Source organism: Sarcophilus harrisii, chromosome 4 (genome assembly GCF_902635505.1).
Source record: "Sarcophilus harrisii chromosome 4, mSarHar1.11, whole genome shotgun sequence".
Taxonomy (NCBI): Eukaryota; Metazoa; Chordata; class Mammalia; order Dasyuromorphia; family Dasyuridae; genus Sarcophilus; species Sarcophilus harrisii.
In genome coordinates, this window is record NC_045429.1 from 416,278,886 (window position 1) to 416,423,064 (window position 144,179).

At 37.5% G+C, this 144,179-nt stretch overlaps 4 protein-coding genes across 8 annotated transcripts in view; 1 reads left to right on the forward strand and 3 right to left on the reverse strand.

Moving 5' to 3' along the window:
- Nucleotides 1–6,142: 6,142 nt before the first annotated feature.
- On the reverse strand, nucleotides 6,143–73,019 carry PTPN22 (protein tyrosine phosphatase non-receptor type 22). Of its 2 annotated transcripts, XM_031967323.1 has the most exons (21): nucleotides 72,806–73,019; nucleotides 50,290–50,398; nucleotides 48,323–48,399; nucleotides 48,136–48,231; nucleotides 47,952–47,990; nucleotides 46,006–46,077; nucleotides 45,823–45,882; nucleotides 44,258–44,400; nucleotides 43,361–43,427; nucleotides 40,874–40,951; nucleotides 38,630–38,722; nucleotides 32,572–32,648; nucleotides 31,700–32,481; nucleotides 28,782–28,862; nucleotides 28,243–28,370; nucleotides 26,878–26,905; nucleotides 23,832–23,915; nucleotides 19,573–19,685; nucleotides 18,211–18,241; nucleotides 11,718–11,789; nucleotides 6,143–6,394 (listed from the first exon to the last, which is right to left on the reverse strand). In XM_031967323.1, exons 1-21 carry the CDS (start codon nucleotides 72,890–72,892, stop codon nucleotides 6,330–6,332), a joined length of 2,382 nt encoding a protein of 793 aa, XP_031823183.1. In that variant the 5' UTR covers nucleotides 72,893–73,019; the 3' UTR covers nucleotides 6,143–6,329. The 2 variants fall into 2 exon arrangements, 1 of the variants encoding a protein (XP_031823183.1); XR_004234022.1 differs by lacking the exon at nucleotides 26,878–26,905.
- Nucleotides 73,020–109,124: 36,105 nt separating this feature from the next.
- Nucleotides 109,125–116,170, reverse strand: BCL2L15 (BCL2 like 15). Its single transcript, XM_003769806.4, has 4 exons — nucleotides 115,809–116,170; nucleotides 114,399–114,541; nucleotides 110,973–111,209; nucleotides 109,125–109,710 (listed from the first exon to the last, which is right to left on the reverse strand). The coding sequence occupies exons 1-4, from the start codon at nucleotides 115,924–115,926 to the stop codon at nucleotides 109,684–109,686; spliced, it is 525 nt and encodes a 174-aa protein (XP_003769854.1). The 5' UTR covers nucleotides 115,927–116,170; the 3' UTR covers nucleotides 109,125–109,683.
- A 13,616-nt stretch (nucleotides 116,171–129,786) lies between these two features.
- Nucleotides 129,787–139,199, reverse strand: AP4B1 (adaptor related protein complex 4 subunit beta 1). Of its 4 annotated transcripts, XM_012549615.3 has the most exons (12): nucleotides 139,087–139,178; nucleotides 138,459–138,742; nucleotides 138,104–138,263; nucleotides 137,257–137,481; nucleotides 136,670–136,800; nucleotides 136,111–136,258; nucleotides 134,815–135,311; nucleotides 133,204–133,287; nucleotides 132,017–132,120; nucleotides 131,074–131,281; nucleotides 130,551–130,832; nucleotides 129,787–130,260 (listed from the first exon to the last, which is right to left on the reverse strand). In XM_012549615.3, exons 3-12 carry the CDS (start codon nucleotides 138,214–138,216, stop codon nucleotides 129,836–129,838), a joined length of 2,217 nt encoding a protein of 738 aa, XP_012405069.1. In that variant the 5' UTR covers nucleotides 138,217–138,263; nucleotides 138,459–138,742; nucleotides 139,087–139,178; the 3' UTR covers nucleotides 129,787–129,835. The 4 variants fall into 4 exon arrangements, with proteins under 4 accessions (XP_012405069.1, XP_003769844.1, XP_012405068.1 ...); XM_003769796.2 differs by lacking the exon at nucleotides 138,459–138,742 and having other exon boundaries at nucleotides 139,087–139,199; XM_012549614.3 differs by having other exon boundaries at nucleotides 138,104–138,742.
- The window catches only part of DCLRE1B (DNA cross-link repair 1B), a 17,254-nt gene continuing 12,255 nt past the window's right edge, over nucleotides 139,181–144,179 (forward strand). The window contains exons 1-3 of the mRNA XM_003769808.4: nucleotides 139,181–139,709; nucleotides 140,373–140,538; nucleotides 140,712–140,894. Of these exons, the coding sequence (XP_003769856.1) occupies nucleotides 139,521–139,709; nucleotides 140,373–140,538; nucleotides 140,712–140,894 (538 nt within the window). The 5' untranslated portion in view covers nucleotides 139,181–139,520. The remainder of the gene's footprint in view (nucleotides 139,710–140,372; nucleotides 140,539–140,711; nucleotides 140,895–144,179) is intronic.

Sequence of the window (144,179 nt, forward strand, 5' to 3'; positions counted from 1 at the left end):
GGCTGCACCGTTCCCCTTAGTTGAATTTTACGTTCCTGGGAGGGAGAGAGATTGGGGAGGAAGCCGAAGAGAAATTGGCGCCAAAGCACTTTCCCAGGGGCGCCCCTCCCCCTCCCGCTTTACGTCGAGCGGCGGGCGCCGGCCTGGGACCCGCAGAGAGGCGGCCTCGGCACCGCCGCGCCGGCGGCTCCGCTTCGAACCCAAGTGGCAGCCAGGTAACCCAAGGACTTCCGGAGGGCCGTAGACGTGGTGATGGGCACTCGTCCAGCCATTTAACAGACCCCTGAGCAGCTGAGCGAGATGGCATGCGCGGCGTCTTATTTGGGGCGTTCTGTTACAACGGGCAATCTCTTAATTTCTGAGTTTTCCCCCAGAATAAACCCCTTCTTGCTATTTTATCTTGAAAAGTTGCACCCCACCCCCCAAAAAATCAGGTTGGGATAGTCTCCCAGGAACCATGAGATGTTCTCCTAACCACCCAAGTATCAATAAGTTGGGAATATGTCGTCCGTTAAAAATAAGCTCAGTGGAGGCATTTGTTAAACGCCGGGCACTCTGCCGAGAGCTGGAAATGCCAAGAGACAGTTTCTGCCTTCCACAGGCTTACAATCTGATGGAAGAATGGGCTAGTCAGGGCGCAATTCGCGAGACTGGGAGCACCACCGTCCGGAAGGAGGGGGAAGGGCGAGCCCGGAGAGGCCCTGGGCAGAAGAGGGCGGCCGGTGCCGAGGCCCGAAGGAGCTCGTGTACTCTGTGGGGGGGTTGAATTGGGTCCCGGACATCGGGAGCTGCTGTAGTCAAAGGGAAGGAGCGCTGTTTTATGATGCGGTGCGCCTACGAGGGGAGACCGGAGTGCAGTGATGGGGCTCGGCTCCGAGAGGGGAGGGGGCGGGGGGCGGGGTTTGATGAGAGCGGACGGCGCTGTAAGACGCGGCTGCAGATTTCGCACCGAGAATGCGGGCGCCCCCACGGGGCTCTGGGAGTGTCTGGGACTAGTTTGTCTTGTGAGTTGGAAGTCGGGCCAAGTTAGAGGTGGATAAGGCGGAGGCTGTGGGTGACCGGGAGTGCGTTAAGGAAGGTAGTTCGCTTTCCAGAGGGGTGACGGGGCAGCTGACTCAGGTTCGCCTCCCTTTGCCCAACCAGAAAACGGAGGTAGTATATAATAGCACCTACTCCGAGGGGCGAAGATGACTTGAGAAATGCCCGAGTCGCTCCGGTGCAAGATCTGGAAGGAGATGCAGCCGTCAACACTGAGGGGAGGGGGGAGAAAGTCATGCCATAAAAAGTTAGAGAGGGAATAGGATCCCGTATGAAGGCTGAAACGATCCTTTCAGGAGTCTGTGAAGTTGCAACTTCTCCTACATAATAAGACTTTTAAATTCTAATAGGGCAAGTATTGGGCCCTTTTTTGGAGGGGGTACTCAAGAATTTTTGAGTATGAAGGGATTCTGTGACTAAAAAGTTTGAGACACTTAAAAGACAGCAGAGAAATCAAGAAAGATTTGGAGTGAGGAAATGCCGCAGATTGGGCAGATGGTAACTGGAGAGGACCATTTGGGTTCAGTGATGAGGTCAGAAACAAGATTCCAGAGAGTTGAGAATTAAATGAGAAGAGACATAGAGAGGCAGTAAGTGTAGAGGGCATTTTCAAGAACTTTAGCTGAGGACAGAAAAGATATTCAGGCGACAGAAGATATGATAGGATTGAGTAAGGTTTTTGAACAATAGGAGAGCCGTGAGCATATTTATAAGCCGCGGAGTAGTTTGTAAATAGTGAATATTAAAGAAGAATGGCTTTTATTGTGGGTTCAGTCACCTGGAGAAATGTATAAAGATGAACAGAGCAAGAGCACTTACTGGGTCAGGAAGATCCAAGTTCAGTGTTTGCTTTTGGCATAGCAAGGCATTTTATCTCTCCCTCAGTAAAGTCAGTAAAATTTTATCTAGCGAAAGAAGTTTCTTGTGCCAAGAAACCAGAAATCCTGAATTTCAAATGATCTCTACCTATCTCCTCTTGTACACTACTTCACATCACTGATAAAACTTTTACTCCAAAGAACCTTAAAAAACATTTCTTAAACTTGTGCACAAAATGTGCATCAGACATTTAAATTAAGAAACCATTTATTCATCTTCTGTGAGGGGAATAGTCACATCAATGAGGTTGCAAATTCATTTGAATGTTAAATATACAGAGTATTTGTCAATGTTTTGTTAGACTCCATGAAAAACCAATGACATATGTCCACTTCAGAAAATTGTATTAATTTACTTATATCACTTTTAACTTTTAAAACTTTATAAAACTCTTCTCACAACAATTTTGTGAGAGAGCTATACCAGTGAGGTAGGGGAAGGTTGGAGAGGCTTTCAGTGAGGATCTGAAATTTCAGTAATTTAGAAAGTTTGGGGTGAATGCAAATTCTGCAAGTGAATCTTAGAAAATTGCCTCAGACACAGAGAGGTAAAGTGTCTTGCTTTGTATGTTTCAAAAGATCATAATTGAATCTAGATTTTCCAGACTAGGTGGTGGCCCTTCCTTCTCTTCCCTAGACTGGCTTCTTTTCATGCACATATTATCCTCATTGAGGATAAGGATGCAGCTCATGTCTGGGTCTTAAATCCAGATCTCATGCCTAATAAGTCTACTTGTTCCATACTGCCTCAGCACATAAATCAAATTTTTCTCAATAAAATAATTTTTAATTATTTGAACACACAATAAAAATGTCTAGTAAATCTTTCCATTTTTCACTGACAGCACCCTAATCCACAGACTCCTTTATCTTTTACCTGGATTATGTTATAGCTTTCCTACTGCTAACTTTACCTCCATTCTTCATCCATTGCCAGATTAATCTTGCTTAAGTGTAGTTCTGAATCAACAAATTCAACTTCAGTAAACAATTACTATTTATTGTAATGTACTGTGCTAAACTGAAGAAGATACAAAACAAGATAAGCTCTGCCCTCAAGGAGGTTACATTCTAGTGATAATAACTGTTATACAAAATGTATAAAAACAACGTCATAACAGAGGTGCTTGGAGCCTTTAAACGAAGGAAAATTAATTCCTTACTGGAGGTGGTATTGGAGCATGAAGAATGGGGAGAATAAGAATATAAGAAATTCATTTCTTGTAATACCATGTAATTGGAATGAAGGCCCAGAAGTAGGAAGAGAGATTTGTATAACAAAGGATTAATGCATTTTGCCTGGAGCACCAATTACATGAGATGAAATTTTAAAAGTTATAGAGAATGTCTTGTCTTTGCTGTCAATAAACAAATGGGAGGACTTACTAAATTAAGGTAATAAAGTAGCCCATTCTAAACATTAAGTGTCCACTAAGTTAGTTGTGAGAAACAGAATATACAAAGAAAAGTTTCTAAACAGTCTAATTGAGGCAGAATAAGATCTACACAGAAAAGCATAATTCAAGGTTAGAGAGTTATAGACAAAGCACCACAAAAAATGAAAGGAGAGAGAATGATTAGAGAAAGAATTAGGGAATGAATGAGTAGGGTTATTTCACTGATTTAAAAGAATCAACAGTACCTCACAGGATTAATATAAATGTTAAATTGAAAGATACCTTCTGATTATAGATATGTCAAAAATAATTTTAACTACTAGATAAATATATCGATTTCACAGTCATTTCAGGAGCTCTACATTTACTTCCACATTTTATGTGATTTAGTATTTATAAGGATTATTTACTCGTAGGAGAGGTTTTTGGAAATTCTGGCACTCTTGAACGTCTAAAGATAAAACAAATGGTTGCCACCTGTGAGATGGGCACATTTGGTATCATAGATTCTGGTAATACTTCTTTAGAAACATAGTTATCCCTTATTTGAGACAGGGAAGTGTTTGGGGGAAAAACTTATACATTTGTCTCAGAGATCCATCACAATGCATTTTTCCATCAAAAATAGAGTAACACTGTTTATGATCTGAATATTCATGAAGTGGTTCCTTCCCAGTGTTCATCTATTTATGATTTCCCTTTTAACTGGAAAAATCTGGTTTTTATCCTTTTTACAGGATTTAAAATCTGAAAATGTTAGCTATTTCTGATTGGAATATGGAGTTAAAACTACAGATACCTTAATTTTAAGTTTTTCTAAAATTTGATTATACTTTAACTGCCTTTTAAGGTATTGATTAGTCAGGAGATTAATGATGCCAATAGTCATACATTGCAGGATAATACATGATAACCCATAAACATATGTCAGCATGATATGTTTCAGTAAAACATTCAAAAAGAGGAAGTAGATTATTTGGGTATGCTATTTTCCCTACATTTAGACTCCTCTTTTAAAATTTTATTTTGTTAAAAAGTTCATCTTATTATTTGGTGTTCAGTTTTTTTATTCAGTTCTATGTTAATGTTCAATAATATATGTGTATATAATATTTATTATATATGTTAGAGAAACAACTAGACAGTACAGTGCAAAAAGTATTTGGGCCTGAAGTTGGGAAGACCTGATTTCAGATCATAACATGCGATAACCGTGCGACCAAGTGAACAAGTTATTTAACTTGTTTGCCTCAATTCCCTTACCTGTAAAATGAGAATACTGCATCTACTTCACAGTGAAGTATGGTTATGGTGAGGAACAAATGGGATAAAAATTTAAACACTTAGCATAGGGCCTGGTACTTAGTAGATGCCCTGTAGATAGATGTATTGTTTTATCTTAGTTTGGTTAGGTCCACAGTGGATTTGAGGACATTTTTTAACTTTAAAAAGTTTAAATTTCCTTTTAAAATTTTAAGGGCTATCAAATTATGCATACCCTTTGATCCAGCAATGTCTCTCCTGGGCTATATCCCAAAGAGATCATAAAAATAGGAAAGGACTCTCATGTGCAAAAATGTTTGAAGCTGCCTTTTTTTTTTTTTTTTTTTTTTGTAGTGGCAAGAAATTGGAAACTGAGTGTTTGCCCATTAGTTGGGGAAAGGTTGAATAAACTATGGTATATGAATGTTATGGAATATTATTGTTCTGTAAGAAATGATCAGCAGGATGATTTCAGAGAGGCCTGGAGAGACTTATATGAACTGATGCTAAGTGAAATGAGCAGAACCAGGAAAACAACGCATACAGCAACATCAAGATTATACAATGATCAATTCTGATGGATGTGGCTCTCTTCAACAATGAGGTGATTCAGGCCAATTTCAATACACCTGTGATGGAGAGATAGCCATCTGCACCCAAAGAGAGAACTGTGGGGTCTGAATATGGACCACAATATATTTTCATCTCTTAAGTTGTTTACTTACTTTTTTTCCACTCATTTTTTTTTCCCTTTTTGACCTAATTTTTCTTGTGCAGCATGATAATGGTGGAAATATGTATAGAAGATTTACGCATGTTTAACCTATATTGGATTCCCTGTTGTCTAGGAAAGGGAGGTGATGGGAAGGGAAGGAGAAAAATTTAGAACATAAGGTTTTGCAAAAGTGAATGAAAACTAGCTTTGTATGTATTTTGAAAATAAAATGTTATTAAAAATTAAAAATAAAATACATTTTCTTTAAAATTCAATATTTAAATTTAAATGAGCATAAAAGGGAAAAAATTGCTATGTATACAATAGACCATGAGAGATCCCTACATAAAAAGTATTGTTTTAAAAGCTGCCCAGCTTTTCTTGGCTTCCCTATTGATTTTCCCATTTTGTGGGCCATATTGTTTTATTTGTTAGGTGAATACAAAAAAAGAAATTATTAGCTTAATTCTTAATGTAAACCATAACAATAAGTTTCTAATAATAATACCAGCTTATATTTGAATAGTACTTCATATTTTCAAAGAACTTTTATATGGATTTTTTATTTTCCACAACACCTTGTTTGGTAGATGTGCAAGACTAATAAAATTATTTGTATCTTGTAGACAAAAAAAACATGCCAAGACAAGTTGAGTCACTTCCCTAAAGTCACATAGAAGTAGGTCTATGTAGAAATATCTAGCATCCAACTTTTGCAAACCTTATTACCACATTATATACAAGAATAGCTTCATTTCAGAAGTGAAAAGAAAATTCATTCTCAAACTTATAAATACAACTCTTAAACTAGTTACTTCCAACTAGATGTAAATAAGATAAACATCCCAAAATAATGTATATATTTGTTCATCTCTTGTTTCCAAACTATTTGTGTCATTAACCTATCACTTCATTCGTGATATAGTGATTATAGAGCATATTTTTGTCATCTGGCAGCATTCTGATGTTTTTGTTTAGCTACAATGCTCTCTTAAACTGCACATTCCAATTTGCATTTTTCTGAATACAAGTTGAAAGTTAAATATTCCATGTAGGCGGTGGATTTCTTGGTCCTTTTGGTTTTGAAAAACGGTTTGCAAAACCTAGAAGAAAAAAAATTGAAAAATATTAATATATGGCTGCTTAAAAAAAAGCTCATGTGATCTTAGGCTATATTAATAGAAGTTATAATAGCAAATGATAAACGCACTCCCATTGTCTTGGATAGATTGTCCCTGTAAGACTGTACTCAATTATGAAAATGATCCAGCCATTTTGGAGAGCAATTTGGAACTATGTCCAAAGGGACATAACTGTGTATATCTTTGATCCAGCAATAACACTACTAGGTCTGTATCCCAAGGAAATTGTAAAGGAGGGAAAAGGACCTATATCTGTGAAAATGTTTGTAGCAACTCTTCTTTGTGGTAGCAAAAAATTAGAAAACGAGTAGATGCCCATCAATTGGGAAATGTTTGAATAAGTTATGGGATATGAAAATCATGGAATATTATTATTCTATTAAAAAAAAAAAAAAAAGGTGAACAGGCTGACTTTAGAAAGGCTTGGAAAGATTTACATGAACTGATGTTGAACAAAACAAGAAGAACCAGGAATACATTGTGCACAGTAACAGCAAGATTGTGCTATAAAGCTATAAAAAACTTGATTTTTCTCAGTGGTTCAGTGATCCAAAGCAATCCCAATAGACTTTGGACAGGAAATGTCATTTGCACCCAGAGAGAGAACTATGGTGACTGAATGTAAATCAGCACATGCTTTGTTCCCTTCCTCTCCCCCCCCCCCCCCCCCCCCCCCCCCGAGGTTTTTTTCCCTCTGGTTCTGATTTTTCTCTCCCAACATCATGATTCATAAAGAAGTGTGAGAGTGTGTGTGTGTGTGTGTGTGTTTTTAAATGAATGTATGTGTATAACCAGAAAAAAGTTTAAAAAAAAAAAAAAAGATTGCAAGATTGTACTCAGTTCTGAGCATTGCATTCTATCAAGGACCATGGCAAGCTAAATGGAATTAAGGAAGATAGTTAAAAGGATGTTGGCAACTCTGTCAGCAAGCATTTAAGTACTTTGTGTCAGATTGATACTGGAGATACAAAGAAAAGTCTTACAGATGGAGATCTAGAAGGGACAGTAGAATCATCCAGACCAGAGGTTTGTCATAACCAAAGGGGAACCAGCAGTCCCCTCTAGGGCAGCATAAACCAGGGTAAAATGTTATTTTACAATAAATTAAAATATAATACAATGTAAATAATGTAAATGGATGGTTTCCTATGTCAGTAAGCTCCCTGTAAGATTCCTTAAGTGACCTCTATTGATATTTGCCCACCATGCACTTAACTTCCTTAGTGTTATTTCTTAATCCATAATTTGATTTCACTAGATTGCCCCAACAAAAACCATAGTTGTACAGGGCTAAATTTGAATCGTTATTATTCTACATCATATTGAAGAGGAAACTGAATTATTCTGTGTGACTCTAGAAGACAAAGGCTAAAACCATGTCTAAAAATTATAGGAAGGGGGCTTTTGGCTTCATATTAGTAAAAATCCTGAGAGAAATGATTATTAATAACCAGTGGTTTAGGGAGGTTCAGATTTTACCCTTTTTCTTCATTTCAAGACCTGTCTGAAGATGGAGCTAATCTTTTTTTCTATTTGGGCCTCACTTAGGTGGGCAGTCTTGCTTGTGTTCCACTCAAGTTTGAATAGTAGGGGATAAATCCTTTTTTTAAAAAGTTTGAGACATGATTTTTGGTTAATGTAATCATTTTATTAATAATGCCAGCATTTTAATGAAAGGATGGCCGTTTGGATGTATCTCTCTTAGACCAAAGACTCGCAAACTTTTTTAAATGTTAAAACCTCTTAAAACTTCTTGAAAATGAAATAGGCTTACTAATAAGGTACTAAGTTCTTATTTACTGAAAATGTTTAAGCTTCTCATGCATCTGATGATTCTAATAGGTTCTATGATATATGTAAGTATATATTTTTTAAATAAAACTTTTTTTAATTCATTAGCTGATATTTTGATAAGTACAGCAGAATTGATATTAAGACTAACTTTAAGGGAAATAATTACATCCTAATAATTTCTTACATTAGGAAACCATTTAAAGATTTTAGTAATAATTCTTGTATAGAGATTTTTGGTTATGCATGGACAGGATATTGAAGTACCGCAAAGCCAAGTATATTCCTCAATCCCTGCTATTATTTATTAAATATTAAGAAATTTACATTTCAGATAAAGCTCAAATTGGATATTCCATAGAAATTTATTTTTTAATGCCACATTAAATGCAACTTTTTCACAATTTCAGTTTATATAGATTTTAAGATGTTCTTTGGGATAGGTGGAGTATGTTAGGTACAAGAAGAGAATACTCTGAAAGTTGGGAGATGAATTTGAATTCCCTTCTCAGAATTATTAACTGTGTGATTATAGATAGGCTTTTTTTGTTTGTTTCTGGTCTGTATCTGTGATTTCATCCATGTGGGGAATTTGGTGTAAATGCATTTCAGTGCTTTAGATAGTGACTAATACATAATTAGCAGTCAGGTGAGTTGCCTGGAACAACTGAGAAGTTGAACTGATTTGTTTATACATAGCCAGTATATATCACAAGTGGCACTTGAATTCAGGTATTCCTGACTCCAAGGTCATTAGAGTCTTTTTAGTACCCTCTCCTTGCCCCACATTTTTTCTCCATGTAAAGAACTAATGAAAATGAAAACAGAAGTTTTCTTAACTTGCGCTAGAGTTGAGAGGGGGGAGAGGGGAAGTGTGGCATGTCTGTATCTATATTTGTGCTCAATCAAGCCCTGAGCATACAAAAACATTCTTTGCCCTCAAGGAGTTTACAGTCTATGAGGGAGAGAAGCAAACAAATATGGATAAACAAGTATGTACAGGATAAACAGAAAATAACAGAGGGAAAGCCCTAGAGGGTTAGCCAGGCTTCTGGTAGAAGATGGGGTTTTAGGAAACAAGTGAAGCTTTGGGAAGTTGGTTAGCAGAGATGAAGATCATTCCAGGTCTGGGGGGCGGGGGGGACATTCCGGAGTGGGAAAATGTAATGTCTCATTCATGGAGCAGCCAGATGACTGTGATCACAACAGAATAAGCTGGGAGAACACTGGCAAGGCAGCCCGAAGCTGGGTTATAAAGAGCTCTAAAGACCAAACAGGATTGGGTGTTGGAGGCTGGAGGCCAGCACGAGCCAAGGGAATGAAAGGGATGCGGGCTTGGATCTGCAGGCCAAAAAGGGTATGAAAGAACTATGAATGCCTTCTCTAGGAATGGGGGGAACTGGGGAAGAATGCTGGGGCCAAACAGTTCTCTGTGGGGATCAGCAGGGGGCAACCTTGGTCTTAAGACCCAAGACCCTGGTCCTAGACCAGTCAGCCTAAGAGTTGAAGAAAGGAGGGCAGTTCATAACCTGAGATGCTGGAAAACGGAATATGTAATCCAGCTTGTTATAAATTAGAGATGATTTATAAATGGATCCAGCCATATTGTAAGTTACTTCTCTTGGCACACGGGGGTATTACTGCTTTGAAGCAGATGTTTTCATTAAATTAAATAGTAAAACTTGAGTGTTAGAAGAAACCTAAAAGAAAGTTCATTTCTATACTTCAGCCCCTTCATTTAATAATGGAAAAGTAGGTGAGGATCATATTGCAAAGGCCTTTAAATGAAAGGCTGAGAATTTTGTACTTTATACCAGAGACAATAGGGAGTAACTGAAAATTTTGTGAGTCAGATCTATATTTTAGGAATATTAGTTTGGTTGCTCTTTAGAGGATGGTTTGGGAAAAGGGGGGAACAAATTAGGAAAGTACTACAGAATTCAGATAAAAGATGAGGAACTGAACTAAATTGAATGGAAGATACCTTACACACTAAGTTTTATGATGGCCCCAAAAAAATGTCCTTAATTGCTGATGGCTTTTGAATTCATTCACTAGGCTGGACCTTAGTGACAACCTGTCTCTCTCTAGGTCATTACACAAACCTTTCTGGATTGGATAATTAATGCTCTCCTAGCAGAGTTTAAGAAGCCTGGGTTAGCACCACACACAATGAAGTATCTGAGTAGAACTTTGAAATGATTGCCTAATTATTTTTCCACTTATTTAAAAGGTGAGTTACAGGCAAATTGAAAGACTCAAATAAATATAAGGTACAAAATAAATATTTAGTTCTAAGAAAGTTTCTATCTCAAAAAAAAAAAAATCAAGGTTATCAGAACAAACAGGAGTCAGTCACCCTTTTATAAGCTTGTATGCTAGTTACTTTTATCCAAAAATATCTAAGCACTTTTGGATCATATTAAGCTTTTTGGTTAATAATATCCTTTAGTAATAATATTCTCTTATTAATTATCATAATTATTACAACTAAATGATATTCTACAGTGGTGCTATTAAGTATCATGGATATAACATAATAGCATGTTTAAAATAATGTCAGATGATCACTATACAATTATAGATCTAGAATGTTTGTAATTGTATGAATAATTACATTAGTATGTTTTTGAATGAGATTAGGTGAGATCTTTCAAGAGAGTTGTGAAAATCGAGTAAGGCTTCATCTACTACTTCAGAGTTTGAGCAGGCCTGAAGGACTTTGAAGATTGAGTCAAGGGCATACCTAAGTCCCCTTCCTGCTCTCTTCCCATGACATCATTTTCTTCCTATTTCAGTCAAATATGGGCAACTATGTACTTGTTGGTCAAGTTCAAGTTCTTGGGTAGTTCCCGAGTTTAGAATGTAAGATCCTCAGCCAGTGAGGATGAGGGTCAGTGGTGGGAGGAGGTATCTGTGTTAGGAATTGAAAGTGTTAACCCTGCCCCAGAAGGTGCTTCCTCCCTTCCATTATCTGCTCGACAGGTGGGACATCCTTCTGGTGAGAATGTATAATAAACTTTGCTTTGCTTCTAGAGCTCTCTCCAGCTTTTTTTATTAAATGGTGACCCCTCACCATTTCTGAACCACACATTTTTAAGATACTAAAGCTACTTTATTTTCTATCTTACACAAAGTCAGGTAATTATTTCTATCATACCTGGGAATTCATTATAACTTTGTTTTAACCATGAACTAGACATTCATTATAAAAATCCATTCTCCATGGTATCTACTATATGTTTATAACTAGATGTATACATACATATATATATATTTGTATATTTGATATATATATTTCCATATATAGGACTAAAGTATATGACTAATGGGAAGAAAATTTTGTTGGCCTAATTTTAGTTTCCAAAATGAGTCAATAAAAGTCCCAAATTACGTCACTTTTAAGATAAATTCAAAGTATAAAGCCCTTATACTCAATATACATACAACTTGGCCAAAACTATTAAAAAAATAACTCCAAAATAACACATACCAAGATTCAAAAAGGAGCTAAAGTGATTTGATTGTCTAGATTCTGTTGGCTTGACTGATTGTGATGAGATACCTGGAAATATAAGAGGGAAAATTGTAAAAACAAAACTTGCATAATTCTTCAGATTACAGAATAAGACTATAATCACAACTGTTATAGTACAATTTTCCACTTAGTTAAATAAATACCCATAATCTTTCTTTATAGGACTAGAAATAAAAATGATTATCATTACATGCCCAAGAAGATACATATCATCATATTATACATAACAAAATATTTGTGTATTAAGATTAAAAACACAAAATCTTCTAATTCAGCTCTAAAAATAAAAAGAAGAATTTGGCTTCAGAATTCTATATCATAAACAGTGTTTACTTTGTTCCCAATTATATGCTCATTATTTCTGTTTTCTCTTACATTTGATCTCTATTCACCAAAGTGATTGTCCTAAAGTGTAAGTTAAAACACACTTCCCCTCCCCCATAGTCAGTAAACTGTAATGGTTCCTTGTTACCTTTAGGATAAAATATAAATGCTATAGTTTGGTATTTAAAGCTTTTAAAATGTATTTTTCCTATCTTATATTTATCTGTCTTCCCAACCTCTCCCTTCCAACCTCCATCAGCACTCTGCTATTGCCATACTGGCTTACTTCCTGTTTTCACATACAGAATAACATTCCATCTCCATTACCTATACCATTGCCCTCACTCTCCCCTGGAATACATTTTCTCCAAATCTCTGTCTCTTTAGAATCCCTAGCTTCTTTTAAAATTTATATCAAGCTTTACTTCATGTAAGAGGCCTTTTCTTTCCACCTCCCAGGAAGCCTTCCCTAGGTCTGCCTTCCACTACTCTCCATATACAGTGTTTTAACAACTATATACACACATTCACACACACACACATATACATACATAGGTATGTTACGTATCAAGTTGTCCCTGCCACTTAAATGTCTTAACATTTGAAGGTAGAGACTATTTTTTGCTTTTTCTATTTCCAGTGCCTGGCAAAAAATCTTCCTGATGGATTGATTTTGTTTGCCAGTGTGTCTTTCCCACCATCTGAAGCCCTCTTCTAAGCCTATGATTCCCAGAAAGTCTTTCTGGCTAAATAAGATTCTCCCCCTCCTCCAATTTTAGTTATGATGTGCAGCCTACACTTCTTGCTGCTCCGAATTCACATATGCTCATCCAACACTGTCTAAAAAACATCTTTTCTGATGCTTTACCCTCTTCGTGTAATTTTTATGGCAGTTTGCAAAAATAGCCTAATATAAATATAGTAAGCATTTTGCCTTAATTGCTACTACACCAGGCACTATCTAGAAATTAAAATAACAGGCTTATATAGATTTTCTAAACAATAAAGGGTCTAAACATAAATTTTCAACCTTACACTTTTTGTGCATGTGGAAGATAGCAAAAAGGACTGCCCAATAGCAGCAGGGCCCAAATGTATAATGATGATGAGCCACTTATGTCATCATATGTGTACAAGTATGTATTTTTTTAATCTTGTATAACTGTAGTGATGATTTGGGGACACGTTCCTCCAGGTTTACTTGAAGGATGAGTCATCATAAAGAACCTGAGGAAATGGCCAGAACCCAGAAACTTGTTCCCTGTCCATCAGACAGCTCTGTTATAATCTGGAGCTGGAGGCAGCCTCCTAACCAGAAAGAAGGTCTTATTGAAGCCCAAAGGGTCTCAGAGTTTGCCTTGAAGGATCTTAAAGCTTATTGTAGTTGGTGCTAAAAGGGCTGTAGTATAATGTAGCCCTAGAATTTATAAACATCAGCATAAAACAATTTAATTAGGCATTGAAGTAGGAGTAAATTGCCATGGTATATGAAAATTATGGAATATTACTGTTCTGTAAGAAATGACCAACAGGATGATTTCAGAAAGGCCTGGAGAGACTTACACGAACTGATGCTGAGTGAAATGAGCAGGACCAGGAGATCATTATATACTTCAACAACAATACTAGATGATGACCAGTTTTGATGGACCAGGCCATCCTCAGCAACGAGATCAACCAAATCATTTCTAATGGAGCAGTAATGAACTGAGCTAGCTATGCCCAGAAAAATAACTCTGGGAGATGACTAAAAACCATTACATTAAATTCCCAATCCCTATATTTATGCACACCTGCATTTTTGATTTCCTTCACAAGCTAATTGTACAATAATTCAGAGTCTGATTCTTTTTGTACAGCAAAATAATGTTTTGGTCATGTATACTTATTGTGTATCTAAGTTATATTTTAATATATTTAACATCTACTGGTCATCCTGCCATCTAGGGGAGGGGGTGGGGGGGGGGGGTAAGAGGTGAAAAATTGGAACAAGAGGTTTGGCAATTGTTAATGCTGTAAAGTTAACCCATGTATAAATCCTGTAAATAAAAGGCTATTAAATTAAAAAAAAAAAAAAAAAAGGAGTAAATTGCCATAAAGGAAAGCTTTTAAAATGTATTATTTTATTTTAAATAATACAAAATATAATTAGATCTTATTTCAGCAAGTAAGTGTAGGGAATCTTTGTGATGAAAACACAAGAATGGGAAAGAAAAGAAGCCTGTGGTGTCCCAAAGTAATCATCCTTGGGATCAGCCCGGATGCTTGTTCTCCACACAGTAAAATTAGGAATGATTGTTCCTAGGACTTGTTAATCTTATGTGTTCTGGATACTAGTGGTTACTCAGCTCTGAAATATGCACCTAGAACTCTTTTTGTGGGAATTTATTATAATAAAACCCTAAAATTAGATTCTTTTAAAATGAATCCTTGATAGTTCTGAGGTAAAACTTACTCTTTTATCCTGTGTACTATGTAGTCAAATAGTAGTACCTCCTTAAAAGGGAAGAGTAAATTTAGGATATAATTAATATAAGATTATCTTTAGTCTTGGAAACCCTAACTTGTCTATCATGGATCACACAAGTTTTTGATTAGTGATGGAATACTAAGTTTTATTACTTTGTTATGTTTTCTATATACATCTTAAAAAACAGACTATCTAGCAGAAGTTTAATTTGTCATAAAAACCTTTTTTGTTCTTTATGTTTAAATGTTTTTTAATGATTCGGTTTATAATTTAAAATACATTTGAGCACTGTATTAAGTTTGTGTTTATCTCCAGCCTGAATAGGGCAGTTGTGGGAGAAGAAAAGAAGGTATCTTAATTTTAGATTACCAGTACCAGTTCTTCAACAAAAATATTCATGGATGGTAATCATACAATGAATCTCAAGAGTTGGAAAAGTACATCAAAGGCCAGTTAATCCAATCTGTACCTAAATAAGGATACCTTTAACAGAGTGTCCAATAATGGATCACTCAGTTTTTATTTAAAAACCTCCATTTAGTGAGGGGGAAATCTATTAACTCCTATAGTAGTCTTATAACCTTCTTTGGGTAACTTTTTTAGGTTTAAGAAATGTTTTTGTTTATGTTTTTGTTTTTTATCGTGGCTAAATGTACCCCTATACGACTTCTCATTTCCCCAGTTCTATCTTCTGTGACAAAATAGAAAAACTTTAATCCTACTTTTCCATTTGACAACTTACTTAAATAACTTTAAATACTCAAGTATTAATATAAAATATTAAATACTCAAATTACTTAAATAATCAAATTTTTAAAGATAATTAGGCAATCTTCTTTCTCCCTTTACCCAAATCTCTTTCAAGCTTAACATTCCCCATTCCTTCAACCAAACCTTATCTGAACTGATCTTTAGGCTCTTTACCATCCTGATTGCCCTCTAGAAACTTTCCAACTTTCTAAAAATCCAGTGCTATCTAAAATGTGATACCTAGAATATTTTAGATGAGGCCTGTTATAGCAAGACTCATGTCTTTTGTCTTGGATTCTGCATTTCTTAGCACAGTCTGATATCACATTGCTTTTTAAATTATTTCATGCTGTTGACTTACTGAGCTTTCAGGCCACACCCCCCCCCCAAATCTTTTTCAGGTAATCAGTTGTTGAGTTTCATCTCTCTCATATTTTGCCTATGAAGATTTTTTAAAAATTCAGATGTGATTTGTCCCTATTAAATTTCATTTTAACTAATTCAGCCTCATTTTGGATACTGTCATCGAACATTTTACCTATTCTTTTAAACTTTGTGTCATTTGAGTATTTAAAAAGCTACCACAGCTTGATTAAAATAAGCCTTACAAGCACTTCCCTCCCTTGTTCTAAATCTGTACTTGCCTGGGAACTTCCTGATTTTATAATTTGATCTCCACAATCCAGAAGACTTGAGCAGACCACAAGTTATTGGATCAAACACATCTCGCATTTTAATTTACAATAACCCAAATATTTTAGGGTTTTCAAAACATTTTCTTTCTACCAACCCTGGGGTTTATTTTAGTATTATCCCAGTTTACAGCTGAGGATCTTGAGGTCCTGAGGTAAAGCTACCTCGCCGTAGTCACAATTGAGACCACCAGCCCTGCCCTTCCAGACCCTCCAGGGCCCTTCATACCTACTCCCCGCTCTCCTCAACCAAGAGATTATCAAATGGAGTTTGTGAGAACTCGAAGGGAAGGGGCAGGTCAGCCAGCCTGTCTCTGGGGGAGGCCCAAAATGGAGAAGTGTTTGTCCTCCAACTGTAGCCAAGGAAGTAGGGCTTCAGTGCGGGGAACCCCCTCTAACCATGGGAAACCATGGGCCGTGGAGAGGGGTTCTGGGGCTTGAGTTCAGAGACCATTACAAGAGAAATGAAGAAATAAGGTCTAATGTCAGGGCTTGAAAACAAGGAAGAATCCTTGACATGAAGATGCCATCTTTATCTAAGAGATAAATGGGCCTCTGAGGCTCAGGTTGCGTATGGAGCTGTAGGTCTGAGCTGAGCTGAAGGAAAGATACAGACCAGCCTCAGATTGGGAATGTAGGGGTGTGGAGGCTCCATTGGCTTAATAAGCCTCTAACTGAGGATAGAGGTCAAGGAGCAAAAGAAGGCATCCCATACATATCCTGATCAGTCTGACCAGGTTCAGGCTAATTCTGGACACCTCCTGGCTAGGACTCTAGAGCAGCCATTCTTAATTTCTGAGCCTCACTTTGCTCTTCTGAGAAATGTAGATAACACTTGAAATACCTAACTGGATTGTTGTGAGGAAAGTAACACACAGAGCATATAGAGGTGAGTTGTTACCGGTATTTCAGTAACTTTTATTTCAATGGGGCGACTAAGTGGCACCTTGGATAGAGTAACCAGTCTAGAAGACTCATCTTCCTGACTTAAAATCCTGCCTCAGACACTAGCTGAGTTACCCTGGGCAAACCACTTAAACTTGTGGTCTCAATTTCCTCATTGGTCAAATGAGTCAAGAGAAGGAAATGGCAAACCAAGGAAATCCTGAATGGTCATTTCAATGCTGTTTTCTTTTAGTTTTCCTGGCAAAAATTTCTTTTGAAAATGTGCAGCCTAATTGCAAACTATTTCAAAGTCTGATTCTTTTTGTACAGCAAAATAACTGTTTGGACATGTATACTAATATTGTATTTAATTTATACTTTAACATATATAGCATGTATTGGTCAACCTGCCATCTGGAGGAGAGGATGGGGGGAAGGTGAGGAAAAATTGAAACAAAAGGTTTGGCAATTGTCAATGCTGTAAAATTATCCATGCATATAACTTGTATATAAAAAGCTATAATTTAAAAAAGAAAGAAAGAAAGAAAGAAAGAAAATGTGCAGCCTAGTCTTGTCTGAACTAACAGTAAAAGAACATTTTTCCAAACTTTAATTAAGTGCAGGGACCAGCATAGATCTAGGGGCTAGTTATCAACCACATAAGCTTAAAGGACAGAAAAGAGCTCTCTCTGTCCTTCTTTGAATATTAATCTTGTCTTGAACTAAAGTTCCAAGGCATTGTCATGTTGTATATTTTAACCAAAGAGGAATTAGTATATATAAAGCCAAGGAAATTTAAGGTTCTAAAACATTTTAATTTATTGAAGAACATATCATGTTTTTTCAACTTTGGCCAGGTAATTGTAGTTGTGATTCAGAACTATATACAGGATATATGTTTGTAGAGAGAATTTACCACATGCAGGAGCCTGTAGGTTTTATTTTCATTGCATTTTGACACAATGGTAAACAACAGGCCGTTACTGCTAATAATACTTTATGAAATTTGAAAACTTGTCAGTGCTTTGCTTATTTTATAAAAACAACACATGTGGTTCACAATATGCTTTGCTATAACTTGTCAAAAAGAACACATCTGAGGTTAGGTTGCTGGGAGTTTTAAATAACACTTATGTTAGAGCAACTTAGGATGGGTATGGTGCCAAACATTACAAAAGGAATTACTCCTCTCTATTAAACAGGAGATCCAATATCAGCAGTCCATAGCACACGGCTTAGGATCATGTCCCCAATTTATTGGAACCTTAAGATTTAGCTCATCCTGGGAACAAAAATGCTAAATAGTAATAACTTTTTCAAAACTTACCTTTTTTCACATTTCGTAGAATTTTTAAACTCTAAAAAACAAGGAGAGAAGAATGTTAATTTTTTCACCACAAAACTCAAAAAAATTTCTGAAGTACATAAGGAAATATAGAGTAGGCATTTTTGCAGAACAAGATCAGGAGAAACAACGTGGCACATGTGCTAACAATTTTCTAAAAAGGAGGGAAAGAAAAAAGGAAAGGTAACAACTTCATATGGATTTAGGTTAATTCATTTGCTGAAGCTTTGTCAAATGCTAAAATTTTTATATAAAATTATATTTTGTATTTTATCCTTGGAGACAGTTTTTTAAAAAATAATTAAAAACAACCGGAATGTTATAAGTTTCATTAAATGAGAAATCAGCTATCATCCTAAACAGCTACTTAAAAGTAGCCTGAAAATTGTGTACTGATTCTGCCATAGCACAAATCAATTTTTTTATCTTGACATTTTAAAATCATTGAGAATTTTGCATGTTGCTTCACATTGACTTTTTCCAGACCATCTAAGGTATGTCATACTATTTAGAAATAATACAACTTGAGCTGTAAAGCTATAGATTTCTTCTGTCTCAGATGGGGCAACTGATAAAAATTGAAGGAAGATAACTTGTCCCTTTAATAAAGTCTATTTAAGGATCCAATTACACATTTTCTTGAGTGAGATCCACAAGAAATTATTTATATAAATCATAGAATCATCCTTTTCGAGTTGGAACAGACTTTTATCAGATCTTTCAGCCCAACACACCTTGTTTTTTGGAAACAGAATCAGGACAATTAAGTGCTTAATCCAAAATTACATTAAGTAGTGGAACCAAGATTTAAATGCAAGCTCCTGAACTTTCAAAATATTAGCTGTCTTTAATTCAGCCTGCTTCTCATCCCTAGCATGCTCTTTATTCCTTCATTTGCTCAGGCATTTTATTTCACCCACCATATTATCCTGTTCTGATTTTTTTCCCCACAGCTTACTCCATAACATCTCTAGAAGCCTTCCTAGCCTAACCCAACTCTAATATCATCTACATGCCCTAACAACTCTGTGTTCAACCTCTCTTATTTTCACTTGCTGGTAGTATTTTTTTCAAAATTTATGCTTATGTGATAAATTCTTTCAGGGAAGAAACATAGCTCCTTTTGTTAGTCTAGTAATTCCTCAAGTGCTTCCTACATAATATGTGTTTTTAAAATGCCTAAGGTAATGTTTTTGAATTCATGCTTTGGTTTTCCTCTGCCAATTTTGATGAATGGAGGCCTACTAAAGATGTTTAAATAAGGCAACTTTCCTTTATAATGGAGGAAAAAATACAACTAAAGCAACTGAAAGTTTTTGGAGTTTTTGAATTGTAATTATTTACCCTGCTCCTTGTGAAGCCTTTTCCAGAAGTTGTCAGTGACTGTTGAGAAGTTATATCGTCCAAGTTCTCCAAGCAGTTAGTAGAATGAGTTTCTATAGATTGGACCTGCATAGCTAAGAAAGCAAAAAACTACTAAAATATAAAAATACACATTTCATTCATCTAACTTCTTAAATCTATGTGTTTATGTGTATAAACATATTTATCCTATAGTTCTTGATACAATCTTTTTAGGTTGTAATAGCATAGTGGATAGGATCCTGCAGTGTCAAGTAATACTTTGGAAATTTAAACTAGTAAGAATCTGCACAAAATGGGTGAGATTACCTTTCTTCTGAAAAGATTTGCTGGCATGTAGTAATGATATAGCTAGATGACTAAAGCACTGGATTTCAAGTAGGAAAAATCTGAATTCTCTGCCTCAGTTACTTCATCTAGGAAATGGAGGTAATAATAGCACCTGCTTTATATGGTAATTGTGAGGATCAAATGAAGTAATAGTGCTTTGCAAACCTCAAAATGCCATGTTATGTAAATTCTAGTTATTGTTTGGGAGAGTGTGAATCACTTTAATTGTTTTTCATTTAATCTTTATTAAGAATTCAGACACTCTGGCAATTAATCACAAGTAGCTTCTATCATTCTGGGGGCCTTGAACACCCTCTTTAGTTTTTCATACATGCTGGGACTCAGACTTTCTATTCTCTTCAGTGCTTAGCATTGGCAAACACAAAGCTGAAATTCTTCCGTGGAGATTAGCACCAAGAGCTAGTTTATACCTCTTCCCAACCCACTCTTCTATTCCCTCCACCCTTCAAGCATGAGTCATGTGAAAGTGAGGCGCAGTCCATGAAACAAGAGTGTAATTCTCAGGGATTCAAGCTTCTTAATCCAGAGAGTACCCTGCTGTTGAAAGAATGACAGAGATGTGGCTAAGCAATCAGAGCGTATATTAGTCTATAAGGGAATTTTTTGGAAAGCACTAGAAAGTACCCAAAGTATTGCACTATATTGCCATAAAAGTACTACATGATCATTTTGAACCCTTAAGTAAGCAGATAACCCTATGATAGGATGAAACAAGATTGTTGTAAGTATTGGTGAAAAGTGTGAATTCACTATGTTTAATGGAAGTGCTATCAAATCATAATTGCATCCTTATATAGTACTAGCAAACCTTTGGAGCATGTTAACTTTTTATCTCTGAAAAAAAAAATAGGATTGTGAGCAGCATTCTAGAAGTGCCACATTACTGTACCCAGTATGTACAATTATATCCAAGAACCAGAAAACTTTCACATAAAGTACTAAGAGAGGGGTTAGTTTTGACAGAAATCCAGAAGTTCAATCATCATACCACCCTCAGGGGAGACCTGCCTAAACATTTAATTGAATAGTGAAGAACATGCTAAATATCAGAGGTTTGAGTTCTGAGCTGAGGGAATTAGCACAAGTGGGTTAATTGTGGGAATTGAGTAAATCACACTGATGCCATCTTATGACTCAATTCTGGTGCTAGCTTTCTATTCAGTTATGGGTCTAGTCCAAATTCTGCCTTTATTCAATTGCGGGAATTGTGAGAAAACCTTGTGGAACTGTTTACACTAGCCCTTTGTGTCTGGGAAACTAGACCAACTCCAACTGCTGGTTAACTACTTAACCAGGGACCAAGGTTATGCTGCTCAGAAACACTGATTAAATGAACTGATGCTAAATGAAGTGAGTAGAAGCAAGAGAACATTGTACATAGCAACAACAAAGTTATGTGATGATCAGCTGTGATGGACTTGGCTCTTTTCAACAATGAGATGATTCAGGCCAAATCTAATATTTGTGATGGAGAGAGCCACCTGCATCCAGAAAGAGGACTATGGGGATTGAATGTGGAGCACAATATAGTATTTTTACTTTTTTTGTTGTTGCTTGCTTATTTTTTTCTTTCTCATTTTCTCCCCCTTTTGATTTGATTTTTCTTGAACAGTATGATAACTGTAGAAAAATGTTTAGAAAAATTGCACCTTTGTGTCTGAATTAAATTATTAATGTTGTATTGTTTCCTTTTAATTAATTGGTCTTTTTTTGTTAATTGCTTTTATTGTATGTCTTTGTTTTCCTGTATTCAAGGTCCAGCTGACAAGGTTTGATACTACTTTCTTAGGTAATTGACATGCATTACTTAATAAAATAGATATGCTCAGATTGAACCTAAGAATATATATATATGTGTATATATATACACATATAGCCGATCCAAGAATACCTACCACAAGCTTTATCTTAATACCTCCTCAAGATTGGGTAATAGTTATAGTTGCCCCGTAATTTATACTTTGATGCCTAAGAAGATAGGGGAGATGAACAGACTAACAGCCTGTCTGTGGAAGAAACAGTATCTTAATCCCCTGCCTCATATGAGTTAGGATGGTGTTTTCTTAAGCAATATTGAAACTATCTAAAAGACTTTTGACTGACTAAGGAGCTAAAGGCCCAAACTGACAGTAATCAATCACTTCCTGACCACCTAGGTACAAAATAGCCACAAGAAGCTCCAGGAGCTTTCTGATATTTGGCTGGTGAACTGGAAAGGACGACTTAGACCACAGGCTCTGCTCAGCTGAATCCACGAGTAGTATGTTAAAGACCCTCCTGCTGTACCGAAATAAATATTAATTTCTGTTCAATTACCTAATAGTGTCTCTTCATGTTTCAATGTGATATGAGAAAGAATGAAATAATCCTTGATTTAAAAGAGTTTATATTACATCATATTTAAACCATCAGGATATTGACTTGAGTTAGGCCTCACCCAGAACATGTCAGGTGATTTAAGACTAACTAAAAAAAGGTCTATTGCTCTGAAGGGCTCTAAGAAGTGGAGCTTTTCAGTTCAGGAAGTATTAAACACCTACTAGGAAATACAAAGGCAATAATGAAATAGCTTTTGTCTTCAGGGAGTTTATATTGCACTGAGGGAAGGGGTAATGATTTTCGGTTAAAAAACTTTAGTACAGGAATGGAGTTCTGCTAAGTAAACTTGAGGACATAAAAGATAGCTAACTGAAAGTCATTCTGTCTCTGAAGAGTAGTTGAAAGATAGGGTAGTTTTTTACAAGTCTAAAAAATAACGTAGGCCCTTGCAACAATAATACCTTGCAATCACTTGTTGCCCACTGGGAAAGTGAAGAATTACTATGTTCCAGGTATGATCTGCAATGACTGCAAATTCTTCATGGGAAGAGTGTGGAGAAACTAGCCCTTTTGTTCTGACCAGAATGAAATGCAAAATCAAGAGCTTTGTTGACGGCACATTGCATATTAAAAGTGAATTTGTCTAGGCCTTCTCGTTTTACTCAACCTGTCTTGTTTCTAGTTTCATATGTATGTCATCAAGGAACATGATGGGAAGGAGCCTCATAGCTCTGGCTTCCCACATGAGTTCGTTGTTCATTGGGATTTTGTTGGAGAGCTGTGACATGAATTTGGGTTACAGATTGATAATTAAAGATTTAACCAAGCCTACTGGAAATTTTCTAACCCCAAGTCCTATAGCTGATTAGTGCCTCAAGTGGCACAGTTAATAAAAGTAGTCAAAAAAGTAGCTGTCATTTGAGCCTGGATCTTATTGAATGCCCTGCTCATCACTTTCACCTGTGCACCCATCAAGCTTTATCTCTTCCTTTTCAGGAAGAGGTTTTCTATTCACTATATCCCAACATATGGTTGCAGAAAGCAGCTCAGTGATGACAAAATGCCACTAGCAGGAAGCAGCTTAGTGTCATATCCAGAAGATTAAAACCAGTACTTCAGTTTCCCAGATAACTTTAATATAGGCAATGGAGTTCCCTAAATAGTAAACCGTGTTTAATCAGCTAGAGAGGCATATTTTTCCTTGTAAATAAATTGGTATTCTGGTTTATAAATCAATCTCTAGTGACTTACTTAGTCTAAATCAATTCCTAAGCCTATGAAACCTACTACTAGCACTTCAAACAATTCCATGAGAACTAGTAATTCCATGAGCAATAAGCTCTAGTAGCAACATGAGAACTCAAGTCTGGGCACCCAGCCAGTTCAAGCATTTATCCTGGTTTTTTCGTCATTTTCATATGTTTTCAATTTTGTACCTTTTTTATATCCTACATAATCCTTTCTGTGCTTTCCATTTCTGTTCAGCTTTTTCAAACTCAGAACAGTGCCTTTGGTCTTTTTACGCCATGTATAAAATGCTTTTTTAAGGAGAAAGAATCATTGCCACTTACAGTCTTCATCAGCAAGAACGTAGGACTCAGGTGTTCTTTCTGGAAGAGGAGGAGGAGGGGATGAAGAACGCTCCTGATGTGTATCTGAGATGAAGAAAGAGCAGAAAAGCAAAAAAGTCCTTCAATTAAAGTGTCTTAATTAAAATCTTTTAAATCCTGGATGAATATTTTGTAACATTTTGTATTTATTCAATATTAAGTTGTAACTCTCTAAGTAAAAGGATTCTAATATTTGTTCCCAAAATATTAAAGCCTCAAGTATTCTTTACCCATATTTGTCCAGTCCACGAGCCTAAATATTATCTTCTTTCTGATGTTTTTCATCATTCAACAAGCATTAAGACTTTTACTCTGCACCAAGTACCCTAAGCACTAGGGATGCAGTTAAGTTCCATTCTTAGGCTGTAAACTCCCAAAGAAGAGGCCAAGCTTCTCTTCATGATGCTTCTACCATGATGGCAAGTACAACAAAAGTTTCTTTTGGGTGATTGAAAACAACTAAATGCCAGGGCAGTAGCTTTCAATTTTTCCAAATATGAGGACTCTTTTTAATGTAAAAAAAATTTTGATTCTCACATTACTGCTTTTTTTAACAAAATGCTAAAATAAGAAGCTCTTAAATGAATTTGCCTTTTATTAATCAGCATCTTCTGTAGAAACAGCTTGTAAAAATAGCACACTAGATTTAGAAGCAGGAAAGTCTGGGTCTATCTTGATTTTGACAACTAGCTGTGTGGGTCTTAGTTTTCCTTATCTATAAAATGTAGATAACACCTCCCAGAATTACAAGGAAATCTAAATGAGACAGTGTAAAACATCCTATCAAGATATGTTATTTAAATGCTTGGTTAAATAATTACAAAAGGTATATTCAATATATATTAAACAGACATGCTGCATTTTTTGGAATCCAATAAACAGCAAAATTGTTTTGTTTGGTGGGCATATTGATTTGCTGCCACTTTGCCATTACAATGGTGTCTCAATAATGCTAGACTCACCTATTTGTCAGTTTGATTTTGTAGCAATCTTAGCATTTATCACTGAAATAGGCTATTAAAGCTTTTTTGCCTATACCTTATGTATAATAAGGGAAAGCATAACAGGACTATTTACTTCAAGTGTTGGAAACTAGTGTTTCTGGTTGTTGGGAGAAGATGCTTTTGGAACTTAAATCGTCATCAAATAACTGTAGAGCACTGTCAGGCTAATTTTTCTAAAAAGATTTTCATCATGTCAGCCCCTGATTAAGAACCTACACCAACTCTCTTCCACATGCTAAAATAAATCCAAACATCCTCTACCTGGCTTTTAAAACCTCTCTCTGGCCTTTGTTTCCCAACAATTCAGTCAATCCAGTTTCTTCAATGTTAAACTATACCAGATTTAGTCATGTCGGTCACCATACTTTTGTTAATTATGTTCCCTCATCGGAGATGTCCTCCTTCCCTGTCACTGCCGATCCAGATCTTTTCTATCTTCCATACCTCTCTCAACTATTCTAGTCCATAGTAATTTCTATCTGTCCTGAATTCCTACTTTTGGGCAGTCAGCACAAAGAAAAATTTGGTATTTAGATATATCATGTGTTCAGTCAATTTCATGTATAAAGTTCCTTCAAGAAGTTGGTAGCACCAGCCCTGAAATCACTTAACACTTCCTAGCTGTGTGACCTTGGGCAAGTTAACTCCAATTGCTTCAGCAAAAAAAAAAAAAGAAGTTGGTCATCTAGGGGAGGGAATGGGAGGAAGGAGGGGAAATTTTGGAATACAAGATTTTGTAAGGGTGCAAATGTTGAAAAATTACCCATGATTATGTTTTGAAAATAAAAAGCTTTAATAAAAAATAAATTTAAAAAAGAAGTTGGCTCTCCTTCCATAATCTACTTTTTTTGTTTATTTTTAATACATACTGTTTTATGAATTATGTCAGGAGCATACTCTACTTCTTAGAAAAGTGCTGGGCCTGTGGTAGCTTGTTCACTGCTTATTTGATAAGATCTGAATAATCAAAGAATTAAACTCAACCACTTCCTTGCCTAATCTATCAATGCCTCTGTGGTATGAGATAAAAATATCAGAAGAGTACCAGAAAAATTAGGAATTGGGGGACAAAATAATGAGGCAAGGATTCATCTTTTGACCAAGATTCTCAGAGATCCATAGAGGCCGAAGCCTTCTGTAAAGAACATGAAAATATATTTCATTTTGAATCACTGGAAGGAGGACTCATGAATTAGGTTACAAATCCACCCAAGTATGAAAAGTGTATGTACCCTCCCCCATCCCAAAGAAGCAACTGCGTTTTCTAGCCTCTTCCTGTGTAAATGTGCTAAATATTGAGAAAACATCCATGTAGCTTTCATTCATCATCACAGTTGTTATTAAGGATGGCAGAACTTTTCAGATAGATGCCCCATAGCTAAATACTGACAAATTCTTGCCAACTGCTAGGTTTTTGAGACCCAGTCCAAATGACCCTCCTGCATCTGCTCTTTCCATTCTGCCCTATCCCAGTCTGTGTCAGTAAAATGGTCAAGAGTCTTGCAATATTTCATTTGAAATACAAACAAGGAAATTGGGTAAGGAATAGAGAACCTTACACATTTAAACCTGTCTATAGGGTGTGATTGGGAGATGGCAATGGTGGGAAAGATCTTGTAGGCTAGGAAAGGGTTCTTAACTTAGTGTCTTTGAACTTTTTTTTCTTAAATATTTTGACAGCTATATTTCGATATAATTATGGTTTCCTTTGCAATCCTATGTATGTTATACAACTAAAAATATCTTGAGAAAGGGTCCTTAGGTTTTATATACTGCTAGAAGCGTATATGACACAAAAAGGCTTAAGCGGCTCAGGATTAAAGAAACCAGAAATATTACCTCTTGGTATAAGGTTATATATCTAAAGCTATTAGAGAAACATTGAAGTTTTCAGAGGTGAATTACTTAAAAGTTCAGCGAACCATTTTTTATGGTTTCTGAGAGGTCTACATTATATAATTTTAAAAATTGCTTTAAAAAAGTAAAACCAAAGACAATTTTACCTGATTTGGAATTTCTCAGCTTCACACTCTACAAGTAAACAAAAGAAAAACATTTAACATCTACTGAAGAGGCAGTAAGTGATATAATGGAAATGTTATTTCTCATGTTCCTATGAATATTGCTATAGAATAAGCTCCCACTTTCTCCCTATTCATCAGTTAGATGAGTTTTAAAGCCATTATTCTACATTCTTAAAGTTCTTTTATATTCTACAACATTTATTTCCTTCCCATTAGAAGTTCTCCGAAGTTTCAGAGACATTTTCCTACACTTATTTTAGGTGGTACAGTGTTAGAGCACCAACCCTGAAGTCAGGAGGACTTGAATTCAAATCTGGTCTCAGACACTTAACACTTCCTAGCTGTGTGACCCTGGGCAAGTCACTTAACGCCAATTGCAGCAAAAAAAAAAAAAAAAAAAAAATAGATTGTTAAAAATGGAGACCTAAGTTAATTTCTCACCTGCTTTTAGGATCAAGTCTTTTGGTATAAAAGTGACTATATAAAAAGCACATACTATGATGCTTATCTGGCTTTATGGTGCTTCAAATGCACATAGTGATATTAAATGTCTGCCTACCATGTGTTTAACAAAATAAGAAATAGAAAAATTTAAAACAATTTAATGGCCTGTGTAAATTTTTGTAGACTAGCTTAAAGAATTAGGTAGAAATACAAAATAGTTACGTATAATTTTCTCTGAAGCTTATTGTTGTAAGAAGACGATATGTAGAGAAGCTAGAAAATTGCTTCTTATATATATCACTCCACAATTAATTTATATTGCCTACCAGGAGATTGATGTAAGTAACTGTACACTTGTGAAGCATTCTGCTTTTTTTTTTTTTATGAAAGCTTTTTTTTTTTTTCCAAAATATGCACGGACAATTCTTCAACATTAGCTCTTGCAAAACCTTGTGTTCCAATTTTCCTCGTCCTTCCCCCATGCTCTCCCCTAAATGGCAAGTAGTCCAATACATGTTAAACATGAACCATTCTATTTTTATTCAGCTAATTATTTAACTTCATTTCAGATGCTATCTCCTTCCCTGATCCACCCAAATGAAAAGATCTCTTTCCTTTGAATTTTGACCCTATCTTTCATGGTATTTATCATGTTATGTCTGCCACTGCAGTTATTTTTTGTCTAATCTCCCGTTAGCTTATAAGCTTGGAGGCAAAAATCCTATCCAAATTCATCTTTGTTATCCCTCATAGTACCTAACATCATTCTGAAGATTAGGTACTTAGTAAATATTGATTGGATGAATTAGTAGAATGAGTAATTGCTTAGAAATGCATAAACAAAGAACTATACTCAAGTAAACCCAGATGAGATGAGTCAGGAGAGATATACTTATTTACCTCACTTGGCTTCAGTCGAATTGAGTCATCAGATTTCTCTGACAAAATTCCACTCCATTCCAATGATGTTCCAATTTTTAGCTCTACAGGAGAAGACTGCGGTTTGGAAGTTGTCTCTGAAAAGTTTCCTGGAACCCATTAAATATGATTCAATTCCTGGGAACATTTATTCCCTTGAAAGTTAAATTTGACTCAGAATCAACACACAGAGCATATGGAGTTACAGCTCTCTAGAGCTGGAAGAGAATTTGGGGTGATTTGGTCCCACTATCCACTCATTTTGCCTGAGTTTTATGTGGTGACCAGAGCCATGACTACATTGGGAAGATCTAGAGTTTGTCTTCAGGGTGCACATTTCCCCAAATCCTAATTTCTGCCCCTCTTTCTCAAAGTCTGTTTTGTGCAAACAGGCAAGAGGACCGTCATCAGGTCCTTGAAAAGCCTCAGACCAACACACACCATTCCCACTCCTTTCAGCCAAATTTGTTCTGGACAACTGACCCTGGCCACATTGTGATTTTTAAGCCATCTATACTCACCAGATTCCTCTGCCACAATAAAGGATTCAGGTGTTCGCTCAGGCAAAGGAGGAGGGATTTCATCATCTAACCCTGGAAGTTCTGATGATCAAAAATAGCAAAAACATGGACTCAATAAAATTGAACAATCCAAAGAAAGTTCTAATTCTAATGCAAATTCTTGACTGCATCATTAACCACTTTCAAACAATGAGATACCTACTTGTTCCCCCATCTGGGGATTGGGAGAGAAAAGTAAAAGGGGTTCACTGATCTTGATTTCATTTTACAAGTAGCTCAGATCCCAGAATTTCAGAGTTGTTAAGGACTCAGCAGCTTATCCAACCAACCTATACTAGCTCAGAAAGGCAGTATGATGTGGTGGAAAGAGCATTGGGTTTAGGGGCAGGAAGATTAGGAGCTTATGGACACTAGCTGAGTATCTAACTTCTCTGAGCCTCCATTTCTTTATCTGTAAAATAGGGTAACAATAAACATTGGGCTTGCCTTCTAATATTTTTGTTAGGATCAAATGAGATATATGTATAAACAGAAGTGCCTGCAAGCCCTCAAATGTTGTTCAGATGTTTGCTGCTATTATTCTATTTTTGTTTTAACACCTAATAGTCTTATAAAATTCAGATATATTTCATGACCATCTCAAGTACCAGGTAAATTAGCAAAATAAAACATATTAATCTGAGGGAATTTTAAGTTGTTTTCTATATATCACTTTTCTTTGAATATTTTGTTCCTTATATATTTTATTCCTTGCACCAAAAAATATAAATTTTTTTTGCAATTTACTCATCTGTTTCAATAGTGAATATATGAATATAATGGTCTCCAGCCCATCTCTTTAATGATAATGCAGAAACTTGGACTATAGACATTTCCCTTATTTCTAGGTACCAGAAAAGTAGGGCACTAGCGTGTATTTATCATATTCTCCTGAAATATTTAATCACTTGGGGGCAGGGAGATATTAAAAGTGAATGCCCACTAGGTGGCATAAGTATCAGTATAACTTCTGAAAATGGAGATTTGTTATTTACACATGCCCAGCGATATTGTAATTGTAATTGTGATATTGTAAATATCTAGTGAGGCATTTAAATTCCTAAACAACTCCAGGGAATCTGGGATTTGTATTTATATCCCAGTCTCTAGTAATATGCCAGGCACATAACAGGCACTTAGTAAATATTGATTCATTGATTATTTAGATTTATTGAGTTTAAGAAAAGTTTTTCTATCTATATATAATGTTATGTATATGTATATATATATATTTCCCTTGCCATAAAATATTCTGCAAATACAACTATTTCTATGCTTTGCAAATATAACAATTATAATCTGTTGATCTTTTAATTTAGCTCTGTAAGTACTCTGAATAGCAAGGAGGTTTTTATTCCTGTTTATGTAATAATAACTGTATAAAGAAAATATTTTTAAATGCATGCTAAGGAGAACTCAACTTCCTTTCTGTCTCCTCTCACCCCTCATCATCTCTTCACCTTTCCAAGATCTGTGATTTCATAAGTATAAGTCCTACCTTTATTAAAACATATTCTAAACCCCTATGCCTCTGATAAGTTTAATGCTGTGGTCTACTCAAAATGCCTCACTAGTGCCTGATAATGGGCTTCTCTGAACTCGTCAAATGTCAGTTACAAAGTCTGCAACTTGATCCATACTTTGAGAGTTTGTACTTTGCTGGCATAATTTTTTTGGGGAAAAAAAAGGAACCCTTCTTGCCATAATAAGGCATTGGAGAAGAGCTTTCATTAATGTTTCCCAAAATTCCCAAATATTCCAAAATAGCGCAAAAGAATAATTTATACTTCTAAATATCCCCAATGGAAAAAGTTACCCAAACTTCTAAACCTAACATGAAAAATGACAATATTTGTACTACACCTACAGAGTATGTGTACCTTTTTTGCCAGCGTAATGGCAAAAGGAGTGGAAGCAAAAGTTACTAGCATGTGAGAGAGAAACTCGACATCAGTCCTTTTTCATTCTCATCATATGTAAAAAGCAATGCTATTTCTATCACATAAAATATTTGCAACTAAGTTCTCCTACAATAAAAAATGTGGGGTAGCCACAGAAACAGGTTTGGACATATATGTGTCTATCTATGTATATGTATTTGTGTATCTATGTGTAGGTGATAGAGTGAATGGAGCTCTGGGCCTGGGCCAGTCCTTTAGACTCCATTTTCCTTAGTTCTGTGAGGATCAAGTAAGATAATATTTGTGAAAATTGCTTAGCATGTTATGTGGCGTATGATAAATACCCTAATAAATATTAGCTATTATTTTATTTTCATGCTATTCCTTTGCCATTCCCTAGCCTTAATCCCTGAGGTGCAGCCTCAGTCAAACCGAGAGCTGTGGAAGACCTGAGCTTATAAAGCCCAAGGCCTCCCACTGCATCCAGGCCATCTCCAGGCATCCGATCTCTATCTGACCACTGGGCCAAGGTGGCTCCAGAGGGAACAGGGAGGCAGAGGACCTTGCACAGCCTCCCTCACATCCAATTCCCAATTTGGGGAAATTTGAATGAAAGCTCTTCTCCAATGTCAATCTCATGGCGTTCCCCCCCCTCCCAATGTCAGGGAACTCTTCCAGGGCAAAGGACAAACAGCAACCTCTGTAATTAACAGTAAAACACCTGTGAAGGTCAGAAAGCTTCAGAGCCAGATGGGACCTTGAGAGCCTTGGAGTCCAATGCCCTCATTTTACAAATAAGGATACTCAGGCCCAATGAAATCAGGTGGCTTGCCCCAGGATCACCCAGTTGAGGTAGGATTCAAACCCGGGTCTTCTGTACTCTGAGTCTGAAGATGGCTGCCTTGTATTTTTAAATAGGAAACCACATCTGCTGATAAATTAATCTTAGGATTGCATACAACTTTATTAGTTACTTACCCACTGATGTCCTATTGAGAGATGGGTGAAAATGATTGGATGCTAAAGGATTAAGTGAACTACCATCAGAAATTGGAGTTGTAGTGGCTGTAGATGATAAAAAGAGGGTTTCATCTGGCTTCAAGTGATCAACACACATTGGAGAACCAGCATTACTTGGAGGTGAATGTGAAAAATAAGGGTCTTCTGCTAAGGGAGTATAAGGATGTACCCTGTATGCATTGGAAACAGGGAGCTTTGGATGGGAAGCATTAGGTATTTGGGGCTTTGTGCCACCCAGAAGATGATTCAGTTCCACGGAAGAAATACTTTTTGACTTTTGAGCTTGTAAGTCAACAGAAGAGTAGGAGTGGCCTTGCTGGGCATCCAAACAAGGGAATGCAGCTTTGATTTCACACTCTTTCGATTGTCTCTGTGGTGGCAACTCAAAGGGAATGGATTTGGTTCGTGTTAACGCGTTTGCATTAGGCTGCCTTCCCTTTGTGTTTGCAGATCCTGAACTGGGGTGGACCGAAATGGAGTTCAAGTCCAAACTTCCATGCTTTTGAAGTGGTTCCCCAACCAATGGATATAACTTTGTCTCCCATTTCATAAAACTATCTGCATTTTTCTCACAACTAGAATTTAATTCCAAATCTTCAACAGAAATGCCCTGCTTAACTGAATGCAAACTGAGTCCTTGGCTTCCATGTAGTTCAGGGGCACCACAATCCAGTACTGTTTCTTCTTGGATCACATGCTTATTCTGCTGGCATTTAATTACTGAGTCTTTTTCAGTAGCACTGTAACAAACAGTAACAAGCGAGAACAGTTATGACTGACAGGCACATCTTCTCCTATCCCTCCATACGTGGATTATTTATAAAACTCACCAAAGTGATGGAGTCCGAGAATAAGGATCACATTCTAGAGCTGGATGTGGCTTAAGGGCTGCATGGTTGGCTTGAATCTTTGGAAGAAAAGGAGGAAGACAGGGGGTGAAGAAATGGCTTGGGTATTTAAGAAGATCTATTGAGAAGAGCTACCAAGGAAACTCTTGTGTAATAATAAGTTCATAGATCTATTTTCTCCACTGTTTTTTATAAGGGAGGGAAGAAATCCTTTAGAAAAGCTAAAGATTTTCAAATGATTTATGAATAAATTGAGTCACACAAATTTTGAGGCTTAGGGAATTACTTAGTCCAGACTGAGGAGCAATGTGCATGTGTGTGCACCTTTGCATATACTCCCTTTATCTCTTTAAACCCCTCATTTCCTTTAAGATGTATTTTAAATAGCACCTTCTGCACAAAGCTTTTCCTGATCTTCCTCCTCTACCAAACTACACTGTATATACCTTGTGTGTGTGTGTGTGTGTGTGTACACATATATACTCATACGTACAAACATATTCCATCTATTTTTATGTGTTCTTGCATCTTTTCGATTAGAATGTAAGTTCTTTAAAAATTGGGCTTGAATCATTCATTTTGCTTTTTTGCACAGTGTCTGTCCCATAGTAAATGCTTAATAAATGCCGAATAAATTGATTGATGAAGGTTCTTTGCCGATTACTAGAGATTCAAACATAAAAATAAATAAGGCTATAAAGCAAAGCAAGGACCCACTCAAGGTTTCACTTGAGAACTTTAGAATGAATTCGTGACATGGGAGACCCTGGCCCGGCCCCGCCCAGAGAAGGGCTACGCTCTGTGAGCAAAGCAGAAGGGAGCGAGCCCCGAAGAAACACGAGATGCGCAAAGTCAGAGAAGCCCCGAAATGTCCATAGGGACTATCTGTGTGCGACCTGCGGCAGAGCGTCCGGGGCTCGTCTCGGTGCGATCCGCCCCAGCGGACACACTCACCGGACTCTAAGAGTGATGTAAGCCCCAATTCCGTGCCCTCTCCGGTCTCCCTGGTGACCTCACCTCCGCCGGTCTCTGCAGCGGTCTCCCCTGAGCCTGCCCAGGTCTCCTCACAGACCTTCCGCTGCCTGCCCGACGCCTCTGCCTTCCTTGACCACTCCTTACCGCCAAAAGGAAGCTCCGGCTCCTCTCCTTTAGATTAGCCGCAACAGTCTCGTTCTCAGGACCCGAACTCCTAACCCTAAAGTCACCTTTGGCTTCTCTCAGTTCTCCCCCCTACACATCCAGTCCGCGCCGGTGCTCGCACTTCTGCTTCCCTGGGACCGCTCGCAGGGCTCCCAGCCTGACTCAGAGCGCCCTCTTCTCTTGTCTGCCTAGTGTAACGGCCTCGCCCGAGGCCTCCTGTTTCAGCCTGACCGCTGTCCAGTCTAACCTCCGATTTCTGAGAACCCTCTTGTTCCTCCCCTAACGGGTCTTTGCTCTCAGAAGACTCACTTAGGTGATCCCACACTGACCGCCTACTCCTGCTCCCGGTGTTCAGGAACCTCCTCAGCCTTCGCTCAACTCACCTGCCCTACTTTCCTCAGAGGACTCTTTCTCATGTAGTCTGTATTCCCCAGAAACTAGATTATTCTACAAACCTAATTCTCTTTTTGCCAGCGTTTTTGCGCATGTGTTACCCCATGCTTCAAACGGACTCTTATCTCTACTCTTATCAATTAAACGCATCCCTTCTTTAAAGATTCAGATCAGACCTAGTTACTACCTCCTTCAGGAAGCCTTCTCTAACTTCTTATACCTTCCACCTAACTGAAAATAATTTTTCCCTCAGATTCCTCATATTTCTCATAACACTCTGATTGAACTTCTATACGCATGTATTTTATTCCCCCTTGTATTATTTGTGCATTTACCTTTCCTCCAATTAGATTATGAGATGCTTAAAAGCAGTCTGTGACTTATCTATCTTTATATCTCCAGCATTTGAAGCACACTTATAAGCACTTAATAAAATTATGTTGAATTGTTGAACTAATTGTAAGGTAGGGTATGATTTTATTGTTTGAGATGACTAAGGTCTATTTTGGGTCTCCAAAGCATAATAACTACATCAAATGAAACTCTGATACTATACATTTAGATTATAAAGTAGATGCTAGTATTGTCTGTCAATAATATTTAAATGTTTGATTCTTTGGTGCTCCTAATCCCTCGACCAGTATTTTTTATATGACATCTCTAGGCCAAGAACTGTGGTAAGTCCTGGATATACAAGTATCAGTAATGACACATTCTATTTCAAAGAATCTTACAATATAATAGGAATGCAACAAGTATATAAATATACATACACAGCACCAGTATTGACCAAATATATAAAAATATCTAAAACCTATTATTTTTATTCTATATTATAATATATAAACTATATTATAAAAATTAAATATATTAAAATAGTTAAATAATTGGGAAGAAAGGATACTAGTATGATGATGTATCATTTCCTTTTGTCTCATCATTACCTCACTCACTTTAGAGCTGACTTTATCCTTGTATCTTTGTTTACAATACTTTTCTCTCCCTAACTTCACACCTACTACAGCATATACAGATTTTCTACCTTTTTGTACTTTGATACTTTTTCACATTGTACTGCCCATGCCAGCTTCTGTTATCTGCTACATATATATATATATATATATATATATATATATATATATATATATATATCATGTGTATTAATCTTGTCTTCCCAACTACATTGTAAGCCTCCTGAGAACAGAGACAATATCTTAAGCTTCAGTTGTACTTTTTGAGCGTGAAATTGTTAACTATTATTGTTGCTTTAAATTCTTAATAAAAATTACTCTTAATAAACTCTAAAAGTAATTCTTAATTAAAAAGAAAAGGCTATGTGTTTATAGATATTCTAAGGATAGAATCATTAATCATACCTTTTTAAAAGTTTGGTACAGCACCTCACAGTGAGTGAATAATAATAATAGTAATATGTGTGAGGTAGTACTGATGTAATAAATGAATCCCAGTACTTAGCACAGTGCCTGGTGAATAGTAGGTACTTAATAAATGCTTCTTGACTGATTAGAATCAAGATCTGGGTTTGAATTCTGGCTCTGCTATTTACCCTATGACTTTGGATCAATAACTTGGGTAATCAGTCAATCCATAAATAAACATTTATTAAGCACAAATGATGTGTCAGGCATTGGGCTAAATCCTGGGAATTCAAAGAAAGTTAAGAAAAAAAAAAACACTTGCTTTCAAGGAGCTCATTCTAATGGGGAAGAAAAAAATGTAAATAACTATATAAATACAAACTTAAAGTAGACTTACTCTATTGTTATAGAAGACGTGACTAAGATAAACTAGTGAAAGTTAAAGCAAGATCAATTTGGCAAAGATGATAACAAATGGATTCTATATCAAACTTGTGGAAAAACCAAAACACCATTGGTAGAGCTATGAATTGGTCCAACCATTCTGTAAAACAATTTGGAATTATGTAGCAAAAGGCACTATTTAATTGGGATTCTACCCAATAACAGAAAGGTCATCCTTTATCTGACAAAATATTATAGCAGTATTATTTGTAGTAACCAAAAAAATCCAAACAAACTGGAAACAAAATGGGAGCTCATTCATTGGGAGATGGCAGAATAAATCTTTTGTCTTTCTTCATAGTTCTCATAGTTCTAAGAGTAGCACAATACCTGACTCATAGTAAGTACTTAGTATTTGTTGACTTGGCTCTTCCACATAACAGTCCTTTTGATAATTGAGTAAAGTTAAATACATTCCTAGCTTCTTCAATTGATCTTCATATTAAAGGTGCTTAAGACTCTTCAATCTTCATCAATATTTTTATTAAACTGCTGTGCCCAGAAAGGAACAGAATACTCCAGATATGATATGACTAGGTAGATTTCAGAGGAACCATTACTTCCTTTTTCTTGGAAGTTTACAGCTTTCTCACTGCAGTCCAAATTTTAATTAGCATTTTTTTTCCTGGCTGCCTTACAGCTCTGCTAACTTATACTGAGTTTGTTGTTCACAAAATAAACTTAAATTTTTTTCAAACCTCTCCTCTAGTCTGTATTTGTGAATTTAATTTTTTTTTGCACATATAAAACTTTACATTTTTGTTGCCATTCATATTCATAGACCAACTTTCTCACCAGACTTGTATTCTGACTTTGTCATGGTATGTTAGCTATCCCTCCCAACTTTGTATTATAGTAGTAATAATAATAAACAAGCTTTTCTATAGGATTTTAAAGTTTTCAACATGCTTTATAAAAATTAACTTGAGACAGGGAAACCAACCAGACGGCCTTATTCTGTTTGATCCCTGAGGACAAAATTGTGTACAGTGGGGTGAGAGTTGTAAAGAGGGAAATGTAGGCTTAATTTCAGAGGGAAAAAACCAACTTAACAATTTGAGCTGTCCAAAAGTAGAGTGGACTGCCTTGAAAGGTGATGAGTTCCCTCTCAGTGGAATTCTTTAAAGTCTGGATGACCACTTGTTAGGTATATTATAGTGGAAATTTTTGGTATGTATTGGACTAGATGGTCATTCCAATTTCTTCTAACCCCCAAAACAAAACCTGCATAATTTAGTAGAGGACCTATATTTTTAATAAAAGGAAACCATCCTCTTCAAAACATGTGAGTTTAAATAAAAAAGAATCAATCTGATTTTCTAATGAAAATAATAATGATAATATAAAGAAAATAAATTTCTAATGAAAATAAAATTTAAATTTTGATTGGTTAAAAAAGTGGTATTCCATTGATCATGTAATATTTAGAAAGAAATATGATAAATCACAACTGTGACAAATTTTAATATAGATGTTATTTCTCTTAGCCTTAATTTCCTAATCTATAAAATGAGAGGTTTGGACAAGATTTATGATTCTCTCTCTCTATATATATCAATTTGAGCAAGCTATGGGATGTGATCAATTTGGCATCCAATGGTCTTTAGTTTTCTCACTGTCTGATCTTACTCTTGCTTTGGCCCACCAAGCTGGTTTTTGTGTTTTATATGCCTCAGCTAAAAATTGATTTTAAAACCCCCAACTTTACAAATATCAATCATGCACTTGTAGTAATGACAAGGCAGGGACAGTAACGACAAAACCACATCTGGACTCAGTTTTTTCTATGCTTTGACTAGCTAAGTCTGACTTCTCACTTGCATGTCACATTCAACTATCTGAAGCACAAGATAATAATTCATTTTTTCTGCACTCCCAAGTCATCCTTGTATTTATATTTAGCTTATATTTATTTTTTATATTTTTATTATATTATGTCCCGTCCACCGGGACTCAGTTATTCGTGGGGAACCGAGGGGGACCCAGCCTGAAAGAGAAACGGGCGGGAAGGAGGAGGGCATACAGTTGAAGCAAGTCTCATTTATTGCTGGAAACAGCTCAGGTTATATAGGGTGGAGCTAGGTGTGATACCTGAGGACAAAAGCTGGCAGGGGAGAGTGAAGCTATGTGCCTTGCGTGGGAGAAAAGGTATGGGAGGGGGCTGCAGGAGGGAACAGATGTTCGGGAGGAGAAGGAAGGACATCCTGTGGTTATTGTTCTTATCTGAGTTTCCAGGGTCGTTAGGCCCCGAGACATCTCTGTGGCTGACACAATACCATAGATATATGTTCTGAGGTGCGGGGGTCGTTCCGCTTTCCTGGCCATTTGGCCGCCATCTGTTGCTTGATGCAAGGTCTGCAGTCTGGTAATTTTCCATGACTATGGTCCGGTCACCAACAATATTATAATATATTTATATTTAGCAGAAAATATATGCAACAGTTGATTAATATTGAAAATATTTTTTTCTAAATTGAAAACCTCTTTCTCTGGACTACTTCATCTAATGGCTTTAATACCACTTTTCTACCCCACAGGAAATTTGTACAACTGTCCCATGCACATCCAGTCCCTGCTGGTAATGGCAGTGGCAGGTAACAAATTAAGCACTGTAATATATTTTGGGATCTTTTGGCAGAAGACAATTCTGAGCATCAAAGGAAGAAAATATACTTGAATCCTACCTCTGGACCAGCAGCATCCCGAGTATCTGTGAGAATTTCCATCTGTTTCTTAAACAGTTCTAACACAGCATTGTAGACCAACTCATACTGCTCCTAAAGAACACAAACCAAGCATCAAAAGCCCATCGAACCATAGGGCCGGATGAGAGGGCATGTGGCCTCATGGAATTCATGACCTATATAGTTAGGAAACGTGGAATTCAATCCTGCCTGTGACATTTAATAGTTGTATAATTGGATCACATCATTTAATCTCTCCAAGACTTAGTTTTTCTAATATGTCAGATGAGTAGAGGTAGAAAATGGGAGACGTTTTAATGGGCTAAATCGCATTAGAGAAAATTCTGAGGAGCTGCCTCACGTTTTGTAAAGCATAATAACAATTTGGGAAAACAGGTGTGGTAGAAAACACACTGAATTTTAGAGTCCAGAAGTCAGGGAGGCTGCTTCATGGCTTAGCTATTTCTGTGATCGTAGGTGAATTATTCAACTCTTAAGTTTTCTCATCTGTAAAAGGAAGGGAGTGGATGAAATGGTTTCTGACATCTCTTCCATGTCTAAAGCCTATGATTCTATTCTATATATTAAGTATATAATACTTAAATCATTTTATGTCATTCTCTCACTTGATCCTCACAACAACTTATAAGATCAACAATCAAGAAGCATTTATTAAGTACCTACTATGTGCCAAGCTAAATGCTGAGTTAATAAGAAAGGTTGTAAAATTGTACTTAATTTACAAATAAGGAAGGAGACTCAGAAAGGCTAAATACTTTCTCAGAATTACCATAATCAGAAGCACAGCATACAATATGTCAGATTTTGAGTCTAAGACCAGTGTTCTTTCCACTGTACTACATTACTGAATGTCTCACATGGTTTGTTTGGTTTTTTTTTAATGGCTCACTGACTGTGGTTTCTAGATTTTATATAAAGTTAAAGCTTTTCATTATAAGGTGATTTAATTTCTATTGCCTATCATAATGCTGATGGATTCTTGCTTCTGCTATCCCAATTTTTCTTCAAGGAAAAGTTCTAGGTACAGCAAACTAGTGTTTTAGAGGTAATAATTGCATTCAAATTTAGATCCTCTTCATTTGGGATAATACTGTTCAAGGATTTTTCCTTCCTTTCACTTCATATGGTCTTAATCAGATTAAGTACAAACTTTCCATAAATGAGCTATCAGAATACAGTTTATACTTGTAGTTTTTTCAATACATCAGTAGTATCTCAGGGATTGTTAATTTTCAGCCAAAAATCTATTTAAGAAAAAATATTTTGTTAAGAAGGAAGGAAAAGCAAGCAGGAAGTGTAAACATCAGATTATGCTTTATTAACAGAGTGGAAGCAAATGAAAATGTGAATGTAAATATAATGTAAAATATAATAATATATTCAAAATCGAATCTGTCAAGTTCAAAACAGCTAGAAATTACCTTCCATCATTAATCTTAGATATGAGCAAAATAGCGCTAACAATTTCTTTTGAAGCCTACATACAGTTTCCACTTTTAAGTTCTTACACATCACACTAAAGTGGACTTGTCTGCTAAAATGGTAAATGATAGATATTCTAATTTGCCTACTTTTAGGGACATTTGATCCTAATATCCAAATTGGAAATACTGATCTCTGCAGGAGCACTAAGAAAAATGACTCACCCATGAAAGAGAAATCTAAAACCTTCGATAACAATTCTCTTGATAGTCAATCTATTGCTTTTCAATTCCTAATACATAGTAGATGCCCAAGAAATGCTTGTTGATTATCTGCTTCTTGATGAGTCTATTATCATTACTACCAGTGCTTACATAGTATGTGGTTGTGCATAATAGGACCTCTCATGTTGTAATGACCCCTCTACTGGTTTCTACTAGCTATCACTCACAAAAAGTGACCTAAAGAGGAAAGCTAGATAGTGAAGTAGATAGATCACCAACCCTGAAGTCAGGGGAACATGAACTCACATCCAGGCTCAGATACTTGATACTTGAACAAATCAATTAACCCCAATTACCTCAACTAAAAAAAGTGACTTAAAGCAACTGATGTCAACTTAAGAGAAAACTCTTTAAGGTGGTAGTCTTAATTTGAAGAAGGAAGGGAAGGAAGGAGGGATGGAGGAGTAAGAATGGAGAGAGATAGGGAGGGAAGGAAGGAGGGAAAGAAAGAAGGAAGGGAAAAGGGGAGAAAAATTTGGGCCTATGCCCTAGTCTATTTGCAATAAATCATTCATACCTGAGTTTGCACAAAGGAAGGTCTCTGTGTCCGCATGTCCTGAATTAAACTAAAAATACTAAAGTTCACAGGAATTATCTGCCAAATGAAAGAAATAAAATCTTATCACTTTTGATCCAATCATTGTTAATAAATTGTCCCTCAAAAGATAATGATGAATGTTGGAGGGGATGTGGGAAAACTGGGACACTGATACATTGGTGGTGGAGTTGTGAACGGATCCAACCATTCTGGAGAATTTGGAACTATGCCCACAGGACTATCAAACTGCATTCGTTTGATCCAGCAGTGTTTTTATTGGGCTTATATCCCAAAGAGATCTTAAAGGAGGGAAAGGGACCCACATGTGCACAAATGTTTGTGGCAGCCCTTTTTGTAGTGTCTAGAAACTGGAAATTGAATGGATGTCCATAAGTTGGAGAATGGCTGAATAAATTGTGGGATATGAATGTTATGGAATATTATTGTTCTGTAAGAAATGACCAGCAGGATGAATACAGAGAGGCTTGGAGAAAATTACATGAACTGATACTAAGTGAAATGAGCAGAATCAGGAGATCATTATACATGGCAACAGCAAGACTATATGATAATCAATTCCGATGGATGTGACCCTCTTCAACAATGAGATGATTCAAACTAGTTCCTGTGGTTCAGCAATGAAGAGAAGCAGCTACACCCAGAGAGAGAACTATGGAAAATGACTGTGGACCACAACATAGCACTTCTACTCTTTCTATTATCTTTTGCTTGCATTTTTGTTTTCTTTCTCAGGTTTTTTTTTCCCTTTCTAGTGCAGCAAGATAACTGTATGGATATGAATACATATATTGTGTTTAACATATACTTTAACATATTTAACATGTATTGGTCTACCTGGCATCTAGGGGACGGGGTGGGGAGAAGGAGGGGAAAAGTTGGAACAGGTTTTGCAAGGGTCAATGTTAAAAAATTACCCATGCATATGTTTTGTAAATAAAAAGCTATAATGAAAAAAATAAATAAAAATAAAAAAAGAATTGCAAAAAAAATAAATTGTTCTTGGGTTACTTCTCTTCTTTCCATGTCATCTCTCATCTGTGCTAAATCAAGGTATGAAACAAGTGATTGTTGTCATTGCTGATATATCTCCATACATGAAGGGAAGGGAGGGAGAGAAGGGAAAGAAAACACAGAGGTTGGTACTTTTGAAGGCTTTCCTAGTCCTGGAATGCATCTATATACAAAACTCCTCTAAAGTGCTTTTACATGGTTTTTAATTCCCTGTTTTTTGGAAGAGACTGAATTACTGAAACCACAGACATGATTAGAGAAAATGTGTAGCAGATAAGCATGGTAATTCTATAACTATATATATATATATATATATATATATATATATATATATATATATACTATATATACAGAAGTAAGCATATTTTATCAGGCTAATACTGCTAATACGAATTTTGGGGAGAGGAAGTCATAGCAATCTAAGTGTCTGGTAATATATCATTTCCCAATTCTCTCTCAGGCAGCTAGATGTTGCAGTGGGTAGAATACAGGCTCCAGAGTCTAGAAGACTCATCTTCATGAGTTCAAATCTGGCCTTAGATATTTATTAGCTGTGTGACTCTGGGCAAGTCATTTAACTAACCCTATTTGCCTCAGTTTTTTATCTCTAAAATGTGTTAAAGAAGGAAACAGTAAACCATTCTAGTATATTTACTAAAATGGGGTTACAAAGAGTTGGATATGACTGAAAGTTATCTTGCATGCAAGCTTGGGTGTTATATGATAGGTATTGTATGATAAAATTTAAATCAGAGAGTGAAATCACAGATTTTACTCAGAGTAACCTTAGAGATTCTATAAAATAATTCTTCCTTCTCTTTTTTCCACATAAGGAAATAATAATCCAGATAGGTTAAACTCTATCATATGATAATCAAGTAATAGAACCAGAATTTGAAATCAGCCTCTCAAATTTCAAATACCAATGCTTTTCCTGCAACATCGATCCTCTTCTAAAATCTACCAAAAGTATTAAACAATATAGCATGTATATATTAAAAACATGTATAATAATTTTCATTACAAAAATAAATTTAATTTCTTCAGTATCATTCCAAAATTCCCTCACCTCTTCATGCCAGGAATAGTTGACAACCTAGTACCCAGAGCCTAGCATTTAGAAGTTCCATTAATGTATTTCAAGTCCAGAAATGTTCTGTAACTAACTTCATTTGGGGAACATTGGTATAATAACAAAACATTTTAGAGCCCATGGAAGTTCAGGTCAGGGATCAGTGTCGAACAGATGCAGCTAGGAAAATAGTTTGGCTAAATGTGTGTCAAACTGACATACTGGAATGCAGGAAGAAAAATTAAAAAATGTAAATTCAGGAAAGCCTGAAGTGAGAAACAGGTGTTTGGCAGAATGAAGCAATTTCTGAGTATCTGATCCTGAGCAAGGCAAATGGGAAGTACCTGCTGAGAGATACTCACCCCGTCCTTAAGCAGTTTCCAAGTATAATCAACAGCACAAAGAACACCAGTCCTCCCACAGCCAGCACTGAAATGAAAAATCACAGTACTGAGGAGAGGGGCAGAATCACCGAAAAAGAATCATCTGCAGACATTTTGAAAATTTCATAAGCAGTGTTGACCAGGAAAGTTCATGGAGGCAATGAAGCTTGCCATCCATGTAAATCCTTCCCAGAGCACAGTTGCCAGCTGGCAAGTGCTTTCCTCCTAGACCAGCTGAACTTCCTCACCTATTCTGCATGATCTCTCCTAGTAATCACCTCTCGCACCAAGTGATTTATCAGAAAAAATAAAAACTCTAGATTCTAGTTACTTTTAAAGTCAGTGTATTCTTGTTCTGTGCCACACAGTCAGCTCCTAATCTGATGTTTCATCACAGTGTGAAGGTGACCCTGGATTCTTTGGATCACAGGCTCTGGCAAGTCCCTGCCAACCTGGAAAAGCTTCAGCTGTGAGCCTGGAAACAGACTGCCAAGCCTAGCTAAATGCAGGGAGGCTCCTCACCAGAAGGTCGGCCCCCAGGGGGTGAGGTTTTTTGGCATGTACGTTGGCTACTAAGGCACAGGGACTGGGGGAAAGGGGAGTAGGAGGTCGGAAATGGGGTTATTGCATCAGTGGAGAAAGTAGCTATCTAAGTGAAATCACAGCTATTTTAAAAACACTGATTGGAAAAATACTGACCCTAACTTTTCTTCCTCATTAACTCATATTTCTAAACTCCATTACTCACCAACCAACTGGGAGATGGCCTAGACTGCTTTGAATGCTAGGAAAAACTAGTGCTCCTTCAGTTAGAAGAAGCTATGGTTTATGGTTTTTGTTTAAAGCACTCCCCTTCCCCTCCAAGCACCATCATACCTGCAATGAATACAAATAGGAATACTGTCATCCTCCTGGTAACAACGCATCTCCCAAATGAGCTCAAGGATGGGATCTAGAGATGAGGGCACGTCATGATCTGGCCAGTTCTTGTAATGAAACTGATAGATGGTTCGTGTTTCCTACAGGAGAATGGCCAGAATAAAATGGGAAAGAGAGTTCCATGTTGAAAACTGGGAGATGCCTCTGCCATGAAGAGCCAGCAGCTTCCACATCCATGAACTTTCTTTTGTGTGTACCAACTCAAGTCATCCAGGTAGATTATAACAATGATTTGCCATGAGCTATGTGCCTGATATAAACTGGTTGGCTAGGTCCATTCCCACAGGGGAAGAAAGTGGGAAGTAGTCCAAATGGTTGATAAATCCAATTCCTGATTTGCTCTTGTCAAACTTAGAATGGGTGAATCCAAGGATCCTGTACTTGGTTTATCTCAGATTGGTCTACATGACTAAGGCCTGGCTTGCTTTGTCATACTAAATATTAAATCATTTGCCAGGACCATTTCAGCTCTAAGTTCTGGGAAGGGTTGATTTCCTGTGTTTTTGATCATGGGTGTGGCTTCAGTTCTTAGGACCAGAATGAGACTAAGGCCCAGAAATGGGAGATCCAGTGAACCTGAGACATTCCTGGAGTCCTTTTACATGCTATTATTAATAAACTCCATAGTTAGGATAAAGGAATGTTCAGCTATTTGAATGTTCCTTGAAATTCCCCAACTAGGGGCTATTGAAATGTGTATACCTTTTAATCCAGCAGATTCTACTGGGATCATATCCCAAAGAGATCTTAAAGGAGGAAAAGGGACCCACATGTGCAAAAATGTTTGTGGCAGCCCTTTTTGTTTTTCCAGCCTCACTGGAAACTCAGTGGATGCCCATCATTTGGAGAATGGCTGAATAAGTTATGGTTTATGAATGTTATGGAATATTATTGCTCTATAAGAAACCATCAACAGGATGATTTCAGAAAGGCCTAGAGAAAATTATATGAACTGATGCTCAGTGAAGTGAGCAGAACCAGGAGATCATTGTACATAGCCACAGCAAGATTAAAGAATGATCAATTCTGATGGATGTGGCTTTTTTCAATAATGAGATGATTGAGCCCAGTTCCAATGATCTTGTGATGAAGAGAGCCATCTACACCCAGAGAGAGAACTGTGGGAACTGAGTGTGGATCACACAACATAGCATTTTCATTCTTTTTGTTGTTGTTTGCGTGCATTTTATTTTCTTTATCATTTTTTTTCCTTTTTGAACTGATTTTTTTTGTGTGTTGCAAGATAATTGTATAAATATATGTACATATATTGGACTTAACACATATTTTTGCCACGTTTAATATATATTGGATTACTTGCCATCTAAGGGAGAGAGTGAGAGGAAGGGGGGAAACATCTACAAGGATCACTGTTGAAAAATTTGCATGCATATGTTTTTAAAATAAAAAGCTTTAATGAAAAAAATTAAAAAAAAAGAATTCCCCAACTAGATTGGCACCATCACTTTTATGAAAGAGAAAGGAAGATGCTTCAGACTTACGCTATTCAGCTTGGCTTTTAGTGTCCTGATAACATAATCCGATTTCTTGTTTTCAGATTCCTAAGGAAGATATATTGGGTGGAGGGGAGAAAATCAGTAAGATCTACAGACAAGTTCTTCTGTACGATAATTTAGGACACTGGGATCTTTGTGCATATTGATGGGAAGATTGGACATACTCACACAGGAGATGGAGAAAGGGCCACACTGTAGAGCAGTCTCTCCTGGCTCAGCCCAATAGCGCTCACATTTTTTCTGTGGCATAAAATCAAATGTCATGATTTCCTTTCCTTTCAGTTTCTTCTGGGTAGCCCACATTACTTCCTATCCTTTATCCTAGAACCTCTAATGTGCTTGAGCACTGACCCAGTCTCATCCTGGCTATTAAAGAATATTATATCCAAAATGATTATATTCAGAACCAGGATGATGAATAGCTTCAAGTTCATATAAATAGGTACTACTAGGAATGTTTAGTCTGCAGAAGTTACCAAAAGCAGGAAATCTGCCTTCGGGTCTTTGAGGGGCTGTTGCCTAAAAGTGGGATCAGCTTTGCCTCTGAGGGCAGAACTAGAAGCAATGGATAGAAGATGGAAAGAGGAAAATTTAGATTTAATTTAAGGAAAAACTTCCTGACAGTTAAAATCAGCCCAAAGTAGAAGGGATTTTCTTGGAAAGTGACAGTGTCCATTTGGCAAAAAGTCTTCAAATAAAAGCTACCATCACTTTTCAGGTGTGACATATAAAAGCACTGTGTTCTGTGATCAAAGCAGAATTGCAATAGCTCAAAAGAAATGTGTAATGTGAAAATTTAGAGACATTTCCTCCCCAAATGTTCATGTAGATTATCTGTGCCTGATCTGTGGGAGAGCCTTCCAAACTCATGTTGGTCTGCTTTACCACAGTCACACTTACATTATACCATCATGCTAATATAGTGATATCATTTTGGTCTTCTCCAAGCATGAAAGTCATTAATGAACACATTTCAAGTATGATATACAGAGGATTCCTATTCAGGTATAGGTATAGTGGTGGCTGTGTGAGTAAGGAGAAAGGGATAGATGGCCTGAATATGTAGAATGAGGGTAAATGAGAAATTGAGAATGACTCCAAGGTTGTGAACCCAACAGACTGAAAGGATGGTGGTATCTGCAACAAACACAGGAAAAAAAATTGGTTTGGGGAGATGGGTTGTATCTTGGATACAACATGCTTGAGATTCCTACAGGACATTCTATTGGAGATTCCTAATAGGTTGTTAGTATGCAGCATTGAAATTTAAGAGAGAGACAGAGGCTGGCTATTAAAATCTGCGTCAAGATGGGAGTTAAAGCTGAGGGGAGCTGATGAGATCAGTGAGAGAGATTGTAATGAAGAAGAGAACTCAGAACATGAATGATGATCTGGCAAAGGAGAATGAGATCTATCTCCTTTTAGAAAGAGACAGCCAAAGACTTAGGAAAGAGCATCACCATAAAAACCCAGGAGGGGAGAGACTTTCTAGTAGGAAATTCAGAAGGTCAAGTCCTGAAGAGAGATTTAAAAAGATAAGTATTGAGAAAGGTAATTAGGTCTGGAAATTAAGAGATCACTAACAATCCTGGAAAGATCAACTTCAGATGATTGATGAAATAGAAAACCAGAGAATAAGAAATTGAGAAATAAGCAAGAGATGAGAAAATGAAGGCATCAGAGAGACCAATTTTTTGTTCCTGGGAGTTTGGCTATGAAAGGAAACAGAACTAGAAGATGATAACTAGAGGGAATTTGTTCTATAACAAATAGAAATTGTTCTATTTGGCCCATAAGGGCAGTGGTAGAAGCTACAGTGAGGCGGATTTTGACATAATGAAAGCATTCCTAACAATCAAGTGAAGTGGGCTGCCACAGAAGGTGGGGAGTCCCCCTTCGTTGTAGGTCTTCAGGTAGAAACAAACACTGAGATTCTCTGACTTAATTTGTAGTACATGAGGGGATCACTTATAATCCTCAAAGGATGAACTTGCTTCCAAAGCACAATGCACGGTGTAAGACTTAACCTCTCTAAGATGCCCACTATGGTTTCACCTTTAGTCTTGCTCTTTTCCTTCCAGGCTCCCCCCCGCCCCCCAGGCCGAGGCACTCACCTTTCCCATCTCAAACTCCATGCATGCCATCACAATGATCTGTGAGGATGAAAGATACAGAGACATGAAAGCTTGAACGTTCAGCTCACTAAGCCTGGGGGCCAAGTACTAACTGACAGAACACAGCGCCTACTCCCGACTCCACCGCCAGCCATGAGAAAGGAGGAGGCGCATCAGAACCTACCAGAACACTGTATTCCCAAATCATCCTCCAGAAGTCCAGAAGGGTGGTGGCCAGAGGCCCCTGGGTGGCGATGTAGGCCCGGGGGCCGTACACACCCTAAAGTGAGACCCAGATGGGAGAGCATAAATATTCATTTCCAAGCCCCACGTGCTCAGCCCTCCCTCTAGAGCGAGCTCTTGTACAGTACCTTGATGAAGTTAGCATTGATATAGTGGGAATCCTCATCTGAAGTTATCAGGGACAGCTTTACCCTGCTATGATCAACTGCAAGAAAAGAGGGAACATGAAAGGGGCTTAGAGCAGGAGGCTTTGGCTATGTCTGTCCCTTACATGGGGCTTTCAACGTTTCTCTTTGGTCTGGATCTGTGATTTCAGAAGTTCTGGGAACTCTCTGAGGGGAAGCACCTTCTCTCTATGTAGACTGACAGCTGGTCTGCACTTTGTAGTTTAGAGAGTTGGGCTGAGATGCCCGAGGCTCTTGGTCAGACAGCTAGAATGTCAGAGGTAGCATCTGAATGCATGTCTTCCTGCCTCCAAGACGGGCATAATTATCACCTATATTACAGATTTCTTTGGTGCTTCAAGTATCAGTCTCCAGGGGAATATGACTGTAGCCATAAATTACTGCTGCTTATTTAAGTTTTTGTCATTTGGGCACTTGAGTCTTTTGGATTCAGCATTTCTTTCATGTGGAAAAGAACAGGTATATCTGATTAACCTTGTACATTGAAGACCTTTCTACTTCTTATATTGGGAGACACAATAATAATTGCTGGCCCTTATGTGGGGCTTTAAGCTTTGCAAAATTCTTTAACAATAAGAATAGTCCGCATTTATTAAGTGTCTATTAAGTGTTACTGATAGCCTTATTTTACAGTTGAGAAAATGAAGTTAAATGTCTTGCCGAAGATTAACAACTACGAAGTATCTGAGGCTAAATTTGAATTCAGGTCTTCATAACCCCTGCCCTCTACTCTACCCACTGGTCCACTTAACTTTCTACACATGAACCCAAACTCAGCTTTGAGAGTTCCATGGGACAGGTGAAAAAAGGCAGCTATGGTGAGAATAATCTCTGTGACACCTCTTTTTAGAGGCCCGAAGTATACAGAGTGTCTATAGAGGTAGGCCCAGAACTAGGGGCCACCCAGTGGCCAAGGAAGAATCCCCTTGGTGCCTTTATGCCTGCCGTGCATTTCCTCTTCAGGCTCACTTCTTGGGATTCCTTGTTTCCTTCAAGCACCCCCTTCTCCTGGAGCCTTCTCCATGGGTGACTTTCTTGTATTCCTTTGTGCATGTGGTTCTCTCCGTACAAAAGCTGCTGGGAAGGTGGGCTTATGACTAAGACCCAAGCTGAAAGAAGTGGTGCGTTTGACCAGGGACCCGCGGACCTGGAATTTCCTTTATCCCCAACTGGCTTCGGTCAACTTCATTTAGACAAGGGATACAAAGCTCTCCTGACTGTAATCCCCTTAGCAAACATCATCAGTTCAGGTAGGCAGAGTTAGCAGTTTCCCAGTTGAGCCGTTGTGCTCAATAAAAGGGTCCTCCCCAGAATAGACCACCCACTGATTCAGTGCCCCAAGGTCCTTGTTCCACCCAGCTCCTGAGAATCTCCCAAGCTGTAACAATCAGCCACAAGGGCAGACACCCAGAGATTTGCCACTGAAGTGGTTTGCCATGTTCTTCTCCAATTCATTTTACAGATGAGAAACTGGGGCACACAGGGTTAACTGAACTGTACAGGGTCACACAGCTGGTAAATGTCTGAGGCAGATTTGAACTCAGGAAAATGAGTCTCCCTGATTCACTGCACCATCTTACTGCCCATTGCATGGTAGGTTTTTTTTTTCCAGTTTGGCTGATTTTTTTCTTCTTTATTTTTAATTTTTATTTTGTTCTAAGGGATGGCCTTATCTAGAAACATCAGAATCAAAGAAATCAATTAAAAATCTATATGGAAAAATGCTCATGGATTGACAAATATTTTTTATCCAAAGGAATAGCTTATCTTCAAGCATACGTGATAAAGGCCAAAAGTCATAGTTGTATTTGAAGATTAAAGGAAGTAGCATATAGAAAGTGTAGGAAAGACAGTTGATGAGTAAATTTAGGAGGACAAACAAATTTAGAAAGAGAAATCGAAATACTTACAGGGCAAGATGTCTTTGTATCTGTTTTTCTTGATATTTTCTGGTCTCTCAGCCACAGTTGTAGGATATGTTTTATCCATCTTATACTTGGTAGATTGCCTTTTCAGCTTCTGTAATGAAAATAATAAAGAAAAAATAACTTGAAAGCAAAGAGATATATGACAAAGCCAAGAGAGTCCCTTTTCCACTCTATAGTTGCCTGTGTTCTAGACAGCCCCAAAGCACTTCTGTGTGAAAAGAAATGTCAGGTCTTAAAGAATGGAAACATTACACTTGGTATCCCTGAGCCACAAACACCTGCAAGTCAGAGGGAGGCTGTGGTGAATGTTTTAAAGGGCAGGTATTGTCTGAAAATAAAGTTTCTGCTTGAACCAAAGTATCATTGGTGTGGGGAGGGAAGAGAGAGACAAAGACAGACAGAAATAGAGACAGAGGGGGAGGGAGGAAGAGTGAGAAGAGACAGGGAGAGAAAGAGATAGAAATAATCAGAGATAGAGAGAGATTGAAAGAAAAACAGAGACAGAGAGGAGAGAAAAGAGACAGAAGGAAAGAGAGGGAGAGAAATAGAGCAGAGAGAGAAGGAATACTATTTTTATTGAAGAAATCACCTTTTTTCAGCTAGAAAATAAAATGCAATACTTATTGTGTATCTAAGTTATATTTTAATATATTTAACATCTACTGGTCATCCTGCCATCTAGGGGAGGGGGTGGGGGGGTAAGAGGTGAAAAATTGGAACAAGAGGTTTGGCAATTGTTAATGCTGTAAAGTTACCCATGTATATATCCTGTAAATAAAAGGCTATTAAATTAAAAAAAAATAAAATAAAATACAAGCTAAATACAACTTCCCTGTGTGTCCTGCCAAAAAGTACTATAAAGTAGAATGTGAGCCCCTTAAAACTCAATGGCAATTTTCTATTTTAACCTTGTATACCTACCATTTAGTGCTGTATTAGGGTAGCCCCTACCACATGGGCTAAAATATCTTTTCCTAGGGCCCTAAGCCATGTGGACTAGACTTGATTTTCCTTAAAAGGGAATGAAACTATCCTCTTAACTTAATTGGTCCAGCAGATTAAGGTTCCATCTATTTACCAAACTCCTTAGTCACCTAAGGGTATAAAAGAGACTGGCTCAGGAATAGTCAGGGCTTCTTATATTTGTCAGATGTCCCATTGCCTGAAAGTCATCACACTTTGCTGACCAGACTCTTTTCTGAATGGAAATGAGTGGGGCTGAGTCTCCCTATATCCATGCTGTATCTTTGCTGAGTATTCTGTCCATGCTATGACTAAATAAATGTCCTCTTGTCAATATTAGATGGTCTATGAGAATCTCACTTCATTCCTGTCTTGAACTTTAGGGGTACCACAGAGGCAGGGTCTTCAATAAATACCTTTTACATAGCAGAGGCTTAATAAATGCACATTGAACTAATGAAAGGATTTGCTTTAGGAAAAGTTATTTTTATCATTTTGTATCTAAACTAAGACTGTTAGTGAATTAGAAAAGCTTAGGTGACTCAGTCCTAGAGCCCATCCCTTACAATGTAGAGTCATAATCTATTGGAAATATTCAAACAAGCATTTGTAAAATAGTTGAATAAGCTTTTACAAGAAAGCAAAGCATTCCCTCGGAAGTATTTCCATTTACTAATGCTGGCTTGCCATCCACAATTACAGGTCAGAGGAAATGCTAGCAAATAACTTTGGCAACTTGTAAGAAATGACCTTACTCAGATTTTTACTCATTTCTGCATCGTGTATCATTCAAGAATCCCCATCAAGTCAAGACCTTACTTTTCTGATAGCCTATTCAATTTGAAAAGGGGAAAGATAATTGCAATTCAACAAATAATTATTGAACTAAATTAAAACACAAAGATTTTATTATCTGATAAGGTCTATTGGCGATAGGTTTTATAGTCCCTGTTGCTTTCATTCTCCCTCTGCCTCAAAGTTCATTCTTCTCTTGGCCTTTGTGATATATTATCCTAATTCTTCTCCTATGTCTCTAACAGTTTCTTCTCAGTCTCTTTTTTCTCCTCCTTTCTCCTGATTTGTTTTGTTTGTTTGTTGTGCTGAGGCAATTGGGATTAAGTGGCTTGCCCAGAATCATACAGCTAAGTGTGGTAAGTAAGTGTCTGAGATCACATTTGAACTCAGCCTCTTGTCATTTCAGGGCTGATGCTGTATCCACTGAGCCACCCAGCTGCCCCCTTTCTCCTGATTTTGCATATTTCCCCAAGTTTAATCTTTAACTTTCCACTCTACCAACCACCTACCACAGGTAGGTGATAGAGTAGGCAGAAGAATGAGCCCAAAGTCAAGAAGCCTGGAGTTCAAATCCAGCCTCAGATATTCACTAGCTTTAGTGAATCCTAGACGAGTCACTTATCCTCTGCCTGCCTCAGTTTCCTCAACTGCCAGAGGACACTCCCTCACAAGGGCATTGTAAAGATCAGATGAGATGTTTGTAAAGTGTCTAGCACAGAGCCTGGTCTATAGCAGGTACTTTAAAATTGCTTATTATTTTCCTTCTATAAATTCTTTCTTTTAGAAATTCCATTTACTCTCTAGCTATTATCTTTACACAGATAACTACCAAATGTGTATTTCTAGTCCTGACCTGTCTTCCAAGCTTTTACCCTGTATGTCTAAACAGCAGTTACACATTGTCCCTTTGATAAACGGGCATTCCCTCAAACTCAACACAATGAAAATCAAACAGCATCTTCCTATTTCCTCATGTAGACTCACTCTCAAGTTCCCTATTTTGTCCGTTGAACTAGTCTTTCAGCTCTCATGTTTATTCAGCCGCCAAGGTCTTTGCCATGGCTCTTTCTTTCAGTTCTCATGTCCATTCTCCTAGCCCAGACAGTAGGTCAGAGCATTTTCCCACCATGTATTTCATCCGAAAATCACAGAATTGATCCCTGGAAGGGACTTTAGTGGCTGTCTAGTCCAACCATACCGAAAAGGAATTCTTGCTAAAATTTGCCAACCCCTTCAGTATCTTTACTAAGAAATCCTCCAGTGGGGTCATGAAGAGCTGGACGTGACCGAAACACACCTGGACCGATGAGTCTGACGCCGTAAGGTCAGGTTTAAATTTGTCCGCACAATTTCCAACCATTGTTCCTGGTTCTTTGAGATAGCACATACAGATATGGCCCAGAACTCTGAGTCAGCAAGATCTGGATTCAATTCCTTCTTCCCATGAGCTGGGTGATCATGGACAAATCACTTAATCTCACTCAGCCTCAATTTCCCCATTTGCAAAATGAGATTGATGCAATAACCTACAAAGCTCGTTACAGCTCTAAATCTGTGATTCTCCGGGCACCTCTAAGGCCAAACAGAATAAATATTGTCCTGCTTCCGTTTAAATAAGTCACACAGTCTGTCCCCTTTGTTTTCCAAATGAAATTAAATGTGTTTAGTGACTGGCTCTGTTAACTGCAGTGATCCATGGCAAAGCCACAATTTAAAATCAAGTCCTCTGACTCCAAATCCAGGCATTCTACACAAACATTAGTATAGCCAAAGACACAATCTCTTTAAAAGGACTTTCAGAATCTCAGGTTTGCAGTTTTTTGTTTCTTTCCTGAGGGACATCAAATATAAAGAGCAGAGAAAGGGAAATGTTTCAGGGGCTTGTGTTCCAAAGGACTCAAGGAGGTGATCATTTATTTATTTGTTTGTTTTTAAGGACTTTATTTTATTTTTTTTTTATTTAATAGCCTTTTATTTACAGGTTATATATATATGGGTAACTTTACAGCATTAACAATTGCCAAACCTCTTGTTCCAATTTTTCCCCTCTTACCGCCCCCCACCCGCTCCCCCAGATGGCAGGATGACCAGTAGATGTGAGATGATCATTTATTAAGCACATAGTATATACCAGGCCCTGTGCTAAGCACTTTACAGCTATTATACAATAATCCTGGGAAATAGATGCTATAATTATACCCATTTTACAGCTGAGGAAACTAAAGTTAATGACATGTCCAGTGTGGTATGGCTCATAAGTGTCTGAGGTCAGAGTTAAGCTCAAGTCTTCTTGATTCTCAGCCTAGTGCTCTGTCCACTGTTTTTAAAATGTCTCAAACACTCAGCTTTGAACCTCCTTCTTATGCTCCAGAAGCTCTGGCTTTTAACAGCTTAGAGTATATAGGGAGTTTGGGGGAGAGTATATATGTGTATATATATATATATATATATATATATATATATTGCATGTATATGTGTTTGGATATATATATATGTGTGTGTATATATATATATATATACACATATATATAGTCAGTCAGATTTAGAATTTCTTCACTGTTTTTTTTAATTAAGATTATTATAAAAATCCAACCATTCTGTGAAGGAAGAAATTCATCCCAATATGGGGAAGATAGCCGCGGATATTAATCTGAAAAATGCTAACAAAATAGGTCTTATTTGGTTCCCCTAAACTAGTACAATAACCACCTAACTATTCTTCCTACTCCTAGGCTAGATCCTTTTGATGCCATATTAATCCCTCAAAACTCTATTTCCATTATCTTACATGTATCTTTGATTTGAGGAAAGCAGATTTCAAAGAGTTTAAAGAAAGGAGAGGGAGGATAATAAAATGACTAATATTGGACTTAAAGTAGGAAGCATGCAGCCTCAGAATCTGTATAATTCTGGGTAATGTAAATAACTTAATTTTTCAGACTTACTTTCCTTATATATATATATTTGTATATAAATATGTTATATGTGTGTATGTATATCATTGTTATATATGTTATATATGTGTGTGTATATGTTATATGTGTGTATATATATATATATATATAATTAGTATCTCATGAACTAAAATTCCATAGATAGTATCAGCCCAAGAGGGATGGAAAGCTCAGTAGAAAGGAATTCTGAAGACATTAATAGAAATAATTTCAAGGACAAACAAAAAAGGCATTCCACAAAGAGACTAATATGAATGGAGTTAAAAGCTTCTTAACAAATTCAGATTTTATAAAGACTGCTAGTCTGACCAAGGAGATCAAAGACGGGAAGGAAGGTCCCATGTATATTAAAATATTCATAGCATCACTGTTATGGAAGGAAAGTGCTAACAAAAAATTCTTGTTGATTAGGGAATAGCTAAAATGGATGGTAGTTTAAAAAACAAACAATAGACTTTCATTGCATCCTAAGAAATCAGTAATAGGAATTCAGAAAAACATGGAAAGACAGATGAATGGTCGTAATGAAATAGGCAGAACCAGGAAAACAACACAAAATGACTATAATGAAATAGTCAGGGAAAAAACTGAACACTCAGGAAGGATAATGACCAAAACTGCTCCTGGAGAAGAGGTAAGAAAGTGAATCTTCCTCCTTTCACCAGAGAAGTGGAACACTAGGGGCTTTTGCATCTGCTGCCCAATGTGTTCCATGCATGGCTAAAAACCAACATGACTTCAACAAGAGCAGGTCATTTTTGCCTAACCTCATTTGCCTTCTGATAGGGTAAGTAGCCCGGCAAATCAGGAAAATGTGGTTGACCTAGTATACTTAGATTTCAGCAAAACAATATCTTTTGTGGTCTACTTGCAGATAAGATGGAGAGATACAGGCTAAATGATAGCATAGTTAAGGAGATTCAGTACTGGTTTGCAGACTGGACTTGAATTAGTTGTTAATGGTTTGCTGTTAACTTGAAAAGTCAATCAGTCAGTCAATAAACATTTATTAAGTGTCTACTGTGTGCCAAGCACTGTGCCAAAACTATACTCTATAAGATTGTAAATTACAGAGAACATGGTGACCTTCCTTGGGAGATGGAGTTCTCTATACTAATAAAATATAGAAATATAACTAGGTTCCATTTAGAGTGAATAATGAATCCCATGAAGGCAAATATTTCAATTCACACTATTCAAAGTCATAATTATGTAAACTGTGCTAACTGATTCCAGCCCAGGGGAAATATATGGATATAATGTAATTATTTCATGAGCTTCATCATATGCCCTAATTAGGTACTAGCCCAGTCCCTACTTTTGGTCCCATCCTCTGGCTCCAGATTTACTGCTCTGTCTACATCATGCCAATGTGATAAGTTCATAATAGAGGTATAAAATGAAATGCCATGAGGATAAATCTGAGGGAGAAATTTCTTCAGGTAATACAACGCAGGTAAGCTGTGGTTGGAGAGCATTTTAGACATCTAGTATTTAAAATCTTTTACAACATGGCCCTATCCTACCTTTTTAGCATTAGTGTTATTCTCCTCCACACACTCTGCACATTATTTGAATTTATCTATATATTTTCACTAGAGTGGAAACAGTTATCACAATTTACATAATTATGACTTTGAATAGTATGAACAGAAATACTTGCCACCACTTCATGGAATTGATTCTTCACTCTAAATGGGATCTATAGTTATACTTCCCTATGTTCATGTTGTCTCCATTGAAAGATTATAAACTCCTTGAGGGAAGGAATTGTTTTAATTTTGTTTTTGCATCCCCAGGACCTAATACCTGGCTTATAATAAATTTTTAATAAGTGCTTGCTGATTGGTTGATTAATTGATCAAAGGAAAGAACATGAATAAATGTCAAGAAGTACTAAAATGAGCTACACATTTAGGGAAATAGCAAGTGGTTCAGGTTGAAGGAATGGTGAAGGAGTTAGTAAAAGACAAACCTAGAAAAGTAGACTGAACCAGATCATAGAAGATGATAAATATCAGTCTGAGGAGTTTAGATTTGATTCCGTAAATTGTTAGTAGTCATTGAAACTATTCAAGAAGCTGAGAGATTCTTGTACACTAAAAAGATTACTATGGCAGCCATGTAAAGGAGGAATTGGAAAGATCCTGTGAGTGGAGAAACTAATTAAGTGGCTATTACAGCAGACTGGCTAAGAGGTTATGAGTGCCTGAATTTGAGTGTTAGCTTTGAGAATGGAGAGGAGGGAATAAATGTAAGAGATATTGAAGAGGTACAACCAAAAGGATTTCTCCATCTTCTTAAGGTGACAATTCCATTGACAGAAATAAGAAAGTTTAGAGAAGAAGCAGCATTTGGTGGAGAGGTCAGTTCAGTTTTGAGTATTTTGAGCTTGAGATAGGAATGAAAAATCCTAGTGGAAGTTTTAAGGAGGGTGATGAGGGTAACGCAAATCTCAAGAAGGCAAGGAGGCTGAAGATTTGGATTTGGGTGCATAAAGACAGCAATGAGAACCATAGGGATGGAAGATTACTAAAGATAAGATCTGCAGAGAAAAAAGAAGGTTGAGAATGGGGGCCTTGGGGAATACCAGATTTGGGGAGCAGGAGAAAAAAGAGAAACACAAAGGACACAGAGGAAGCAACACAATTAAGGGAGCACAATGTCTCAGTAGCCAAAGGAAGAGGGAGTGTCGAGAAGGAGGGGGTGGTTAACCATGTTGAAAGCTGAAGGAAAAATTAAAAGTCTGAGGTCTGAAAAAAGGCCATTTGGTAGAGAGGACAGTGTTGAGAACGGAAACCAGACTACAGTGGGGAGAAGAAAGCAGATGGAGAGTACATAAAAGCAATGAGTACAGATCACTTTTTCTAAATTAGGCAGGAAAGGGAAGGAGAGTTAGACCAAAGGGAGGGCCAGCCACGAGGGAGCTCTTCTTTAGGACCGAGGCATTCTAAGTGTTTTTGTAAGCTATGGAAAAGGAGCAGGGAGGGAGGGAGAGATTGAAAATGCAAGAGAAAGAGGCTGATTGCTGAAGCAGGGTCCTGAGAGAGCTGAAGGAGGCTAAGATCCCAGGCACAGGTATCCTGGATGAGGAAACTCATATTCTCTGAGAGAGGAAGGAAAGAAAAAAAAGATGACCAAAGAGATAATGAAAATATGAAGTAATAAGGATGGAAATTGAAGAAATAAGACCCTGGGCAGCTAAGAAATACAATGAATATTGTTTTGGACCTGGGGTCAGGAAGATGAGTTCAAATCCTGCCTAAGATATTATCTGTATGATTTTCATTTGCAAAATTGGGATAATAATATAAGATCTAACTCCCAGCATTCTTATGAGGAACAAATACGATAACATATAAATATTCCGTAAGTCTCAAAGTACTCTATGTGTTACTTATTTTTATTGTTGTTATTAACTACTCAGTTAAGGAAGAAGTGTCATCATTCACTGAGATTGGGAAGATACAAATGGAGTTTGGAGTTTAAAGAGCAAAATGTTTATTACAGTTGCTAAGGGTTTTATCGTAAGTTGATAAAGACTTCAAAAAAAGGTATTACCACACAGCAAGTGAGGGCCCAGATGAGATTAAGTGCCATGAATTTATAGAGCATTTTTAGTAGTGCCCAGAAACAGATACTGAAAGAAGATGATTAGAGTTACCCAGATTGGAAATTGCCCGGTGAAAATAATTATATGCCAAAAGAGACTAGAACTGGTGGCAAATGCCCTATTGAAATAAAAAACCATTGGTGGGGTTCAGACTGGTTAGGGAGGCAAATTGGAACAGAATGGACATAATGGAGTAATGGAATAGGGAAATCAGAGGGCTAGGGGTCAGGATTAGGAAAAATAAGTTCAATAGGAAGGAGAGGGTGGGTGAAGGACAGCCTATTATGGTTAGAGTATAGAAGTTCACTTCAAGGCTATGGAAATGTGGCAGTTCCACATAATAGTGAAATCAAGATATGGCTACTCTTAGAAGTAGTTGAAGTTAAATAACAGTCACTACAGATGAAGAAGGTCACTGAATTTTTTCATTTTCAGAAAAAAAAACCTATATTATGTGATCTAGAATATCATTTTAAAAACCAATAATTTGTAAGTTGTTCTGGTGCTACCTATTTCTTTTCTATAACTGAGTCAAGGTATTAACACTAAAAGATGGCGCAAGTGTGAATTTTGTCAGAGACAGTTTGCTGAACATTTGCATACTGAACTGGAAAGACTTCCAGATAAGTTATAAGTAACAGATAATATAGGGAAAAGTTCAGTGGACTTGAATTCTGGAAACTTGGGTCTGGGTCCTAGTCCTGTAACTATGGAAATAAAGATATTGAACTATCACTTAATAGGATTTAGAATGGCATCAATGATATCCCAACCCCTTCATTTTACATGGAACAGCATTCCCACTTGCTACTCTAAGACTCTTCCTGATACTTTTACAAACAAATAAGAAAATTTAACTTCCAGAAAAGTTAAATTATTTGCTGAAGTTCATGCAGCTAATATTAGGAAAGCTAAGATCCAAATTCAGGTCTTTCAATCCAGAGTTTTTCTGGGTCCAAAGTTGTTACCTTATACCACATTTCTTCACAAATATGATTTTGTATCACATTTTTTAACCAATCCAAGTCTCAAATATCCTAACTATAAAGAGCCATACAAGTGTTAAGGAGGTGTCTTTACCACCAACATGATGTTGAAGACAAAGAAGGAAGTGACTATTTTCCACCCTCCCTGCTAAAGATTGAAATCAAGTCAAAGACCTTGAAAGTAGAGAGGGCAGTGTCGAAAGGTGGACGCAGCCACAAAGAGAAAAAAATACAAAGGCCATCCACCCCCAACTCTTGGATACCCCAGGCAGTCAGGCTTCTGAAAGTTTCCATTACATCTATAGAAAAAAGCAAATATAAGGTGGTGTTACCATTTTAAGAGAACCCTGCTAGAATTAAAGTTCCAGCCAAGGCTCTTCTGGCTTAGCACCTGACCTGTTCAATCTCAGCATTAGCTGCCCAGACCTGTATGTGCACGAATGTTTGTGGCAGCCCTTTTTGTAGTGGCTAGAAACTGGAAACTGAATGGATGTCCATCAGTTGGAGAATGGCTGAATAAATTGTGGTATATGAAAATTATGGAATATTACTGTTCTGTAAGAAATGACCAACAGGATGATTTCAGAAAGGCCTGGAGAGACTTACACGAACTGATGCTAAGTGAAATGAGCAGGACCAGGAGATCATTATATACTTCAACAACAATACTAGATGATGACCAGTCCTGATGGATCAGGCCATCCTCAGCAACGAGATCAACCAAATCATTTCTAATGGAGCAGTAATGAACTGAACTAGCTATACCCAGAAAAAGAACTCTGGGAGATGACTAAAAACCATTACATTGAATTCCCAGTCCCTATATTTATGCACACCTGCATCTTTGATTTCCTTCACAAGCTAATTGTACAATAATTCAGAGTCTGATTCTTTTGTACAGCAAAATAATGTTTTGGTCATGTATACTTATTGTGTATCTAAGCTATATTTTAATATATTTAACATCTACTGGTCATCCTGCCATTTAGGGGAGGGGGGGGGTAAGAGGTGAAAAATTGGAACAAGAGGTTTGGCAATTGTTAATGCTGTAAAGTTACCCATGTATATATCCTGTAAATTAAAGGCTATTAAATAAAAAAAAAAAAAAAACATTAGCTGCCCAGTCCCCAGCAGATGTTCCCTTCTCCCTTCCTCCCTCCTCCGCCATGCCCTTCTGGTTCCCCTTTTTATTTTGTCTTTTCTTATTATAATGTAAGCACCTCAAGAACAGTAAATACTTTGCTTTCTTATTTTTATATTGCCAACATTTAGCACAATACCTGGCCCATAGTATGAGCTTAATAAATATTCTTTCTAGCTATTTTCTTTCTATCTATCTTTTCAGGACTGAATACCAACGCTAAATGTTTCTGGCTTTAAGTTGGACTAAATATTGTTAGGGCTACCTAGAAATCTTCCTCAGGCACAAGAATATGTCAGCGCAACCTGGTTCTAGACCCCTCTACTAAGATAACCATACTACCCAGTCATTCAGTGAGCCCCACAGCCCCTTGAGTTGACATGGATGCTTATAACATTCACTTTCTTGGCTTTTAAACATGATGGGGAACAGAAATATAAATGAATGCCTAACATAACCTAGAAGGTGATTACTCAGAATTCTACAACTTCAGCCCCAGCTTCTCACCTAAACTCCAAGCTTATATTTCCAACAGCCTACAACACATTTCCATTTAAATGTCTTTATCTCAATTTTGACACATCTACAATTAAACTTATCTTCTTGCCAAAACTCCATTCCCAAATTCACTGCTGATTTAAATGGCCATGTTTCCATTTCCCCTCCCTCTATCCTAAGCCCTACTTAAAAATTTGTAATCAGTTTTGGACTTTCCTTCCTCCTAATAGCCCTTTCTCCTGTTCCATCAATTATTAAATCCTTAAAAACTTGTCTTGTCTCCTTTGTCCCCATTTCCTTTGCTACCACTCTAATCCTGGTCCTTTTCACTTATCACTTGTTTTGTGATCCTTTTCACTGATCCTCCTATCTGTAATCACTCCCTTTCTCAAAACATGTCACACTGATCACTACCAGATTAATTTTCCTAAAGCCCCGCTTGCATCAAACCATTCCTCTGATTAAAAAAAGAAACTAAAGTGAAATGAAGGGATATCCCTTGCTTATGATTAGGTAGAGCAAAAATAGTAAAAATACCAATATTTTCCAAAATAATTTACAAGCTTACTGAAATACTAATCAAAATACTAATAAGTTACTTCACAGACAATAGATAATATAATGTCAAAATACATATGAAAAAGTAGAAAAAGAATTGTCATACTAGATATAAAAATGTACAATAAAACAATAATTACTTTTACTTCTAGAGAAACACAGAAAATAGATGAATGAAACTATTGCTAGAATCTCTAAACTGAAACCTATATATGGAAGAGATTGGTATTTGATAAATTCCTATCTAAAAAATACTGAAGAATATCATTGGAAATGAGTAAAAACTGTTGGAAGATTGTTCAATAATGAGTTTAATCCATATCTCACATCATACAATTCATTAAATTCTCACTAGATCAGTTATATAATTTTAAAAAAATAATTTTGAAACTTGAAAAAGGAATGACCAGTTGCCTCAGTTATAGAGATGTCAGTCAACAAACATTTATTAAACACTATGTGCCAGCTTCGGTGCTAAGTGCTAAGGATACAAGTAAAGTAAAAAACACCATTCTTGCACTCAAGGATTTAAAATTCTAGACAGTAAAACGGCTAGATGTATACCAAATATAAACAGACTAGATAGGATGTCATTTTAGAAGCAAAGCCTGGAAAAGAGAAAAGGGACCTTGAAAAGGCTCTACCAAGAAAGAAATTATTCAAGACAAAATCGATTGATTTGATTACTTAAATAGATTTTTCACAAGAAAAAGCACTCTACAAAAAGAGTGAAAAAATCAAGGTTTTTTATTTAACATAGAAAATCCTGTTACCAATTTATAGGGCATTGAGGAATTAAATAATACGCCCAAAGTGACATAGCCAGCAAATATCAGAGACAAGACTTGAATCTAGGTCTTCCTGAATCTGAAACTGCTTCTCTGTCTCTGTCTTTGTCTCTGTCTGTCTGTCTCTCTTTCTGTCTCTATTTCTCTGTCTCTGTCTCTCTTGTCTCCCTCTCACCAAATCTCAAAGAAATAAATTGATATACAATAAACGTATCAAATATTACAGAACCTTTGAAATGAGATCCACAATCATTCAAAAGAGTTCAGTTTAACAAGCCACACAAATATGGTGAATAACATTGAAGAATGTCTATACTAACAATTGGATACCCAGTCATTAGGACTGACTGATTGACTAATATATCTTCAATAGACCCTGGTCTGAGAATTGAATAGAAGAAAAATGGCTTGCTTTGTCTTTGGGAAATTGTGTCCTCCTTTAAGTGACTCCAAATTTTTCCTTGAAACAAAGGTCCACCTTTTGAACATGATTATATTTCTAGTGCTGCTAAGTGGCTGTATGTCTGTGAGTCATGGAATACCATAACCTCCAAAGAATTAGTCATAGTTTACTGAAAGAGTGTGCATGATGAGTGTGGAAAGGCTGCCATAGGCTACCATTGAAGAACAGCCCAGAATCAACCATTTTAAGAATGTCTTTAAATAGATCTATGACCAGAAATGGAAGCATGATGGTCATGAAGCAAAAAGGAAGTTGACTTCTTAGATGGTGTTCATGTTCTCTTTTTACCATGCAAAGTTCATACCATTTTGGGGAGACCCTTGTGATAAACTTATGGCTGTATGTGAATGAATCACACAACATGTATAAGCTTGGGTGGGTCAATATATACATCCTTGGAGAGAATGCTCACATTGATAAAATCAAATATTCATGAAGTATCAAATATATGTGTGGTTAGGTGTAGTTGAAATCATTCCAAATTAATCTTAAAGATTTACTACCATAATAGTCAAAATTTAGACTATAAGTTAATTTGTAGACAATTAGATAACATATCAAAATACACATGCAAAAGTAGAAAAGGATTTGTCTTACTAGATTTCAAAATTTATCATAAAGTCAGGCTATTATCTGGGAACTAGATAAATCCGAGAACTGATCTTTAGTCATCATCTGTACTATATGTTAGCCAATGGAAAAATGGGCAAAGCACAAGAATTGACTGCTTCTGAAAGGAAATCTACTTAACAGCCATTTGAGAAGATCTTTGTCTTCCCCTATAATCAGAAAAATATGAATCATGACAATTTTAACATCTACTAAATGTTTTTAAATGGCAGAAAAAAGTAATGAAAATTAATGTCAGCAGGGCTGCAAGGAAATAATCATTGTGTAGGACTTTCCACTAATGCTAACTTTTTAGAAAATAATATGATAGCAAAACAAAAGTTACAAAATTGTTTGTACCTTTTGCCCCAAGGACCCAGTTATGAGGCTTTTATCTTAAATATATCATGAAAAGAAAAAAAAAAGACTTAGTTACACAAAAATATTTATAGCCTCTTTATTTGTAGCAGCAAGAAGCTGGAAACAATCTAGATGTCTGATGTTTGGAGAATGAATAAACCATAATATAGTAATGGACTGGCATATTATAGTTTAAACATAGAAATGATAATATATGAAGAAGACAGACAAATATGGACTAACATAAAATGATAAAAACAACAACTACCACAACCAAGATCAATGAACTCAGAACAGCATCTGCATTCAATAAAATTATACTTTTAAAAGAAATCTTCTCCAAATGAATATGATAGACATAGCCCAAATATCTCCTGTGCATTTGTTTGTAACATATTTTAAGCTCTCAGATTACATTTTTAAATGCATTCTTTATGATATAAACCAAAGAAATTATTTTGGGTCAGTTTTTTGAAACTGTTTTTTCTTTGTTAAAAAGGAGAGTACAATTTTGTAAAAATGGTTTAAAAAGACATTGATTTCCCTCTATTTTTGTCCGCCTGCATTTTTGATTTCCTTCACAGGCTAATTGTACATTATTTCAAAGTCTATTCTTTTTGTACAACAAAATAACTGTTTGACCATGTATACTTATATTGTATTTAATTTATACTTTAACATATTTAACATGTATTGGTCAACCTGCCAATTCGGAGAGAGAATGGGGGGAAGGAGAGGAAAAATTGAGACAAAAGCTTTGGCAGTTGTAAATGCTGTAAAATTACCCGTGCATATAACTTGTAAATAAAAAGCTATAATAAAAATAAAAATAAAACATTGGTTTAAAATAAAATACATGGTATAGTCTAACATGTTCCAGACTTATGAATGTCTTTATTTAGTGTGATTATTTGATGTTTTTTACTGATGGTTATTAGGTTGTTCTGCTACTTTTATTTTAATTTATTTTTAAAACTTTTCTTCAGACCGATCAGTCAATTTATTAAGTGCTACTACATGCCAAGTACTGTGTGAGAAAAGCATGTGTAAATCCTAAAGTACAGTAGTAGAATGTGAGTTCACTATCATTATCTTGACTATAAAATGGTGGAGGGGGGAGGAAGGGTGGGAATAAGATAGAAAACTGGTCTTGAAAATGGAAGAGCTGAGGTCAAAGTCCATCTCTGATACCCATTTGCTCAGTGAAAGTGGCCAAATCACATAAACTCTGGCACTTTCCAGGTAACTCTCAAATTATAAATTTCAGAGCTATGGGACCTCCATCAATCAACGGAGTTTCCTTACTGGGGTTACCTATACCAATGAAATCACACAGTTCAATTTCTATCCTACCTTTCTCCTCCATGAAATTTTTCTGGAAGACTCCATCCCATGTTGATGTCTTTTCTTTAACACCTATTATGTTTATTGTCTATATTGCACAATTACCACTAAATTATATTCCACTTTATTTCCTAATTAGCCACATCATTAAACCCTACAGGGCAACCTGTATTGTTCTCTGGTTATTTCACCGTATATCTGTGGAGAGGTACAGTAGCATTGTAGAAAGATTGATGGATTGGATCCCAACTCTGTTATTTATACTTGAATGACCTTGTCATTCTTCCTCTCTCAGTCTAAACTTTCTATTTTGTAAAGTGAGGAAGGGTGTTAGACTACATGGTCTCGCTTTGAATGTAAATCATATTGTCCGGTCTTAACAAGATTGCTTGCCGGCAAGTATTAAGCTTTTGCTTTTGTATTCTGCATCCCATTCCTTCCCCCCTTTCCCAGTACTTAGTATAGTTCTGGTCCATATTGATTGAACTATTTCAAAGGTGGAGTGGAAAGGTGAGGAAATGATAGCCAGGGAGAATTAAGCAAATAATGTGCTGCTTGTGGGGTGGGATGATGGGATGTTGCACTGGGTACCTGATTTTCTTGGTTCTCCCTATTTATCATTTATCACCTTTCACAATTGCTATCGAGGCTCAAAGTCCTGTGGCGTTTAAAAAGGTATGAGAGAGAAAAATTTCTGGGTAACTTAATCATTTTATTAATTATGTTGCAATTTTAACAAAAGAATTGTCATTTAGTCCACTCTTTCTTAGACCAAAGATAATCATGGCCACTAGTTCACAGCTTATATGCCCATTGGAAGAAAAGTGTTCCCAATGATGTCAATCAACTCTGATTATTTAATAACTAAAGAAAGAGTGAATTTTACAACAATTTAAATGAACTTTGATTATATTTTTCACTTCTAAATTCTCCCCAACTTTGGCCAATCTAGTCAAAGAATTTATCCCCATCCAAACCTGACTAGAGCATAATGGCTTCCCATCTGGGTGGGGTCCAGATAGAGGTTAGCTCAATCTTCAGAATGTCAAAATGAAGATAAAAGTAAAAGGGGGAAATCTGAATTTTCCTGAATCATTTTTTATTAATAATCATTTCTCTCAGTCCTATTCTGTAGCTCTGTCAATGCTGCACTAATGGGGGAATATGGAGTAATATCCAAGGATACCAATACTAAAGAATGGGTGATATAGAAAAGGGAAGAAAAAATATAAAGAGAGGGGGGAAAGTCAAGTATTAATCTTAAAAAAAGGAATAAAACTAAAATTGTAGGGAAATGACAGAGTAAGTTGGTAAATTTGAAGCTCTCCAGATTTCTCCCCACAAATAGAACAAATTTGTGAGCTCAGGTTGAATATAGATAAGTGAAAAATCAAGAAGATTTGGGGTAGAACAGGGGTCCTCCTGGTACCACCTGAGAAGATCTGGAGAAAGACCATGAACTGGGGATTAACCGGTGTGAAGTGCAAACACCTCTGGGTTATCTCCCATAGAAACACCAAGTGGAGAACCCTGGGGCTTGTCTGGAACCTCAGCAGGAACCACAGAGACTTTCACCTCCTGGACTGTTTGTGGAATTGAGGTCTGAGTCTGGGAAGACTGAAGGAACCTCAGCTCATTGGAAATGCCAGGCCCAGCTGTGCTGCCCATCATAGCCCTGGGAGAGAAGGAACCAGCACCCGATGAATGCAGAAGCAGCTGGGCAGGGACCTGGCTGTGGGCACTTGCTGGAGGTTGGAGCTCTTGGCTTGGGGTTCCTGGTCAGAGAGGAGAACTGAAGGGAAGCTAGAGACCCCATCTCCCTCCACCACAATTAGAGGTACTTACCCAAATACCTTTTATTTTAAAAAATGAATGGGCAAAGAAAAAAAGAACCCCACCACAGAAACTTACTATGGGAACAGAGAAGACAGAGTTCATCTTCAGAGGAGGACACTGAAGTAAAAAGAGCTTCTTCTACCTCAATGAATATCGTGAAATGGCTCCCTGCCCAGATAGAATTTATAGAATTCAAAAAGGAATTTAGAAATCAAATGAAAGATATTGATGAAAAACTAAAAAACAACAAAAAAAATCCAAGAAAAACAAGAAGATTATGAAAAAAATTAACTGGTTAGAAAAGGAGGTAGAGAATCTCAAAAATGAAAATAACTCTTTGGATGTTAGAATTGGGCAAGGGGAAGCTATGAGAGACCAAGAAATAACAAAACAGATTCTAAAGAATGAAAAACTAGAACAGAATGTGAAACATAAGAAAAATGACACTACTGGAGAACAGATCAAGAAGAGATATAAGAATAATTGGACTGCCCGAAACTTGTGACCAAAAAAAAATCTTGTCTTGACACAATAATGTAAGAAATAATCCAAGAAAAATGTCCTGGAGTGATAGAACATGAGGAGAAAGTAGAAATAGAAAAGTTCATCTATCACCACCCTATGGAGATCTTTTGTGGAAAACACATAGGAATATTATGGCCAAATTTCAAAACCCCCAGATCAAAGAGAAAATTGTGCAAGAAACAAGAAAAAAAATCAATTCAAATACGCTGGAGCTACATTTAGAATTGTTCAAGATTTATCAGCAGTCACAATAAAAAGATGGCAAGTCCTAGAATCATATCTACTGACAATCCAAAGAACTAGGTCTGTGGCCAAAAATATTGTGTCCAGCAAAATTACCTACAATATTGAATGAGAAAAAATGGACATTCAACAAACTTGCAGATTTTCAGGACTTTCTATGAACAAAACCTGAACTTTATTAAAATTTAACCAATAGGAGTCAATTAACATGTAAGAGAGCAATTTCAAGGGACTCAACGGTTTTTTGTTTTTTGCATGGGAAATCAATACCATATGTTTAAGATTGACATCAAAAAAATATTGACATCAACAATATGGTAGCTCAAAAGAAAGGCTGAAGCAGAGTTAAGATAAAAATAGTATCTGTTATAAAAATGAGGTGCAGAGAAAGAATAGACACAAAGGCATTAGAGGGGGGAGGATGGGTAATAAATAGTTAAACCTACTCACATTGGGAATGGGTTAAATCGGCAACAATAGGTATAAAAAAAATCTATAAAATATTTCTTTATTTAAGTGGGAGGGATGGGCAGATGAGGAAGCAAAGGATGAGAAGACAAGATCTTCTATCTTGTATTATAATATATATAATATATAATATCTTCCCTTCTGCATGCTTGCCAGCATCAATAATTCCCATAAGGAAATTCCCATGAGGAAATACCTTTTTGGTCTTTTTTATTCGATTTCTTTATTTGCCTTTTTATATTACAGGGAGAGGATCAATAGAGAAATAGAGAAGATCCATGGGTAGGGGGAGATTAAGTAATAGCAAAGCAAGTTAAGAAGCATAATTAAAACAAGAGTCAGCCCACATAGGAAAGATATGTATATGTGGAGGTAGAAGTAGCAGGGTGTATGTGTGTGCATGTGTATGTATATGTCTACATATGTCTACATAAATATATTCTTTCTTAACTATAGTCTATTTGGGGGAGGTAGAGGGAATAAAAAGAAGGGAAAAGAATAAAATAAAAAAATGTATGCAGCAGAGAATAAAAGAACAATTTATAAGTAAAGATGGACCCTCATGAATATAATTTCCACTATTAATATATATACTTTCTTGGACTGGTAATTCATTGTCATAAATTTTGAATCCTCTCCGATGTTCTTCTGCTGGGCACATGACAATATTCTCTTTTGTTTTCTTTTAATTTGTTTTGTATTCCTTTTCTATTTTTCTTTTTTTCTTATTCTGTTTTTTAATAAAATAAATTAAGGAACAAAAAAAAAGAAAGAAAGAAAAGAAAAGAATAAAACTATTCTAAGTCTAAATCACTATTACTCAGAGTAGGGCCCTTGAACTGTATGCAACTATTTATATGCAACCTTTGAAACTTTAATACTAGAATTGTAGACTCTGCTGGAGCTATTAATGTGGATCTTTTGGTTAATGACTAGAGAAAATATGATGACAGTCATAGTACTGTTAAGTGTGGACAAGAAAAACATAGAATGATCAATTGTTTATTCAATGCAGCAAGTATTTTTAAGTGCTTACTATGTGCTATCTATTGTGGCTAGACACACACAAAAATAGCCCTCGTCTTTAAGACAAGGTAGGGTGAGAAAGGGAAGGTATCTATTCTTGCTATTTCTATTGATCCTCTCCCTGTAATATAAAAAGGCAAATCAAGGAATCAAATAAAAAGGACCAAAAAGGTATTTCCTTAGGGGAATTATTGATGCTGGCAAGAACGCAGAAGGGAAGACATTGGCAAATATTATAATACAAGATAGAATGTGATCAGATCAATTCTGATGGACCTGGCCATCTTCAGCAATGAGATGAACCAAATCAGTTCCAATGGAGCAGTAATGAACTGAACCAGCTACACCCAGTGAAAGAACTTTGGGAGATGACTAAGAATCATTACATTGAATTCCCAATCCCTGTATTTTTGCCCACCTGCATTTTTGATTTCCTTCACAAACTAATTGTACAATATTTCAGAGTCCAATTCTTTTTGTACAACAAAATAACGGTTTGGTCATGTATACTTATTTTTTATTTAATTTATACTTTAATGTATTTAACATGTATTGGTCATCCTGCCATTGGGGGAAGGGGATGGGGGGAAGGAGAAGAAAAATTGGAACAAAAGGTTTGGCAATTGTCAATGCTGTAAAATTACCCATGCATATAACTTGTAAATAAAAAGCTATTAAAAATTTTAAAAATAAATAAATGAAAAAAAAATGTGATCAGAACTGTAAGAAGGCCAAAGTATTTCTAGAATTAAGAGGAATACTATATCTCCTCTCCTACCCCATTTTTCTTCCTTTCTTTTTATCTCTTCTCCGTTCTTTCTCCCTTTCTTTTTGTTTCTATCTATATTTCTTGTCCTCTTTGTCCCTTTCTCTAGATCTGTTCTTTTATTTCTTTCTATATATTTCTTTCTTTGACCCATGTAGTATGATTAGAAGAAAAGCTGATTATGTTCACCAAGTTTCTGTTCTATCAATTTAGTGTTTAGCTCTGAAAATGCTGAGAAAATCTCACTGACCAAATGTGCTAGTCGTCCCCAAGTTTCTCAACTAGTAGAAAAAACGGTAAAAGTGGTCCTGTACATCAGGACACAACCCAAGCTTTGTTGATGGAATCGCACTCACTAGAATATAAAAACTCTGGGCCAAATTTCCATGCTAGTGCCAACACTTAGCCTAGAACAGAAAGAAATAACACAGTTGAATCCTGTTATCTTTTTGCTCTAGAATAAGGTGAGAAAACTACCTGCGGGTTCTTAAAGGGAGAAATCTCAAGTCTTAGCATAAGCATAGGACTGGCTGCTTGTCTTAGACTTTCTATTATATGATAACTTCTGAAAGCTAGCATATAGGACATATGCTACGTGACTCTTATTCTTCATTGCTCTTTTCTGCCTCTCTCCAATCATATTCCTACTCTTGTAGGGATATTTGTATTTCTTTTTTGTATTGTATAATATGTGTAATATTTGTATTGTATTTCTCCATCAACCCTCTCTCCCTGCAAAATAAAAAGGCAAGTCAAAGAATCAAGAGTGGAAAGGACCAAAAAGCATTTATTATCTTAGGAGAATTATTGATGGTGGTAGACATGAGCAAGTGAGAAAGGTAGTCCCTAGGACACTTTGTCCTAAAAAATACTACTCAGGTGCAAAAGTTTGAGAGTCATTGATCTATATCTGACTCAATTGATCACTAAGATATCTAATCCTAGATGCTAACTAAGATTTGATGAAGATTGCATGTGAAATGACTTGAGAATCCCACTGGGTACTGCAACAAGGGCTATGCAGAGATGGTCCAAGTCCCCTGCTGCAGTTAGCTGAAGTCACATTCAGAAATGGTTACAGGTGGTATATGTGTGGATGGGTGTGGGTGGATGGGTGTTTGGGGGATAGAGGATATGGTTAATAAAAAACAATCCTACCACCAGCTCAAAAATTTCTAGGGAGAACCCTAACTGCTATTATCATTCAAGTCATCAACAAGCAGTTATCAGGGGCTTACTGTGCTAAGTATTGAAGTTAAAAAGAAAGGCCTGTGGTACAAGCCCTGAACTACACAACCATCCAATCAGTCTCCCTTTAGAGAATAAATACCCAGGAGATCTCTGTGGAAATGACATCACTTCTTAGGAATGACCCACTCTTCCCTTGGCACCTCAATGCTCTTCCCCATCTCCATTCCCACCACCTTCAGGTGGTACAGCTCAGGAGAAGGCCGGCTGCTCTGTTTTTCCACTGGAGGAGATGAGTCAGTGAACAGTGGGGTTCCACTTAATCACCACCCAAAAACAAGGCCTTAAAACCAGGGGGTGGCACTGCTTCTGGGCTCAGTTTTTCCTTCATGTCAGGGGGTTGATTCCTTTTAGGAGACGTGGGGTGAGAAAGCACATGTCTAAGAGACACATGTTCCCGAACTTCCCCATTGCCTCCTTCCTCCAACAGCCCCATTGCAAAGGGACCCATGGAGTTAGGTTGTTTCTCTTTGTACTCCCACGGCCTCTACAAGTCTTACTGGGCTTGTAGGATGGAGTCTGAATCTCACAGACTGGAGAGCTAAGCCAAGAGGGTTTGGGCTTTCTTTCCACCCGAGACGTCCACCTTAGGACCATTCTAAAGCAAAGCACTGATTCTCATCCTCATCCTGGCACATGCGAAGCATGAAGGGAGAAGATATTAAAACAGCATTCACAGCTCTCACGGATGAGTTGCCTCACAACTTCAGATTAACAGAACTGACTTAGTCCTAATATCCCTCCTCAATCTTTTCTCCGCTATCCTAAGTTCCAAGCAAAAGAAATCCAAGATGTTGCTCTTTTAGGATGGCACAAATGAATTTTTAATTATGTTAAAATAAAACTTCGCTACAGGTAATTTTCCGACTTCCACTAGTCTTTGGTAGAATTCCAAGAGTAAGGAGCTGGCCAAGTCATCAGTGTTGATACTTGGAGGAATTAGTTCTGGCCCCTGACCCCTTCTGAGACTAAAATATAAGCCCCAATTTAGCTGCCCAGAGAACTCTGCCTATCCAAGTCACATTATTATTTACAAGACTGTAATGGTTTATTTCCTCTGTTTAATCCAAAGAAAGAGCAACCAAAATTTGAGAAGCAAGGATCTGGGAGAGAATATATAAAGAAGATACAAACAGCCCAAAGGAACTAAACGTTTAACTTGCTCTTTCTCGAGAGCTCACCTTCTTTTCATGTCTGGACCCCACAGTTAGAGAAGATAATCACTCTCTGATTCTCTGATCCCATAATTCTTAGAGCCACTTTGGGACTGACCAGGAGACCCCCCACACACTGAGATGTCTACACCAGACTCACCAGAAACTCACTAGCACACGCCTCCTGGATGAGTTTCTTGCTTTTGGTCTCGTCCAGGTACTTCTGCAGGATTTCTCTTTGATCCATGGTGCAAACCAGGAGCTCCCCAGGCTGTCAGGGGGCTAGGAAAGGGCATGTCAGATGGGTGTCATGGTCGAGACGCCCCAGAGGAACCACTGCCAGAACAGAGCCTGCTAAACACTGTGGTTTACTGACTTCATCACAAGCTCCAGAGGAAATTAGTACGTAACAGCTTCTGTGGTCACACAACAAAGCCATCCCCTCCCAGCCGGGCCCTAGCACCTCCCTTTCCAACAAGGGAACCTGGTTCTATGATTAGAGTTTTTAACAAACAGGAGACTAACCAGAACACAATATGTGGTCTGCCTTACCCCCTTCTCCAGAAGCCTTTACCGCATCACCTTTTAAGCCCAGTACACCAGTTACCTTGGTGCTTCCTATTTCCCAGGGAGAAGCTTGAATTGCACCTCCTAGACATGGGTCCTGAACCTTCCTTTCCTTGCCCCAAATTTAGAAAGCTCTTATTGTTTTCTCATGCCCTGGGATGAACTCTGAAAAAGTTCATTTAGGCCCCAGAATATAGCTAGACCCCATTTGAGTTGACCAAAGACTAGCCAGCAAGGACAGCCCTACCATATGCTTCTTGCTACTAGTAATGGGTATAAAATGTCCCTGTGTCCTGCAGACCTAAGGGGGCCTTTTTTTAAAATCCAAAGTTCTTTCTTTAAATCTTACTTACTTTGATCTGGTATCCTGAACTCTCCTGTTTTAAGAAACTTTTGTCTAGAAACACGTTTTCTACCTCCTACCATATTGAAAAAAAATGATGCCATATTCAAAAGGAAGACTTTCTGAGCTCCAATCCAATGGTTTTTTTTCTGGTTTACTAGAGGGTCCCGGTCACAGAAATAGAGAGGGATGGTCCTGTCCAGCCCCCATGTGCTGAGTGGTTGAAATCACCCCCTGCAACACCCACCAATAAAACAGAAAAAAACACAAACAAGCACTTTTCTTAATTCAGTTCATTTAGCAAGTATTTATTACTTAGAATTACTTACTGCCATTCAGCAAGTATTTATTAAGTGCCTGCTGTATGCTGACCCCCTGATGGAGTTGGGGTATGGAACCAGACAACTCCATTTTCCTTTGAGTCCTTAGGCTGCTGCAGGCCCTTGATAAAAATTTATAAAAGATCATGAACAGCTCTCAGAAAAGAATGTGAATAAGCTTAGAAACTTCATATGGTTATAACTTCTGTTATTTTAGCTGTTGGTAACACTGTCTATTTTGCAACACAAGTTTGAGCTCCTTCAGAAAACCATAGCTGTAGAGTTTCTTAGGCCACTTTCAGTTACTGAACTGTGGAAAGGAAGCCTTGTCCCTTTAGATGCACCTAAAAGAAAAAACATAACTTAAGAAGTACATTCAGGTATCTGGATTATAAGTAATTTAATACTTCCCATTTAATTTAAGACTTCCTTTCTGAATGCACAAGGCCAATCCAACAAGATAAGATAATAGGCACCATCTAAATCTAAAATAATAGCAGTGTTTATGCAGGAAAGATTGGTTGGTACATCTCAAATGAGTCTCATTTAACAGTTCATGCTGCAGCAGACCATGTTTTAAAAAAAAATACCACCTTCCACAATAATGCCCTAGAAATCTCAAGAAAAAAATAAAATATCCTTGCTACATTTCTATATTTAGAGATAGAAACTTTCCAAATGAAATTCCTTCTCTTCAGAACAGTAAAATACAATTTCAAAAGATGATAATTCCTCTGACACTAATGCCACGTCACATTCATGAAACCCTCAGCACAGTTCCATTTCTATTAGAACCAGAGTTTTAATAAATAATCAAAGAAAAGATACCAGGGGCAGGATGAGATGGAAGAAGCTCTAGTCTAGATTTGAACTCTTATTCTTTCTGTGACATTTGATAACTTACTTAACTTCCTCTCAGTTGCCTCATTTATAAAGGGAGAAGGATACAACAAAGTAATCACTAAGTTTCCTTCCGGCCTTTAATTCTATTATCTGCTAGAATTGTTTTATTCAGCCTAAACACCTGTTGAAGCTCAATTTCTCACAATATTTCTTTTAACTCATAATTAACATATGAGTAAATAGATGGGGAGGGAGGGAGGAAAGCAGAATAGATGAGTGCTTTATATTTATTTTTATTTATATTTCCTATTCAGAATCCAAAGATCTAAAAACAAGGTCTTAGGAGAACTGTAATTCTTCCTCCTCTATTAAGTTGCAATTCTAAGGAGATTGTTCTGTTATAAAACTGAAAGGTATTAGAAACCCCATAAAAAAAAAAAAAAAAACTCTAACCACAAACATGTATATGGCCATCTTCTAAGCAGACCATTCAAGTAAACCTGAAGGAAACGGAAAAAACAAACTCTCCTCTTCTTTTTTGAAACTTTTATTTGTAACAAACCAAAGCCAAATTGACATTTAATCTTAACTAGTTTCTCTCAAACTCTCCTGAATGACAGTGCTTTATGATAGGGATGATGTTGACTCATTTGCATCCTGTGCTGTGACCAAGAACAGCTAAGGGAAAATACATGCAAAGAAGGTGGAAACATACCTAAAAGAAGCTTAGAATTGGTGAGCAAACATTGAAGTGAGCCTGGCTATGTGTCCTAATGCACACAACCAATGTGGGGCCTCAAAAATGTTCCTACACCTTTCCATAACTTCCCCTTATGAGTACTGTGAACACATATCCTGTAGCTTACCCACTGTGAGCTGCAGAAAGAAAAAAAATGGAAGGAGCAACTATCAGGAGTCAAAGAGAAAGAATTATCTGTTAATGAATCTGGTGGGCCAGTGGTTCTCAAACCTTTGTTCTCAGTATCTTCATGTTTAAAAACTATCGAGGATCTGTTCAAAGAGTTTTTATTCACATGGGTTATATTTATAGCTATATACTATATTAGAAATAAAAAATAATTTTGAATTTGTAGACCCTCAGAAAGGGTTTCAGAGACCCCAACAATTCTTTGGATTACACTTTGAGGACCACTGTGTGGGCTCTCTCCTGGCGTGTCTAGTCAGAAGAAAGCAGTGGAAAGGATAAGTCACTAAATTACTTGTTTTGACCAGTGCATGTATGTGTGCACACACTCTTGCCTATATTAAATCAAGGCAATAAGTACTTATTATGAATGAGTTATTGTGTTAAGTAATTGGGGGGGGGGTCCCTGTGTGTAAGGATAGGGAGCAGAGCAGAATATTAACAGTTTTTACCAAAAACATTAGCCATAAAGAGAGGCCTGGAGTTGGTCTGTGTGTGTGTTATGAGAGAAACTCTCCTTTCTGAGTTCAGTAGTGGGTAACTGCTGTCAGATATATAATTACCACAGTATGGAAAATAGCAGAGGTTCCAGCCTCAGAGAAAATCTGAACCATCATGAAGATTCTGATAAAGCTTCTTATGGGTAAAATTATGTCAGTGATAAGACAAATAAGTCTTTTGTAGATTGTAATCTTGTAAGTTCTTCTTAGGTTGTAAAAGTTAAGATGACAGATCCATAATCTCATACTTCCTTCAGGGTTATAAAAGTTGAATAAATTTAGTTAAACAGAGTCATAAACTCATACAATCTTTTTAAAAAGAAATTCTATAGGTAAACGAAGTCAGGTTGCAGGTTGCAGATTATGCTACATTTAGAGGGTTCACAAATTAGAGGGCAGATTATGGGTAAGTGATTCAATGGATAGAGTACTAGCCCTGAAGTCAGGAGGACGGAGCTCAAATCTGGTCTCAGACACTTAACACTTCCCGGCTGTGTGACCCTGGGCAAGTCACTTAATCCCAACTGCCTCAGGAAAAAAAAATTAGACTGATTGAAAAGAAGAATTAATCTGTCACCAAAGAGTCAGGTATTATTTAGATCCTCTCTCTGGCTTCTTCTCAAAGGAATGCTTAAATCTCTTAAGAAAAAATTTACATCTCATGGAACATATTTTGTTCAGGTGAGGTAAATAGTAAAACAAACTTTTAGTTAACCAAAAACTGCAGTAGGAATGGCTCTGAAACCCAAAGGAAAAAAAAAAGAAATTAAAAATTCCCCTAATATTGCTATAGTAAAGTCAGATGGAGGTGGTAATGAGGGTCATGAACAGTTTAAGTAAGATGTAGTATCATTGGAGGCTCTTGGGGCAGGATAAATCACCTGGAATATTTATAGTCTCAAAGTACCAGCTAACCAGAGATTTAAATAAATATACTGGTGACACAAGATAGGTGAAATGCCTGTAGACTTCATTTCTAGAGGGGATTATAGTCAAGGCAATAGTCCTCATTTTGTGGCCCCTTGTTTTCTGGACATCAAATCCTAAACCCTCATTTATAAATATATAAATTGCCCAGGGCCACAGGATTTTAGCCCAGGCCCTGGGAGGCAAAAGGGATGATTAAAAGGAGAGGTCCCAGAGTGGAAACCTCCTTCTCACTTTTATGAATGATAAAAATAAATAAAAGATAAAATTTAAAAATGTGGCTATGATTTAGTTGGAGTCCCTTTCTGATCTAATTATTTCTCACATCAATACACTTCCATCTCCGGAAGGGACAATCTAGGCTGCCCATCTCCCTGAATGCCCAGCGTCTGTGCCAGGAGCAGATGGGCCCTTCCTATAGTGAGGTCCTGGATCCTGGCAAGAAGAGCTGTGACCCAAACAGAAGGACTCTTCCTGCCAAGCTACCACTCACAGAGACTGTGCTGCCTTTGTAATTGTGCCACAGGCAGCCAAAAGATAAGCTTGCTTTAAGGGGCAAATCATTCTCTCTGCTGGGGGAAAAGGCCAAAAGGCTGGATGGAGGCTTTTCTGCTCTCCAGAATATTTGTGAAGTCAAAGTGAAATGAACACTAGTGATGGGATCAAAACTGAAGGGAGGACATGGGGATAATGTGGAAAGGGCCTGGATTTGGGTCAGGGCCCAGAGTGTGAATCTCTCAGCCTCTTAGGGCTCCAGATAACTCTAGAATTATGACTGTTTTGGATCTCAGTTTCCCTATCTGTAAAATTGAGGAAATTGGAATAGATAACCCCCAAGACTTCTTCCATCTCTAAATTTCTGCTTCCAGGATGATTTCAGAAAGGCCTAGAGAGACTTACATGAACTGATGCTGAGTGAAAGGAGCAGGGCCAGGAGATCATTATATACTTCAACAACAATACTATATGATGATCAATTCTGATGAACATGGCCCTCTTCAACAATGAGATGAACCATATCAGTTCCAACGGAGCAGTAATGAACTGAACCAGCTGCACCCAGCGAAAGAATTCTGGGAGATGACTATGAACCACTACATAGAATTCCCAATCCCTCTGTTTTTGTCCGCCTGCATTTTTGATTTCCTTCACAGGCTAATTGTACACTATTTCAAAGTCTGATTCTTTCTGTACAGCAAAATAACTGTTAAGACATGTATACTTATATTGTATTTAATTTATACTTTAACATATTTAACATGTATTGGTCAACTTACCATTGGGAGGAGGTAATGGAGGGGAAGGAGGGAAAAAAGTGGAACAAAAGATTTGTCAATTGTCAGTGCTGTAAAATTACCCATGCATATAACTTGTAAATAAAAAGCTATAATAAAAAAAATTTCTGCTTCCAGAAGTATGGAAAAATAGATCCCAAAGGAAAATAAGGAAGAGACTAGTGCTACAAGAAAAGAGAAGCCAGGAGAATAAGGAAGAGGTTGGAAGATGGAAAAAGGTAACAGAAAGAAGAAACTAAGAGAAGACTGAGTGTTTGAAGTTACATAATAGGAGAATTGTGGGTGGTATTCCCAGCCATTGCTTAAGATGCAGAAATAATGGCCTCTTGGTGCAGGAAAGCAGCATAAAGTCCAACATGGATGTATTTTCTTAGAGATTAGCTGATCTGAATACAAGAGTTTAGAATTAAAATGGGAGGAGGAGGGAGAAAAATGCTCGAAGCCTCTTCTAAAGTGAAGAACAATGGGAACCCAATGTGGATCACAACATAGTATTTTCACTCTTTTTGTTGTCGTTTGCATTTTGTTTTCTTTCTCATTTTTTTTCCTTTTTGATCTGATTTTTCTTGTGCAGTATGATAATTGTGTCAATATGTATAGAGGAATTGCACATATTTTTTGTTTAACATATATTAGATCACTTGCTGACTCGGGGAGGGGGTGGGAAGAAGGAAGGGAAAAAATTAGAATTCAGGGTTTTATAGGGGTGAATGTTAAAAATTATCCATGTATATATTTTGAAAATAAAAAGCTATAATTTAAAAAAAATAAAGTAGATGCACTAGAAAATAGAAGGTATGGTAGAAGAAGAACAGACATAGAGGTATTCAATAATCTAGAGGAGAGAGACTGCAGAAGAAAGGTTCTGATGTCCATGTACCAGTAGAACATATACTGTAGATTAGGGGTTCTAAAATCAATGAAAGGGGCAGCTAGATAGCGCAGTGGATAGAGCACCAGCCTTGAAGTCAGGAGGATCTTAGTTCAAATCTGACCTCAGACACTTAACATTTCCTATTGTGTGACCCGAGGCAAGTGACTTAACCCCAATTGCTTCAGCAAACAATAAAATAAAATCAATGAAAGATAATAAAGAGAGAAGGTAATATGACATCATCAACATGCCTGAGGCTTGACAGAATGATTCTTGCGACTGGGCAATCAAAATGGAGGTTTAGGTAAAAGGTGAAAAGATAAACAACTAAGAAGTGAAACATGATATTGAATATCTAATTTAGGACTGAAGGAGGGACAAATGCATTACAGAGTAACTAATGTTACAGACAGGTCAGAGCGTACTACAAGTGGTGATGTACTGGCAAAGCTCTCCAGGAAAAAAAATATAAATATGTTACAGTATATGTTAAATGCAATATATGTATGCATATTTACACAGTTATCTTGCTGCACAAGAAAAATCAGATTTAGAGAGATAAAAATAATCTGGGAAGGAAAACAAAAATGCAAGCAGACAAAAACAGAAGGGGAGTGGAAATGCTGTGTTATGGTCTACACTCATTTCCCATAATTCTTTTGCTGAGTGTAAGTAAGCTGGTTCTCTTCATTACTGAACAATTGGAACTGATTTGGATCACCTCATTGCTGAAGATGGCCAGGTCCATCAGAATTGATCATCAGAGTATTGTTGTTGAAGTGTATAATGATCTCCTGGTTCTGTTCAGTTTACTCAGCATCAGTTCATGTCAGTCTCTCCAGGCCTTTCTTACCAAACAATAATATTCCATAACATTCATATACCACAATTTATTCAGCCATTCTCCAATTGATGGACATCCACTCAGTTTCCAGTTTCTAGCCACTACAAACAAGGCTGCCACAAACATTTTTGCACATGTGGGTCCCTTTCCCTCCTTTAAGGTTTCTTTAGGATATAAGCTCAGTAGTAACATTTTTTTTCCTATCACCTCTTTAAGTCTAGACAATCAACAAAACAGTAAGGTTAAGCTAGGATTTGTAGCCTTTGATAAAGGTATAAATGCTCACACTAAAAACTTAAGTATTGGCTCCTGGGGAGCCACCCCAACTATAGGCCACCAGGTCAGTTGGAGGAATTAGATAAGTTCCTGATACAGATCTCAAATCAAGAAAGATGGCAGCAATTATAAGAGACATTAAGTATTCAAACTTTTGAGTTCTTACTTAAAAGCAAGCAACCGATATATTTTTAATAGGTGAAAGGCGTTGCTCTCTAGATATTGATTCTGATCAATAAAATAAGAGAAGTGGAATGTCAGAAACCTTGGGGAGATCAGTGACATTCCATCTTAGAATCTGAGATAGATAAGAAAGAGAATATTGAGCAGTAACTGATGGGCTCCCTAGACATTAAAGAAAAGATTTCAAAGTGTTTGATACATGATTAAATCCAGCATAGGCAGGATTAGGATATGGCCCAAGACTCAGAGAAAGAAGTCTACATGAGAAGGATGTATCAAGTGCCAGGTTTTGCTACAATATTTTCAATTTATTCCAGTGAATTAAAATAAAAGGGAGGTAGTTAAAGAACCTTGATGAGACTCTTCATTGAACTTGGGGAGCTCCTCTATGAACTCAGGTCTTATACTAGAAAGAAAAGTCAGAGTGATTACCTGATGAATGTCAGGAAAGGCAAACTGTAACATGAGCAGAGAAATGATAAATGTCAAGACAACAAGAAGCAACTTCCCCATGGAGGTGAGAAAAAGAGCAAGGAGATCGTTGAACTCTTACTCAGAAGAAGGAGCAATTTTTGCACTTAAGACTGATTTAAAATGTTCTTCAGAAAAGCAATATTAAATATACCTTCAATGCATATTAGAAAATGAAGTGAATGTTGGAAGACCTTAGGTTACTACACAAGATTGTTATACAAGGACAGCCTCATTCTGGGCTAAGGTGGAAGGGAGACAGGGAGGAACTACATGGCCAGAGAGGAAACCACTAGCTGTTAGTTTCCTATTTTAATTAATTATTTTAATTCATCCTTTACCATGCTAGTGAAGGACTAAAAGTAGTCAGTGCCCCTCTAAAGTTCAGCATCTAGGACAATGACCTAGTCACCTTGTCCTGGATATAGTTCTGCTGCTTTGTATGAATGGAAGTAAAAAAAAAACATGAATGAAAAAATATTAAAAATTATTTAGTACATGCAAAGCACTGTGTCAAATCCTATGGATACAAATAGCAAAGTAAGACATTCTTTATTTTCAAAGATTTCTATTCTAGTCAGGAGAAACAATATCTAGAAAACTTCAGCTGTGACTGAGATGTTAAGGCCCAATAGTTCTTAGTGTACAGCAGCAAGGAAATAGTCATGCATCTCTTTTACTTTCATTTCCACTAATAAGACTGTTATCTGTTTCTGATGTGGAAGCAGTAGACAGTAGCAAGGTCTTTGATGGTGAGATGTGCTTTTCGGGGTCTTCAGTAACTACTAATGGAAAAGTAATGAGAGATGAGATCGTGGAAGCAAAACTACCCAACTCAGCGTTTCTTTGTTTTCTCTATGAAAGAAAATGACTTTCAGATTGGGGAGAGATAAAACAAAAATGATTGACATGGAATAAAAACCCAAGATAAGGGAGAATATGGTAAAAAAAAAAAAAAATACCCAGTGTTCTCAATAAATCTGTGTCACAATGAAACCAACTATCACACATGATAAAACATGCTGTCCAGGTCCAGATAAAGAGGTGATAGAGGGTTGATTGAAATATCCCACACACACACACACACATTTTACACACACACACACACACACACACACGCACGCACACACACATGGCAGGATGTCATGCTAATGTAGGAATTTGTTTTGCTTGACTATACATTTTCATAATGGGTTGTTTTTCTTGTTTTCTCAATTAACGGGGGAGGAGGAGGAGGGAAAAAAACTGGAAGTAAAATAAAACTGAATTAAAAGAAATAAATACATTCAAGTCACTTAGTCTACTTGAATGCAATTCCAGGTACCAAAAAAACCTTGTAGATGTGATTGCCAAAACACTGTGGGTAATTTTTAATAAAATGATAAAGAGGAAATGTACTCCAGACTAGAGATAGGCAGACATCCCTGTTTCCACAAAAGAGGAAGAAACTCAAATATTCCCAACTATAAACTGATGAGGATGAGGATGATTCCTAATAAATTCTAGAATGGATTATTAAAGGAATGGTTTATGAGCACTCAAAATGGGAAGTGGTGATTAAGAACAAGTCATACCAGACTAAAATCATTTCCTTCTTTAACTAAACTTGTGCATCAGGGAAATGGCATAGACATAGTATATATGGATTTCAACAAAATATTTAACAAAGTCTCTTTGAATATCCTTATGGACATAATAGAGGGAGAGACAGGGACTGGATTGTAGTCTGCTTAGGAAGAGTAGGTTCTGGTTGAGTGCTTGGACTTGAAGAGTGTTTATTCATGGATAAATAGTGTAAAGGGAGATCTCTAGTAAAATGCCACAGTTCTCTGCCTTTGGCTGGGGTTGGTTTAGCATATTTTGGTTGAATGCAATGATGGTGTGCTTGTCCAATTTATAGAAGAAAATACAATTGCAGGCAGGATTGTGATAGCAATCTGCAAATGTTTAAAGGATTGTTATTTACAAGATAAGTCAAACTTGTTCTACTTGGTTCTGGAGGGCAAAATGAAGAGCAATGGGTAGAAGTAATAAAGAAACAGATTCTGCTAAATATGAGGAAAATGGTCTTGTTAGTTAGAACTTTTCAAAAATGAAATTGTCTGACTCTGAGGTTGATGAGTTTCCTGTTAATTAAGGTATTAAAACAGAAGCTCCATGATCATTTATCAGGAATTTTGTATAAAGGACAATAATAATAATAGCTAACATTTACATAGCACATACTATATATCAGGCATTGTGCTAAATGATTTACAAATATTATCAAAGTTCTTTCTAATGGTGGCTGCTAAATCATTTGTGATTCTGACTTTGCGATTCAGAACTAGAATTCTTTCCATCTGGCTTCCTGCCACATTTGGCTAAGACTTTCCTGGAAGTTTTCATTTTGGGTTTCTTTTAGAAGGTAATCTGTGTATTCTACTTCAACTTTATTCTTTGTTTCCAAGAGATCTGGGCAGTTTCCTTTTAAGATTTCCTGAAATAAAATTTTCTGATTTCAAATAGTCCAATGATTCTTATACATTTTCTTAATATGTTTCCCAGATCAATTATTTTTGCTATAAGATACCTTCCATTTTCTTCTGTTTTTTTTTTCAGCCTTTTGACTTTGTTTTAATATCTCCTGTTATGTCCTGAAGTCATTAGTTTCTATTTGGTCCATTCTAATTTTTAGAAAATTTGATATTTGGGCAAAATTTTGTACCCTTTGTGCCAGATTGTTAATCCCCTTTCTATTGTTTTCCCATTTAACTTGTCTTATCCTAGATGTTTTCTGCAAAAGCTTTTCAGTTTCATGTAAGTCATCAAAATTATGTTTCTTTTTTTTTATTTGTCTCTATCCCTTGTTTCATTAAATATCTCCTACCCATAGTTATGAAAGATAAATGATCTAGGACCTTAGAGGTGTCTCTGATAGAGCAATAGCAGCCTGGGGAGCTTTCAGACCAAAGACGATAATGGGATCAGACAAGAAATCAGAAAGAGATTACAAAGGGCATTTTGCTGGTACTGGGGGAAGGATCTGATACTGTTTGGCAACTCTATTGCCCATGTGCAATTATTCTCTAATTCTCTACTGCAATTATAGGTCATAGTTCTAGGGAGAAGAGGGATGCTTATGGTTGCTCACAGAAGAGCAGGGGTCCTGATTGTGGTTCCAAGACAGAGAAGAGTACTGGGATTTGCAGCTGCAGGAACAGAGGATCTGGTCACACTTCCTTGGCTAAAAGGAATGGTAGCACTTTTGCAGAAAGGGAGCAGGGCCCCTTCCTAACTAAAGAAAAAAGTGAAAACCAAGAGAGCAATAATTACATATCTCCCCAGACCACACCATCTTGGAAGCACCAAAAACCTATAGACCACTAAAACTAGCTTTGAAAACAGCATGAAAAACCTGAATGTTGCTACAGTGCCTCTCCACCTCTAGCTTTAACATAAAAATCGCTCAACTTTAACATAAAATTCAAAGTCTCCAAATAGCCTGGAAAAATAAGTATAGAACAAAAAAAGAGATTGACCTTCTATGACAGTGGAACAGAAGATCAAGACACAAATGCAGAAAAGTACACCAGCCCAAATATAAAAGGAGGTACAAAAACATCACTGATGAAAATAATTCTTAAAAAATTAGAATTGAAAAATGGAAGTTAATGACTTTATAAGACATCAAGAAAAAATAAAACAAAGATTGAGATTGAGAAAGAAGGGAGAAATGAGAAACAAGAGAGTAATTTAAGGGAGGCAGTAGTCAGAAGCATAATAGACTTTTAAAGAGTAATAGGGAAAAAATAATGAAGAAAAGAAGGAAATAAGATGGAGAAAAATACACAATAATTATAATCATGAATGTGAATAGGATGAACCCACTTATAAAATTAAAAAAATGATAACAGAATGGATTAGGAATTAAAATCCAACATAAAACAGAAGGAGACACAGTTAAAAGTAGGGGTTGGAATGAGGTGATTCAGGCCAGTTCCAATAGACTTGTGATGGAGAGAGTCATCTGCACCCAGAGAGAGGACTATAGGGACTGAATGTAGATCATAACATATTATTCTCATCTTTTTGTAGTTGTTTGTTTGCTTGTTTTTTCTTTCTGATTTTTTTCCTTTTTGATCTGCTTTTTCTTGTGCAGCATGATAAATATGGACATATGTATAGAAAAGCTGCATATTTCACCTGTATTGGATAACTTGCTGTCTAGAAGAGAGAGAAAAATCTGGAACACAAGATTTTGCAAGGATGAATGTTGAAAACTATCTTTGTATGTATTTTGAAAATAAAAAGCTATTTTTTTAAAATTAGGAATTGAAACAAATTTATTATGACTCGGCTGAAGTAAAGAAAGTGGCCATAGCAATCATGATCTCAGAGAAAACAAAAGCAATATTAGACATAATTAAAAGAGATAATCAGTTTTTTTAAGGTACTATAGTCAATGGAATACTATTTAAAATTTTTTTTGCTTTAAAAGGTACTAGTCAATGGAATAATATTTTAAAATTTACAGTAAATTTCTCTGATAAAAACCTCATTTCTCAAATATATACAGAAGTGAGTCATATTTATAAAAAGAAAAACCATCCCCCAATTGATAAAGGAAAAAAAAATATGAAAGGCAGTTTTCAGAAGAAGAAATCGAAGCTATCTATAATCATATGAAAAATGCTCTAAATCACTATTGATTCAAGAAATGCAAATTAAAACAGCTCTGCAGTTATTTCATACTATCAGATTGGCTAACATGATATAAAAGAAAAAGGACAAATGTTAGAAAGATCGTGGAAAAATTGGGACACTAATGCATTGTTGGTGGAATTATGAACTAATGCAACCATTCTGGAGTACAATTTGGAACTGTGGCCAAAAAGCTATCAAATTGTGTATACCTTTTTATTCAACAATACCATTACTAAATATGTTTCTCAAAGGGTCAAATAAAAGGGATAAGTATCTATTTGTATAAAAATATTTATAGCAGCTTATTCATGATAGTTAAAATTTGGAAATTAAAAGGATGTACATCAATTGGGGAATGGTTAAACAAATTGTGATCTATTACTGTGATGGAATATTACTATGCTATGAGAAATAACAAGAAAGATGATTTCAGAAAAACCTGGAAAGATTTACATAAACTGGTACAAAGTGAAGTAAGCAGAACCAGATCATTGTACATAATAACAGTAATACTATAAGCATTAGCAACTGTGAACAGCTTAGCTACTCTGATCAATACAATGATTCAAGACAATTTCAAGGACTAAAGAAAAATATTATCGACCTCCAGAGAGAGAACTGATAAACTGAGTCAAATTGAAATATAATTTACACACTTTCTTTATTTTCATGAGTTTTGGGGTGACATGGCTAATGTGGATATATATTTTGTATGATTTCACATGTATAATTGATATCATATTCCTTGTCTTCTCAGCAGAAGGGAAGGGAACAATTTGGAACTCAAATTTTTAAAAAAGAATATAAAATAAATAAAATACTTGTGTGCATATATGTATGTCTATATATCAAAAGAAAGATATATGATCTACTTCTCTTCTAATTCCTTTATGGTATGATCCTTAATATTGAGATTACATATTCATTTAGAATTTATTGTGGAATAAAACATAAGATAATGGTCTAAGCATGCTTTCCAGTTTTTCCAGTCCTTTTTTTTAAATTAACCAATGAGTTATTTTTTAAGTATTTTATGTTTTCCATTTTAAAGAACTCTGGTTTATTGCATTTCATTGTTGTTGATTTTTCCTTGTCAATCTTTTCCATTGTTCTACTTCTCTATTTTTAAACTACTACCAAATAATTTTTATTCCTGTTCCTTTAAAATAGAATTTGAAATCTAGAATTTCTGTTCCCTTTATCTCTAACTTTTTAAATAATTTTCTTTGGTATTCTAGATATTTTCTTTTCCCAAATAGTTTTCTTATAATTTTATTGTTTTATAAAGTATCTCTTTGGAAGTTTCATTAGTTACACAATAAAAACTGTAAAGTAAATTTTGGCGGTATTGTAACGCCTATTATATTGGCATTATTTTCTCTCTCTCTCTCTTTTTCTCTCTCTCCCTCTCTCTTTCCTTCCTTCCTTTCTTCCTTTCTTCCTTCCTGAGGCAATTGGGGTTAAGTGACTTGTCTAGCTAGAGTCACACAACTAGGATGTGTTAAATGTCTGAGATCAGATTTGAACTCAGGTTCTCCTGACTTCAGGGCTTAATTCCTGCGCCACCTAGCTGCCCCTATTTATTTCCTTAAGGAGTACTTTGTAATTGAATCTATTCAAATATTTTGTGTGCTTTGATGAATCAATCTCCAATTATTTTATTAATTTTATATTATTTCAAATGGAATTTCCTTTTATCTTACTTCCTCTTGAATTTTGTTGCTTTTATACAGATATGCTGCTGATTTTTGTGCATCAGTTTTGCTAGGTTCAGATCATTCTTTCTGTTTTTTTCTAGGTTTGTTATACTGTCATCTTGTTTGCTGTTTTGTTAATTTGATTTTCTTTCCTCCTAAACTGGATTGGCTAAAAGTTTGTCAGTTTTTTCAGTCTTTTTTTAAAAAATAAACCAGCTTTTAGTTTTATTTATTATTTCTATAGCCTTTTCAGTTTCCAGTTTATCAATTTCTCTTCTTATTTTTAACATCTTCAATTTATACTTGTTGGGTTTATTTATTTGTTGGCTTTCAAATTTTTAAATGCACATTCAGTTCGTTAATTCTCTACTTTTCTATTTTTAAATTATGTTTATTTGTAAGTAATATATTAAATATTGCCATCTTTTATACATATTTACAATATCTTTGTGCCTTAATATATGATCAATTTTTATAAAAGTTTTTCATGGTGCTAAGAAATCCACATATATTTTTAGTATACCCATTAGAAGATATTATAAGTCTTTTAGCTCATTTCTCCAGCAATTTGCTCAATTTTTTTCTTTTTTGTTAAATTTGTCTAAAATTATGGAAATACACTAAAGTCAACTGCTATTGTTTTGTTATTGCCTATGTTTTCTTGTGATTCATTTATTTTTTCTTTTATGAATTTAGATATTAAGGTATTTATAGCATGCAAGTTTAATATGGATATTTGTTTGTTGTATTTGTATATGATTTCTTTCAGCATCATGTAGTTTCCTTGTCTATATCTTTTTAAGTTGTAAATTTTTGTTTTTGCTTAATCTGATAGCATGACTACAACTCTTCCTTTTTGAATTCCCCTGATGCATACTAAATGATAAGTAACAGATTATGGGGTCTGGTTTTCTTATGCAATCTGTCATTCTCATTTTGTTGGATTGTTTAATACTTTTGTTATTAAAAGTTATGAAAATTAATTTTATGTTTTCCTCCATTTATCTCTAATATTAATTAGGACTTCTTTTATTCCTCTTACTCCATTGAGTCAATAATTGTCCTTCGTTATTTTTGTTTCATCTATTTTAAGGCAAATCTTTATTTCATAGGTTCTCTTTTCTTCAACCTCAAACCCCCAATATCCCCTATTTGTCATCCTTTTTCCTGGTTTGGGGGTTTTGCTTAATTTATTAGTTCCTTTTTCTTTCTTCCTTTTATCTTTCCCCTTTTTTCTCAGTAAAGTAAAATAAAATTCCCCTTACCTTCTTCCCCTTCAACTTCTTTTGTTGGTTAGGTTTATTTTTTATTTTCTTTGCCTTATTTTAAGGTAGTTAGCAGAGTGGATAAAAGACTAGGTCTGCCGTCAGATTAGATCTAAGTTAAAATTCTACCTCTGAAACTTATTAGCTATGCAGCCCTGAGCCAAACATTTGACCTCTGCTTGTCTCATTTTCCCTAAGTATAAAATCCAGGTAGATGCCAATTAAGAGGATTAAATGAGGTAATATTTATAAAGTGCTTAACAAAAATATCAGACATGTAAGAGATACTATATAAATGCTTTCCTTTCCCCATTTTTTAAAAAAGAAATTATTTCCCTCATTCTTTTCATTGATTCTCTTCCTTTTCTTTCTATTCTAGACTTTTTTTTCTCTTATTCATTTCCTTATACTTATTTATTCCTTCTTTAGTCTCTCAGTTTCCCTCTTCTAAAAGTTTCTATATTATTGTCTTGTAGGTTTTGCCCCTTCCCCCCTTTTTCTCTTGTGCTTCACTCTTAGAAGTATCAATTCCTACTATAGAAAGAGAGGACAGAAGTGTTACCCAATGATAGGTATTTTCCTATGTCCCTAGTTGAGCAGTTCATTACTACTCCCTATTTTCTCCTTGATCATCTTTTCCCCGTTTGCCATGAAATCTTTCATCTGGATCAATACCCCCCCACTCTGCTGGATATCAGTTTCTGGATAAAACTTCTGAGGCAGGAGACTGTCCATGAAGGTACAATGCTTTATCAGAAGTAGTAGCTTCTCTAAGCATCATATTCCTGCATATTCTTTCCATTTAAGTTCTTCATTTCTCATTACCAAATCTCTTTCCACTTCCGTGGGAGTTTTCTTCATTGGGATCATCTCTTTCTACCACATAATCAAAATTTCCCTCTTTTTTCCTCTCTATTTCAATCTCTCTCTTTGTTTAAGTATCCATTCTCTTCCAGATCCTCTCTTCCTAAAGAGACTCTACAAGAATTACTTTTGCTTCATGGACTTCATTAGGATGCATCACACATTTCTTTCTACATTTCTCCTTCCCTCTTTCCTGAGATGCCTTCTCCCATTCCACAAAAGCAACTAATTTGTCTGTAAGTGGGAAAAGATGAGAAGTTTAGTCCATGATGTTTTAGACTTCTTTCTCTATTACCTTTTCTAGTTAGCCCTTCTATTTTACTTTTATCACCTTGTGTTCTCTTAGAAAGAAATTTCTTTATTGCTTTCTGTTGTTATTTTGCTATTGTTGCTGTTTTTAGTGCCCTAGGTTTCATTCTATTTCTAGGCTCTTTTTTTTCAGGGGTAATTTATTTCTTTACTGATATCTTGCAGAGTAGATATCTTTGCTTTTACTACTGCTATTCTTTTAGAATATGAACACAGGTGAGAAAAAGGGTACTGAGTGAGTGCAGGTTAGTGTTATGGGAAAATATCTTCTTTTTGATTTCATGTGGTAATAGCTGCTGAAGTTTGTCTACCATAAAGCAGAAGTTATAGAGATAAAAACCTTGGTTATATTATACTTACACATAGGCCCATATCTCAGACAAAAAAAATACAACCAAAAAAACACAAGATTATGATTCTAGCAAGGCGTCTTATAGATAAAATTATATCAAAGTAGCATAGAAATAATTATTTTCCCTAGAGAATCAACTAAAAAAACTACTAGAAACAATTCATAACTTTAGCAAAGTTGCAGGATACAAAATAAATCTGCATAAATCATCAACATTTTTATATATTACCCACAAAGTCCAGCAGCAAGAGATACAAAGAGAAATTCCATTCAAAATAACTGTCAATAGTATAAAATATTTGGGAATCTATCTACCAAAGTCAGGAACTATATGAACACAAATACAAAACACTTTCCACACAAATAAAGTCAGATCTAATCAGTTGGAAAAATATCAAGTGTTCATGTGTAGACAGAGTGAATATAATAAAAATGACAATACTACCTAAATTAATCTACTTATTTGGTGCCATACCTATCAAACTCCCAAGAAATTATTTTACAGATCTAAAAAAAAATAATAGTAAAGTTCATCTGGAAGAGCAAAAGATCAAGAATTTCAAGGAAATTCAAGGGAAAAAAAATGCCAGTGAAGGTGGCCTAGCTGTGCCAGACCTAAAACTATATTATAAAGCAGCAGTCATCAAAACCATTTGGTTCTGACTAAGAAATAGAGTAGTTGATCAGTGGAATAGGTTAGGATCACAGGACAAAATAGTCAATAACTATAGCAATCTAGTGTTTGACAAACCCAAAGATCCCAGCTTTTGGGATAAGAATTCACTATATGACAAAAACTGCTGGGAAAATTGGAAACTAGTATGGAAGAAACTAGGGCTCGCCCCACACCTAACACCACATACCAAGATAAGACCTAAATGGATTCATGATTTAGACATAAAGAGTGACATTATAAGCAAATTAGAAGAACATAAGATAGTTTACCTCTCAGATCTGTGGAGAAGGAAGGAATCTGTGTCCAAAGAAGAACTGGAACTCATAACTGAACACCAGATAGATAATTTTGATTATATTAAGTTAAAAAGTTTTTGTACAAACAAAACTAACGCAGACAAGATCAGAAGGGGAGCCATAAATTGGGAAATCATTTTTACATTTAAGGGTTCTGATAAAGGCCTCATTTCTAAAATATATAGAGTATTAACTCAAATTATAAGAATTCAAGCCATTCTCTAATTGATAAATGGTCAAAGGATATGAGCAGATAATTTTAAGATGAAGAAATTAAAACCATTTCTAATCATATGAGAAGGTGCTCTAAATCACTATTAATCAGAGAAATGCAAATTAAGACAACTGTGAGATACCACTACACACCTCTCAGATTGGCTAAGATGATAGGAAAAGACCAGGACAAATGTTGGAGGGGATGTGGGAAAACTGGGACACTGATACATTGTTGGTGGAGTTGTGAATGGATCCAACCATTCTGGAGAGCAATTTGGAACTATGCTCAAAAAGTTATCAAACTGTGCACACACTTTGATCCAGCAGTGCTACTACTGGGCTTATGTCCCAAAGAAATCTTAAAGAAGGGAAAGGGACCGTTATGTTTGTGGCAGCTCTCTTTGTAGTGGCAAGAAACTGGAAACTGAGTGGATGCCCATCAATTGGAGAATGGCTGAATAAATTGTGTATGTGAATATTATGGAATATTATTGTTCTGTAAGAAATGACCAGCAGGAGGATTTCAGAAAGGCCTGGAGAGACTTACACGAACTGATGCTGAGTGAAATGAGTAGGACCACGAGATCATTATTCACGGCAACATCAATATTATACAATTGATTCTGATGAATGTGACTCTTTCCAACAATGAGATGATTGATATCAGTTCCAATGATCTAGTGATGAAGAGGGTTATCTACACCCAGAGAAAGGACTGTGGGAACTGAGCGTGGATCACAACATAACTCACTCTTTTTGTTGTTATTTGCTTGCATTTTGTTTTCTTACTCATTTACTTTCTTTTTTTGATCTGATTTTTCTTGTGCAGCAAGATATGTTTGTATAACTATGTTTGTACATATTGAATTTAACATATATTTTAACATGTTTAACATATATTGGATTGCTTACCATCTGGGAGAGGGGGTGGAGGAAGGAGGAGAAAATCTGAAACACAAGGCTGTGCAAGGGTCAATGTTTTCAAATTATCTATGCATATGTTTTGAAAATAAAAAACTTTATTTAAAAAAGAAATAATTCTTTTTACATATTGCAATCTTGTATATTGCTCTTAGGCCATAAAAATTAAAGAAAAGAAGAATCATAATTCTTTGCTTTCTTCAATGTCATAAAAGTTGAACAAATTTAAGTAGAGTTATAATCTTGTACATAAACAAACTTAGTTCAGGTCACTTTATAGGTAAACTAAATCCGGCTACAGATTAAACTGAATTTAGATGGTGCACAATAGATTGACTGAGGGGGAAGATTAGATAGCCAAGAATAGTAGCAGCAGGGAAATTCTTTCTTATACAGTTAGCTACAGGAGCAATCAAATAACTAAATCACTTTGAGAAACTTAAATTCTCTTTTGCTTTTTATAAAGAAAAGTCATACCTTCTTCCCTTGACATTATTAGTCTAGAAGTCAGGTTTTTGTCAGGCAAGATTAATGTTAAAAGAAAACAGACTTTTGGTTAACCAAAAGTTTCAGGAGTAATGGTTCTGGGTCCTAAATGATAGAAATTAATAAAAAGTAATCAAAAATTCCCATAACATTATCGATTAGGGATTGGCCTTTTCTGTAGTTAATTTTTGAGAGTATTATTTCATTAGGGTTCTTAGTGTCTTAGCTTATGAAGACAACAAAACTTATCTTACTTTTTATGCAATAAGTCTTGCTTTGGCGAATTTTGAGAGGTCCATAAAAATCAGAGAAAATGACTAGTCCACAATCCTATTGATCATATGACTTTGAAATCCCTCCTGCCCACTTCCTTTTCAGTTTAAAATTAGTTTAGTTAGAGTTGCTATGCCCCAAATACATATTCATTTTCTTTGCCAGCTCTTGTAGATGTTCTTAATTCCTAATTAAGGGTCTATTATTCTTATATTTTTAGAAAAGGTCTAGAAATCCAAATCCTCTTGCCAGACACCATCTTCTTAAATGACTGAATGATTGTACCCTACTAACAGGTTTGGGTTCTTGTTCAAGAAGAGAGTTCACAGAATGTAGGAAGATGTCTTTCAGATGTTAGTGAGTTATGCAGGGCAAAATGACAAGTAAGTAGTCAGAAATGAAGGGCTAGAGTTAGGGAAGGAGAAGTGGGCTGCAGTGTACATTTGGAAGGATTCCACAGTCAGGTGATGGTGATGAATGTATGGGAGAAAGGCAATAGAGAATGAAATCTTATATGAACCTGAGTAAATCACTTAAACCAGTGGTCCTCAAACTTTTGTTCTCAATATCTTTATCCTATTAAAAATGATTGAGGATCTGTCTAAAGAGTTTTTGTTTATATGGTTTATAGTTATAGATATTGATCACATTGAAAATAAAAACTAATTATGAATTTGTAGACTCTCTGAAAGGATTTCAGGGATTCCTAGGATGCTCTGGACCAGACTTTGAGAATACTGACTTAAACTGTCTGAGCTGTAATTTCTTCTTCTGTTAAATGAGATCAATAATTGAGGATTAAATGAGATTATGCATATAAAAAACTTTGCAAATCTTGAAGTGCTTGCTATATAAATGTGTTATTACTAAATGAAAATAAGAAAGATATCTCTAAAACGTCAAGTGCTTATGAAAGATTTTATGGTTGATCCTGGAAGTGATGGGAAGTCATTGGAATATATCGAATTATTGGGTAATACAGTTGGACCTGAACTTTAAGAAAATGACAGAGGTTAAGTGACTTGCTAAGAGTCACAGAGCTAAGTAAAGATCTGAAGCTGAGTTTGAACTCAAGTCTTCCCAATTCCAAGCCAAACATACTCTCTCTGCTGAACTACTAGCTGCAATCAGGAATTTAAAAACATTCTTGAATTAAAATGTGGATAGAGGATGGAGCTAAAATCCAGAGTAAAGGCAAGGATTTGTCTGAGCTCTCTCCAATTCCCCACCAAACGACATAAAAATAACACCTCAAAATGATTTCTGGAGTGGCAGCAAAAGGATGTGATGAGACAATTTTCCAACCTCAGACCACGTAGAAAATTGGTAGGAAAGGTGTGTCTCACTGGGATGAGAGTGGAGCTCCAGACAAGACAGCCAGCAGTCATTGGGGTGACTGAATTGGCAGGAGTGGCAGCTTCTGGAGCTCTCAGCTCATAAATAGGGATTGGACAACTAATCAAAAGGAAATTTTCTGGCATTGGGAGTGAAATCCTATTGCATTGCCCATATGCAGTCCCAGGGTAAGAAGGAGCAACAACAGGAGCAAAATCCCTGGTCACAGTTCCAGGGCAGAAAAGAGCACTTAAGATCACTGAAAATTGAAAGAACTGAAAACTCAAAAACATCAGCATGAAAAATCTGAAATTTGGGGCAGTGCCCCCTCTACCCAGGAACAGAATTCAACTTTAATATAAATTTAAAAGACAACTGATCACTGAAAATTGAAAGAACTGAAAACTCAAAAAACATCAGCATGAAAAATCTGAAATTTGGGGCAGTGCCCCCTCCACCCAGGAACAGAATTCAACTTTAATATAAATTTAAAAGACAATACAGAGGCTGAGAAAATGAGAAAACAATAAAAAGATGCTATGGTGGTAGTGAAGATCAAAACACAAACCCTGAAGAAGACAATAAAATTAAAGCAGCTACATGCAAAGGTTAAAAAGGAAGTAAATTGGTATTAGACTCTAAAAGAGCTCATAAAAAAATTTTAAATAACAAATGAGAGCTGAGTCCATTGCCATGGAGAAGAAAGCACTACAACTACTGCTGGGGGACCCTGAGACCAATTTGGTGGCAGCCAGGGATGAAGAAGCAACTGGGATCAGATGCAAGATAAAGGGCTGGTTTACAGGCTTCAGGGACAGACTCTTGGAAACCATGTAATCCAGAAGTTCTTAAACTGAAGTCCACAGAGAGATGGCAGAAGATAATTTTGTGTCTAAGAAAACTGAAATTACCATTTCTAAAGTAGAAAAAAGGACTGGGAAGAAATGCCACGAACTTGCAAGAAACTTACAGAGCTTATCTCATTTTGGCAAGATCAATAGAATCAAATGAAGGCCAGAGTGTTCTTACCAAGCTCTTTGGAAACAGTATAGTGAATTTGTTATTGAGAAACTAGTTGCTAGTTTACTATCTATATACTATTGCCCCACCTCTGCCTGAAAAGAAGGCAGAATTCATTTGGCAAAAACACTTTGCAGACAATATAGATCCTGAACCATGATTTAAAAGAGGATCTCATAGCTATGAATTTATGCAGATTATTATGTATAAAAAGGGAAATTAAGTATGGACCAATGCTAAGGAATACATCAATAAAAAGTAATCCTATAGAAATTAATTCCTTTTCAATCAAGTACCCCAGAACAGAAGCACAAGTAAATAATGGAGATTTAAGTTGTTACCTGGTATACACAAAATATACAATTTAATCATTTAAGTAAATATGTATGCTGATTGTGGTTGTTAGAATAGCACCAAAAGAAGATGTTTAAATGAAGATTAACAAAGAAATAAAGATCTTATGATGATCTTCCCCAAAGTCATCTGGTATTGTTTGAAAGGATTCTAAATGAGTAGAAGTCCCATTCCTCTGTAAATGTTTCCATGTCTTTTCAGCCCATGCGCTCTCTAAAATGTATAAAATGATTTAGAGAGTTTTTACTTAAGATTATGTTCTTGAAGTTTACCCAGAAAAGATGATCAAGTGAAAACTCACCAGAGTCCTGGAAGTGAGGTAGTGATTTTTATTTGCCTTATAGTTGAGCTATTTGCTTTGACAAAAACTCAACAGACACTTAGTATGAAATCTAAGCTATTTCACCCATACCTCCTCAACACCACATTGAGTAATGTATGCATACACTAGAAAATGCCTTCAGCTTTGTGCTTCACCAGAATTTTGATATTGGACAAAAATTTTATCCCACCAAAAAAGAAGATTTTTTAATCTTTAAATATATAGTAGAATCTGTGAATTCCAAGTTAGCACCTGGATACCTTAGAATCAGCGGGAGGCAGGATAAGCAAAAGTCCTTGGTCTTTATTCTTGGCCTTTAGGGGTAAAAGTAAAGGGAATGGACACAGGAATCTTCACACTTTCTTTCTCTTCCTCTACCACCAAAAGTCACTTTGGCTTGTCTCACTACACCCCCTAATCCCTCCTACAATTCTCTGTCTATATCAGCAGATTGAGCGAGCACAGAATAGTGGGAAAGGCCATTTTCCAAACATATGCTAATAGAGCATTGTCCAATCAGTAATTAACCTTAAGTGCTTGGCTGTCCAACCCCAGTGCATCAACTCAAGAGTTTCAGCCCTTTACAAGAATCCATTGTCATGAATTAGTAGAAGGCTTTTAATTGAACATTATTAAATATTGTTAAATATTATATATATATATATATATATATATATATATAAAATGAAGGAAGTTTACAAATCACTTTTTTCAACTCAAGTGATAAGCATAAATTAACTTGTCTTAGCTCTTGAAATATGGTATTTCAGAGTACAAGATGTGACATTTCAGTGTATAAGGTCTATGTCAACAATAGTATCTTCATTGTTAACCTTTTTTATGGTGTTTTGAGTGTAATTTTATAAGAAAAAATGAATAAATTATATTGATTTTTTGTTTGGTTTTCATGAGAGAGTTTGTTGAAAAGCTAGGCATGTTTATTTATTGCTAGCTTTGCAAAAACTTAAATATGAATTTGCTGTTTCTAATTATGTAAAATAACAAGAACCTACTACTATTTAGCATTTGATGTTTTTACATATTGAAAATGTTGCAAAATATTGTGGAAATTGCCACACTTAATAAAAGAAAAAAAAGCATTGTGCTAAAAAAAAATCAAATAAGAGAGTTAAAGGAAAAATTGTGAAAAGAGAGTGATACAATAAGATCATGATAAAAGAGTCAAGAGCTTAATAAAGGAAGCACCAAAAAAACCCTAACAAAATAAAACCTTAAAAAGCATAATTGGCCAAGTGAAACAAAGAGGTACAAAAAGTCATAGTGGAAAAGAATTCCTTAAAAAGGAGAATTCAACAAATGGAAAAGGAGGTACAAAAGCTCACTGAAGAAAATGAAATATCAAGAAATAATAAAATAAATCAAAAATGAAAAAAATAGAAGAAAATATTATATGTCTCATTGGAAAAACAGTTGACCAGGAAAATAGAAGAAGAGATAATCTAAGAATTATCAGATTACCTGAAAACCATGATCAATGAAAAAGTATAGATAGATTTCAAGAAATTAATAAAAAAAACTACCCTGATATTATAGAATCACAGGGTAAAATGGAAATTCAAAGAATCCACTGATTATCTCCTGAAAGAGATTCCAAAATGAAAAGTCCAAGGAATATTATAACCAAATTCCAGAGTTCCCAGATCAAGGAGAAATCATTGTCAAGAAGACAGTCAAGAAGAAACAATTCAAATATCATTACACCATGGTTAGGATGACATAATATTTAGCAGCTTCTATGTTAAAGTATCAAAAGGCTTCGAATGTGCCATTCCAGAGGGCAAGGGAGCTAAGTAAGACTACAACCAAGAATCCAATCCCCTACCCAGAAATACTGAGTATACTTTGGCGGGGGGGGGGGGGAGAAATGGATATTTAATGAAATAGAGAACTTTGAAGCACTCCTGATGAAAAACCCAGAGATGAATAGAAAAATTTGACTTTCAAATACAAGACTTAAGAGAAGCATAAACAGGAAAGAGAAATCATAAGGAATTCAATAAGATTAAACAGTTTTCATTCCTATGTAGGAAGATAATAATCCATTATTAGGACAATTCAAAGAAGTGTACATAGAGGATATGTATGTAAGTTAACTTTGATGGGGTTATAGCCAAAAAATAAGGGATGAGGAAAAGGGATGCACTGCGAAAAGGGGGATAAAAGAGATAGAATGGAATACATTATCTCACATAAAAGAGTCATAAAGAAGCTTTTACAGTGGAGGGGGAAATGGGAGTGGTGAGAGCAGCCCATCTTGAACCTTGCTCTCATCGGGATTGGCTCAAAGAAGGAATAAAATACATATTCAGTTGACTATAGAAAATTATATTATCTACAGAGAAGTAAAAGGGGAGAGAGATAAGAAAAATGGAGACTGACACTAGGAAGACAGACTGAGGGAGACATTTCTGAAAAACAAAACACTTTTGAGGAGGGACAGAATGTCACAGCATCCAAATTCTTAAAGGAAAAGTTAAGTGAGTTACAGGATAAAATAGATAGTAAAATTATATTAATGGGGAATCTCAACTTTTCCCTCTCAGAACTAGATAAATCCAATCACAAAATAAGGAAAAAAGAATTAAGGAGATGAATAGAATTTTAGAAAAGTTAGTTATGATAGACTTCTGGAGAAAATCGAATGGAGAATGCTAGAGAACCAACTAAAAGCCTAATTGAAATAATTACCAACTTCAGGATAGTTATAGAATATAAAAGAAATCCACATAAATCATCAGCATTTCTATATATTGGTTAATTTGATTTTAACAAAAAAAGAAGAAAACCAATCACCATTATCAAAAATGAAAAGGGTGAATTCTATCAAACATTTAAAGATTGATTAATTCCATGCTATATAAATTATTTGGAAAAGTAGGCAAGGAAGGAGTCCTACCAAATTCCTTCTGTGACACAAATATGATGCTGATACTTTAACCAGAAGGAGCCAAAACAGGGGTTAAAAAAAAAAAACTATAGATCAATTTCCCTAATGAATATTGAGGAGGGAGAGATTTCCAGACATAGGAGAGAGCCAGAGAAAATGCCCAAAGAAAGGAGATGGAATGACTTTGGTAAGGAATTTTGTAAGGTGATCAGTGTAACTGAGTAGGGAATAAAGGGATAAAAAGATTAGAAACATAGAATAGAACCAGGTTATGAAGGGCTTTAAAAGACAAACTGGATTTTGTATTTGATTCTGAAAGTGATAGGGAATTGCGAGTTTATTGAATAGTGGGAGTGATATGGTTGCATATGAGGGTTAGAAAGTCCAGTATGACAGCTGAGTGCAAGATAGACCGTAATAGGAAAAGACTTGAATCAGAGAGACAGATTAAAAAAAAAAAAGCTATTGGGGGAAAAAAAGCACTTTCAGTAAAATAATGAAGTTGGAAGAAAGGAAGTAGCTGTATTTATTATAGTCAAGCATAGACTCAGTGCTTAGAGCCTGGTTGCCCACATTGAGCACATGGACTCACTACCCTGCCCAAGGCAATAATTCATGGAGGTTACCCAGAGAAGTTAGGATCCCAGACTCAGTCCCCAGAACGGGAGTTGTCCAGAGTAGATGACCTTTGTTTAATGATAAAAAGGGCATGAATTATTATTATATGGGCATGAATGCAAAGTCTCAAAAAAAATCACTACTTACCCACAAGATCATTAGAATTTTTAAAAGACATGATGCAAGAATTTTTAAATGGTAATATAAATGAAGAGAGAATTGGAAATGAAATGAGAGATATGAAGGAAATTTGAATTGATAGTTTAGGAACAAAATATTTTCCAAATTGCAAACTTCCTGAAAATTAGGATGGAACAAACAGAACCTAATGACACAGTAAGATATTAGAGAAAAGTCAAAAGATGGAAGAGGAGAAAATGTAAGACTGTTATATTAAAATGGCATTAGCGACTCCATTTTGCCTTTATACATTATTTTGTGGAGTTGTTTCAACTTCTTGAAAGTCACTTGATTTTGGAGAAGTCACAATAATGAGGTTAGTGGCAGTCAGAGAGTTGTTAAAATCCCCTTTTGGTCAGCACACAGGCTCTTCATGAAAGAATTCATGAACCTCCTAGGCATAAAGAATGAAATTATTAATAAATTAGAGGAACACAGGATAGTTTACCTCTCAGACCTGTGGAAGGGGAAGGTCTTTATGACCAAAGAAGAACTAGAGATCATTACTGATCACAAAATAGAAAATTTCGATTATACCAAACTGAAAAGTTTTTGTACAAACAAAACTAATGCAGACAAGATTAGAAGGGAAGCAATAAACTGGGAAAATATTTTTACAGTCAAAGGTTCTGATAAAGGCCTCATTTCCAAAATATATAGAGAATTAACTCTAATTTATAAAAAATCAAGCCATTCTCCAATTGAAAAATGGTCAAAGGATATGAACAGACAATTCTCAGATGAAGAAATTGAAACTTTCTAGTCATATGAAAAGATGCTCCAAGTCATTATTAATCAGAGAAATGCAAATTAAGACAACTCTAAGATACCACTACACACCTGTCAGATTGGCTAAGATGACAGGAAAAAATAATGATGATTGTTGGAGGGGATGCGGGAAAACTGGGACATTGATGCATTGTTGGTGGAGTTGTGAACGAATCCAACCATTTTGGAGAGTAGTTTGGAACTATGCTCAAAAAGTTATCAAACTGTGCATACCCTTTGATCCAGCAGTGTTACTACTGGGATTATATCCCAAAGAGATTATAAAGAAGGGAAAGGGACCTGTATGTGCACGAATGTTTGTGGCAGCCCTTTTTGTAGTGGCTAGAAACTGGAAACTGAATGGATGTCCATCAGTTGGAGAATGGCTGAATAAATTGTGGTATATGAATATTATGGAATATTACTGTTCTGTAAGAAATGACCAACAGGATGATTTCAGAAAGGCCTGGAGAGACTTACACGAACTGATGCTGAGTGAAATGAGCAGGACCAGGAGATCATTATATACTTCAACAACAATACTATATGATGACCAGTTCTGATGGACCAGGCCATCCTCAGCAACGAGATCAACCAAATCATTTCTAATGGAGCAGTAATGAACTGAACCAGCTATGCCCAGAAAAAGAACTCTGGGAGATGACTAAAAACCATTACATTGAATTCCCAATCCCTATATTTATGCACACCTGCATTTTTTATTTCCTTCACAAGGCTAACTGTACAATATTTCAGAGTCTGATTCTTTTTTGTACAGCAAAATAACGTTTTGGTCATGTATACTTATTGTGTATCTAATTTATATTTTAATATATTTAACATCTACTGGTCATCCTGCCATCTAGGGGAGGGGGTGGGGGGGTAAGAGGTAAAAAATTGGAACAAGAGGTTTGGCAATTGTTAATGCTGTAAAGTTACCCATGCATATATCCTATAAATAAAAGGCTATTAAAAAAAAAAAAAAGAATTCATGAACCTGAAATATCAGTTGGCAAAAATGGAAGTTTGTTGTTGGGTAGGAAGCTAGTTTACTAAAAGACTGACTTCTTTAGTGGCAAAGTCCTATTAGGGAAGTGGAGACTGACACTGAGAAGAGCTTGCCTTCTCAGCGGGCAGGGTCCTAGAAGCAGAGCAAGCTGCTTTGGACCTTCTGCTAAGAGTGAGTTCAGAAATTGCCCTTTAAAAAGAAGTCTTGAGGCTTCAGGTTTCAGGTTGAAAGGAAAGCTAAAGTTCTCAGGTCTGGATGCTTATTGGTATACAGCCCAGATCTCCATTTGGAATTCAAAGGATCTGGCATCCTCAAAAGATAAAAAGAGTGCTTTTTAACCAAGATTTCTAATTGAATAATGACACTTAATTTATCTGGGGGGATATGCCTTCCCCAGGAGGGCCTGAGACTCCAAAACGATGGCAGATCAAAAGGGAACACAGTTTCAGAGTGATAATTTTAAAGGGAACACAGTTTCAGTAAAGGGAACACAGTTTCACTCCCCCTTCAACAAGATTACTCTCCCTCCCAAATGTCACTTGGCTTAAGAAAACGCCTCTTTCTCTTTACCTCTATATCTCCTGATCTCCTCTATCAATCACAAGACCATCCTTCTCCTCAGATTCCCTCCAGTAATAAGAACCAGATATTTCAATTCCTATATCCCTGTTTTTTTTTTTTTTTTTAATTCCCTCCAGATTGTATATTAACTATGTAGAAACCCAGGTCCTGAAAGCCTTGGATCTGATTTATTTTTGCAAACTGCATTCCTTGCTAAATAACTCATTTCTCTTGATGAAACTTGGCTTCTTTATTCCAGAGTAATAATTATGATGACCATGATGGAATCAAGACTTTGAGGAACTTCTGGTTCAGAAGGGAATGACTAATGACAGGACTCTAAGAAAGGCTTAACAGAGGCATAATGAAAAAATGAGAAAAATTCAAGCCACTCTTTTTCTTGAGAGTATTTAATAATTTATTAAATGGAGAGATATACAGGGACCAATGGATCCATGTTTGGTCCCAGGGCTGAATGAGCAAACAATGCGAGTTCTCAATGACCTATATACACGTGGCTCAGAGAAGAGGTTAGACTGAGGCAGGGATGGAGTCAGGATGCTGAGAGAGGGGAATGGGATTCTGACAGGGTGGGGTGAGCCTCTGAAGAGGGGATGACAATCAGGGGGAGGCACCCCAGACATGGGGAGAGACATCTTGATAAGACAGTATCTGATAATCTAATAGCTTGGGATGGGGAGAGGCATTCTGATGTTCTATGAAATATTCTGATAAAGAAGGAGGGAAGGTTTTACAGAACTGAGAAGCAGGGAAACTGAGGCAGTACTAAGGCAGGATAATTAGGGAAACTGAGTCAGGACACAAAAAGAGAACTGTGGCATAGCATTCCATTCTCTCTCTCTCTCTCTCTCTCTCTCTCTCTCTCTCTCTCTCTCTCTCTCTCTCTCTCTCTCTCTCTCTTCTGAATATTCAAATCATTGAATTACCTTCCTCTAGAAGGTCTTAGCACCATAATTTTTACTAACCCTATGTGAAGTAAATAAACCAAACTAAAACTAGAAAAATGCCAGAACTTGTGGCAAGGACCAGTCTCTCCCTGATAACCCCAGAGTTACCGCATCAAACAACATTCCTCATTTAGGGAGGCACCCAGGCCTCCCTGTTGCAGAAATAGCAGGTCCTCTGCAGTTGGGGAGCATCTCAGTCAGAGAACCCATTTTGAGATGGACAGTTTGCTGTGAGTTAGGTCTGTGGTCATTTGTGCATTTAACTCAGCCTTTGCTGAGTAGCAGTGCTCAAGACAGTTCTGCCTTAAGAGGGCACCCCAGGTCTGTCAGGGACTCCTGAAGCCCTCTTAAGAAACACTTTTTGGGGAAAAGTCAGAGAAAGGTAGAGTTTCAAAACAGCCTTCCTAGCCATTGTGAATATTTAACAGTGACTTACTCTAATGGACTTTTTTTGATTAAACTTTCAGTAGGAGATAAAAAGGGAAAAAAAAACTTCTCTGTGTCTATCTTGTAACATTGTCCATGTTTTTTGTCTTGGTAAATCAAATTAACTTCTCCCTATGGCCTCTCCATCCAAAGGAAAAAGAATTGAAAGAGTGAACATTTTTGTGAAAAACTTTCAAAGTCTTCAGAAAGATAGTCTCTAATTATGTGTAATAAAAAGTTGAACTAAATCATAAAGGAAAAATTCAGATTGTTTCTATAAATAGTCTGGGATATGAATGGGGAATAGACTAAAGATATTAGGCAAAGAAAAGAAATAAATAGGACAGATACAGTTTTGAAAGGCTTTAATAAAGAGAAAATTTTAGCAGGTAGGTATAAGGTAGAAAGTTAGCCTCAGTTTGCATTGACTGAGAATAAAGGCTTGAAAGTAAAGAGTTTGGATGTTTTAGAAAGAGATTTGGGGAAGGGTTTTGATTGCCTTCAGATAAGAAAAATAACAAATTATTTTATTATTCTTTATAGATGTTTGCAATATCGAATTTCGCAACATCTCCCTTTTTTTTTTTAAACTAAAATGCTTTTCCTGACTACTAATCCTGTTCTCTGGCCTTCCCAGAATTACAACTGAAAAGCTTTATTCCTCTTTCTTTCACCTCCCCACCACCACCTCCCCTCTGCCAGTTAAGTATCTGGGTGGAATTAGGTTAGATTGAGAAAACAAGAGGAATTGATTTGGTTCTTTGGGTGATTTAAGGAAATTTTTAAAAAAATTATGGAGAATAGCAAAGCAAAATTTTGGAACATAAGCTAAATGAAAACAAAGGGCCTTTGGGAAAATTAGATTTGAAGGTTATCTTCAGTGATTATAAATTCAGATTTTATTTGATCAAAATTTGATCCAAAACTAAATCATAATGTGGTCTCATTTACAATGAAATATGTCCTCATATTAGGATAATTGTGGTAAATCAGAACCTATTGTAAAATCTGTGTGATCTTAAACAATATTTCACCTGCATTGATCTCAATTTTTTAATCTGTAAAGGTGATAATAATAATAATAGCACACACCTCCTAGGATTGTTGAGGATCACGGTGAAAGATTATAAAGTGTCTAGATTATGACAAGCACTATATAAATGTTAGTTTATGTAAGTACTCTAGATTAGTTTTGAATACAATCAATATGAAATGTCAAAATTGATCAAATGAATAACTTTCTATGCAAGACAATTTGGAAATGCATTCAGCTTTGTTGATGTCACTGTACTGGTAATGAATTTTGTTTCATATTTTAAATACATAGCATCATGTATGTTGTTATTGTATTTCTAATTTTTTCTTATATCGTGAAATATGAGAAGTCACTTTTCTTTTAATCTGAATACTGTTAGATTATAAATTGTTAAAAGAATGTGGTAAAAATGTTTGAAAAACTCTTTAAGTATCTAATGAGGTTTATTTTGCTTTAAAAAGAATAACAATAATGATAACTAACTGTTGGGAGAAAGAGTAGCAAAGTACTCTTCAAGTTATCTTTATCTGTGAAGTTCCTTGAAACTTTCTATTTGGGTTGGGTCAGAAAATCTTACTAGCCTTGCTGACTACATGATATAATATTCTGAAGTACTGAAGTTTTCAGAAACTAGGACCACTTCCAGTCAAAATGGGGAGAGTTACAAGTTTAATTACAATAAAAAGTGAGTTTCATCTGAGATTATTTGACCATCATATATGAAAATTATGAAACTGAGTAAACAGAAACAATAAATCTTTGATTTGAAGATTTCAATGTTATGTTAGGAATGAATAGGCAGTACAAATTGGCGACTTACTATAGTCAATATATTTCTGAGGGCTTTGAATCAATTATCATTGATTCATTGTATACAGAACTCCAGAATATGATTATGATTATGATTTTTTTTTTGCTGGGGCAATTGGAGTTAAGTGACTTCCCCAGAGTCACACAGCTAGGAAGTGTTAAGTGTCTGAGATCAGATTTGAATTCAGGTCCTCCAGACTCCAGGGCTGGGCTCTATCCATCTAGCTGCTCCAAATGTGATTATTTTAAATTTATAAATGAAGAAAAAACAAAATATCCTTATATTTGATCATTGTTAACTGTCAATACACACCTGAGAAAAATAATAATAACCTAGCTCTAGTGGTGATCACTAAAATTTTGCTATTTGAAACAAAATCTTTTGAGACTATAATTTGATATTGTTTTGAGTTTTAATTTCAGGGTTGCTTGAATTGTCATGAAGCCAATAGAGCATCATTCAAGGGGAATGTCTTCTATGCCCCCAAAGAGAATACAGAATGAGAACTATTATAAATGAGCATCTGTATCTGGGAAAGTTAAGGGGACAGCCTTGTATGATACTAGTAAGATCCTATTGATTCACTTTCCCCATTGTGCTATTTTTTTTTTCTGAACGGAAAATTTTTCCAACTAGTTAATTCTGAGACAGGCTTTTGGTACCCTCTGAATAATATGGAATTTTTCTCTATGATTGGCCCACAAAATGACTCATATCTAAAATCAAACCAAATTAAAGGGGATTTTCCCTTATGGTTTATGTCGGGGTAGTCTATACCCTTGAAGGAATAGTCTTGATTTTATTTTAATTACATCCCTCCTTTTTCTTTTATAGCAAATTTCTATAATGATGGCAGGTGAATATCTCTCTCTTTTTTTTTTTATTTAATAGCCTTTTATTTACAGGATATATGAATGGGTAACTTTACAGCATTAACAATTGCCAAACCTCTTGTTCCTTGTTCCAATTTTAGGTGAATATCTCTGAGTTGCTGTAAAAGGATGCCAGTATGAGAGGTCATTCTGTTTCCAATCTGAATTTTTAGTCAATACCATATCCTAAGCAACCAAATAAATGAGTTCTTGGGTTAAATATCCATTTGCTAATAGTTACTTATGCATTTATAAGGTTAGATCCTTGATATATGTCATTTCAGGATGATATGGAAACAACATTCTCAAAATGGGAGAATAAGACAAAGATGTAAAAACTTTCTAATTATATAGAGTAATATATTTTGGGAGAACAACAGGGTCAGATTATTTCTGCTAAGAACTATAATATCTATATATCTATGTCTCTGTGTGTCTGTGTCTGTATGTACACACACACAAGATTTCCAAATGTTTCTAATGAGATATATGTACTTTCATTTTGTTTAAATAATAAGTTCTAAAAACTGGATTAGAGATTTTTCATATAAACTTGCATTGATAATTGTAAAAAAAACAAAAAAACAAAATTGTTTTCCCTATTTGAAATCTCTGTCTGATAATATTAAGAAGCAGAAGGACTCCCAAGGATTTCCAAGAATCATCTGAGTATTTGGAAGTTATAACAACAACAACAAAAAAAAAAAAAACCCAGAATCTGGATATCTTATGTCATCTTGTGAGGGATAGAAAATCCTATCCAAAAATGACTATTCAGAGAACTCTCGAAATAAAAAGCAGAAAAGTTATTTATTTAATAAATTCTGATGAGAATGAGCAGTTCCACCGTGAGGAGGGAAAGAGAGAGCTCACGGTAGAAGGACTAAAGAAAGGGATAAGATATAGTTTTTATAGGTTTTAGTTACAAAGGATTACATCATGAGTGGAGAACATTAAGAGATGGGTGCCCCCCACCCCCCACCCCTTACTTGGATGTTATTCATGCCAAAAACAGCAAATTCCTAGTTCCAGCAGGAACCATATATCAGGCAACTAATTGTCCAAACGTTGATAACTTAAACAGCGATAAATGTCATCATTCGAGGTTAAATACATATGTCTAAAATCTAAGTACATATTGGCTATTACTCAACATACTTAATGCAGGTCACAGAGACCTAGAGAAACTAAAAATACAGAAGAGGAAGTTAAACATCCTTGGAAGTTCTTCATACTCCACTCCACACAGCTGGAAGTTCTTCACTTTATCCCTACTCCACCCACACAATCTTTATGATGAAGGAAAACTTCTCTGATATAATTAGAATAAGAGGGCAAAGTAAAAATAGAAAGAAGTCATCTTCCTGTAAGCAGCCTCAAAATGATAATTCTCAGGAATATCATTACCTTCAGAATCCAGAGCTTCCAAAACAAAGGAAAATTATCTCAAGCAGTCAAAAAGAAAGAATTCAAGGAACTATAGTGACCAAGAAATCATAATCAGTATAGCATAAGGTTATAAAGGAGTAAGGATCACAAAATGTAGTATTCTAAAGGGCAAAAGATAAAGATTTACAACTAAGAAGTTGCCAGCAAAAATAAATATAATCCTAAAGGAGGGAGGGGACATATCTTTAATGAAATGGAGACCTCCCAATTGTTCCTGATGAAAAGACCAAAGCTAAATAGAAACTTTCAAATATTCTGAAGTAAAGAGAAACATGAAAAAGCAATACGATTGAACAATTTGAAAAAGTCAATGAGGATAAAATGTTTACAGTGTAACAGTGGATACCATATTTTAACAACTGGTGTTATCAAGGATCACAGAGGAAGTAAAATATAATTATGAGTCTAAAAATGTTTTTTGTTGTTTTGATGATTTAAAAAAAAAAAAAGGAAAGAATGGACTTAAAAATATATGGTAGGCAAGAAAAAGGTAGAAATGAGGCTGTTAGCCTGAAATAAAGAAGCCTATGAAAGTAAAAAAAAATCAGGGTCATTAATGGTGGTAAGAAAATTGCAATTTGGATTCATCAAATAGCACCAGGTACTGGAGTGTCCAAGAGGAGCAAGGGGAGGCAGGATTAAATGCATTTTCAAGAGGAAATCCCTTGAGAAACTGTTATATAAATTGGTTTACATAAAAATTGAAAGTGGGAGATTGGGGATGGGGGAGGAAGATTTGACCCTGGTCACAACAGCAGGCTTAGACTCCAAGTACAGCCACAGGGAAATTAGTTTGGAGTTGCTCAAATCATGGGGTTAGTTGGGATCAAAATCAGCTAGCTCCTTCTGATATCAACATTCAACATTCTTTAAAAAACAAAACTAAACCAAAAAAAAACCCAAAAAACCTGTTTTCCATCTCCTTGTCTTCCCATAGTTTTGATCACCTTTAGGCTATCTCTAGTGTCAAGCAAAGTCAGCTTCTTCCAACAAGGGAAAACTTATTATCTCTCATAATTGGAAGGCATAAGCAGAAGTGTATACAAATAACCCAAGTTAAGGAGAACAGGCGTACCTTTGGACTTATGCAGAATAAAGTGAATAGAGAATAATTTTTCTTATTAAAAATTGTAAAAATGAACAATTTTGAAAGGCTTAATAATTATGACAAAGATCAAACACAGTTCTTGGGATCTAGTGATTTTGAATGCTACCTACCTTCTGACAAAAGGATAATAGGCTAGATATTCAAAGTGAGGCACTCATTTGGGGCATTGCCAATGTGGGAGTATATCTTGCTTAACTATGTATATTTATTGCAGTTTTTTAGTTTTCTTTACAATGGAGGGAGAAGAGTGAAGTGGGAGAGAATGAATGAGAGTAGATGCAGATTAATTGGAAAAAGGAAAAATTAATTTAAAAAAGAAAACATATGAAGTTAGGAGATGTATTTTATTCAAGGAAAAAATAAGGTGACCAGTATCATTGGATCAAAGATTACATAGAGGGCAGAGTTACAGTTTGAGTTCCCCACATCAATGAAATTACAATCTCAACCCAAAATTAATTTTTTTTAAAATAGGGGAAGTGCCATCTCATAGATTTCCCAAAAATTCTTTTGGACACATATCAGTGCAATAGCGGACAAACTCAAATCAAGTGGTAAAGGTTGATTTTATAGCCATTTATTCACAGGTTACAATATGAGAATACCTCTGCCCCAAAGTCTCTCCTACAAGTTAGATCACAGTGTCACAAATTCTTCAATCAAAAATTCCTTCCTTTCAGTCTTAAAGATCTGTTTATATCTGTTTGTAAATAAAAACAAAGACAGCAAAATGCCTGTGGATGTCATGAATTTGCTCCATAACCACAGGAATCTGCAAAAGAGTAATTAAATAGCTAAAATTCAGGTGTTGAACAAATGAACTTTTTCTTTCTTTCTTTTTCAACAGAAGATGATCAATTAGCCAGTCAAGATTTAGATAATGGTCAATGGAGAGTTGGTCTCAGATTCTCCTGCCAAAAAATAAAAACAAAAACCATAAAGTTAGATGGTTCTCATTCTTCAAAAACTTTTAAAAGGGAAATTTAGGAATCTCACCTTCCCTCATCCCCACAATGGCTCAGAATTATCTCTGGAAAATATTCTCTTAAAAGGTCCTTTGATAAATTGTGTTAAGAGAGGGGAGCAATGCTTCAGATCATCCCAAAGAACAGATCTTGTGAAAATAATTTAGATTTGACCAGATTATGTACTATATAATTACTTTTTCAATCTTTCAATCTTTTTTGGGTTTTGTTTTGCTTAGATTTATCTTCAAATTAATTTGCACTCACTAACAACACAAACTGAAATTTACATTTTGCTACATATAATTCGCAAATTAGACAATCCACATTAAGATTTCACTATAGAGATAGAAGTAGGGAGTTAGTCTTGAAGACCCGAGTTCAAGTCCTGACTCTTACATATACTTGTTCTGTGACTCTGGACAGGTTGTCTTCTCTCAAGGCTGTAAGCAATTTCCTAAGACAATAAAGGTGATGACCTTGCATCTCCTCACCCAGTAATTCCCTATACAATGAAATCATGTGATATATAAATATATATATATGTGTGTGTGTGTGTGTATATCTATATCCATATGGGGATATATATATGTGTGTATGTATGTATATATAAGGCATATATAATAGGTATATATGTATAGGTATGTTATATATGCTACATAATATATATACATTCAAATATATGTATATATGCATATATACCCACACATACACACATATAATTAAATATATGAATAAATATGTGTATTATATATGTGTATATGGGCATATATCTAGTATATATGCACATGAATAAGTATATGTATGCATATACTGACAGATAGAAATTCCACTCAAACCAGCCTTGGAGAGCTGATTGCTAAATTTTTAGTGTGAGCATTGATTTCTTAGAAATCAGCCAACATTATAAATCAGGGCTTAATTTATTGTTTTCTTGATTTCTAGACTTAAGAAAAAGATAGAGAAAATGTTAGTAGTATAAATTAAACTTAAAAGTGTACTATGTATACTCCTCTCCCTATTTGCCAGCATACTGCTAGTTATAAACATCAGCTTGGGACAACTACACACAGACTGAGTTACTGGCAACAGGCCTGGACAATCGCACAACCAGGAAATTATGACAGAGTAAAATAAAGAATTGTATATCCCTGCTCATCAATACAAACAAAAGACAAAATCCTGGCAGAATTAAAAAGAGCACTTACCCAACCACCCTGCCCTTCAATAAACTGTCGAACAGCCGTGTCCTCATTGATCATATTCCTCATGGGTCCAGCTAACTGCCTGGCCATCTGAGGTATCTTGTGGGAAACGACATCCAGTAGCTTTACAGACACAGCCAGAAAGGCCCTCTCATAGACTAGGTTAGGATCTTGGGCACACCATGTCTGGCTGAGTGATTTCACTGTAGATTTTACTGTATTCTGTAGTGAAGCAATTGCCTGGAGAAAAACAATCAATAAATCACTAAGTATGTATCAGGACCTCCTACATTTCTGTCTGTGCTGGTGCTGGGGATACAAAAATAGACTTTAAACTCCTGCCCTCAAGAAATGAAAAGTTGATAGGTAGATAGCACAGGTGTGGGTATGTGTAAAAATATATCCATACATAATATAAAGAAAATAAATGCAAACTAATTAGGGAACAATAAGGCATTACTAGGAGCCGGAGTGATCAAGAAACATTTCATGTAGAAAATGGTGGTTGAGAGCTAAGATTTGAATGAAATTAGGCATTAAAAAGAAATGGAATTAAGAAAGAACATTAAGACAGGAGGCAGTGAAGCACAGATATGGGGAGTGTAGTGTTGGGAGGAAAAGCAAGAAGGCCACTTTGGCTAGACTGGTAGGTGCCTAAAGATGGTGGAAATGTGGATTGGGGAAGTAAAAAAATCTATTCAGCAAGAGAGTAACAAGATAGGAAGGAAGGACAGAGGAATGAGTCAAAGATAACTCCCAAGTTCCAAATATAACTTACTAGAAGATGAGCATTGTTATCGACAGAAGTAAGTTTGGAAGAGAGATGAATTTAGATAATATGCTCTGGTTTGGACATGTCTATTTTAAGATGTCAAAAGGACATATGTGTTACCCACAGGTAGTTGGGAATATGGGACTAGGGTCTAGGAAAGAAACTAGGTGGATTCAGGTATGTTCCCATGGGAACTAATGAGGTTACCAAAAGAGAGAAAACAGAGCAAAAAGAAGAGGTCCTAGAACAATGCTGTGAGAGAGAGCCATAGTTAGAGAGATTCAGATGATAATCCAGCAAAGAGCCTGGACCAAAAAAAAAAAAAAGAAAGAAAGTAATATCACAAAAACCCAGAAAGAAAACAGTATTCAAGCTGGGGAGAAAGTAGTCAGCAGTGTTTAATACCACAAGAATGGTTACTAAAAAAAAGCCATTATCAAATTTGGCAAATGAGAGATCATTGGGGAGAAATCAAGTTCAGTTGAGAGATGAGGCTATGAGGTAGAAAGTTAGGTTGTTAGAGGCAAAGTGTGTCAATTCATGGGACATGTGAGTGAAAAATCCATGAGGCCATTTAACAGTGGACAGGCTTTCAGATTAATGAATTCTGCTGCTTCTGGAAGGGGGTTAAAACTATACATCTAACACTGCTGTGGGCAGAAATTGAGGTTAATAGCTGGGTTCTCTAACCCCTGCCTTCAACAACATCCTCCAGGAAATATGACTATTGCCCTGTTGGGTGAGAAATAATGCATGATCATAGTACAGGAGATCTTGTCTCGTGACTTCAGTTAGTTAACTTCAGTTAGTATTCTAACGTATGACTGAATATACCTCAACTCTTATCCCTTACTTCATTGCTAATTTATCTGAAACTGACCCTATTTTTTTAGATTCCATAATTATAGGAAAAAGAAGTTATCCCTCCTTTAAAGAAATAAACCAAAACACAACTGAAGTTGTCATGCAACAGATCCAACCATTCTGGAGAGCAATTTGGAATATTTGATAGCCCAAAGTGCTATCAAACTGTGCATACCCTTTGACCCAGTATTTCTTCTGGGCTTATATCCCCAAAGAGATCTTAAAGGAGGAAAAGGGACCTGTATGTGCAAAAATGTTTGTGGCAGCTCTTTTGGTAGTGGCAAGAAACTGGAAACCAAATGGATGCCCATCAGTTGGGAAATGGCTCAAGAGGTTATGGTGTATGAATGCTATGGAATATTATTGTTCTGTAAGAAAAGACCAGCAGGATGATTTCAGAGAGGCCTGAAGAGACTTACATGAATTAATGTTAAGTGAAATGAACAGAACCAGATCATTATACATGGCAACAATAAGATTATATGGTGATCAATTCTGATGGACGTGGCTCTGTTCAACAATGAGATGATTCAGACCATTTCCAATGATCTTGTGATGAAAAGAGTTATTTGCACCCAGAGAGCCCAGAGAGAGGACTGTGGAAACTGAGTGGGGTTTACAACATAACATTTTCACTCTTTTTGTTGTTGTTTGCTTACATTTTATTTTGCTTTTCTCTCTTTTTTTACTGGTTTGATTTGATTTTTCTTGTGCAGCAAGATAATTGTATAAATATGTATGTGTGCATTGGATTTAACATATATTTTTACCATGTTTAACGTGTGTATTGGATTACCTGCCATCTAGGAGAGAGGATGGGAGAAGGGGAGGGAAAATTGGAACACATGGTTTTGCAAGGGTTAATGTTGAAAAATTATCCATGCATATGTTTCGAAAACAAAAAACTTTAATTTAAAAAAAAATTTTAAAAAGAAGTTGTCATGCAGAGTGCCTCTGAAAAAAGTGGTTTGGTTTTTTTAAAAGCTCTTTTCCATCCCGAAATTGTCCTAAATGTAAGCTCCTACCCACAGGTTCTAGATCAGCCTTTTGTTGTCCCTCATTCTTCAAGAGTAGACATCAGGGAGGTGATACCAGCATGTGCAAGTAAATAAAATTTAAATGAGGGAGGGCAGTGAAAAGCCATCAGCCTCACTTTTTCCTGCAATCATTTGGGTCCATAGACCAAATATAGCTCAGGAGGATTGGATGCAATGGAAGACCTTGGCCTTTTTAAACTAATGCCTTTAGCAGATCTCAGTTCAACTGAGGCAAAACCAATCAGTGATCAGCCCTTGAGAGCAAACTAAAACATATCTATTTCATAGAATAAATCTTCAAATGTTTGAAAATCTCTCATTCTTTTTTACTAAATCTTTTCATCCCCATTCCCTTCAGTCAGTCCCCAAAACTTCTAGTCTTTTCACCATGTCCTCTTCCACCAAATACAACACCGAGAACAACAAATTGTATTGGGCATACGGAACCATGTCTGTAAAGTGTTCTGTCACAGGGAAGTAACCTCCTTTCAGCTCAATCTGCAGTTAGCCCCTACACCGTTGGCAACAACTGAATTCACTGAATTACTGTGAACTTAAGAACCCAAACAGATAAATTAGATGGCATCTGAGGTCCTTCCCAACTCTGAAATTCTATGATACTTGGGGCTAATTTAATCATATTTCTAACTTCAGAACTTTTAGAGCAGACTGACTGGGTTTGGGGCCTCATTTTTTTTCCCTTTGAATTGCTACAGTAGACCAAAATGAATAGTAAGCAAGGATTAGAAACCCAACCTGTTCTGTAGTAACTTTGGTGATGACTATTTTGGCAGATTTTTCCACTTCTCTATATATTTCCATTTTTTCATTTAACTGATCACCTAGCATTCTTAGTCGGGCAGCAATGATTGTCACATCAAAAGAGCTTGGCTCACCACCTAAGACAAAGGAAACAAAATCATCCTTTAGGGAATGGGTAAATACTGTCAATGTTTTGAATAATCTCACCCCTCTTCCCTCATGGATTCCCCCTCTTAATAATATTGAGAGGGTCCAACAGAAAATCCCTTCACTGAATTACCATGGTGTTTCTCCTATCCCAGAGGAGACACAAATTTAACTCTTAATTTGCAGAAAATTTTGGCTGGCTGGTGGCCCATTTTTACTTTTTGTAAACTACCTAATGTTTCAAAAGAAAAAGTTAGGCCACCAACCAGAATTTTCTGTTATCTAATATGATGCTAGGTGACCCAATGGATAGATTACCAAGTCTGGATGTTATGCCAAACTTCCCTTTTAATGGGGTGACCAGTTCCTCCAATTGTCCTATTTCGTTACTCTGCCTTAGGTTATAACCTTTCCCTCTTAATGTTTGAGATAAAGGTTTTATAGACATTCCTTAATGTTTGGCAAGATAAAGCTTTCTCCTTTTCAGATGTCATTAGAATATCAGTAACCTCCTTCTATTAGGTTATCCCCACCTAGGTCCCTCCATTATGTCATTGTTCTTGTTATTCCATAAAAAGCTCGCTGCCCCGATACTAGGGGCTAGACTCTTTGAGATGATAGTCTCGTCTAGCCCTGGGATCAACATGGATACATTGGTCCCAGTATTTCTCTCCATTTAATAAACTATTGAATTGGTCTCTAATCTCTGTCTTGCTCAGTTTCTTTGGCATTACATGGAGTCATTAAGAATCATCTTTCTGAGTTCAAATCTGGCCTAAGTTACTTATTTGTGTGAGCCTAGGCAAGTCCTTTGGCTCTGTTTGCCTCATTTCCATATCTGTAAAAGGAGCTGGAGAGAGAAATGATAAACCACTCCAATATCCAATATCAGAAAATCCCAGTTGGAGTCACGGAGAGTCGGACACAATGGAACAACACCAAACCTACCTAATAAAAGGAGGAGGGGAGACAATGCTAAAGGCCAAAATGGAGAAAACCAAGAGGGCTGTGTCTTGTGAACAGAGACCTGGCCTTGGAGGAGGAAAGAGGAAGAGCATTGTTATCCTGTCCCACCTCTGACACATACTGTGGGCGGCAATCCAGGGAAAGTTAGTTATCTCTCAGTGCCTGAAGCCATTCTCTAGAACTATAACTTGTCGAAGTGGTATTGACTTGCTTTAGTAGAAAATTCCTCATGGGAGAGGTCCAGTGCCTAGAGCATAGAGCCAGAGCCATTACTTACTCAGAAAGTCTTACCAGAGTCTGGGACATCAGCACTACGGAAGCAGGGACCTTGGTTCATCATTCGTGGAGTCAAGAATTCATTGAACAGGGATTCCACAATGCACTCTGTTTGTTCCTCAAAAGTCTTCATGTCCGATCTGTAGTCTTTTCCCTAACCAAGTGGCATTCATGCACTTCAGCAGGAAATGAGACTAACTAATGGCAAGTAGTTTTGCCCCTTCTGGGTAATTTCCACGGACAATTGCTTACACGGAGCCAGTTGGAGCCCTGCCCACCAAAATGAGTTTCCTGCTAACAGCCAGAGGCTGTATAAAGAACTGAAACCTTCCCTTTGGGCTGATGTAACACCAGGAAGTCTTTGCAATGACTCTCCAGTTGCTTATCATTGGTCTCCACTCGTTAGTTGCACAGAAATTAATAAATAACTATATATTAGGCAATGGTTCTTAGAAGAAAGTCTGTGCGTTAAGCAGCTTCTCTGGGATGTCCTCTGCAAAGTGCTTCATGGTTGACTAGGTCTGAGTACTTGGCTCTTAGTTTCTATGTCATAGAAGAAATTGTTGGTTTTGATCAGCAGGATGATTTCAGAGAGGCCTGGAGAGACTATATAACCTGGTGCAAAGTGCCAGGAGTAGAAGCAAGAGAACATTGTACACAGCAACAAGAAGAATATGCGATGACCAATTCTGGTGAACTTGACATTTTTAACAATGAAGTAATTTGGGTCAATTCCAATAGATGTGTGATGGAGAAAGCCACCTGCAGGGAGAGGACCATAACATAGTATTTTCACCTTTTTTGTTGCTGTTTGCTTGCTTTTTTTCCCTTTCTCTTTCTTTTTTCCTTTTGATCTGATTTTTCTTTGTAGCATAAATGTAGAAATAGATTTAGAAGAATTGCATTTTTAACCTAGATTAGATTGCTTGCTATACTTGCGAGCAGGTGGGGGGAAAGAAGAAGAAAAATTTGGAACACTACATTTTGCAAAAGTGAATGTTGAAAACTGTCTTTGCAAATATTTCGAAAATAAAAAAACTATTACTAAAATTTTTTTAAAAAGCAATTGTTAGTTTTCTGTAACTAAGACTCTCTCTCTGATATCTGTTTCTGCTGCACTCAATTCCTGGGCTTGGTCTTTAAACAACTTTGATTCTGATCTACCTTTCCAGTCTTATTTTATATTACTCCCCTTTATTCTTCCTCATAGAATGTACCCCATGTTCCAGGCAAATGAACCTTCTGGCGGTCTTCATACACAAGACTCCATCTCCCATCTCTATACCCATTTGCTCAGGCTATTTACTTCCTTCACACCTGGAATGTTGGTAAAACAGATAGCAGCCACTTGACAAATCCCATGGATGGCTCTTCTGATGTAAGAACAATCCAATTACTCTATGGTGGTCTTTGATGATCCATATCTATATGTTATTGATATTTGGATCTCTTCCAATTTTTAGTGCTTCATCATGGCCAGAAGGGACCCCTGGATTCTTGCAGGTTATGACAGCTTACAAAAAACTCTAGCAGTTCCTATGAAATTGGAAAAATCTAGCCTATGATCAGCTTTACAACTAATCATCTAAAGACCAACTTCACTAGTGATGAGCCAGATTGCCAAGCTGGCTGCAGGGAAAACAAATCTTCCAAGTGTGACAACTTTCAAAAGTGATACAAAGACTGCAATCTGAATCTGTGGAGGGAAAGCCAGATCAATTCATTTACAGCTGTGTGATGTCATGAGGAAGGGTCTTTCCTCAGCACATTGTAGTGCCCTAACGCGTTGGTTAGAGGAATGGCTCTTGGCATCCTTTGGATTGGCTACAGATGTAGTTTAGTTTAGAGAGATCACCTGAGACACAACCTTAATTTTACAAATTAAAAAACAAGATTTTAGATAATCAGAATTAGAGAATTTAGAGAATCAGAGATTTTAGATAATTTGTCCAATGTCTCATGGGTAATAAGTAGCAAAACTACTATTTAAGTCCATCTCCCTTGACTCTAAAGCTAATGCTTTTTCCACAATATCCTATTATTTCCCTATTCCTTCTTAGCCATTGTTCCTATAATGTGATATCTTCCAAACAATTGGATTACATCAAAGAAAAATGTATTAATACTGTATTCCTCATTTTGGGTACAATAAACAATCTTATTTATCATTATCCTATAGCCAACCAATTTCTAGCTTAGAAAGAGAAAAATGTCCAAACTATCATAGTTTCCTTATCCTCTCTGATATGTCTCTACCCCAAAATAATTTAGAGTAGCATTGATGAAAATCTTAAACAAAGAAAAAAATCATGATAAAATGTTAAAATGCATTTTGGGCTTAACATTCAAGAAAGGTCACTACTCTTCCCTCTCTTGACTCTCCCCTCAGGGGCTGAAAGGATTTCTTGTAATCTGTATTATAACCTTGAACATAAAAAGTCACTGTCCTTAAGTGGGCCAATAACTTCATGGTTATAAGAAGGCAGTGATCCCAACTAGATAAGAATTAATACAGATTAACAATTTTAATATTTCTCTTTAAAAAAAAAAAGTCTTTTCCTGGACACACTTTGAAACAAGGAAAAATTTTGAAAGGACTTTTAGGCTAAAGAAATATTTATTTCTTAATATCTTCACTTGAACTAAAAAAAAGAGGTGCTTAATATGCTTATATAACTATAATGTGGCATTTTCTATAGCACATAGCACACACTTTTGCTATCAGCTTCCATGTTTTAAGGGTAAATATTTTATCATCTTAACTAATATTTAAGAATTTTTAAAAAGTAATTTAATCGACGTCTTTTTTTATATCACATTCATTTCCCCAAATATATCTTTTACTAGCCCTTGCCTGGTAAGAAAAAGAAAAAAAAAAACGGGAGAGGGAACCAATTCAATAAATCAATCAACACTTTAGCCAAATCTGAGAGTTTATATATATTTCACATCCATGGTCCCTCACCTCTCCAAAGAAGGAAAGGAGGGGAATTTTCTTGATTCTTCTCAGAGACTAGTATTGGTTATTATAACTATATAACACTCAGTTTCATTTTTATACTAGTTACATTGTTCTAGTTATTATGTATATTATTTTCCTGACCCTGGTTATTTTATTCTGAATCATTTTGTGTTTTCCCAAATTTCTGAATTCTTCATATTTGTCATTCCTTATGGTACAGTAATATTCTATTATATTCACATACAATAATTTGCTTAGCCATTTCCCAACAATGGGCACCTATTTTCTTAAGAAAATTTTTCCATTGATAAATTTCATTTTTATATCATCCTCATTTCTCACAATAATTCCCAGAGATCCATCTCTTGTGGCAAATAAGAAAGAGAAAGGAAAGGAAAAAGAAAAGGAAAGGAAGGGAGAGAGAGAGGAAGGGAGGGAAGGAAAGAGGGAGGGGAAGAGGGAGGGAGGGAAGGAAGGAAGGAAGTGAGGGAGGGAGGGAAGTAAGGAGGGAAGGAGGGAGAGAGGGAGGAAGGGAAGAAGAAGGGAGGGAAGAAAGGAAGGAAGGAAGGAAAGAAGGAGGGAAAGAAAGAAGGATAGAAGAAGGGAGAGAGGGAGGAAGGGAGGGAGAGAGGGAGGGAGTGAGGGAGAATGGAAAAAAGGAAGGAGGCAGGAAGAGAGGAAGGGAGGGAGGGTAGGAAGGAGGGAAGGAAAATGGAAAAAAAGGAAGGGAGGCAGGGAGAGAAGAAGAAAGGGAGCGAGGAAAAGGAGGAGAAAAAATTTCAGAAAAACTAAGCAATACATCAACCAAGTCCAAGTTTGCAGGTGCAACTAATTTTTGTCGCGTTCTTTCCCACCACAGAAAGCAGTGCTGTGGATATTTTGGTGAATACAGGACCTTTCTTTCTGACTTTGATTTCCTTGAAGTATATAGATAACAGTAGGGTCTCTGAGGAATTTAGGTGGCACCATGGTTCATAGAGTGCCTGGTCTGGAGTCAGGAAGCCTCATCTTCCTGAGTTCAAATCCAGCCTCAGACATTTACTAATTATGTGGCCCTGAATAAGTCACCTGACCCTATTTGCCTCAGTTTCCTCATCTGTAAATAAGATGGAAAAGGAAATTACAAACCACTCCAGTATCTTTGGCAAGAAAATCCCAAATGGGATCTGTATGACTTTGGATAAGTCATTTGACTGTTGGTGAACTTCAGTTTTCTCTTCTGTAAAATGAGGGGCTTGGACTAGATTTTTTCTGTCTCCTTCCACCTGTAAATCTATGATCCTATGATCCACTAAATGAGCTAATGTATGGGGAAACACTGAGAATGTGTAAAATATTATTGAAATATAAAATGGTGGTACTCAAATATCGAAGGGAAGCCTGCTGGATTGAAGACAAGAAAATGTGTATTCAGAATCTGACTGCTGCTTTCCTGTCTGTCAGACCTTGGGAGTCCTTTCATGTCTCTAACTTCAGTTTCCTCATCTGTAAAATGGGAGGATGAAAGCAGATAATATCGAAGGCTTCTTCCAGTTCTAAATCACACACAGAGTGACAAACCTTGATGAATGTGAACACAATGTACTTAAACACAGAGATCACAGTGGCATAGGAGCAGAATGCAAATACAAATCTTTTCAGCTCAACACCTGTTACCACACCCAAGAGAAAAAAGTTTTCATTGCACTTTCAGGGCTCCATGAACCGTCAAATTATAGTCAGCTTGGGCAAAGGTTAGTCATGGTGAAGAAAGCAAATACAGGAAAATGATTTCCTTATGGTTCTTTTGATTCAGTTTTTTTTTTTTTCCAGCTGGACTTTGGGGACAATATCCATCACAAAAACAGCATTTAATGAGAGAATATATAGATCAACAGGGATTGTCAGGACCTTGAGGTCTGACAGGTGTAGAGAGGCAAGTGGGACATGAAAGAAGGGGATGGGGCACCAAAGCAGTATCGGGAAGTAGAAGGATGTTAGAGGACTTCAAAGATCCTCGGTTGAACTAAGAAAATCCAGAAGCAGAAATGTCTCCCGGTCATTAGTGGTCAGGAGTGGGGGAGAGGTACGGCTTCAGTCTTAGAAGAATTGTTTATAAAGGAGAGAAACAAGAGACTAGAATTTGGGAGTACAAAGCAGAACCAGATTCCAAAGATAATATAAAAACCCGAGTTTGCTAGAACCAAGTCAGAGAATAAGCAGTAAATAGCAAGCCTTGGTGTATTAGTCTGCAGTTTCCCATCCAGTGGTAGGACTGGTCCCATAGTCTGGGGCAGGGATGAAACTAGGAAGCTAAGTGTCCGGGGCATAGAGGGATGAACCTGGTGTCAGGAAGTTTTGGAGTTCAATCTGGCCTCAGACATTTACTAGGCTGTGATCCTAGGCAAGTCACCTAACCCCTGGCTGCTTCAGGTGCAGAATGGAGATAATAGCACACACTTCCTGGGGTTGTTATAAGGATCAAATGAAATAAATAACATGTAAAGCAGGGGTCTCCTCAAACTTTTAGAATAGGGGGCCAGTTCACTGTCCCTCAGACTGTTGGAGGCTGGACTATAGTAAAAACAAAAACTTTGTTTTGTGGGCCTTTAAATAAAGAAACTTCATAACCCTGGGTGAGGGGGATAACTGTCCTCAGCTGCTGCATCTGGCCTGTGGCCATAGTTTGAGGACCCCTGGGTAAAGCATTTTGGAAACCTTAAAGCACCATATAAATACTACCCATTTTTACTATTTTACATAGGCACAAGTCTGCTGCAGCTGCAAAGGTTAGAAGGTTACAGGAGCAGAGAGCCAACTAGATAATTATGTTCCCATTATATTTTAATTTCCTGGTGGTTTGGAAGAAACTAGATATAGACCAACATCTCACACCTTATACCAAGATAAGATCAGAGTGAGTCCATGATTTAGAAACAAAAACATAAGCCATAAAAGGCACTACTAGGGAGAAATCTGGGAATATGGCAGAATAGGTGAGAAAATTCCAAGCTCAGAGGCAGAGCCAAGTTGGCAGAGTAAAGGAGGGGACTAGCTGAGTTCTCCCCCAAACTGCTCCAAATTCCATTAAATAATAATTCTAAACAAATTTTAGAGTCTCACAGTTCACAAAAGGACAAAAAGGAGCAATTTTCCAGCTGAAGGGGACTTAGAAGGCCAGCAGGAAAGGCTGGCCAGCACAGACCCAGGGCTCTGGAGCCAGCAAAACAGGAACAGGCCTAGGGACCTTGACCTAAATCAGTAGCGGTACTGGTGGTTTCTAGACCTCTCAGTCCTGAGATTCAAGAGCAACTTGGAAGGTCGGCAGGAAAGGTTTCTCAGTAAAGTGTGAGGGCCTTGGGGAACCAGCAAAGGAGTGGAGGTGGGCAGTAATGGCGGCAGCTTCCGGAGGCCTCCGTTCATAGGAGGTCTCCTTACTAGCACTGAGGAAGTACTCTTGCTTTTAGCCACAGTAGAGTAAGAATACTACTCACTGTTCCAGGGCAGCAAGAAGTGCTTATGGTGAGATTCCTAGAAGGACCTTTGAAAACAGCTGCACAAAATCCCTGAAGCTTGGGACACCCTGGATATAGAGCCCTACTTTCACAAAGAGTTAAAAGCTGAGTACTTTTACTGAGACTGAGAAATGAGCAAACAGAAAAAGTTTCTGATCATAGAAAGATACTATGGTGACAAGGAAAATCAAAACACACACTCAGATAACAAAATCAAAGCTCTTAAATCCAAAGCTTCCAATGAAAATTTGTCTTAGGCCGTGAAAGAGCTCAAAGGGGATTTTGAAAATAGGATAGAGGAAAAATTGGAAAGAGAATGGAGAGTGATGCAAAAGGAAATACAAAAAAAAAAAAAAAAAAAGGCTAAGAAGAAGAAGAATGCCTTAAAAAGCAAAGTTGGCCAAATGAGAAAAGAGATACAAAAATCCATTGAGGAAATTAATTTTTTGAAAACTAGAACTGAGCAAATGCAAGCTAATGATTTTATGAGAAATCAAGAAACTTTAAAAAACCAACCCCACAAGAATTAAAAGATAGAAAACAATGTGAAATATCTCATTGGAAAAACAACTGACCTGGCAAATAGATCCAGGAGAGATAATTTTTTAAAAAATTTATTGGTCTACCTGAAAACCATGCTCAAAAAAAGAGCCTAGTGGGCAGCTAGATGGTACAGTGGATAGAGCACTATCCCTTAAGTCAGGAGGACCTGAGTTCAAATCTGCTCAGATACTTAACACGTCTTAGCTGTGTGACCCTGGGCAAGTCACTTGACCCCAATTGCCTTAGCAAAAAAAAAGGAGCCTAGACATTATCATCTTTCAGGAAATTATCAAGGAAAACTGTCCTAATATTCTAGAACCAGAGGGTAAAACAGAAATTGAAAGAATACAACATTCATGTCCTGAAAGAGATCCCAAAATGAAAACTCCTGGGAATATTATCACCAAATTCAGGAACACCCAGGTCAAGAAGAAAATACTGCAAGCATCCAGAAAGAAACAATTCTAATACAATGGAGCTATACTCAGGATATACACAGGATAACTACATAAAAAGGATTGGAGACCTAGAATATGATATTTCAAAAAGCAATGAGGTTAGGATTACAACCAAGAATCACTTATCCAGAAAAACTGAGTATATTCCTTCACAGGAAAAGGTAGATATTCAATGAAATAGAGGATTTTCAAGCATTCATGATGAAAAGATCAGAGTTGAACAGACTCAGGAGAAGCATAAGAAGATAATCAAGAAAGGGATATTAAAAAAGAACCCCAAACCAAGTACTCTGCCTTCTGTAAGTGCCTTCAATGTGCTGGTTTCTTCTCACCCAGGGCCACATTTCTGGCAGCACAGCTGGGCCTGGCATCCCCTCATCGGCAGGGGTTCCCAATTTTGCCTTACTCAGATGCCATATATTCTCCATGCTGTCAGGGAATTGAAAATTCCTGTGACTGAGGCTGAGAATGACTACCTGTGAAGACCGTGTATTTTAAAATCAGCCGGAGTCAGGAATTCAGGTTAAGGGAAAATCGTTAGTCTTTATTCTCAGTGAAGAAAGATCGGAGGTGGAAGGGAATCGGCGATAGCAATGTGTGCAGCTGAGTCAAGAAGCTAGCTAGACCAGCAGCCACACGACTAGTAGTAGCTGGGAGTATGGAACCCAGGCCCAATCTCTCCCAGTTTCTCTTCCTGTCTCTCTCTGCCTCCACTCACCCAAATCGTCATTTCCTATACAACACGCCAGGACTTGCACGGAGAGTGGGCAGGGCCATTCTTTATCCAATCATGTATATTAATAGAGTATAGCCCAATTACTATTTAGCCTCACATGCTTGGGACCTCAGCCCATTACAACTACTTCCTAACCCAGCTACCCCAAGGATCCTTGTTGTGTTTCAGTGCAGCCAGTGTGAGGTGTTTGCAATGGGGCAGTAAGAGGGTGCATCAAACCTTTGTCCAGGCATCTTTCTGCATCTTCTCACATTGAAGGAACTTACAGAAGGCAGAGTACTTGGTTTTGGGTTCCAGGCCAGAAGGGAAAAATGAAGGGAGGGCTTGAAGCCAGAGGCACCACCTTCTACTCCCCAGAACTAGCTGTGATTACACTAACAAGCACCTTTAAATTAAAAAAAAAAAAAGCAGACAAAGGAGAAAGAACTCAGCATAGAAAGTTACAATGAAATAGAGAAAGCTGGGGGTCATTTTCAGAAGATATTGTCACCTACCCCAAAAAAATTCATAAAAGAACTCAAAAATAACTTAGATATCAAATGATTGAGGAAAAACTAAAAAAGAAAAAAGAAACCCAAGAAAAACAATATCATGAAAAGAAAGTCAACTAGAAAAAGAAATCCAGAATCTTAAGGAAGACAAATCTTAAGAAAGTTTCCTTAAAAACTAGAATTGAGCAAAGGGAAGTGATCAAAATCATGAAATCAAGAAATAATAAAACAAAATACAAAGAATGAAAAAAATAAAAGAGAATATGAGGCACCTCATTTAAAAACAAACAATGAATTTGGAAAACAGATCAAGAAGAGAAAATAAGAATAATAGGACTACCTGAAAGCTATAATCAAAAAAGAATTTTGATACAATAATACAAGAAACAATTAAAGAAAATTGTCCTGACATGTTAGAACAAGAGGGGGAAAGTAGAAATAGAAAAAATTTACCAGTTATCATCTGAAAGAGATCCTATGAGAAAAATCTACAGGAAAATCGTAGCAAATTTCTGAAATCCTCAAGTCAAGGAAAAAATATGACTAGTTACAAGATAAAAAGTAATTCAAAAATGGCAGAACTACAATTAAAATCATACAAGACCTACCAGTCACTACATTAAAAGAATGCAGGTCTTGCAACATTATATATTGAAAGGCAAAAAAAGTTGGCTTGTGACTGAAAATATTGTCCTGGATGTAAAAAAAAAAAAAAATGGATACTCAATGAATTGCCAGACTTTCAGGATTTTGTTGTAAAAAGACCTGAAGTTAATAGAAATTTTGATCCATAAAATCCAAGAGAAATAAAGTTTAATTACAAGGCACTCAATGAGGACAAATATTTTATGTTTTATATGTGAAAATGTAAACCCTATGTTTACATAAGGAAGTGATCATAGGAAGGAGGAGTAGGTTAATTAATAGTAAAGCAAGGTAGTAATTGGAGGAGTCAGGAAATATGAGATACACATAAACATAATAATAATGATCAGAAGTAGAATTTATTAGAAAAAAGCAGGAGTAATTGTTGATCTCAGACAAAGTGAAAGCTAAAATAGATTCAATCAAAAGAGAAAACCAGGGAAACTATATATCAATCATATTAATATTGTTTTAGACCATTTAAAATAACTAGTTAGTATAAGGTTGTGATGCGAGTCATGATGAGGTACATGGGGAGTCATCTGGAAAGAATTCAGACTCAAGCCTTTTCAAAGTCAAGGGGCAATGCTTTAATGTAATACTTAGCAAGCAGAAGTTCTTATGAACTTTCAGTTAACAAGGAGGAAGGTGGGACCTTTCATGGAGAGGGTCCCAAACTAGGCCCACTAACTAACTAGGCTGGGCGCATCCCCCAATAGAACTTTATCTTCCCCTTCTACCTTCTAGAACTAGTGTTGTCTCATCATGTTCAGTTTCTTTAGTTTGACATTTACAATCGGGCCTTTTAATTTTTACACTTCACTGACACTGGATCTCCCTGTTATCTCTCCTCCCTTTCACAGCTCGCAGAAGCTCTCGCTTCCACGATTCTCCCCGCTTCTGAGAGCGAGTCTTGTTGCCGGGCTGCTCCCAGAGGCAGCTTTGGTCGGCCCTTCCCTCTGCCTGACGCCTCACTCCGGAGGGTCTCCTGATTCCCGACGCCAATCCGCTCGGGGCCGGGGGCAGCTCCGGAGAGCGGCGGCCTCCCGGGAGCCGGGCTGGGGCCCCACGCCGGCTCCTCTCGCTTTTCGGCCTTGGGCGGCCCGGGTTCCGAGCCATGTCTCCTCTGAAACGTCTCTGAGAAGATGCGGATGGAGCCTTAATGACCACTAGCTCCTCGCGCCCTCGGCCCTCTGAGGAGCACTTGCCGCTGCCCGGCCGCCTCTCCCCGTCGCTCCCTCCTTGGGTCTCCGTCCCTCGGGCCTCTCTCCGAGCCCGCTTCGCCGGATCACCACGTGTAACGGGGGCCCCCACTAGAAATACACTCCGAGGCCTCTCCGAATGCACCGGGTGAGCTCATCGGCCGTCTCGGCTTCATCTGCCATCTCTAGGAGGGAGTCTCCCAGTCTGTGCAGGCCTGGGCTCCCCCTCACTCCTGTCCGGTTGCACGTTGGAACCGGACGGATAAAATGGGGTCGGTGTCCCTCTAAGCCACCCCTTCTGGCAAGCTTTCCTTTCCTGTCCAGGATGCTGCGCCCTCCTCGTGCTTGACTCTCTCCCGGTACCTGGCAGTTGGTTGCCACGTCTCGCTGCCCATGTCTCCTGCATGTCCCCTTCCCCCACTCACAAGGCCACTCCCTGGCCCACTCCCTCCTCGCTTCTCCGTTTTTCTCCCACTCCATCTTCCACACACGCAGCCAACTTGTTTTCCCAAAGCGCGGCTCTGACCCAGTCCCGGGCTTGCTCCAGACTGAAACAGGACCAGCTCAGCTCGGCCGGGAGAGGCCTTTGTGACAGCCACTATATAATGCTCTCTTCGTGGGCTTATCAGCCTGGTCAAAGTGGTTCTTACTGATCCTCACCCACAAAACCTTTTCTCTTTACAGGCTGTTGTGCTCCCCACTCCAGGAATGCACAGCTCCCCTTCTGCTTCTAAGAACCCCCAAATTTTCTTCCACACTAAGCTCAAGCCCTACCCAAGCTGCTGGACTTTTCCCTATCAAATTACCTTTGTATACACTTCTATGTGTGCGTATTGTCGTCCCCCTAGTAGCACAGAAACTCCCTAAGGTCTAGGACAGCCCTTGTCCTTAGGGACATTTGCACATCCCCAGGACCTGAGCTCCTGGTACAAAAATAGACACCTTGATTTAATACCTTTTGTTGATTCTCCTGTATCACGTTTCCCACTCCGTTTTGGGAGGTACTGGGCTTCTGGGCACTTGGGCAGATGGGTCTTCATAAACTAAAATCATCCCCAGCATGTTTACGGCCCTTCTAGCTCTAAAGAAGCTGCTAGAGCAGGCACTCTGTTGGCACAAGCTTTGTATCACTTATTTAAATCTTTACAGGTTTTTCATCCTGCTCATTATTTCTTATAGCACAAGCTCATTTTCTTCACACTTTAGATTAACATGTAGGATTGATTGTTTTGACAAACCCAAAGACCCCAGTTTTGAGGATAAGGACTCACTATTTGACAAAAAATTGCTGGGAAAATTGGAAATTAGTATGGCAGAAATTAGGCACTGACCCACACTTAACATTGTACACCAAGATAAGGTCAAAATGGGTTCATGACCTAGGCATAAAGAATGAGATTATTAATAAATTGGAAGAGCATAGGATAGTTTACCTCTCAGACTTGTAGAAGAGGAAGGAATTTATGACCAAAGAAGAACTAGAGATCATTACTGATCACAAAATAGAAAATTTGGATTATATCAAATTGAAAAGTTTTTGTATAAACAAAACTAATGTAGACAAGATGAGAAGGGAAGCAATAAACTGGGAAAACATTTTTACAGTCAAAGGTTCTGATAAAGGCCTCATTTCCAAAATATAGAGAGAATTGACTCTAATATATAAGAAATCAAGCCATTCTCCAATTGATAAATGGTCAAAGGATATGAACAGACAATTCTCAGATGAAGAAATTGAAACTATTTCTAGCCATATGAAAAGATGCTCTAAGTCATTATTAATCAAAGAAATACAAATTAAAACAACTCTTGAGATACCACTACACACCTGTCAGATTGGCTAGAATGACAGGGAAAGATAATGTGGAATGTTGGAGGGGATATGGGAAAACAGGGACGCTAATCCATTGTTGGTGCAATTGTGAATACATCCCGTCATTCTGGAGAGCAATTTGGAACTATGCTCAAAAAGTTATCAAACTGTGCCTATCCTTTGGTCCAACAGTGTTACTCCCGGGGCTTATTTCCCAAAGAGATACTAAAGAAGAAAGGGACCTATATGTGCCAAAATGTTTGTGGCAGCCCTGTTTGTAGTGGCTAGAAACTGGAAAATGAATGGTTGCCCATCAATTGGAGAATGGTTGGGTAAATTGTGGTATATGAATGTTATGGAATATTATTGTTCTGTAAGAAATGACCAGCAGGATGAATACAGAGAGGCTTGGAGAGACTTATATGAACTGATGCTAAGTGAAATGAGCAGAACCAGGAGATCATTATATACCTCAACAAGGATACTGTATGAGGATGTATTCTGATGGAAGTGGATTTCTTCGACAAAGAGATCTAACTCAGTTTCAATTGATCAATGATGGACATAAGCAGCTACACCCAAAGAAAGAACACTGGGAAATGAATGTAAACTGTTTGCATTTTTGTTTTTCTTCCCGGGTTATTTTTACCTTCTGAATCCAATTCTTCCTGTGCAACAAGAGAACTGTTCAGTTCTGCACACATATATTGAATCTAGGATATACTGTGACATATTTAACATGTATAGGACTGCTTGCTATCTGGGGGAGGAGGTGAAGGAAGGGAGGGGAATCGGAACAGAAGGGAGTGCAAGGGATAATGTTGTAAAAAATTGCCCAGGCATGGGCTCTGTCAATAAAAAGTTATAATTATAAAAAATTTAAAAATAAAGAAAAAAAACCATGTAGGATTGTTTTGTTTTTCACCTGAACAATTCAAAACATGGAAGCAGTTCCAGAACTGATCTTTATACCTTTAACCTATGGGATGGATTTCTAATATTTTCTATACAATCAATTTGATAATGAAAAGACAGTGGGAAAAACCAGTTACTAGCATCTAAATACTTAAGATACCTTCAAGGAAATCAGTGTCCATCTATTAATAACCTGGATAGACTTTCCTGTCTAATAAGAACCTGTGCTCAAGTCTCCCCCAGAATGGCTTTATGCTGTCCTTTTTGTAGGTCAAAAAGCCTCATGACTCATTGTGTCAACTTGATGGGTTATTTCAGCTTTTGAAGCAACAAATTAGGGAAGTGTTACACTACCTGCCTCAGGCACTTGGTGCAAGGGAATAACTTTGAGGCATTAAAGAGAATTGGACTGGGTCAAGAACCCGGATTTTAGGCCTGGCTCAGCCACACACTAGATGTGGGCCTCTCTCATCTAAGGCTTAAGGGAGCTGAAGCAGATAAAGATGAAGATCCTTCTAAGTGCTAAGGTCTTAAACAGCCAAACACTTGAATTACTTCTACATTTTCACCTACATCTCTTGCTATCATGAATACAGCTTCACAGCACCAATGTGGAAATAGGAAGTCATGTATAAAAGGAAAGACCTTAAAAACCACCTAAGAAACCTGATTCCTGGATTTCTACTTTCCCATTCCTCTACTATTACTCAAATTAAGGAATTCAAAACAAAAGATGAACTTGGATCATTATTTATGCCTCTTTACAAAGGTAGCAAGATTCTATCAAGATTTTATGTCCACAATTGTCCCAATTACAGTTTTTAATACAGAAATAAAGCTGTTCAGGGCCTCTGTCTTGTCCTGGCTTTGCTTCACTGAAAGGTGCACTTGTGAGTGCTCAGGATCTAATAACAACTCGGTAAGGAAAAGGCAGCCTGCCCCATCCTGCGCACTGAGGTAGGCCTTCCAGGGCTGGACACCAGCCTTGCTCAGGGCAATGGGCTGGATGTTCACCATCTGCAGAGCTGTCTGGATGGTGTCAGGATGGGCTACTCCTTGCCAAGGTAAAACTTCTTGGTGGGCCACTTCCAGGCTTAGCCAAGTTTTCTCAAACTGCTCAGCAGTCAGCTGGCCATTAGGAACCAGGAGGAAAGATCCAGAGTCAGAAAGAGGCTGAAGTTCCTCTTTGTTCTCCGAAACTAAGGATCCTAAAATGAAAGAAACAGAATTTTCTTTAAGAGACATGATTAATAAGAGATGTAATGTGTTTAAATGCCCAAAGCTCTAAAAGTATAAGGCATTTTTTTTTCCATCCTTGGAAATATTTTTAATAACCAGTCTCTGAATTATATTGGTGGCTTCACTTAGATGAGCTTTACTCAATCAGCAAGATAATAAAAAAAGGTCCTATTTTTTGGGGGGAAAAAAAGATAAGGATCAAAAGGCATATGTGGGTAGAGTAATAATATAAGTCTACAGCTCCCCTAACAGTTCTCACCTGATGTAGAAAGGACTCCAGTGCCCATGGCCTCAAGGCCCCGGGACTCTGACACCTGAAGTGAAGAGATAGCCGCCCAGCAGGCTTTGCTGTACATGGGCACTAAAGTGTTGAACTCAGAGACCCAGCTGCTTACAGGCCTTTCTGCTTGGTCTTCCAGGAGCCCAAGAGAAGGATCAGACTTGGGGCTACAAAGGATTCGCTTCACCTCATCGATGCCAGTTAAGAGAAGGCGATAGTAGAAGAGTCCTCGGTCTCTGACGGCCATATCCTTTTCTTCCTCTAGGAAAGAAAATCAAAGAGATGCAAATGATTCTAATTTTCTCTCACCATCCCCATCCTGACACATATTTCATTCTGATGTAAACATTAAAAAAGGAAAAGACAAGAGGAAGGGGGAAAAAATAACAAAGAAGGGAAAACAAGCCAAGAAGGCTGAACAGCTGGTTCCTTTTCAGAGTCCAGTCATATTCTACTATTAAGTCAGAGTCCTAGAGATTATCACTGAGGTTTGGGGACCCACCTATGCAGTAGTACAGCAGGCGCCCCAGCATGTCCTGGCACTCAGCAGGCCGGGAGAGAAAGAGGCGCAGCAGTGCGGTCAGTAACTCCATCTTTACTGCTGGAAACGTCTCTGCCTTCACGCTTTCCACAAAGTCCTCCAATACATATGGAGCATTTGGGATTGTCTCCCCATGCACTCCGAGGAGCCAGATCAGGGCCTGTTTTCCCTGCAGAACCAGAGGAAGAAGAGGCTTGTAAAGGACAGGACAGACCACCACCACTTTTGCCCCTCCCAGCAGGGGGCCTTAGGGATAACCCCGCCCACTCTTTTCCTAGAGCCTGCAGTGAAGGAGGCAAACAGGACCCAGAAAGGACTGCCGGGGCTCCAGCGGCCTACGTTTCTTTGGCAGATTGGTTCCCTAAGCTGTGAGATCAAGGGGCCCAATTTTTCTAATGTTGCAAATGATTGCCAAGGGAACATTACTAAAAACAACAGTTAATGTTTATATAGTGCTTATATAGATCTCATTTTATCCTCCCAACCAATCTGAAAAGTAGGGACCATCGTTATTTCCATTTTGCAAATAAGGAAACTGAGGCTACCAAAAGCATGACTTGCCCAGGATCAAACAGCTACTAAGTATCTAAGAAAAATTTGTACTCACATCTTCCTGACTCCACATCCTGTATCCTACCCACTATGTCATACAGCTCCCTCACTAAATCACTTTACTAAAATTACTCCCAAAGACTAAAGGAAGACAGTGGAATTCTCAAAAACATATGGCTCCAAACTGCTCAAAAGCACAATTATAGCAAATCATCTGTGATCCACATATGTAAGTTAGTTCTATAAAATCCCATTTTAGATCCTAGTTGCAAAAGTGCTGTAATACCAGTTCATTGAGCAAAGTCCAAGCATCCCACCCTGCTCTTCAGAAAAAATAAGGCTGGCTCTGTACCTCACTATCCTGGATGTTCTCCTCACAGCCAGGTAGGGCCCGACACACAGCCTCAGTGCACTGTGGACAAAGCCAAACCAAGTTTCGGAAAGTCTGCACCACAGCTTTAACAAAACACAAAACACAATACCACAAAGTTCTAAGTCTCACAAGTAAAAACAAACCAGTCAGGCATTCATTCTATCATATCTGGGGTCTCTGTAAAATTTCCTGAGACTTAAAAAAAAAAAAAAAAAAAGAAAAAGAATTCTATGAGAATTATTGTCTGGGAAGCACCTGACAGGTAAACATTTCCCAGCAGTAGTTTTTTTTTACCATTAGGTCAGAGGAAAATATATTTCCTTATTTGGACTAAAATATTAATTCTAATCCAGTGGCAAAACAGAAGAAATAAAGGATCCCATTGGTTCCAAGAAGTAATGATAGCTAATAGCTACATATACTTTGATGTGTGCAAAGTACTTTAGATATTACCTCATTTGATTTCATTTACATAGATTATCTCAGTTGAGGAAGATGACTGGTATGAAATCCAAACATCCACACAGGATTAAGCAGGGCCATTTATAGCAAGTTCATACCAAGAGTCTGTGCTAAGATGCCTTTGATACTTTAAGACACATAAAGAATTCTAAAGAGAGACAGAGCTTCACATAGTTCTGATAAAACACCCAAGGAAAATGCAAACACCAAATTAGGGAATCCTTTTACAATTTTATGGAATATTACTGGTCTAAAAATCTTGGTTTAAATTAAGCAGATGACTTTAAAAAATAAACAGAAAAGTATTATCCTCATGTAAAGAGAAGCAACAGCCAAGAAAAAACATCTGCAGTGTGGTCTCTATTTGAGAAACACTCAAGACTTTGAGCTTTGCTCTTTCCTGGCTGCTGCTACTCTTGTGCTAGGTGACACCTCGATTCATGGTCACAGCTAAATGAATCTGCGCAGTGGCTGGATGAAGAGTTATAGGAAATACTTGTTGAGGGATGCCTGGAAGAGTGAAAGAAGCCTCAGTGCATAAAGCAGAGGGCAGAGGAAGGAAGGAAATAGCCTGCAGCTTTCTCAACACCAACCAAGAGCCAAAGGCACTGTACATTGCAGGTTCAGGCTTACAGAATCTCTACTTTTCTTTCAAAAAAGTTAAAACAGCATGTTAGCAAAACCTGTGGCTAGACAATAATTACCTGAGGTGATGTGCTCCTGCCTGAGCACCAGCAGCTCTGTTAGGATCTGAACACACTGATCTGTGTAGGTCCTGGCAATGCCACCTACCAAAGAAGGGAGGACGAAAGCACTTGTAAGATAAGAAATAGCCACCAAATTCAACTGAGTAACTAAGAATCTGAACACCAGGCACTCTTCTTTAGGCCAAAAACTGAGTGAGCTAGAGCCACAGGCTCTAGGGGCAAAACTATCTCATTTAAAAAATGTGTTAACTTTCACCAAAAAAAGGGTTTTAAGGTGATAGATTGGAGGTATGCAAATGTCACAGTTCAGCAGAGCTGAGAAATGTACCTGTTAATAGTATTCTGCAGCAACTTCCAGACTCTAAATCTAAATTTTACAAAAAAACCAAGAGACTTTTCCCCTATGTCAGATCTTCCTAATACTATGGCTAAAGCTTTTAAAATTTTAGCTCCTTTCCTTTTTGTCTAAGTGCTTATAACAATTTAATAGGAGCAAGCTTCTAGACACTGTCAAAAGGTACCACCATTTAGTGCAAGATACTATTCCCTTAAAGTTCTAGGAAGTCTGATATAGTAGGAAACAATATAAGATTAAGAGTTGGGAGAATTTATATGTAGTCCCAGATTGTTTATTTAGGCAAATCCCTCAACTTTCCATACTTTGGGTTTTCTATCTGTAAGATGAGAATTTTAATACTTATTCTACCTCCCTTTTAGGGATTTTTGAAAATAACATAAGTTTTAGTAATTTGAAAAGTATACAGCTTTATTCAAATGCAAGGTATTATAAATTCTAAATGCTTTATCTTGAATTCACTTAAAATGAGTAATATGTAAAATCTCTATCCTTAGAGATACAGTAAATTTAGTGCCAAAAAGGTCCTACTCTGCTAATGTGATTTGAATTGTCTTTGAAGGATTCTGAAGATCGTCTGGGCAAGATAAGGTACCAGACCCTGAGGTCCTTTCTTGAATTAAACCGCCGAGCATTCCAACTCTACTGCAGAAAGCAAAACTCCATGGGGCTGGCCACATTGTTTGAATACCAAATGTATGTTTGCCAAAAAAATTATTTTATGGAGAGCTCACTTAGGACGAGAGCTCACTAGGTGAGCAGAAAAAAGCAATACAAGGACACTCTCAATATCTCTCTTAAGAACTTAGAATCAATTGTATGACATGGGAGACACTGGCACAGGACCGTCCATCATGGTGTGCCCTTATCAGAGAAGATGCTGTAACTCTATTAGCAAAGCAGAATTGAATTAGCTCAGAAGAAACATAAGTTGTGCAAAATTAAAAGAATTTACCCCAAATGTTCACAGGGATTATTTGTGCCCAATCTGTGGCAGAGCCTTCCGTATTGGGCTCCTCAACCACAGTTGGACACACTGTGACTCAACTCTAACATAGAGATGCCATTTTGGTCTTCTCTGAGAATGAAAGACAACTGCCAACCAAACACCAATATCAGCAATTGTGAATCATTTGCCCAGTTCCTAATTGCAGGCCTCATTACCTAGAAGTTTGACCATTAGTTTCTAATTTTCCTCCGCCCCTCACTAGGCCCACTAGCCCCAGAGCAGGGAGAAGCAGCCGACATTTTACCTATGGCAAAGATGGCAGCCTGTGCCAGATCAGCCGACACATCGGTGCAGTAATCCCGAAGCTCCTCCAGCACCTGCTGGACATTCTCATCATTCACCAGCTCACACAGTACTTCCACCTTCTGCAGTTTGATGTAATGTGGCTCTGAGTAGGAGCAGAAGAACTTTTTGTAGTGGCTGCTGAAGTGGCCAGGCAGACTACGCAAGATCCGTCGCACGTGGCAGAGAGCAGCAAAGCAGAGCTCCCTGCTCTCGGAGGAGCAGGCTGTCAGCAAGGGCCCCTTGACCCTAACAAGAACATCTGTCTGCACGTGGGGGAATTCTTTTGCCAAAACAAGGAAAAGTTTGGTGGCTGCCATCACTACAGCTGGGCTGCTGCTCTGAAGAGAACTGTCCAACAAATTGAGAATGGCAAAGAGTTCCTCCTCACTTCGGGGTTGGTAGCGTAAAAGGAAGCCCAACACCTCAGCCTGACCCCACTGGTCCAGGTCTGGCATTCTGTCCCAGAGAGAAAATAAAGTTATGGTTTTGGCAGCAAAAGCACAATTCCTTCCCAGCTGCCATGTTATATCAGCTGCTTAAAACAGGGAAGAACATTTAAAATAAATTGTGGTGGAAGACCACAGAGCTTTAATTAGGTTTATATAGTATATCACCTGTTCAAGAAGGATGTTATTCTTATATTGGATTTAACATACATATTTTAACATGTTTAACATATATTGGATTACTTGCCATCTTGGGGAGAGAGTGAAGGGAAAAGGAGAAAAATTTGGAACACAAGGTTTTGCAAGGGTCAATGCTGAAAAATTATCCGTGAACATTTTTTAAAAATAAAAAGCTTTAATAAAAAAATTTTTTTAAGGATTTTATTCTGTATACACTTGAACATTTCTACAAAATTGCCTTTAAAACCAAAAACAATAGGATCAGGGACTTAATCTTTGGCTTTGGGTTCAGATTCTCCACATCTTAAAGTAGTACACAGAACTTAACTGAGAAGTATGTGTGGATGTTAGGTGGATGCTCAGCAGTAAAGTAGCTCTAAAACAAAATGGGACCTAATAAGATAAGGCACACTCCTGTTTAATACCTTGAATGTGAACATAAAAGTTCAAACAAAGAAAAAATTATTTTTTGTTTAGTGAATTGTCAGGAATTTGCTAACTGTGGTCCTCTTCAGTACCCCGGGGAAAACTGTTCAAGAACTATCCTTAATAATAATTAATATCCTTCAAGAATATCCTTAATATCCTTAACAGCCAACAAGAGGAATCTCCCATCTCTACATACAAACCGATTTAAGAGATGGTGAGCAATGGGTTTATTGATAACAACGCCTCCCTCGTGTTTCAAAATCTCTTCTAGAGCTCTCAGGCAATTCACCACCACAATGGGATCCTGGTCCCGCAGGAGACTATACAATTCGTTCACTAGGGCACCATCTACAATGAAACACAGAAGAATGGAAATTTACAGCAAAGAAGAAAATTTTCAGGCACGAGAATGGAATTAGGTAATAGATCCAGACATACCAAGAAGAAAATCTCTTCTACAAAAAGAAAGTAACAACTCCAGGATGTAAAGCAACAAATCTTGACCTCCAGGCCAGTCTGAGCAGATAATGCTAAAGATCTCACTTGGGTTTCCAAAATGGTTCTAACCTCCTAAAACACCAAGAACTATATTCTACTTGAAGGTCCCAGTGTGCAGAACTAAATCTTCACCTAACAGTTCATGGTATTTCATAAGCAAAGTTTTCACTGTTTTTATCTAGTAAAACATAATTTCTTACTGTCCTAAATATTGTGAAAACTCAATAAATAATCATGATGAAAGAAAGGACTGCCACTTACCCACTTCAGAGTCTCCATGGAGATTATACATTTTTGCACAGCCAAGAACTGCCACCCTTCTGACATAGGAGGCTTTATCCCGAAGGCCATTCAGAATAGGTTGCTGGATATACTCTTGCACTCCAGGCATCCTATGCAAAACACTCTGAAGTCAGCCTGGCTTTGAAAAGTCAATCCTGTCTTGATTCAGCCCCTATAACACTGAGGTCACAGAAGCTTGAAGAAACATTTTCCCAGTGCAAAACCTGGTAATGTGCATCTAATCAGGAAATAAAGATCTCTTCTTTACTCTAAATGCATGGAATTCTACAAAAGTACCAAAAAAAAGTTACATTTATAATTGCTTAGAAGTCTTCAACAAAAACTAAAGAATCAGACTAAAAACCTCACATTGATATAACTCCTCTATGAATTTTCTAAACCAGAAGAGGAATAAATTTGAGGGGCAACAATATTTTCTCCAATGCTATAAGATCACAAATAAATTGATTCTACTTCTTATTGGTTACCCCATTACATCAGTAGAAAAGAAGAGCTGGAAGAATGACTGGAGTGGTCAAGGAAGAGAGAACAGGGAGAACACTTACCTGAGGCCACACATGCTCCGTAGTGCCAATCCTCGGACCATGGGGTTGGGGTCTGAGCAGTCCTTGCATAGTGTATTGATGGCCAGGAGGGCAAGGTCCGGTTTCAGGGGGGCATATGTGCACATGTACAAATACACTAGCTTCTTCTGCACAATGTCCACAGTAGCGCTGGCTTTCACCATTTCCATGAAGATACTGGACATATCCACCCCTTGAGTCATATGCCTAAAATCAAGACATCAGTAAAAGTTTAAAAAACAAAATTACCATAGTTTTATGCCTGTAGCAATTTTAAAGCTTGCTTTCATGAGTGTATGTATGTATGTATGTATGACTTTGTCAATTATATTCTTAAAAGGAAGGGGCTGGGTTTTCAGTGATCCCAACAGAGTCTGCTCCCTAATCTTCACTTAATCACGGACCAGGCGGGGAGGGGAATTTCTGTTTTCAGGTTTAGGAAGCCGGCTCAAATGAAGGTGCGTATGTTGGGGGAAGTGAGAGGAGCAGGCCTGGAAAATTTGGACGAAGGTGGGGGCCAACTCTGGGAGAGATGGGGGTGGGTGGGAAAGGGAGGACTTGGGTGGGACCGAGCGACCCTCGGCTTGTTATGCCTTTTCTCCGAGCCTCCGTTCTTCAGCCTTAAAACTGTGTTCTAGGATCTGGGGGAGGGGGTGGGGGGTAAGAAGTGAAAAATTGGAACAAGAGGTTTGGCAATTGTTAATGCTGTAAAGTTACCCATGCATATAACCTGTAAATGAAAGGCTATTAAGTAATAATAATAAAACAAAAACAAACAAACAAAAAACTGTGCTCTGGGAAGGAGAAGCCTGAGAAGGAAGGCGGGCACCTGATCACCCTCTGGATGACGTTGCGATAGCGAGGCCTGTCCGCCTGAATGTGAGGGTTACACAGAGCTTTCTTCAGTTCCTTCACCACATCCTCCGAGCCCAGGTACGGCATTTCTCCGGGCTCCCTCCGAGGCGGTTCCGGTAGTCCCCGAGAGCAACCTGCAGGAGAAAGGAAAGACCTTTGGGGGACGGGACTGAGCGGGGAGGCTCCCGGGTCTCAAAGAGAAAGCTCTAAGAGGCCTTGGGAATACTCGGGTTTCTTGAGCGTTTTGCCACTTGCTGCCCCTTTTCACCCAAGGAAGGGACCCGATCCCAGGAATAAAACAGAAAACAAAACGCCAATCGGCCATTCACTGGTAGGTGATCATGATTCCGGGACGCCCGCGTTCAGTTCCATGCTCCTGCGCGGGAGAGCCGGCCGCAGTCTGAGAGGCAGGGCCGGACCGACTCCCTCCGCTGACACCAGGCAGGCGCTTACTAGAAGCCTCTGGAACAAACTGCTTATTTTACAGACGAGAAAACTACTGTTTTCTGGCAACAAGGCGGGGCCTCAGTCTCTGGGAACGGGCAGTGATTCATTCAACGAGCCTTTGGTAATGGCGGGAACGGGAATGAAACGCCCTCGAGGCGCTTCCATTCTAACGAAGAAAACACACAGCGTTTAACTACTTTATATACGTATATATACACGAAAGCAAACATCACACACGTGTACGTGTTTATAATAATTTCCATGGGGCTATCGGCGCGGCAGTGGAATTGACCCCTGACCTGGATGAACTCCAGGATTCTTCCTTCCCCCCCCCCCGCCCCCCCGGGCGCTAAATCTGCGGCCCGTGACCCCGATTTGGCCAAGTTTAGCAAACGTCAATCTCGTTTTAAGGGGGCTCGGAGAAAAGGCATAACAAGCCGAGGGTCGCTCGGTCCCACCCAAGTCCTCCCTTTCCCACCCACCCCCATCTCTCCCAGAGTTGGCCCCCACCTTGGCCCAAATTTTCCAGTCAACAGGAATCCCCGCCCTCTCCTGTCAGGAGCCGCCTCGAGCCCCGCGACCGGATGTTTGTCCATTCTCCGGAAGTCCCACCTCCTTCCATTGTGAAGGCCACGGAAGCTCGGTTGCCCCTGCCATTCACCGAAGCCCGGCCCCTCCAACGTACGGAGGGTACGTCCCTCCCGCTGCTCCCTGCGCAGCCGAAGCCGCGGGCTTTCCCAGGCTCTCCCAGCCGCCAAATCGGACAGGGACGGATCTTAGTGATCCGAGATCTACTAGTACGGTCTAGGTGGCCGCCGGGCCACGCCCCTCCGCGCCGCGCGTGGGACGCCCGGAGTTTCCGCTCCCGCTCCCGGCTGCGCTGAGAAGGTGCTCCTCCCCCAAGTCCCATCGCGCGCGTTGGCTGCGCGCGTGACTCCGCCACGATGAATGGAACCGTGATCCCGCACACGCCCATCGCCGTGGACTTGTGGAACCTGCGTCGGGCGAGCTCCGCGCGCCTCTTCTTCCTGACCCACCTGCACGCGGATCACACGGAGGGTCTCTCCAGCACGTGGGCGCGACCCCTCTACTGCTCCCCGCTCACGGCGCGCCTTGTGCGCTGCCGCCTGCAAGTAAGGGTGGTCGGAGCCTCGGGGCAGGAGGGGAAACTGAGGCAGGAGGGGGGGGCGGCGGCTTCAGACATTTATGCAGCGCCTACTGTGTGCCGGCGTCGAGTAAACGCCAGGGATGCGGGCCGAAGGCACTTCCCGCCGGGCCTCGCGCTCCACCACGCCCCCTGGCGGCCGCCGGGCCGGGGTCCTCAAACTACAGCCCGCGGGCATCCCGGCGGCTGAGGACGCTGATCCCCCTCCCCCAGGGCTGCGAAGTGTCTTTATTTAAAATTAAATAAATTTTTAAATCAATTAATTAATTAACTAAAAGAAATTTAAATTAATATTTATTAAGAAACAGTTTTTGTTTTTACCATAGCCCGGCCTCCCACAGTCTGAGGGGCAGGGAACTGGCCCCTGTTTAACAAGTGTGAGGAGCGCGGAAGCAGCGTTTTGTTAAGGCCCCGCGGGCGGGGATAAAGCGCTCTGTAACGTCCCTGCGCAGGGATTGCGGACCCGCCACGGAGCGCCGGGGCTGGGAGCCTTCTCAGCGTCCCGCGGCCGTGTTAGGGACTAAATCTCGAGGAGAGGAAACACGGGCGCGGGGCTGGGGCTTTAAGGTCCCGGAGGAGGGCCAGGAAGGGAGCGCGCTCTCCGCCAATGTCTCTTCCCTGTGCCCCGCAGGTGTCCCCGAAGTGGATCCGCGCCCTGGAGGTAGGCGAGAGCCACGTGCTGCCCTTAGACGAGATGGGACACGAGACGGTGACCGTGACCCTGATGGACGCCAACCACTGCCCGGGCTCAGTCATGTTCCTTTTCGAAGGCTATTTCGGAACGATCCTGTACACTGGTAGGCTTCCCGAAGGCCTCTCCGCCTTCCCGCAGTTAGGGTGCACGGAACGAGCAGGGGCCTCCGGAGCCCTCCCTCCGCCTGGGCCTGCCTGCCTCCCAAGGGAGCCCAGGTCAGAGGGTGGATGGAGAAGGGGCTTCTCCTGACAGGTCCTTGTCTCCCGCGCCTTCCAGGGGACTTCCGTTACAGCCCCTCCATGCTGCAGGAGCCTGCCCTGAGACCCGGGAAGCAGATCCACACGCTTTACCTGGACAACACCAACTGTGACCCGGCCCTGGTGCTGCCCTCCCGCCAGGAGGCCACCCGGCAGATTACAGACTTGATCCGCAGGCATCCACAGCACGACGTCAAAATTGGTGAGTGTCCCGAGCTACTGACCTAACGCCAGATTTTGGTGTAACTCAGCCACGGGTCAGTCCCACCTCCGGGTGGGCGTGGGATGATGCCCGCTGGAACCGGTATCTGTTTTCATTTCTTCCCCTGCTCACCCAACTTTTTAGTGGGTGTCAGCTTTTGTGTATTCTTTTTCCCAGGATGGCCTCTAGGGTAGTGAGAACTGCCAGAGAAGGAAGGTTGAGATTTCTTTTCTGCATTTAACTTAGCAACTACTAAAAGTCAAACAAAAGCACTTAGCTTTTTTATTTCTTGACAGCATCCTTTCCTGATGCTGCTCTGACCCCAGATTTAGAGAATTCTTCTGTGCAGTATAGAAAATAGTTGAGCTGGAAGTAGGATGGAAAAGTTGGACAGATTTCTGACACTTCCTGAGCCAAGTGTCCAGCACGCGGCTGGTTCCAGTATTTTGTTTGCAGTATCTCAAATGTACACTTAGCAAAACATAAGGACGAATGTGTAATCTGAAATTCTTGGGCATGCTCTTCTAACATGACAAGGTAGACCGGGGAGTAGATCCTCAGGAGCCTGCCGGACTTTGTTCTCATTTGTGACTCAAAGCCAAACAAGCAGGTTTGGAACATGCATTGTTGGGGACTTAGCGAGAGTGTGAGTGCATTAACCCAAGCCCACCTTTTGGAGAAACAGCAATCTTGACGGTGAGCCAGAAGCAACATCTTCATCAGTTGGCTAGAATAAAAGATCAGCTGTCCTTTAGCTTGGCATTTAAGGCCCTCTATGCCATGGCTGCCATCTTCCTCTGCAGACTCATTTCATACTACTCCCCCTCATGCAGTCTGTGTTCATTACACACTAGATGCTGTTCTTTCAGCTAGGGAGCCAAAAGAGCGGTGACTGCAGGCAAGAAACCTCAACCCCAAACCTCACAAATTATAACTATACGTGTGACCTTGGGCAGGACACTTACAGAGGCCAGGCCTCTTCATCTGTAATATCAGGAAGCTGACCTCCCGGGCCTCTGAGGTCCCTGCTACTTCTAGGTCTGTAGTCTGTGGTCTCCCATCTTTGAACCTTCGTATAGGCTATGCCTCAGGCCTGAAATGGATTGCTTTTCTCACATGTGAATATTTGAATCCATATCTTCTTTAAGATTCATTCAGGCCTCTGTGAAGTTTTTCCTGATTCCCACCTCTGGGCATTAGTGTTTGCTTCCCCCTCAACTTATATTTTATTATTATATGTTGTTTGTACAGAACGTATTGATGTCTATCATACCCACAAAAAACATTCCCAAGCCAACCATCCCTGGCTTTTGGCTTTCGGTTGCATTAAAGTTAACCTTTGCCAAAGTTCTGCAAGTCAAGAATTTATTGGGTTTTTCTTATGTACCAGGCATTACACTAAGGAGTAGGGAATCAGGAAAAGATAAAACAGCGCTTGTCTTCAAGCTCACATTCTAGTATTGCAACAATATAAATAGAAACACCTCAGAATCCAATGATTCCTGAGAGAAACAGGTCTGTGTAAGATATATATAGAGTAGATAGAAGGTAAACCCAGCGGGGAAGGCACTAGTAGCTGGGAAGACAATGCCAGAAAAGGCATTGTGCAGGGAGAAGGTAGGACTTGAACTGAGTCCTGAAGGAAACCAGGGAAACTCTGAGGAAGAGGGGAGGAGAGCAGACAGGTATAGCAGGCCAGAGGTTCAGCCAGGGCAAAGGTATGAAGAAGAGAAGTGTCTTGTGCAAGGGTGAGCAAGTAGACTAGCTGGCTCACCAAGTGAGTAGAGCAGACAAACATTCAAGAAGACTGGAAAGATAGGAAGGAGTCAGGTTATAAAGAACTTTTATATATATAGTTTTTTTTTTTTTTTTCAAAACGCATGAGATATGCGTTTTCAACATTCACCCTTGTGTTTCAAATTTTTTTCCTACCTCCCTCCTCCCTATTCAGCAAGCAATGCAATATAGGTTAAACATGTACAATTCTTCTAAATGTATTTCTACAATTATCATGCTGCACAAGAAAAATCAAATCAAAAAGAAAAAACAATGAGAAAGAAAACAAGCAAGCAAACAATATAAAAGGTGAAAATACTATATTGTGATCCACATTCAGTCCCCACCATCCTATCTCTGTATGCAGATGGTTCTCTCCATCATGAGTCCATTGGAATTGGCCTGAATCACCTTATCGTTTATTGTTTTTTTTGTTGTTGTTCCATGATCTTTATTTTTTTTTTACTTTTTTAAAATGTTTTTCTATTTTTTTTTTATTTTGAAAAAAATTTCTTTACAACATTATCCCTTGCACTCACTTCTGTTCCGACTCTTTCCCTCCCTCCCTCCACCCCCTCCCCCAGATGTCAAACAGTCCTATACATGTTAAATATGTCACAGTATATCCTAGATCTGAATCACCTTATTGTAAAAAGAACCACATCCATCACAGTTGATCATCACATAATCTTATTGTTCCTGTGTACAATGTTCTCTTGATTCCATTCACTTCACTCAGCATCAGTTCATGTAAGTCTCTCCAGGTCTTTTTGAAATTGTCCTGTTGATCATTTCTTATAGAACGATAATATTTTATAACATTCATGTACCATAATTTACTCAGCCATTCCCCAATTGATGAGCATCCACTCAGTTTCTAGTTTCTTGCCACTATAAAAAGCTCTACTACAAACATTTTTGCACTTGTGGGTCCTTTTCCCCTTTTTTATGATCTCCTTGGGATATTGGCCCAATAAAGACACTACTGAATCAAAGGAGATACTCAGATTGATAGTCTATGAAGATCTTTAGATATTAAAAATAAGAGTTTACATGTGATCCTGGAAATGATTTTGAAAAAAAAAACCAAAACAAAACAGAGTTTATTTAGTGAGGTAAGGTGAATGGTCACCGTCTTCCATTTGAACTTCAACTACCTTTCCTCCAATTCACTGATTAGCATAAGAATCAGAACAAAGTAAATGGGTGTTGGGAATAGTCCAGGATTGGAGTTTGGTGTGATAAGTTTGGGTGATATGATCCTTAGAGGAAGATAATGTTACTAGAGATTTTTGTTGGTAGAAGGAGAATCTAGAAGGGGAGGAGTGGGGAGCTTAAGAGAACAAGGAATATTCTGAGTAAAGGCTTTAAGAAGTATTTGGTATAGACTATATCACGTTTCCTATAATTGTTTCCTTTTCTAACTTTCTTCAAATCTTCAACTCCAGAAGGAGTTTCTCAGGCTTAGCAGATGACCACCAATGAACTGATAAGACCGTCTAACATTAA

Excerpts from the sequence above, each read along its gene's own strand:
- PTPN22 (XM_031967323.1), bottom strand. The coding sequence starts at position 72,892 with ATGGATCAAAGAGAAATCCTGCAGAAGTACCTGGACGAGACCAAAAGC. Across the intron at positions 48,232-48,322 it reads TCAATGCTAACTTCATCAAG|GGTGTGTACGGCCCCCGGGC; the intron begins GTACTGTACAAG and ends GTCTCACTTTAG. Across the intron at positions 32,649-38,629 it reads GGGATGCTGCTGGTCCAGAG|ATTCAAGCCAACCATGCAGC; the intron begins GTAGGATTCAAG and ends TTTCTTCCAAAG.
- BCL2L15 (XM_003769806.4), bottom strand. The coding sequence starts at position 115,926 with ATGAAGACTTTTGAGGAACAAACAGAGTGCATTGTGGAATCCCTGTTC. Across the intron at positions 111,210-114,398 it reads CCAAAGTTACTACAGAACAG|GCAATTGCTTCACTACAGAA; the intron begins GTTGGGTTTCTA and ends GTTTTTCTCCAG. Across the intron at positions 109,711-110,972 it reads TTGAAGGGCAGGGTGGTTGG|GAGAATCTGAGACCAACTCT; the intron begins GTAAGTGCTCTT and ends ATTTTTTGGCAG.
- AP4B1 (XM_003769796.2), bottom strand. The coding sequence starts at position 138,216 with ATGCCGTACCTGGGCTCGGAGGATGTGGTGAAGGAACTGAAGAAAGCT. Across the intron at positions 136,801-137,256 it reads CGGAGCATGTGTGGCCTCAG|GATGCCTGGAGTGCAAGAGT; the intron begins GTAAGTGTTCTC and ends TGTTTTGCATAG. Across the intron at positions 133,288-134,814 it reads GGCTGCCATCTTTGCCATAG|GTGGCATTGCCAGGACCTAC; the intron begins GTAAAATGTCGG and ends CTTCTTTGGTAG.